This window comes from Dermacentor andersoni, chromosome 2 (genome assembly GCF_023375885.2).
Source record: "Dermacentor andersoni chromosome 2, qqDerAnde1_hic_scaffold, whole genome shotgun sequence".
Classification (NCBI taxonomy): domain Eukaryota; kingdom Metazoa; phylum Arthropoda; class Arachnida; order Ixodida; family Ixodidae; genus Dermacentor; species Dermacentor andersoni.
In genome coordinates this window covers 99,743,998-99,888,176 of record NC_092815.1, presented here as the reverse complement: position 1 = coordinate 99,888,176, position 144,179 = coordinate 99,743,998, and the positions used below count along the sequence as shown (strand labels likewise).

The following is a 144,179-nucleotide window of genomic DNA, read 5'->3' as shown; positions in this document are numbered from 1 at the left end:
TTTGCTGTGTTGACGGCGTAGGCAGAATCTAAAATTTTATTGACCAAAATTAGCCCACTACCTTTTTAGTCATATCCCCAAGGCCAAGGGATGGACATATACAGAGTAACATACAAACGTTTCAAGCAGGCAAGCGCGCAGCACAGCGCAGTGAAGTAACGAGTAGTTATGGCCTTTGCATCGCGTAGTAGTCCGGAGTGACAATAAAGTGAATGTGATTCCACCCTAGACTGAGCTACTCGCAGTAGCCTTATAAAAAGGTTTGGTCGAATATCAAAGGTAATAACAAGGCTAGTGACTTTCTCTCATTTAATTGTACTTTAAATTTAAATTGTAACTTTTAAAATTTTTTACCCTATCGAATAGGCCATCAAAACTTGATTCTCACCGGACGAGGCCTCGGTGATCGTTATGCAGTTGGCACTGTGATCGGCGCATAATATTAAAGTATATGTCACCATTGGGCGAGGTTGACATTTTACGCATAATCGTCCTTATCTCCTCTTCCCTTTATTTTCACCAAAAGTAGAAGGATAGATTACTGGAATTGAGCACAATCTTTCTGCCATTTATTCGACAAACAATGTTTATCTTATGCTGTCGCTATTGCGTCTTCATTGCATGGAAGAAAATGCACATCGGTTGAAATGGAACAATATACACCGTAAGATTCCAAAATGACCTTGATGCTCGCATGTGCGATGCTCGCAGCTGCCACAATACATTTTTGGAATTAAGATCTCATACTTAGCAACTCTTGCATTCGGGTTAGCTCAGAGTTCGTCACTACTTGGTTGTATATGGCCTGTACTTAAATAACATATGGAAATATTTGTTTATTTTTAGCGCGCCGCTCTTAGGCAGCCGTTCGTGCAACGAGCGTCGGCGTTGTTCCTCGACGTAGCGACCGAGTGAACGAGCATAGCGAAAGATGAGAGCAAACGCGGAGCGCAGCATCATAAGAAAAACACAATGCCGCACAAGACATGCGACGACCGATACGAGATGGCGCCAGAGGCGCGCGCTGTTTTTAGCGCCGCCATGTGTTCACGATGGCATGCGGTGAGCGCGTCGCACGATACGATGTATGGAAACAACGCGCTGCATGAGCGGAGGTCTATTTGCAGCGGCTGCTGTGAATCGCTCCCACGCCCTCCATGTAGTGATCTCCCGATTAGCGAGACAGTCGCGTCCCACTTCACTCCGCACGAGACAGGTTGTCCGCGCCAGCCGAAATGAAAATATCGCGAAATGAAAACACGTATAGAGCTACGCTCAAATTTCACAATAAGGAGTATTGTAATGGTCAGCGACATTTTTTGCGTTGCTTATTGCAAAGTACACCACACTGCTTCTGCTGCATTGCTCTCCATTGTACTGTCCTCCTATTTATTGCTCACCAGTGGTGGTATTTCTCTACTCAGAATGAAATGAGGACAATTTTGAAACTGGGTGTTCATCCCGATCGTATCATCTATGCCCACACTATGAAAAGCACATCTCACATGAAGTTCGCTGAAGAAAACGGTGTCACACTAATGACTTTTGATTGCATCGAGGAATTGCACAAGGTCAAAGACAAGAAGGCGAGGTATGGGTTTATTCATTCACTTTTTTCTTTTGTAATAATTAAATCACATAAGAGCAATACTTCCTGCATTGCGAATAATGAAATTATTCGGTTTTACGTGCCAAAACCACTTTCTGATTATGAGGCACGCCGTAGTGGCGGACTCCGGAAATTTCGACCATCTGGGGTTCTTTAACGTGCACCTAAATCTAAGTACACGGGTGTTTTCGCATTTCGCCCCCATCGAAATGCGGCCACCGTGGCCGGCATTCGATCCCGCGACCTCGTGCTCAGCAGCCCAACACCATAGCCACTGAGCAACCACGGCGGGTGCATTGCGAATAACATTCTCTCTTTGCTAACAATAAATCTGTCTCTTTCTCTATCGCACAAAAAAAAAAGCATTCTCGGTCTACTTCAGTCAGTTCTATCTACCTACCCTGTTTACGCCGCTCTTCAGAGAAATATTTCTTTTGAAGTTTCTTTTGGTAGAAATCCACCACGCATCACACGTGCTTTCAAGCAAAGCAGCATGGCGCTTTATCGCTGTTCCACGAATGCTTTTTCTTTTCGCTTACTTTATTGCCTTTACTCTATTCACACAGAAGTGCATTGTACAGTCATACCGGCCCAGCGAAGGCTGAGGAGAGAGAAAAATCAAAACTCGGGCATGTACATCAGTCCTTCTAACTTACATAGCTACAGCTTTAGATTTTTACCGGTCCAAAAAGACGGAGGCATGTCATTTGAAGTTAAACGCTTCTGGCCCTACACAGTATTTGCTAGTCAATAATGGCCGATCGTCACACATATCTGGACGTGAGGCCAATAAGTAGTTACTTTCGCAAATCTGTAAGCGATGTGGCTCAACTGGACAAACTACAAGAACCGGAACCACACTGGCGCCACGAATGGGCGCAAGGAGCGATGGAATTATTCTCAGTGTTAGCACGCACCGGCGCGTCACGATTCTTGGAGGCCACGCAGTAAGAGGCGACTTTGCTCGCGCGCCTCAAGATCCCTTTCATAAAGGACAGCGCCGGAGAGGAGCTCTGCTGAATTTGAGTGTAAACATCCTCAAAGGACGTCCGTCTTGTCGGGAACAAGAGTTGAAAAAATTAACTCTAACCAATAATTTATTTGAAACCCAACGTTTCGGGACCAGCTCGGTCCCGTAGGCCGTAGAGCGTAGGCCGCCGCATGCTGCTGCTGGCCCACGTTTAGTCACCCCTGAAGAAGGGGCCGAGCTGGTACCGAAACGTTGGGTTTCAAATTAATTATTGGTTAGAGTTAATAACTTTTTCAGCTCTTCTGAAGTACACCGTGCCTATGCACCAGCGCGCCGTTGTTGGACTCTCGGAGTCCACGAAAAAAAAGCGACGAAAGTGTACGAAAGCACGGCCGCTAGATGGCACAGCATGTCCACTGGGAAGCACGGGAGAGGATCCGGGACGTCGTGTACACGGTTCGTATATGATGGCGTCGGCGGTGATAACAAGGTGTGTCGCTACATTGCTTGAATGCTAATTGCATTAACCGGGACAGTCATCATGAGATGGGTTATGCTGAAATTTGTGTCATTTTTATCAAAAATATGTCATTACAAGTGCTACTGCTTCGTTGTTACGGCTGGCTAAGATTACTTTTTATATATAACATAATATAAATATATAATATAATATACAGTATATAAAAAGGCAGGATTGACCGATTTAGAGTCCTTCAACATAAACTTGCTGTTTCTTATCATCGTCATCAGTCTCTTTCTGTTAACTGCAGGACTAAGGCCTCTTGGTGCAATCTAGAGTGGTGTTGCAAGAATTGTGTCGTTTTTAATGAGAACAAATGTCAACTGAAGAATGCGCACTCTATGCACCGAAACAAAACGAAATATTTCCAGTACGCAAGTCGAACCAGCTGCTGTAATTTCTCAATGGGAGTTTTTCCACAACCTGCAGGAATCGGGGTTAAAAGAATGTGTTCAATGGCAACTGTTAATTGTTTGCAGGTTGCTTCTTCGAATAAAAGCGTACGACAAGGGTTGCCAAATATCGTTTAACAACAAATTCGGCTGCCACGTGGATGATGCAAGACATATTTTGAAGGCAGCCGTCGAGTTCAATTGCAATGTAGTTGGAGTCACGTGAGTATTGCGCGCGTTTCGTGGATGTTTCGTTTCCTTCAGCAATCATTCTCCTCATGAAATGGTTTGTTTTGAAACCTACTATTAAAGCAATAGCAAGCTTGAGTACCACGTAGTATAGCTACCAACTTTTGTTAATATTGAAAGTGCCAAGCAGGAAGGTAGATTCAAAACAAAATTCAGGAAACTGAAACTTGTTCTTATATTTCATGATTACATGTTTCATTTTACAGAAATACCTAAATGCTAGGCTGGCCTGCACACAGCTTTTAACCAGTGTGCAAATGCAACGGCTGGTAAAATTTCTGGGACAACTGACCAAGTGTCGCCCTGTAGGTTTTCGAGTGAGATAGTGACACAGGTCAGGTTTTGTTCGCTGTTGTCACTCGGCAGTTTAAATTCCTTCACCCTACTACAACTTGCGGGAACCCTTTTAACCCTAGGTAATTCTTACCCCGTGCGCAAAACACTTTGTGCTAGTCGTCGCAGCTGCCAGGTACGCTTTTTTGTTGCTTGTTGCTGCAGTAAGTAATCCGTAAGTGGGATTACAATGCAAGGAAAGCTGTAACAATATAGTTTAATTAGCTTAAAATTGCTAAATGCCTCAGTCACCTTGCAAATCAAATCGCGGAAGTAATCAGGTATATAAATGCCGCGATAGCAAAACAAGCAATACTGCAGTTCACTAAGATAGCAATAACAATGGCAGTATTTGGCTTTGTGCATAAATACTCCAGAGCGTCGGCGCGATAGTGGTTACCTTAAGTTAGATGAAGTGAGAACACCAAAAACGAATATAGTTAACGGTGTGACTATGCCCTGGAACAGCGACTCTTGTTTCTGAGTACTTCAGAGATGCGATGTCTGAAATAGATGAACGCCCGGGTTTGCGCTACATTTACGTATCGCCGGATCTGAATATCCCTTGACGCCGTACTTTTTATATAGGACGTTCTCTTCTCTACAAAATTTTGTAACTTCCATATTCTTTATATCAAACCAAGCAGGGATATTTAGCTAGAATTTTAATGTTCACCTATGCGAGTCCGGTGAGCGGCGTAGATATAGCCCCAGTTTCAACAGGTAGTTACGCTCTGATGAATGCAGTCTAGGTCGCCAACGCTACAATTGTGGTAAACCTACAGGCTTTAACCGCAGATGAAATATTCAGTTTACAGGCGCGCTGATTCGCAATGAAAAGGAAGTTTCATTCGCATCTTTTATTGTACATAAAATAATATGAAAAAGCCGATAATGCGGGCCTTTTACTGTTATGATCCCTAAACTGTGCTTTCTTCATCTAGGTTCCACGTGGGATCTGTCTATGAGAACCCAGAGATATTTGGCCGCACAATAGAGAGAGCCAGGATTGTGTTCGACATAGCGAAAGATATCGGAAGACCCATGACAGTGCTTGACCTCGGAGGCGGTTTTACAGGTGGACTGCGCGGCAACCATAAGTTTATGAAGGTTATTATTATTAAATATATATTCTGCCACACAGCATTTCGTGGCTCATGTAGTGCGATGGAATAGTACGCATTTTTATAAGAAGGATAACGTAGAAGTAATTAGGCAAATTTTTAGCTACTATGGCATCCACTTAACTTTTTTTGCTAGTGCATTATTTGGCACACAAGCTCCGTTTTTATATTGAATAATAAGCTTCCTGACGGTGTTCAATAAGGGAAGTTCTAAAGGTATCCAGCCAGTGCACACAAACAGCAGATGATTTTTGTTTGCAGGGCAGTTGAGCTAATTCTCTCATTCTCTAATCAGCTAATTCTCTGATCTAGTACTTTGAACACCATTCCTGTGGATACATTCCCATGTTTGTATCCCTGGAAATGAAACGGTGGACACTATTGCCAAGGGCCTTCTCTGAAGGTTACAAAGAGTCAGAGTCCCGATGAACCGGAGTTTCCCAAAAGACGTAATTCGCAGCCACTTTCGGTTACCTTTCTCCACGCAACGTGATCGGTGTACAGTGAAGGGGCGTAACTATTGGGAAGCCACTATAAAACAGAATAAGAGCAGGACTGAATGTCACTACAGCATGGGTGCTTAAAATTGGGCGAAGTGTCTCTCCGTTATTTACAGAATGTCAAAAAAGTGGTGACGTGGAACACTTAATTTGGTCCTGCCTGCGCTTCGGTAACAAACGAAAAACTTTACAACTTGCAAACAAGAGGATTTCATATGGGACACTGAACTCACACACATGTGGTAACAGGTCCGTGCATAGCAAAAGAGATTAACAGGCTGAGCGATTGCCGGCCCAGATTGCCAGGCTAACACCACATGTAATAAACAACGGAACCAACAAACCAACAAATATGGGTCTGGCTTGCATATTGACTCTGTTCCTCTTCCTGGCACAGGCTTGCGAATGCGTCCTGCGGACAATTGATGAACACTTCCCGGAGTCTAGCGGAGTACAGATCATTGCGGAGCCAGGCCAGTTCTTCTGCACATCTGCATACTCCCTCGTCGTCAGGGTCGTTGGAAAGAGACGCAGTGACGTAATAATCGACGGTGAGTGTGAGAGCTCCGCGGGAGGGCTGAATTGGGCGAGCTGAGTTGCTCATCAAATTGCAACTGGAACGAAGGATGAAGTGAGTAGCGAAGACACGCGAAACACTTCTCACTGAAAACTACATTTCAAGCTCGTGATAACATGTAGTATCGTGGACATATTAAACTAATGTGGAAAATCACATCACAAAAACAGGATCCCATCATGATATAGAAGCACGAACGGACACAGAGAGCATCTAAACAGAGCAAGTGGTTCTTTGTCTGTTTGTACACGCTTCATTTCCATCAATCTGTGCCAGCTAGCCCAGCTTTCCACTCTTCTGCAAGATCCAATCGTTGCTGTTTAACGGCACCGATGGCCCATGCGTAACGGGCGCAAACATTTTGGGTGAAAATAAAGCCATCGTCTTTGCTTTAACTTACCAGTACTTTCCTGGCCACCCTGTCAATGAGGATGAAGAAAGAGCGGGTTGTTTCATATCGCTCATTTTTTTGCCTCAAGGATGAAAAGCTCTAAACTGCGTTGCAGCATCTTTCTGCCCGTGCGTCCTTTTTTGTTAGAGTGACGGCCGTTGTCATCGCTGTAATGTCGTCGTCATCGCGCAACCATCTTATCCATAGCTCCCCAACAGCAACGGGGCAGAGCCAAAGAAGCATTTGCTACCCATCACCTGGTTGTGAACTTACAGCCTTGATGGCCCCCATGGCGAGCGTCGGCGTAGGCGGCGACGGCGTAAGCGAGCGAAAGAGCGCAGCGAAACATGAAAAAGCGAACGCGAATTACCGTGAGGGATGAAAGATTCGAGGACGAAAGCGCAGGAGGAGGCGGGTGCGGCGTATCTGGGAGCTCCGTCTGTGGCGGCTTCTGCAAATCGCGCCCACGCGTCACCCACGCACTGTCTCCCGCGAATTCCAGATTAGCGAGGCAGTCGCGCCACACTTAGCTCCATTTGCAACGTGCTCCACGAGACAGATCGTATGCGCCAGCCAATGTATCGCGAAATGTAAACACGTATATTGCTGCGCTCAAATTTTGCATGAGGGAGGGTCGTAATCGGCGGCAATTTTTTTTTCTTACATGGGAGTAAAATATTATAGAAAAAGTGCAGCGCTACACAAATAAAGGTTGCTCTAAAAGCATACACTCCGAAGTCAGGCAAGCAAATGCAAGTATCCAATAAATACATTCATTGGAGTGACGATTCTTGAGCGACTTACACACTTTGGACATAAAGAGCCCATTACCAAATGAACGACCCAGTGCTTTACGGTAATTAAGCATGCCTAACGCAGCTATTACTGAGCCAAATTATATGCAGGCCAAGGTTGCAGAAAAGGGGCTGTTTTACGCCGTGGTCGACAAACCGTAGTCTGTCCGCGTGCTGAAACGATCGATAACTGTTTTGTAGACTCTCAGAATGCCGTGTTTTCATAATACAGAGAATACTAAATAAAAAGTTTTACATGTCACACCCTCGACGATTCGTTGCCTGCCTTTCAAAGATCCCTGTGACGCACATGTAGTGTTACATTACTAGGTCACAATCGTGCGTATACTTCCATCGTTACAACGCCACCGGAAACTTTACAGGGGCTGCCCCCCCCATATATATATATATATATATATATATATATATATATATATATATATATATATATATATATATATATATATATATATATATATATATATATATATATATATATATATATATATATATATATATATTGTAACGGGTGCACTGAACAGTTCCGAGGGTAACGTCTCTTCGTAACCGAGGAGGCAGGTGATGACGCAGAGCAGGAACAGCTGGTTGCCCGAACGGCTCACACGCGTGCCAAGCACTGGCGATCCGGCTGGCCCACTGGTTGCACAGCAGACATGGAGGAGACGATCTGGCGGGCCTTGTTCTTGTGCTCTTCTTCATTACAACATATATATATATATATGTATATATATATATATATATATATATATATACGGCACACACTCACGAGGAGTGGTTGGCCAAGAAGAGGGCGGTATTTTGGCACATGCACACAACTGTGTATTGGCAAAGAAACGGGAGGTGCTAGCTCTTTGAGAGGATCGCCGCGCGTTGCTGAGACAAAGTTGTAGTATTTCGTTAAACGCTTCAAAAAAGCTACGCTTCAAATAGATTCTGACATGTCCATTCAATCTGCATATTTTTCTTTTAATGAGCTATCACAACAGAATTTGGTGAATATATTCCCTTTCGCACCAGTTGTACGGAGGCCACATGTCTGTTTTATGGAAGGCTCGACTGCGACCGCCAGATCAACAGCGGCTCTTGTAATCCCAATTAAACAGGTCACAATTAAATTCAAACATTTACAAGCAACATGATGTTTACATGATGTTACGGTTGAGCAACCAGAAAAAATTGGTCGAAATTTGGAGTTCGTTAAGCAGCGTCAACAGCCTTTAGCGTACCGCATTTCGCGAAGTATGCTCCGTGGACTATACAAGTTTGAAAGTTGAAATTTTGTGGGGTGCGCACCATCAATGAATGCGGACTAGACAAAATTTTATTTCTTAAAATCGAAGGCGGAATTTAAGATAAAGAGGCCAGACAACGCCTGCCAACTTTTCCCGTGCTGAATCACACAGAAAAATCAGCTCCACAATGGTCATCGCATCGCTACGCACGAACCATATTTGCAGCTCAGTATGACAGCTCGTAATATTGCGAAGGCGTATGAAATATACACAGTAAAATATTAAATACCATGAGTGTATAAAAGTATAGACCAAATATCGGCAATATTACTCCCTGTTAACAGTAGTCCCAGTGTTTTGAATCAGAAAGTATGTTAAGAAGTACAGTCTTCATCCTAAATTTATTGTGTGAAGCACTATCACAGGACTGTCTCGCACGCACGCTTCAATGAATGCAGAAAATCAGTGCGTTTTTTTTTAATGGAGGACGCAGAGCGGTGCAACGCGGCAGCAATTCTTGCTCAATGTTATTGAATACAGTCTCACGAGATGACAGCAGTGCCCCTTGGGCTTAAATAACGTGGTGTAATCATGATAATATGACAGCGCGAACTCGAGAACTATCCTATAAATGCTGCAGCGACATCTAGTTCATGCATTGTGGCTGCCACGTTCATGCCAAGCTGGTATTCGTATTTATTGAAAGGAATTCGTATTTACTGAAAATGGGTGTCTTAGTTTCACTCACGAGCGGACGTTGTGGCTGTACATTCTGGAGTTTTTCCTTTGCCTGTCACATAATCGTACCACAATCGATTCTAATAGTCTCCTTAAAAACACGTATAGCTGGATATGGCATTAGCAGAATTAGCTCGCTGTTTTGCTCAACCTCTGCAAAGTATTACCGTATTTAGGAAAACTCGACAGAAGGCTAACGGTGTGAAGATGCTAAAATTTTTGCTCACCTAGTATGTTGCACAACTGCAGCAACCGTTGTTTATGCACTTGCATGACATCGCCATAAAAAATTTGGCGCAAATTAATCACGAGCAGTAGTTTCAAGTCGTTTCCAACGAAAGTTATTTTTTCGTACAACCTAGTCAACAGTATGCGTAGCGTCTCGTGTGCGTGCTCTAAGAATGCAGTGCACATCTGATTTCGCAGGTTGCACAGCCACATAACAAGAAACTTAGAATGTTCCACTCCTGCAGTTTCTTTTTCTAAATTCTTGATCGTGATTTTTCGTCCAACTAAAATCTGTTGCCCTATGCTCTTGTTATATTCCAACCAGGAGTTTCCCGTCGGCACCAGGACGTCTTTCTAAATGAGAGCAAGGACAACTGCATTTCCCGCTATATGTACGACTTCTCTGACGTGAAGATAATGCCTTTAGAGGTAGGTCTAGCGTTAAACAGCTGTGTGTCATGACAGACACCACCCTAAATTTCTTCGGTGCCCTCCAAAGCAATCGCAAATTTTCTAATTTGTTGGCTGACTCGAGAAAATTTTGAAGTTTAACAAATAAATAATCTGGGAGTATGTTTCATCCTGATAATAACCAAACTCGCTATTTTCTCGGTTCTGGTGAGCTGAACAAATTAGATGCAGTTAGCTGCACTGAGTGATATAAATTAGCCTCTTACAACGCCTCATTACCTATACAAAGTTCTACGTCTACATTACACCCAGTTGCCTCCGTAAAGGTCATCTTTAAAGCTTTGCTAAAATGGTGTAGCGTAGTTGAGATAACCCTATCGTGTTTCAACCAAATTTGTTACTGCCGATCCTGCTGTCCTTTTTTGTATTTGGCACTGCAGGAGCCACGGGAGAGGCCCATGGATGTGTTGACCACACTGTGGGGTGGTACGTGCAATCCCCTTGACCGCATCGATGGTGTGAAGCTGTTCTTCGACGTGAATGTCGACGAGTGGCTCGTGATGGACAACATGGGCGCCTACACTTTAAGCTTTGTCTGCGGCTTCAACGGAACCGGATTCCCCACTGTTCACTACATAGCACCACTTTCGACCGTAAATCTGGTTCACCAAACTGTTGAACGTTCTCCCATACGCAGTGGCTACCTGCAGCCACAGGAAGCTCTCAAGGTGAAGCTTCTACGGGACAAACGAGAACTGGTGAATGGTAATTACTCTACTGCGCTGTGACATTCTGGCGTTAAAATATTGACACTCGCCAATTTCTTTACACTACCAGTTGCATTATAAACGACCAGATAGTGACACCATTTAATTTTTCTGATTAGGCTTATAATACCACACGTGAGGCTCTCGTTAAGTTCCATGTCTCTGACAAAAACACATTGGTTGCGGACGTTGGCTGAAATATAAGCCTTGCAAACAAGGACGTCGTTCCTATCGTGTGTCTGAAGAGTGTGTTGCTCGCTGTTGTATGATGTCGAGTATTTGTGACATCTTATCAGTGCCTCCTTAGTAGTTCTGCTGTTCGCCTCCGTGCAACCATCCTTCGACGATGTGAAACGCATCTGCAAGATGATGAAGTGAGAGTTTTTGAGAGTGCAGCGTTTAAATGACTTGTTGCCTGTTTTGGCTACTCTGATTTTCCGGCGTGGTTGGCTGACTCTGAGGTGGGGTTTGGCGCTCTTTCTTCTCCTTCTTTTTTAATGCGAAAGCCTCATACGGCTTATGAGGCAGAAAGTCCGGCGTAGTTGTCGGCGTTCGCATGACCATGGATGCTCCAAAAAGTCATTGAGTCCCCGACCTTTCGTAGAATTCGAACCCAGGACCATTGGTTAGCTATGTATGTCTACATGGATGAATGCGAAAGCATTGTGACCACCATGTGATGCTTAGACATTATGCCACAACGCAAGGTCCAAAACTTGACTCCCAACAAAGGTCAGTAGTTCGAGTGCATTGCATAAATCTGCCTTAATCAAATGTGTTTTAATTAACTTCGCTTGAATTAACACCAAAGGCCGCGCGATCCACCCCTATGAGCGATCGCGGGGTCAAGTGCCTTGACTGACTGTATCATCTGTACCTTAGCTAACTATACCTGATTTAACACCAAAGGCTGCGGGTCCGAATGCATTAATAAACTATATTTTAATTAACTGTACCTTTATTAACACCAAGGGTCGTGGATTTGCTAAAATTGCTATACTCTGTTCAGAAACTTACAAGTGTAAATTTACAAATATGGTCAAACTGTTTGGGTGCAATGTGCCCCAGCAAGAAGCCGAAGCTACTTTAATTAGTAGAGTGGGACACGTTGATGTTATCATCGTTGACCGGAGGTGAAAAATCAAGCGAATTTATGCGAGGCTTGGGGCGCCTTCTTTATGAGGCGTGTATACGAGGCCATGTTTAATGGTTTGACCAATCAAATATTTCTTGAGTTTGTATGATTAATAATACATGGAGCTTCGAGGTATCGTGATGCAGAACTAAGGTATATGGATATTTCTTCTTATACATTAACGCAGCCTAAACTGCGCTGTAGTGCTGTTTAGACGTAGTAATACTTTAGACGTAGCAGTTGAAGCTGTACCGAACTGCTTGATGGTTTCAAATCGAAGTTGTAGTGAGTGAATGTGTTTCGCGAATGCGTGCCTCGCCGTAATGCCATAGTGACAGTCGCTTGCTTCCGCTGTGGGAGGGGTGTGCCATATTGTCGATACATTGTATATATCACTATATAGGCATTTATGAAAAATTCCGTCTCTTGTTATGTCTTCTCTCTTGATCGTCATCATGAACACTTGCTTTCAGGTGATTGCTGTTATCGTATTCGGGAAGCTTACATATGACACGTAATCGTCTTTACAGCCATGAACAACACTATTTTGGTGCCTCTTTTGGAGAACGGTTAACGAAGTTGCAAATTTTTAATCAAAGATGCGTGCTCAACTCTACGTTTTACGCAATATTACAGTGCCCAAATTTCAATAAAAAACTTGACGAGGGCATCGCAGCCTAGTATCATAGGGTTTATAATGTTGACAAAAAATACTAAGATCGCTATTCCGTGTAAAACGCAAAGCTTGTCATAACTATGGTATGAGGAAATGTAATATTTTGAGCGAAGCTTCATACAAACTTTTACATGCTGAATTTGGAGACATTCCCTTTACACAGAATCTATTAACAGACCCGGCGCAACACTGCAGTACAAAATCAGTTAAACCTTTCGACTTGCCTAACCTGCGATATCCAAGTCGCAATTTTTTTTACGTTTCCAGTGGTTCCAAAAAAAAAAATCGTAGTTTAGGCGTGACAGCATGAAACAGCCAAAATATTACTCGGTAAGTAGGAATGGCGATTCCAAAACCCAGAGCATGCACGAAGGGAACGAGTGTGCGCGGCAGTCGAGCCAGCCGGCACGAGCGGTGTCCTCGCCGTGACGTCACTCGCCAGAGGGATGTCATGGCGAGGACTCCAACTTACTTCAACTTCTCGCCGCTAATAAGCATAGGGCTGATTCAAATATCACTTTGTTTTTCTATGTTCAATAAGGCTCCGAAAATTGTCATTACGTCGGCATCTTGAAGGCCTGAAGAATGCATGTATCATCGAATGCTAAAGACACACCTCTTGCGGTGGTTGGCTATACGCACCGCTGCAGTGCGTGCCAGCATCGTTGCGTGAGCAAGGTGTACCGGGATGCTGGGTCTTGAATTCGAAGTTGGCGAGCAAGATATCTTATCGCTTTTATTTCTCTTTCTCTTTCATTTTCTTTATCTTAAGATATCACTCCTCCCAAAGCATACGTTGCGATTGAATTCAAATCGTGTTTCATTTAATTTCCTGTGATTTCCTGTGATAGGATTCCAAGCCGAAATTGTTTTATTCTGAATTCCATGCCCTAAATCACTCCATTATAAGGTCAGGTGCATTTAATGCTGTAGGTAGGTCTCAAACCCATGAGGTCACACCGGCCTGAAAAGACGATGTACTGCCATGTCATACAAACATCCAGAGCAAACAAGCAGTATTGACGCAGTACACCTGTGTCGTAACACATCGGAGCGTTGCTTGGCAGCAATATATTTTGAAAGGATCGCACGTACTGGTAATGCAACTTCATGTCAATGGCATTACTCTTTCTAACTCTCATTAGCAGCTTGCAGTGCAGTTTACACTATCGATTGCGGAACACGTCATTATCCATGAAACCATGCGAGTCCGTTGACATAAACCCACACGACAGAAAATGTTTAGAAGTGCCAATATCAAAACAACTAGAGGGAACTCCATAAACAAAATTGTCCGAAGGAAGCTAGTGAGAATGGAAATTAGAGGAAAAATATGAGCGCGTCAGCATTACCTCGAACAAACAAAGCATCATCTAAGTCGTTTCTGACGTAGCAGGACTGGGGATACATTTTGCTGTAGCGTAAACGGAAAGCGCACAAATAGAACATGCGCGTCAACTGTCGCACGTTGTAAAGAAGGCATGAAAAACTAACCAGGAAAACACAATAAGGAGTTATTGTTTTAAAGCAGTCAGCATTCTAGGATACTTGACGCATTTACCGCTATGTCGTGTCTGTCTATAACCGTTTTCCTTCATCTAGTTACCCAAGTGCACTTGACTGGTGTTTTTTTTAATTACTATTAGTTATTAGACTGTACTTGCTTGATTCTATGCCCCCCTTACTCAATTCACATGTAGGGGCTTGGTAAGGTTCTTTTACAAATAAATAAAATAAATAAAAGTGTCAACTAGATTGAGCCCTAGGTATGTGCTCGTTGTCGTGATGCCGTCGTGGCCCTTGCATCAGTTTAATTCCAGCTTCGTTATCCGACTCTCGTCATGCTGTTGGCGTCCCGCGGCCGTCGTCCTTTGACATATAATTTCACAAACATCATCCCATCATCGTCCAGCTGACATCGTCATGCAGCCTTGGTCGTTCGTTTGACTTCATTCCTTCTTCGCCATTCCATCCTAATCATGCTGTCGCGATTCAATCGTGATTATGAAGCTGGAAGTGGTAAGGGAATACATCTACTCAGGACTGGTAGTGACTGCGTATCCGGATCAAGAGACTGAAATAACCAGAAGAATAAGAATGGGCTGGGGTGCGTTTGGCAGGCATTCTCAGATCATCAACAGCAGGTTGCCATTATCCCTCAAGAGAAAAGTGCATAAGAGCTGTGTCTTACCAGTACTCAAGTACAGGGCAGAAACCTGGAGGCATACGAAAAGGGTTATACTTAAGTTGAGGACGTCACAACGAGCTATGGAAAGAAGAATGACGGGTGTAAAGTTAAGGGATAACAAAAGAGCAGATTGTGTGAGGGAACAAACGCGAGTTCGTAACATCTTCAAGAAAAAGAAATGGGCATATATTGTAATATTTTCAAATATCTTCCAGCACGTACTTTTTCCTGTTTTTAGGTTGCTGTTGTGTGCTATTACGTTGTGGGAAGAATGCTCTTGTTAGGTGATGCCTCTTTCTCTTCCTCAGTTTTTTCCCTTCCTCCATGATGCCGTCGCAGCTTTCACGACGCATTTTCGTCACATACGCACTCACCATCGCGTCGGATAAAGGTATGACGCCTGATAGCCTCCTCGGTGCTGTTTACACTGCTCAGAAGCCCCGACCTTATGCGCTTGACATCGTTTTTATTGCTTCTCCCAAAATTTAATTAATAAATGTCTGCACATTTATGAATGTTTATTAGCCAATGTGCAACAATGTTGCCACTCCTTCTTAGAAGACACGTTTCTCTGGTGTGTTGTGAACAATTAGTTTGAAAAAGGCATAAACAGTTTTTTAGTTACTTGCGGTTCCTGCAAGCAACCCCCTCTCACCGATTTCAAAGTAGTTTCACGTCGAAAGGAAAAGTTTTTTTTGTTGTTTTTTTTTGGTTACCCCGTCAGCTTCGTTATATTAGTGCTCACGGACGGCAGAAAAGAACGGTAGCTGCTGTCATTGACTACATGGGCAGAGAAATCATTAGCGCCTCCACTCACAACACCACTATCGTGGAAGCAGAAGAAATCGCAATAGCTCTTGCTATCAAAGCGACGGAGCCAAACCAACAAATAACCTTCCTATCAGACTCTCAAGCGGCATACAGAAGCTACCTCAGGGGACGAGTATGCCTATAGGATTATACAAGATATAAAACCCCAAGCCAGATTTCACCTGTTATGGGTACCCGGTCATCAGGGAAGCAGGGGAAACGAAGAGGCTGACAGAGTAGCTCGTGCGCATGCTACACCCCACGGGTGCTCGCAGGACGCCTCTGACGACCCGATCCCGATTGACCAGAACTGCTCTGCAACTTTAAACTATCACAGAGGAAATAGAATGAAGCTACCACCCCCAGATAAGAATCTCAGTAAGGAAGAACAGGTTATATGGAGAAAGCTGCAAACCTATACATATAACAACCTGCACATTCTCCGTAAAATTCATCCCGAAAGATATACGGACACATGCCCATGGTGGGGGGGTATAACAACCCTCGGCCACATCTCATGGGCATGCACGGCATATCCACAAAAGACGAACACAGAAATTACGAAACATACACAATGGGAGGCGGCGCTGTCCATTTCACAGGAAGAGGTCCAAAGGGCCATCATCCGACAAGCAAGACGGCACGCGGAAGCCAGTGGGGCCCTTGTCTAGGGGCTCCACCCATTGAGCGTTTTATTCTTCAATAAAGTTGTTGTTCTTCTTCTTCTACTTGCGCGCGAGAAGTTGCTTTGGAATAATAAAGCCTGTTTAGCTTATGTGATCACAACTTTTTTTTTATTTGAATGCACTGCAGTTTTAAATAAGAGTGACTATAAGATTTTTTCACACCGTTATAGCTGCTAAAAATAATTTCGCAAACAGAATGAAAAACATCCATCGGCTGTTCCGCTACACATTGTGTTCGAAATATTTTCCAGACTAAGTAAAAAGGAGGAAACTTCTGCGAGGACAGTGCGATGCTCACGAACATATTATTTTTGTTCGTGCCGGAAAAAAAAAAGAAGCATTCTTTGACGCATTAGCACGAGCGCCTAAATGGAGCATTTATTACTGCCACATATTCACTAAACAGTCAAGCTAGCAGAGCAAACCTAACGAAAGTATGGTTTTGCCATACGAAAAAAAAAAGAAAGGAAAGGCGGGTAGGACGCGCACATAGTTCGAGGCATGTTCACAACAGCTCAACAATGGCGTACGGAATCCGGGTGTTCTAACCCCAAGCTGGACTCGCGGCTTCACCGAGTGGTCTTCTCTTGAATGACATGTGCGTTCGTTTTCCGTACATACATTTAGCATCTAATGACCACGTCTTTCTTCATTCTTGGTTCTAGTATCGAGATACAGCGCTATATAGTGCGTCTAACCGCGCGTTTGCAGGGTTGCTCATTGTGTTACACTGTGCTTGAAGCCACGTTTGTAAGCAGCGAAGCTACTCAATACTTGATATCACTTGAATTACAAATGCAGTACGAGAATTAAGCAGTGCAAGGAAGGTCAGTGCGAGAAGATCTATCGCGCGAAAACGCTATACTAGCGGCGGCGAACGGCGGAAAGCAGTGCAGGAACAAATAACCTCCTGAACTGGCTGATCGCGTTTGTCCTTCGCTTTCACGGGGTATGTATGCGCAATACGACTTGCATGGTTTGTGTTCACGTGCACACTCGAGTCCAACGCGAAAGGAGCAACCACAGTGCTCATCACATGCGTGCATATAGCTAGCTTTATCAGCTTCGATGAACTGCACTTAGTATTGGATCTTCGATCTTCCACATGAGACACATTTTCCTGCGGACAAAACGAACTTGGGCGGCATAATACAATGCAAGGTTGTTTTAGAGGCTTGAGTCGAACCTAGGAGACCGCATGAGCGATTGTTTGTGGTACATACGTGAATTTCAACACGTAGCCGCGAAAAGAGGCTCAGCAAGGTTTCGATTTCAAAGCAGTGCGCCTCTTGAGAATGGCGTCCGGACGGATATTCAAGCATGCAAAAACTAGCGACCATGGCTTCCTTTATTCGTGGTGGCACAATGAAGCTCATCGTCCCGTATAACTGGACGACAAGTTAGAGTTCTGAAAAGCCACACGGAGACTATTGTCATGCCACACTATAGGTCACCCAACATAGAGGCGATTGCAACTGCGACTCAGGAGAGATGGCGGACGCAGCCAGTGTTGCCAGGTTATTGTGCATATTGAATAACCGGTGTTGGAGTGTAGCTTACCGGAGAAAACCATGGCTGATGTAAGGTGCGTGCGGAGGTACATTTACTGCACAATGCCACCGTCAATTTTCATTCCATCTTTGCTTCGTTCAGTACCGGAGAAAAATAACCAAAACATCCATGCCTACTCGCTTTTATAACACTACTTAAATTAACCAGCGGCACCTTCATAAAGGATACCGCGTTTATAGAGTAGATTGTTTACTGGCGTGGAGGCAAATGAAGCGTACTAATAAATTCAAAGTTGTTATTTGTCTTGGCATCAATGTATTACTTGCATAATGACTGCATAAAAACTTTTTCTCCAGAGAAAATTTCATAAAAACGCATTAGCAGTGGCAGAAACAAAAAATAATTGTTTGGTATGACGAGAGGGTTCAAATAGGCAATAACAGTGACAGTTCATTCATTTTACGTGTACATGCAACGTAATGTATTCAAAGGTTAGTATTTATTGTAAATGCTTAGATACATGCCAAAGGTACCGACAAATGGGTCTAGGTTTAAGCAAGGTGATCACTTTTCCTCGCAATCTCAAGGAGCTTACAATTAATTCGAGCGCAGAAGGAGCTATGCCTGCTCAGGAAATGTTAACGGAAACGCAACGTATTGTAGATGCAATAAAAAGAGAACGTTCATTTATGTAAGCTTCATATATATTGAGCTCGCGGATGCACAACTCATATCAATGCTGTAACATTACCGAATTCCCACACACGCTTACTATATATATCGGGCGCCGATTTGAGTTGACGATACGGAAAAGAGGCGTTAGGTAAACTTACTTGGATGCAGCCTCGCTTATGACTATAAATGTTCCAATTCCTCAGACCATGCGGGTCTCATTTCCATACCGATGCTTTTTCTTCTTTCCCCCCCCCCCCTTCATCATTGAATAAAAATAGAGCACAGTTGGCCTGTGTGTTTCAAAGCTAGAAAGACCGTGCACTAGAAGAGGCGTGTGTAATAGCAAACATGCATATCGCATATACCGTGCATCATCACCACACAACTGAAGAAAGTGTTTAAAAGAATGGATTCCTAATTTGAGCTAAGATTTCTAATGCAGTAATGACTTCAAGTAACTCTCGCCTCACGGGACGGCGCCATAATCCGTGAGTTACGTCTCGCAGTTTCTGCTTTCCAAAGATCCAGGAGGGCTTTCTTCAGCACGTTTGCGGGCTGGCCGTAGCCACTGATCAAAGGCGAAGCATCCAGTATGTGCCGCACCAAGCTAACTCTGTCTTGCGGAACGATATAATGCACCGCCGGGAACGGCACACCATTGAAGCCTGTTGCGCAGCTCAATGAGTACGCACCGATGTTGTCCATAAGCAACCACTCGCCAACGCGGACATCGAATAGCGGCTTGGCATTATCGAGGCAGTCCATTGGGTCGCAGGTGCCTCCCCAAACTGTAGTCAGCTGGTTGTGCGCCCTCTCCAGTGGCTCCTGCATAAGCAATAGCAGTTTGAAGATGACGATATTGCACGTCATTCTTTTTCATTATGTAACTAAGCTAGCTGTACAGTAGTGTAAAACACAGTGTCACGGTGTAGTGACTGTGAAGAACACAGTAGGAAACACTGTGTATTGTGAAAATAACTATTATTTGGGGCGAATCAGTGCCCAGAGAACCAGGCTACACTCAATGCACAACGATAGCGGTGAGCACAGTCGGCGATCGTCGGAACCTGATCTGCACGCCATGCGCATGGGCTGATATACGTAACCCGTAGAAGGTTCCAGCGTAATTGTTGGTGCCTGCATGCCTTCAAAAAGTACTACACAATTCTCGTCACGCATAAAATCAAAGATTTGGTATTTCACACAGTGCTTAGAACTACCAATAACATTCGGGAAACTTCTGATACAGCAGGCGTGTGCTGCGCTGAGCAATTACGTTTAAACTTCGTTAGCCGGTGAAAAGCAGTCATCGGACCAAGATAAACTAGTACACTCAAGGAATGGTGATTCAGAGAGCACTGCGGCGATACCACATGGTGTACAGATGGCGTTATGGACTTGCACTTCAGGTTGATGATTGCGCCATGCTAGATCAGGAAGTCCATGCCGAGTTTAACGTCCCGTGAGCATTGCTGTCGCAGGGTAAGTCTGATTATGAACTGCTCTGCGGTGCAGATTTCAGTGGGGGTTATTAGGAGTCCTCCAGCTGTCTGGATAAGGCCGTCCGTCTTGACCTTCTTCAATTGGGCGGCGAATAATCACGTTATGACGGAGTAGTCGGCTCTTGTACCCACTAGAGCGATGACTTCGTGACCGTTGAGAAACTCATCGAGGTCGGCGACGAGTGATGGCAAAGCGGGCAGTGGTCGGGAGCGCGCCAAACCTCCGTCGTCCTCGGGGAGTCGCGCGGTATGACAGGCGGACGGGCTGGTGGTGGTAGCGGCGGTTGCTGGCGAAGGAGCTGTGGCGTTACGGGGCTCTGGCACGGACGTGGCAAAGGAAGCTGACGGCGGGCGACGGCAGCGTAGGCCATTGCTTCAAGTTGGGGCTGGGGGGATGCTGCATTTCGGGAACTACGAACGACCACTGGATTTCTTCTCACACAAGGCCAGAGATCGAGATAACCTGAGGCTGCGACCTTGGGAACGACCTCTATAGCTCCTCGCGATCAATTGCTGAGGTGGTCTCGCGCAAGCAGTCGGCGCCAAATCCTTGGGCCTCGTACATCGGCGTAACAATTTGGCAATTGCAGTGTCTGGTGCACATTTCCGGCGTCTTCTCAATGGGAGTGGCTTCCAATGAAAATACCGTGACGGTCTTCGGTAGCTCGCGAATTATTCCGGCAAACAGGTCTTGCTTCACTCCTCGCATGAGGAAACGGACTTTCTTCACCTCAGACATATTCGGGTCGGCATAGCGGAACAGGCGGGTTATCTCTTCCGTGTAAATTTCAACGTTGTCACTCGGGAGCTGCAATTGAGCTTCTAGTAGAGATTGTGCCCTTTACATGCACACGGCGGTCATAACGGTCTGCAGGAAGCCACTACGAAACAGGTCCCATGTCGTTAGTGTCGGCTATTGGTTCTCAAATTGGGTGCTCGCTGCATCTTTCAAAAAATAGTATACATGGTGCAACTCGTGCTGAGGGTTCCAGTTGTTGAACGTCACAACATTTTCGTATGTATCCAGCCAGCTTTCGGGGTCTTCTGCCCACCATCCGCGAAAGGTCGGTGCCTCTCTGGGCTGTTTCAGGACTATCGGAGACACGTGTGCTTCTTTTTTTGGCTGTTGGCTTGGCCTTGATCTTCCTGGAAGTCTCTGGTAGAAATCCTTGCTCCAGTGTTAACTTTTGCAGCCTGCGGCTAGCTCGATCATGTCTTCACAGCTTGGCATTGAAGGAAGTTTCCTTTACTCAAAGAAGTACTTTCACCAGATGTCCCGTTGTAGTCACTGTGAAGATCAGAGCATGAAAAAAGTGATTCGCTATCCTCGCCCCGCAAAAGTTATGCCTAGCGAAGCTGTTGAAAACTGCCATTGCAAATGCTGAGAGGGGTATGAAACGCTTCTTCTTCAAGAGGTTCAGCGCAAGTGATAAGCCCGGCAGGGTTAGGGTGTTCGCACCAGAGAAACCAAAACCAAACACAAGCGACAAGCCTACACGACAACAAGCCTCTTGGGAACGAAGTTAATCTGTTTTGGCAAAAGGCCACTGCTGGTTCTGCAGCCGTTTATTTTCGCTTTGCCGCACATTGTATTCACACTGCTCCTCAGGGGTCCAACTATGCGTTGTCTACCCATAGCTGTGCTGCAACAACAATGAAATATAAGTTGCTATGCTGGTTCTTTTACACATGAAAGGCTAGAGGCGTCACTCCCCGCGTCACAAGCTACCGTCACCGTGCGAGCTTGCGCAGCAGTAGTCTTTACTGGAAACGTGTGCAGGGAGCGCTACGTGCGTGGAAGTGTTGGGCGCCTTATCATCAATTATGCGGTTTGGATGCTCCTTTTGGGCTTCTTGTTTTTGAAACGAATGCTTCGATGTAAAACAATGCACGCACTTTTCGCTCCAATCTGCATGTATTTCTTTTTTCATGAGGACGATGCCTCGCAACCTTCTAAATAGAGGCTGACAGCTTGGCTGTACAACTGCGTTACAATTATTTAAATTATGGGGTTTTACATGCCAAAACCGCGATCTGATTATAAGGCACGCCGCACTGGGTGACTCCGGATATTTGGGCCACCTGGGTTTCTTTAACGTGAACCTATCTAAGCACACGGGTATTTTCGTATTTCGCCCCTTTCGAAATGCCGCCACCGTAGCCGGGACTGCGGATCAAGCGCGTCGGCTTTTATACATCACTCGTGAAAGGTTCCAGCGTAATCGCTGGTGGACGCTTGCCTTCCAGAAAGCATACGCAATTCGCGTCACGCATTGAATCCCATTACATAAGGTTCGGGGAAAATAGACAATGGCTAGAACTGTTGACAACACTGGGAAAACTGAGCGATTACGTTTAAGCTTCGTTAACCGCTGAAAAGCGGTCATCGGAGCAAGATGAACAAGTACACTTGTCGATATGCTCTTCGCACAATAGCTGCGACAGTTGCGATACTAGGCTTAAAATTAAAGCTGGTGTCATAAATTAAAGAATGTGCTCCTTAGAGTGCCCGAACATTGTGCGATGTGCAACGCTCCACGTGAAAGAGTCGTCAGATCTTTCAGAAGCACAATCTCAAGTTCCATAAAGTGCAAGAATGCCTTCAGTTGTACTCACTGACGCTGTAATCACGTACGCCCGTGAGGCCACGTATATGCGGGAAAACTTAACGAATAGCGAGCAAGAATTGGGAGGACATGATACGAGAGAATCTGTTGATTTCCTTCCTAACTTTGTTCAAGCAGACGCAGTGCATCCATGTGTTCATATAAATATCTGATCTGGTCTAACAGTACGCTAGTTCGTAGTTTGCACTTCGCATCAGTTTGTGTCCTCCTTCCCAGTCAATGTTCATCTTGTCCCCTCTTGTTTGTGCAGTAAATAGAGCAGTAACAATAAATGTATTACTTGATTACTTCCAAACGGTGTAGTTACCTGGCAAACCATAAAAAGATGCAGAATTTTTTAATCCGTCAGACTTCTCGGCATTTTTAGCTAACAAGTGCTTTTTTATTACACTGTATGGAGGTCATCAAATGTGCGCGACATTTAAAAGTTGCTCACACTTCATTGTAGCGGTAAAATAGGTAGTTTGGAACGCATTGTATAACCTGAGAAACAACGCATAAATATGTGTGACTCACTGTCTAGGCTAACGGTGAAATATGTAATTGGTTCGGAAAGCATTGCGAAAAAAACGCACATAAGGATGCGCATATGGCCTCTGCTTATTACAGAAGTAACTTTCATGCCTATAGTGCTCAATCGAAACCAGAGTAATACTTTGACACCCTCCTTGTCTTGCGCGGCAACATTTGTTTTACCCCCCTTTTGCAACCGATTCAAGAATGCAATTCCAAAGTACGAGATGCAAAGTAATTACTGGAATATTTGACAAAGAAAATTGGTTTCCTGGTTTCCCGCAGATGCTGTCGGCTTCACGGGCACCACTTTTGCGGCAAGGGCCCTGCAGCTCGAGACACACTTCCGAAGCTTTACAATTGGCCTTGTATATAAGCGAGCACGGTCGAAATGCCGCAGAATAATTCCAACATCTCACTATTTCATACTCTTCCTGATCCCGCCCCCCGACTCACTTTCTTCCACGTGTCGTCCATGCTGCCAAAATCTGCTTGCATTCCGTTTCACCTTGGCTATAACACATCCGTGTAGCTTTAGTTTGCGGCAATTTTTGTTGCGCTAGAAATTCTGTGAACACTACAGGCGCATTTCTCCCGTAGTTGTGGGCATCGCTGTGATTTTCCGTATGAAGTCCAAGGGCGATAAGATCCTCCACACGCGCCGTATGCTGTATGTACGTGTGGAAGCGTGCGAGGGTGAGCCGACGATGGCGGCTCAATATCGTGCGCAAAGCAGGAAAGCGAGGAAAAAGCGAGCCGTCTTCCTTCGCACGCAAGAAACCAGGGCGTGGTGAGGGAGGGGAGGGCGCGTTCTACTCCGGTGGCCGCTGCGCATGTGGTGGCCGTGCGGGTCTTAGCTTGAAAGCGATCTGTGATATGCACTGTGTTTTCACTGCTTAGTTAGCGTTGATACCAGAGGTCACACGAAGGCCAATTCGCTCGCTGGTACTGCCATGCTTCCTCACTCACAGCGTACTCACAGCGAGTTTCCGCAGTCATCTAGTGAGATGTGTTCATGTTTGCTTGTGCGCGCGTGACACCATGCTTGCCAATTTATTTAGCAAGCGAATGTTTACAATACTACAGCCGATAAATCTACTACTCTTACTTCGATTAGCTGTTTACTAAGTTACTATCGCAATCGAGGCTTTGCCTTTCAGGCAAAACTGTGAGTTTCTTCAGTTGTTAAGGACATCGCTTTTATTCCCATTGGTCCTGGCTCGTTGAACGGTTTTCCTTTGCCTGTTAACCATCTTTGATAGCTCCAAGGTTCGACCGCGTAGGAAAGTTCTGACTGAATTGCTTATTGATTATACAGTTTATCGAAAACAAGAGGCAAAACCTTATTATGGAGTCTTCGTAATGTTTGCGATGTGCATTAATTTTTATTTATTCCAGTTACCCCACACGCCAACAACAGATAAAGATACAGGAAGTGCAACATTGTTCACACAAGTTCATAACTTGAACGAACTATTACTCTTTAGATTATTTTTTGCTGCTACTCGTCACCTATATGGATGCTTGCCCAAGGTAAATGCAGTTTACAACAACCGCAAGTTCTTTACCACTCTTGACTCTTGTCTGCCTATTTCCCTACCTTGTAGAGGTAAAAATTACATTTCTTTACTAACCCCGTATGCAAGCTTAATAACAAGTTTCCCCGATATAAGTGCTTAATTGTACTAAAACGAACAAAACCAAAATATTGTGACGAGTGTTGCGGCATGAACAGAGTCCCGATCTATTTGCATAACAAGCGTTTCGGACAGTCTATTCAAGCATCTATCGACTATTTGGATATGCCAGGCACTCATACTATTATCGTGCGCTCACATCGTAATATAAATAAGGGGCGTGGCATGCTCACCTCCAGTGGCCAGTATCGCACGTCCAAGAAGTCGTAAAGAGGACGCGATACGCAGTTGTTTCTCGATTCATTGATGAACACGTCTTGATGAGGTTGACTGATTCCTACGAACAGTTGAGTGCTTCAACGTAAGAGTACTTTACTTTTGACCATTATACAGGCATCGCACTTTGACAGTGTGAGATCTGTCCATAAGTTATCAAAAGAGCAGTGTGCTATGGCTTACTTAGAATTTATGAATCGTCAATTCAAATAACAATTGGCCGACGAACACAAAGACGGGCGCTCAAGTTATTTCAGTACATTTAAGACACCGTTTCCAGATAATACTGGCACTGTAAGCAGCAGCTTCAGCTCGGATGCATAATAGCCCTTGTGTGAAATATCTGTCCGTTGGGACGAGTTGCACCACCATGCACTGCTGATTAACGCAATAAACACCTTCAATGCGTGGTAGTCACTAACTTATTTAAGTACTTGGGAGACGGTTGGCTAGTTACTGAGTTGGAAAAGAAAGAATAGACGATAAAGGCTTCAACCTAACCAAGAGACTGAGCTGAATTGGATGGGATGCTGTGGGCCTCTTCATCCTCACAGGGAAACCTATGCTATGGCTGGAGCGAAAGATGGAGGGCAATGGTAATAACATCGTCTTTTTGCGCAATTTAGAGTTAAACACCTTTTTCGTAACCAGTTGCATTCACAGGAGCCTTCAAAATTCTGAAAGCAGGAGTCTTGTCATGCACGTCTTCCCGTTTTTTGTTTTTTTTTCTAAGCTGAGCAATGGTGACCACACCTGAAGTGTGGATTTCAGGCCTCCACGGTGTTCATAACTCGAACCCCTCAATTAGACGAACGGCTTTCTAGACGTACAAGTGACTAACTTCAAGGAAGATAATTTTCGACGTACAGGCATTTGCTGTAAGCTGCTAATGACTTCATGTGCCATCCGAAGCCTGAGGTTGGCTTAGTGTTTTCTTTTACTTCATCTCTTGAGCTTAGGAGGCAAGGCGGTAATAAATGCACCGTTGAATGGCCCCTGTTCTGCAGATGTTTTGCGTCCGGGACACTTAAACAATCGCACCATGCAGCTAGCTAAGAGGAATCAGCAGTGAGGAACGTACATACCATCCACTAAGATATCTCTGTGCCTTTTGCCAATCACCTGGACGACGAGCACATAGCATGATGTGATGAAAAACTGCCCAGGCTCTGCGATGATCTTTACGCCACTCGACGCCGGGAAGTGAAGATCGGTCGCCGAACGAATATTCTCGCACACCTGCATGCAAACGGAAGTAATCATCATTCTGGTCCTCCATGACCAGAGGAATTTCATCACTTGTGAAATATCGTCCGGACTGGAGAAGACTTCCTGCATAAACTCTGAACACAGGTTGAAGCATATAGCGCATGGTTTGCCCAGAAAAGCAGTAACGATTCAAACGTAATAAATATGTTACACAGCACTACCTTCTTCTACTGAAAAGCATTAATGACTTGTGTTGAATGACGTAACTAGATCTCAGGCGAAAATTCTGTGCAAGAGCCAGGCCATATATAGCAGCATGAAAGTGAGGGATGAATCAGTTTTTCGCGAATACCAAACCATAATGTAATTGAACTGGACAAACTTGAATGTTTGCCGCATATGAGCACTTTGTAGGTTTAGTTTCACCAAAAGGCGAGCGGCTGTTTGATGGTTCGGTCACAGCACTGGTTCAGTATTTTTTCGCTACTTCGCTAGTTGCGTCCGCCGATTGGTAAATCAGTAATCGATTTCACCGCTTTCGTCGTAACAGAAATTGCACAGTCACTAGTTTTCTGGCGATGACGAACGCAAAGTGTGGCGTGCTAGCGAGACCGATAGTCGGCATTAAATGTACCGAACTTCTGCGTGTGACTTAAAAGAAGAATAAGCTACGAAATAAATGCAACAATAATTGACAACGGCATTTGAGAGCAGCTGGTACAGCGCCACAAATAGACCAAATAGAGGTGTACAGTGAAAAATTCATACCTTAATAAACTTCTCAACTTTTCTCAGTCCTCCAGGAAAGCCTCCACCAACGTTAAGTACTGTCATGTGAATGCCCATGCTCTTTGCCAAATCAAATACAGCTTTTGCCTTTTCGATTGTGTTATGGAAGATCTCAGAAAACTCGTAGGCGCTTCCCACGTGAAACCTGCGTGAAAATGTGGAGCCGACATGTCATTGCCTTCTGTCAATCAGGTTAAGTTGCCAGCATGATGAAATGGGATATAACGGTCCTAGAATTCTGCAGCGTGGTTCTGAGACTACCTTGCTTGAATTTATCAGCTCGGTGTGTTTTGACAGACATGTTACCCTGTACTATTGGCTGCTTGGTTATTACGCAGGTGCTCTAATTTACAGTCTGCATATGCGCATGCGTCGCGATATTTATGCGATTCACTTTTCATCTGAATCGTTTCGGTTCAGTTAAGCTGTTTAGTTTTGTGTTTCCGGGTAAAATGCAGCGAGGAAGAATAAACACGTGATGCATTCCTCACGTGGAAATAACACAACAACAGAAAGAACCATCAGTGAGCCTTGGGTATGAACCTACTGAATTTAAGAATGTGCTGGCACTTTTATGACGGTGCCGGCTGCTTCTACTAACCGACCGAAGCGTACCGATTGATGAACTGTTTCCAGCCGATAATAATAAAACATAATGCAGTGATAACAGTTATAAAGCTCCAATATTCACAGACAACATAAATACAAACAAAATTTCCTTAGCTTTCGTGCCCAGGAAACGGTGCCCATGGCTTGAAAGCACTTCAGAGGTCCATGTAATTGGTACCGCAATAAATAATCCAAGCATTACGGGGTTAACCATATTATAGTGATTTGTAGTGACATATGCAGGTGCTTCGAGCATGCAGCACGAATTGTCACTAGCTGCACTTTCTCTGCAAACTATACCGGTAGTTTTTCACCAAACAGCTTTAACGGAAAATAACAGCTGTTTCTGAGTGCTACTATTTCATATGCGACAAATATATGAGTGTTTCAAATAGGCAGACAGGCTCCTTCGAACTCGGTAGACTCACTGCAAGATGCTGGCACCTCTTTTATGAGCTGTGTGAAATGTTCAAGGCCCAAAAGCAAACGCGAAAACCTTGGACGAGCAGAAGGGCTTGCTGCTTCTTCTTTAAGTGCGAATATCCGTAGAATAATAACTGTGATGAACTCAGAAAATCTATAAAGAAACATTAGGGCACAGCTTCACGCCCCCACCTCTTCCTTTATATGCCTTGTGATGTGACAAGAATGGATGTTCATTTTGCTCTCAAGGATTCAGGAGCGATGATCGACGTAACCGGCTAAACTAGAAAAAATACCGATAGGATTTAAGCAGTGAAAACCATGTGAAATTATTGAGAAATAATTGAATGGAGACGATTTGACCAAACAGGAGAGACAGAAAGTTTTACAAACAAAAGGTGGAAAGGCCGACCTTAGTGAGGCGACTTTATACTGCTGGTCAACGCTGGGAAAGGGGTTTGGAGGAACGACAGACATAAGGTATTAAAATGAAGATGTTATGGTGAAGATGATGATGATGATAATAGCTGCTGCACAGTCTACTCTTCTTGTACAGTCCGCAAGTGTATGGTTGGCGGCACATCCAACATCGCGGAGCACGTCATCTCTGATCGTTACACTATAGGGCTTCTGTGCTAGGGGTTCTCGGTTCGAATCCGACCACTGGGCAATTTTTTTATTCATTTAAAAGAAATCATAGTTTCACCAGAAGGCTGCAGCAGTGAATGCGTTAGCGACATGTTAGAGTATTACATGAAGTGTAAGGCTTGCAAGCTGTAGTGGTAGCATAGATTGCAGTAAACATGAGCTGACTGAGTAAACACGTGCTGTGTGGCGTGTGCAGAAACACGAACAGAGAGAACTTGATGGCTGCGAGCAGCATCGCTTAGAACTAAAGGGTCTTGCCGGCCTTGCGGCCCTGTGTGGGCTTCACGTTCTCGTACTGCAGCATGCTAACGGCGGGCATGATGAGCGTGGTCACTTTGCGCTTTTGAGCTGCAGCGCTTTGTCGACATTATCGCTAAGCCTCGGTTTCCTCTTCGCGCAGCGTCGCATCTCGGTTCCTCTGGAGCTGAGGTGCAGCGTGCGGCGCACACGCAGCAGCACATTGTTTCTGCAATTTAGACCAGTGCAGTGGTCTTGGCGCGTATGCAGGTCCATTTTCTTCAGTGCGAGAAGCATATCACTGGAGCTCCTCGGCCACCATTCTGACAACGTGCAAGGGTATGTTTGCGCAATGTGAGGGACCTGGTACTTTACTGCAGGACCGGCACATCGCCAGGTATTATTATAGCCGCCCTACCTTGGCTACTACACGTAGGAAAACGAGGGCACAAGCCGGCAGTGTCTGCATGGCCTTGATGGTCTGCATAGGCTGTGTTACACTTCTTTGCAGCAAGCAAAGCGGTCTAACTGAGGTCTTAGACTACAGCTTCTGCGCACCAGTCTATGCGATTGAAACATGAACACGCCATACATATTTCACCACCTGGCGTTCGGAATCACACTCAAAGGGAAATCGTAAAGGTAATGTGAGTAATGTTTTTCAGTAAACATATTAAAACAATGGAATGCGGTCTTTTTATGCGTAATAATTCAAGGCGGCGAAAAATCACGTGACGTGCTAACTTTGTTGATATTGCAATAGCGGGCGCCAAGCACATGAACGCGCTGACTTGCACGCGGAAAATTCGTAAGGATTCTTAAGGATGGTTGATTAGTGACTTTGGTGTTACGTGGCTAAGCACGCCGTCACACGATCAAATTCTGGCTACGGTGGCCACATTTGGATGCAGGCAAAATGCGAAAATACCCGTCTACTTGGATGTAGGGGCACGTTAAAGGGGCCATGAACCACCCTTCGGGCTTGGTGAAATAACATAGTCTGCGGGTAGCACACGCGGCTGTGAACATCTCAATCAAGTTTTGCTGTCGTAAGCGGGGCGTGTAGCTCGCACTCTTTTCAACAGAAGGCCCTATCTTCACGCTCTTTTGGACGCTTTATTTCGTCATCGGACGCTTTATTTCATCATTCCCCTTGACAGCTGCTATTGGCCAATAGGTGACATTAGGCTGCAGTCGGCTACATGGCGCAGATACCGCGGCCGCCACGGGGGGCCGCCACGAGTCTACTGGCCTAGCGGACTGCGGCTTGCTGAGGACAACCGCGTTTGGCTCATGTTTAGCGCCTCGTAGCCACCGAAGATGGAAGTTGCGGCATCCGCATTATCATACAACATGAAATTTCAACTGCACGCCACGGTGACAATTAGAAGGCGAACATTGTACGCGCGCTCCACTGCGCCGCAGTCTTCGCAGTGCAAGGAATGGTGTAACTGAAGCGAGGGGGCTCATGTTTTGATCTAAGTTTTCCTGACAACGTAAACGCTTCCTCCACTTGCACAATGGTGCTTCTCGCACTCATGTGCTGCGATTTCATTTTTAAATGCGCAGCATTTCTTGGCGAACATTTGTCACTTGGACAGTATCTATCTACCTATCAAGCCGCCTTCTTCTTAGTGGTCTCATGGTCGTTCTGTTAGCTCAATATGTGCTAAAATTCACATAGAATGACAAGAGTACATGACGAACATAAATTATAGGTCTCGAAAAGAATGCCATGACATGCGTGTCATGTAGTCATGAAACAGCCACCTACGTCTTGGCATGTACCAAAATTGGCACAGTGTGACAAGAGTGTATGACGAATATAAATGATAGGTCATCACATGACTGTCACGAGATGCATGCCAGGTAGGTCATGAAACAGCGGCCCCCGTCTTGGTGCTCTCATGGTCGTTTCGTGAACTTCGTATGTACCAACATTAGCATATTATGACAAGAGTGTACGGCGAACATAAATGATAGGTCATGTCATGAATGTAATGACATGCGTGTTATGTAGGTCATGGAAAACCTGCCTACGTCTTGGTGCTCTCATGGTCGTATCGTTAACTTGGTAGGCTCCCCGCACACTGCTTCGCAATACATCGATTCCCACAGGGCTGGAGATCTGCCGGCTTTTTATCTTAGGACAGTCTTTGCCTCACGGGGTCATGGCAAGTAGAGCTTTTCGTCGCCCCATTCATACGAAAAGATTCGTCATGGCTACCCGCGCAGCGCGGGCACTCCGCCTGGCCAGTGAAAACCGCGCTAGCATGTTCCAACCTTAAACAATTGCGACACTGCAATGCTCAGGGCACGCATAAGTATGCCGGATGTCTCACATCGCCCACATTGACGTGAACTGTATGGTATATTCCCCTAAAAGCAGCTTCAGGATTGTTGAGTGGCCAAAGCGATGAAAATCAATTATCTTGTTTAAAGAAGACAACAGCTCGTGCAACTCTCTGACTTATGTCTCTCACATTTTGGCTAATGAGAGCTTCAGAGATGCCTGCTGCCTTATTCCTCTTGTCATGCACAATGAACGAGCGGACTTGTTGATTCCCGAGAATGCGCACTTGGAGGCAAGCGCTCATTGGTGGAATGAGTTGACACCGCGCACCGCTTCCCAAAGCTGCTCCTGCCCTCGAACTGCAACCATGCTGCGACCAAAGGTGAGCGTTGCTTCTGCGTCATGCGCCAGAGCATCCAGGAGGCAGCGCTATCCAACTCTAACGAAAGAAGAGAAGCGAGAACGTTTATCTCCCAAATGCACTCATAGGTAGCTCATCAGGTGGCAATTTTTACAGTACGCATTGAGGATTTATCTCCCTGTGTATAATATTCCAATACTTCGAGGTGTCGTGAGGCACATTGCCAATCGTGTTAGTCGCAGAGTGCTGTCCGGCGGAGACTTGCTCACTCACGTCTTTCTGCAATGTGCAGTGTTTCCGCATCAATCCTGCGCCTTCCACGACGGTGAAGTCGCTGTCGGAGTTCATGGACACGCTTTGGTAGAAGCAAAACCACAAATATGCTTCTAGCACGACATGCAGATCCCAGCACTACAATATAGGGTCAGAAGTGCGAAGAGACGGGTTCGAGGCTCGAAGTGGCGTGCCCTCCGTGATCACGTAGGATGGCTCCCTGTCCGGAAAGCTTCATTAAGCCATCGTTACTGCAAAAAAACACCATCGCAATAAGGCTACAGACAACGTTCGCCGAGGCCGCCATTCGTGGAATATGCAAGCCCTATTCTTATACAGAGAAAATGTGTATACCACAGCTTTTCGATGAAGCGTCGAAAATATGGTCATGCAGTACACCAACACAAATGAAGAAACTCACACCTTCCAATTGTCAGAGTATGGCGCATATTAGCGTCATCGAAAAGAACGGTACTTACGACACACCCACAACATTGCACCCTCTCGTCTGGGCTTCATGAAGAACTCGCTTCGCTTCACAGAATGAGCACCCAAATTTCTTGTTGAACGAATAGTACGATCCCCTCTCGTCAGCATGGATTCTGAGCAGCAGCCTGTATGTAGGACATGAAAAACGTGTTTTGGATCGCATTAAAGCTTCTCTAGGAGTATGTGCGAAAATCCGACAGGATAAAGTGCCTTAATGTTGTAAATGACAAAGCAAGAAGTGAACTCATAGGAAAAGACAATTGACAGTTACGGCGCAGTTAGGTAAACCAATGTAGAACTGAGTGTTAAATTATAACGCTGGTAAGTGTTACATGTATGAACCACTACCAAAGTTGATTTAATAAATACAAGGAGACTATTTAGCAAATTAGCTCTCCTTTACTGCCTTCCCCACTTTACCACTTCCCCTCACTGAGCTCTATCATCGACATCATTGGCCCGATTTCTTAATACGTCGCAGCCTCATTCTATCATCACGTAGTCCCAAACCCGCGAGTGTGCCGATCACCGGTTTGCGAAAGTAGATTTGTTTCCTTAAACACGACTGTGCCATGCAAGTGCCTTCCCAGGCTAGTGAACTACAATTATTCCAGTGACAAGGGCTACATGTATAGCGAAGGGGATTAGAAGTTATTGGATGATCACGGTGATTGTTATGATCAAGTTGTCAGTGCATGCAAAGACTCAGTGGTCACTCGTATTCCTGCCTATTCGTTGAAAGCGGCCAGATAACTCTTAGGCGGTGGATGTGACCCGAGTGAGCCATGCAGCGGAGGGGGTAGGCTAGTTCTGTTTTGCGTGGAGGTCGGACTAGACATTACTAAAGAATGTTTGCTACATGGAATTGACTTTGTCAATGCAGCCCTGTTCGTAACACTGCAACTTCTTAGCTGTCCTTTTTTTAAGAATAGACACATTTCATCGTGAATAAGCAACATCGCGACGAACATGTAGTCAAGTTCTAGCTACGTCGTTTAGGATTGCTGTGGACCTAGGACCATCAAGGCAGACAGTGTAATACCCCTATCGAGCAGGTAAGTCAAGTTTACTTAAGGAGAGTGTCACTCGGTTTACGTGCACTTTGCCAAATCTAAACGTCGCAAGTGGAGTGTACTTGGCGAAGAGTGCCCTCCGGTCGGAGTGAGTTCACGGAACGCACTTTGCTGGCCGAGTGCATAGCCTCGCCGCCAGCGGTTTGAAGGGTATAAAATGTAATGCATAAAAAAAGACACAAGTTAGTTTTAGTTCCTGAACGGAGTCTGACAAAATAATCACAACAGAACTCGCACATATTCTGTTTTAGCAGGATCAAATGCAATCTTGTCGCACACTACCATGTTGTTCTGGATTGGCTAGGCATTCGTCTTGGCCGGTATTGACTTGCGACACTCTTATAATAACAATCTTTTCGCTTTTTGTTGAGAAAATCTACATTACTGGTTGTTTCTTTATTTAATACAACGTAAAATAATAACATTGTAAAAGGTTATTTTTTTTAAATACACATATTCAAAAAATGTGCTCTTAGGCTGTCGCCAATTCTTTTTTTTTTTACTGCGAGTGCGCTCTGTTTTCGCGTTTAGCAACGCGTAGCCTAAAATGTCACTCAAGGTCTCAAAGTACACTCCCCTTAAGTGCACTTCACTTGCCCGCTTGACTGGGGTATGGGGAACGATTTCTCTAAATCTACACCATAACTCACTCGCCACCAAAGTGCTAATATTTCAACGTGTTCAATAAATAGAAATTATTGTATTCAACTACTCTTTTTGATGATCATAGGACCGTTGCAGTGCACATGAGGTTAGTGGCTCCCGATAACGTTTTGTCGTTATTTTGTCGATCATGCTTAAATGCTTTAATTCTGGAAAAAAATGACCAAGGCTAAGAGCCAAGGTCTGGCATAGTTTTGTATCCACAAAAACTATTTCATTTAGAGGCATCTCTTCTTTGGAGGTGCGTAGAGCCCATCACTTGCGACGGTGATACAAGTGATAATTAGACGACAACTTCCGCGGTAACAAATCGCAGACAGAATGTTTACCAAATGGCTTCACTAATAGGGCCCAGTGTAGGCTGAGCTTCAATGTATCCATTAACGGGTATGCCGCACAGCTGTAAAGCGTCTTTTGTGTGTGTGTGTCGTGCAACGCTAGATGTCACGTTGACAATGGTTTGTGTCGTGCGACACTAGATGGCTTTGTTTAGCGCACTGTTCACTCACCTCACGTTTTTGCCTTCGACTTTGGAGAGCTCTTCCACTGAATCAAATGTCATAAAGGTGACTTTATGTTTGAGAGCGAATTCAATGTCCCTCGGATCCTTTACGGTGCTGGCAAGCACTATGCGATCTGGAGAAACGCCCATGTTCAGAACAGCGGTCATTTCAAGCTGAAATGCATTCAAATGGAGATAGGCAAAGAGAGAATTACTTCGGCCAACTACCTCAGTGCATGCAATGAAGCTTCCTACACAATATGAAGAAACATATATCGATTACACCAATACACAAAAAAGATATTGCCCCATCCATTAAATATAGGGAGATTTTCACGTTCAATTATTTTCACATAAAATTTTGACAGGAAGCACACCGTTTTTGAGCTCATAAACGTCATGACCACTTGAGAATTTAAAGGCACTATCCACCGAGTCATTCTGTGTTGTATCGAACTTAGGATTTTCAATGAAATGAATAATACTGGGCGAAACGTCACTGTCTCAAATCTTTCTCTATTGCTAAAGATTTCTACATTAATGGAACATATACCGCTATCTGCGCAGAGGTTGTGGCAGTGTCGTGTAAACTAGATAGAGTATATATATTATTTATGCCAAGCTTCCTTTACCTGCCCTACCGGATTAAAGGTGGCTGCTTCTGTTGCCTAGTACTTGGTCGGTTTGTATATCTGTGGATATATTAGTAGATACGTATACGAATGCTATTTTGTGCGCTTAATGCAGGTACTAGCTAAAGCACTAATAAATAACTCTGTACTGATCGACAATGTACTGACAGTAAGCGCACCTCTGTTGCGCATACTAAAAACATTTCTGCCTAAAGGCGGAGCACATGTTGTCAACTCGAGGTGTCTCTAGAGCACACTTGTCTTACAAGTGAATAGGAAGTTATGTTCAATGGATTCTATCATTTAGTTGATATTTTTATTTAGTGATTTTAAAGCAATCCTTCGGTGTGGGCCATTGTGAGAGAAGAGGGACAGAATGTAGCTAGATATGTGTTGTACTTATCTTCACGTATACCTCTCATCGCAATTCTGCCCTTGACAAGCATCATGCATTCCCTTCGTTTAGGTGACACACTGTGATGCGTCACACTGTGAATTTACCTGATTTGGTGTTCATGTATTTCGGCTTAGATCAAGAACGAAGTAGTGCCTAAAGATAAAAAATGCATGAGGTTAAAGTTGATACCTTAGTGGTGTATAAACATTTCATTGTATGAGGTTGCGAGCTTCATAGAATGAAAGCAATCAATTTTATGGATCACGGTTGGTTAATGTACACTGCAGGAGTAAAACTTCGCATCGCATAGGTTCAAACAGGCCCTTTTGACCAGCATAATTTCTGTTCTGTAGAACTTGTATGTTAAAAATGAAAGTTAAGCAGATAGCAAATGCAATAATGATTATCGAAGCAAAAGAAATATAATCATTGTCAGCTTATATTATGTCCACTGCAGGACGAAGGCCTCTCCCTGCGATATCCAATTAACCCTGTCCTGCGCCAACCGATTCCAACAAGCGAATGCGAATTTCTTAATTTCATCACCCCACCTAGTCTTCAGCCGTCCTCGACTGTACTTCCCTTCTCTTGGCACCCATTACATAATGCCAATAGTCCACCGGTCATCTAACCTTCGCATTACATGACTTGTCCAGCTCTAGTTTTCTTTCCTTATGTGAATTAGAATATCGGCTATACCCATTTGCTCTCTGATCCACACCGCTCACTTCTTGTCTCTTAACGTCACGCGTAACATTCTTCGTTCCATCACTCTTATTCTCGAGCTCCTTTGTCAGTCTGCTATACATGTTGTCATATAGTGAAAGCAGGGAGACAGAGTTTCCCGTGACTGCGCGTAGTCGCTGATCTGGCAGCATGTGCTCTTCTTCGTCTTGATATACAACACGTCTGAGACCATTAAACGTGTGAGTATGTGACTCCTCGTCTGGCCGTCTCGCTCTTCCTTCCTGGCTACAACATGGTGTCAGAAGAACAGGTTCTACCAGCGGACATCGAACCTAGTCCTCCTCCGTGCGAAGGAAGATGCCAGCAACGAAACGCCGGTGAGCTGCTCCCTATACGCACATCTCGGTACTCTAGCAACGCGACCCCTTAACTTTCGAGGCCATGGCGTCATTCGTAATTCAACCGCCGGATGCCTTCAACGTTTCGTCGCCGAACGAGTGGCCGAAGTGGAAACAAAGATTCGAACGTTTTAGAACCTTTTCAGGGTTGTGCGTTAAGCCCGAGAAGCACCAAGTAGACGCTCTACTCTACATCATGGGCGAACGGGCCGAGGAAATATACTGCACTTTTGCTCTCTGTGAACAGAACACCAAGAAATTCGACGCAGTCGTGGAGCAGCTCGACAAATACTTTATCCCGCGACGCAACACAATCTTTGAACGGGCCAGATTCAACACCAGAGTGCAACAAGATGGTGAGTCGGCCGAAGATTTCGTTACTGCGTTTCACACATTTTCGAAAAAATGCGAGTTCGGCGCTCTTCGAGAAGAGTTCGTGCGCGACCGCCTCGTAGTTGGGATAAAATATAAGCAGCTACCCGCCAGGCTACAGCTCGACGCAGACCTCACTCTTCAGAAGGCTCTTGAGTCCGTCCGCCATATCGAGAGCGTCCGTCAGCAACAAGTCGAACTCCGCCAGGAAGTGCCATGTGTAAACAAAGTTCCGTCCGCTCCGCCATCTACTTGGGGCACTTCGAAACAGGACAAAAGCGGCAGCTATTCACGTAAGGCTAAGAAACAATATTTACCCTCCGGTAAAAACAGCTTGCAGAAACCGTGCTGTTGGTGCGGTCAAGTGCGTCACCCTCGTACTATGTGGCCAGCACGCTCGGAAGTCTGCAGTAATTGCCGGGAAAAGGGTCAATACGCCTCCGTATGCACGTCACGGCACCTCGATTGGGTCGAAACGCAAGTCAATTTAGAAGCAGGATTCCTCGGAGTAATCAAGACGTCGGATGCAGGAACGTGGGAGGCAACAGTCTTGGTTAAAGGTCAGCCAGTAGACTTCAAAATTGACACTGGCGCCGACGAAACAGTCCTCGCAAAGCAAATGTTCCAGACGCTCAAGGACAGGCCTTTTCTCTCAGCTCCTAATCGCCAGCTACATGGTACAGACGGAAAGCTTCTTCCAGCCGCAGGAGTGGCACAACTCGATCTCATCTACCGCGACCGTACGACTACTCAGGATGTCTACGTCTTAGATGAGGTCCGCACTCCGTTCCTAGGCAAGCCAGTGGTCAAAGAACTGCGGACGTTGGCATTTGTAAACGGCATTGCTGAAAAAGTGAATCCGAAAGCAGAATTTCCCTGGTTGTTCCAGGGACTCGGCTAGCTGCACAAGCAACACCGAATTCAGCTGCAAGCAGGAGCTAAATCTTTCGCGCTGCGCTCTCTGAGGCGCATCCAAATTCCTTTATACGAAAGGACAAAGTTGGAACTAGAAAGAATGCAGAATCTCTGCGTCATATCACCTGTTGACGAGCCGACTGAGCGTTGTGTACGAATGATAGCCGTCCCAAAGCCCGCCGGACACGTGAGAATCTGCGTGGACTTCACAGAACTGAACCGCCACGTTCTAAGAGAATGGCATCCTATCCCTTCCCTGGAGCACACTCTCGCACTTCTTCATGGTGCTAAAGTGTTCTCCAAACTGAACGCTGACTCTGGGGTTTTGCGAATTCAACTTTGTGAAGGTTCTAAAATGCTCACCACGTTCATCTCACCTTTTGGAGGCTTCTATTTCAACTGGTTACCATTTGGAATTGCGTCTGCTCCTGAAAACTTCCAGAAACAGATGTCGTGCATATTACAAGGCGTCAGTAGGGTTGTCTGTCACATGGACGGCATCCTTATCAGGGGTATGAATGAGCATGAGCCCAATGAGACACTCAGAAATGTAGTGCAGCTACTCGTTAAGGCTGGATTGACATTGAATGAAACCAAATGCTTGTTTAATGTCCATCGCCTCACGTTCCTTGGAGACTGGCTAGACCAAGAGGGAATACGATCAGACGAAAAGAAAGTTGAAGCCATTATGAAAAATGGAGAGCCCAAGAAACGAGACGGAACGGCTGAGAATTGTCAGAATGGTAGCATACCTCGCCAGATTCGTTCCCAATCTCTCTGAAGTCCTGCAACCACTTATTCTGTTGCTTGGATGCTCTCGTAGCGCCCTGTCCTTGGAGTTTACGATCCATCAAGACAAACGATCGTTGCTGCAGATGCATCGTCCTTCGGACTTGGTGCATTATTCCGGCAGAAGCAAATGAATGACAAGTTTTCTGTCATAGCTTATGCCTCATGATTACTCTGAGAGACCGAGAAGCGTTACGCTCAAATCGAGAAGGAGGCTCTTGCTTTAGTCTGGACATGTGACAAGTCCGGCGATTATCTTGTCGGCAAGCTGTTCAAGCTGGAGACAGACCATAAGCCGTTCGTTCCCATCTTCACTTCGAAAAGCCTTCACTCCGAAGAGTGGCCCTCCAGGTAAGATTTACCAGTGAACCTAAAGCCCTTCTACGAACATCGACACCAGCTCACTCTGGAGAATGCTTTACTCCTCTACGCTGCTCGAGTTGTCGTTCCGGCCTCTTGTCAAAGCGAAGTCCGACGACTCTTACATGAAGGACACTTCGGCATTACAAAGACACTTGCTCAAGTCAGAGATTGTGACTGGTAGCCCACTATAGGAGCTGATGTCACGTCCCTGGTGAAGCAATGTCAGCAATGCGTCGAAACAACAAGTAGCAGGAAAATGCCACTAAAAACTTCTGAATTTCCAGAAAGACCCTGGCAACACATTGCAATGGACTTGTTTCACTATGAAAGCCAGTGGTGGTTGATAGCAACAGATTATTATTCAACATCCCCTGAAGAGGATCGGCTCGAGAAGCTTACGTCCGCAGCTGTAGTCAACCACTGCAAGTCATTTTTTGCACGCCACGGTATTCCTTAGAAAGTGGTTTCCGACAACGGCCCACAGTTTTTGTCGACTGAGTTTTCACTATTCGCTCAGAACTACGCCTTAGAACGCATTACCTCTAGCCCTCACAATGCTCAGAGCAATGGACTTGCTGAGGCTGCGGTAAAAAATCATCAAGACTTCCATGACAAAGACGAAATACACTTACTTGACCCTTCTAGCTTACAGTTTGACTCCTTTGAAGAATGGTTACAGCCCTGCGGAACTACTGATGGGTCGTCGGCTAAGAACCAAGCTTCCTCTTAGTTCCACCATGCTGACACCCCAACTGCCAGATCAAGAGAGCCTTCGGAAGTTGAAGGAAAAGTATAGGAAACGTCAAACGAAAGACTTCGACAGACGTCACGGAGTCCACGACCTGCCGGAGCTATTCAATGGAGACGACGTCTGGTTAACAGACCTCAAGTGCAAGGCGACAGTACAAGCCCCAGCCGACGAGCCTCGGTCCTAATGGGTTAAAACCGACACTGGTGCTGTACGCACGAACAGGACCCAGCTAGTTCGCTATTCCCCTGGTAAAACCAGCGCAGAAAGTGTTTGTATCAGTGACGGTGTAGCAGACGTCCGTTCGTGTTGCCAAGACACTTCCCACATGCATACTAGAAGTGGGAGGTGCCTGAAGCCGCCTGGTGTAGCGAACTTCGCTTGCTCTTTTCGGGAGATGATGTACATGTTGCCATCTAGTGAAAGTGGGAATACGTAGTTCCCCGCGACTGCGCGTGGTCGGTGATCTGGCCGCGTGTGCCCCTCTTCTTGAGATGGAACACGTCTGAGAGACCATTAAAGGTGGGGCATATGACTTCTCGTCTGGCCGTCTCGCTCTTCTTTCCTGGCCAAGTCTCCAAGTTTCTGCCCCATATGTTAGCACCGGTAAAATGCACTAATTGTGCACTTTCCTTTTTAATGACAATGACATGCTTTCAGTCAGGATCTGTCAATGTCTGCTGTATGCCCCCTCCGACCCATTTTTATCCCTCTATAAATTTCCTTCACATGATGAGGGTCCCCTGCGAGTAACTGACGTACGTATTCCTTCACAGACTCTCGAGGCTGACTGGCGATGTTTAATTCTTGTTCCCTTGCCAAGCTATTGATAATTATCTTTGTTTTCTGCATATTATTATTCAGCCCCACTCTTACAGTCTCTCTGTTAAGGTCTTCAATCATCTGTTGTAACTCGTCCCCTATGTTGCTGAACAGAACGATGTCATCTGCAAACCGAAGGATGCTGGGATATTCGCCGTTGATCCTTGCTCTTAAGCCTTCCCAGTTTAATAGCTTGAATACTTCTTCCCTTCCAAGCATGCAGTGACTAGCAGTGGAGATTGTGTCTTCCAGTCTGACCACTTTCCTTACAGGTATCTTTCTACTTTTCTTGTGGATAATTAGGGTAGTTGTGAAATCTATGAAGATACTTTCCAAGAGATTTACGTAAACCTCCTGTATTCCTTGATTACTTAATGCCTCTATGATGATGATTTGGGACTTTTATGGCGCAGCAGCCGTGCAGACTATAATGCGCCAAGCACACCATAATGCGCCATGTTTAATGCCTCTATGACTGCTCGTATCTTTAATAAATCAAATGCATTTTCCTAATCTATGAGATCCATATAGAGAAGCTGATTGTACTCTGCGGATTTCTCGATTACCCGATTGATGACGTCGATGTGATCCATAGTACAGTATCCCTTCATGAAGCCAGCCTGTTCTCTTGATTGATTGATGCCAAGTGTTTCCCTTAATCTACTGGAAATTAGCTTGGTGAATATTTTATAAAATACTGGAAGTAAGCTAGTGGGCCTATTATTTTTCAGTTATTTAATGTCTCCCTTTCTGTGCTTTAGTACAATGAAGGTATTCTAGTTTTCTGGGGCTCTTGAAGTCGTGAGACATTTCGTAAAAAGGCCGCAAGCTTTTCAAGTATGTCTCCTCCACCTTTGAACCCCGCTTTTTCTCGTTTCACGTCTTGCAGGGCACTACAAACTTCATTGCTAGTTACAGAAGGAGCCTCTGTAAGCTGGTAATTGCTTCTTCGAATACAAGTATCGTGGCTACTCTGGGTATTGTACATATTAGTATACAATCCTTCCACTGCCTTTACTATATCTTGGAAATTCCTGATGATATTACGCTGCTTATCTTTCCGTGCATACATCTTTGGCTTGTCCTATGCCACGTTTTCTTCTAAGTGATTTTATGCTGCGTCCATTTGTTACTGTTTCTTCAGTCTTTCTTACGGTATAATTTCGCATTTCCTTCATTTTCTCCTTGTTGAAGAGTTTTGACAATTCCGCGAATTCTGTCTCATCTCCTGAGTTGGACACTTTCATTCTTTGTCGTTCCTTTATAAGCTCCTTCGTTGCTTGGGACAGCTTAACTATTGGTTGCTTTGGTGCGTTACTTCCCACTTCAATTGCTCCTTCGGAAGCCAGACCTGTGAAGGTTTCGTTCATTACATCTATGTCATCTTCATCTCGCTCTTGAAAGGCTGCATATTTATTTTCAATTACCAGCCTGAATTGGTCTGCTTTTGCCCTTACTGTGTATAGGTTGGCCTGTTTCTTCTTCACCAATTTTACTCTGTATCTCTTGAAATTGACGTGAATCCAAGACATCACTAACCTATGATTATTGCACTTTAGCCTACCTAACACTTCAACATCCTTCACTGTGCTGGGATTGGCACAAAATATGAAATGTTTTTATTTCATGGGTCACCATTAGGGCTTTTCAAGGTCCAATTTCTGTTGCTGCATTTCCTGAAGGTGTTCATCATTCGCAGCTTATTCCTTTCCGCAAATTCTACCAGCATCTCTCCTCTAGCTTTCATAGAACCAACGCCGTAGTAGCGAATTGCTTGTTCACCACCCTGCTTTTTCCCTACTTTTGCATTGAATTCGCCAATTGCTACAGTATACTGAGTTTGCACTTTTGTCATCACTAATTCAACAACTTCATAACACTGATCTACTTGGTCATCATCATGATTGGATGTTGGAGCGTATACTTGTACTACCTTTCATCTATACTACTGACTATACATCTATACTATGCATGACTACTGCTACCGTCTCATTGAGGCTGTAGAATTCGTCAATGTTGCCCGCTATGCGCTTATGTATTGGGAATATGACGTAGCCAATATAGGGGATAACCGAGCATTTAAATTGAAAAAGTGTGATCGTTTCTTATTGGCAAGCAATATATATATATATATATATATATATATATATATATATATACGAGGTCATCGTCCTGTTTGTACAATTTGTCATGTTGCTGTCTTCTCTTCTTCGGGGGTGGTGTTTTCCTTTGAGACAAGTCACCATGACGCACCTGGTGTTACCGGTTTGGTTTCTTGGACCATTTGTTCCGGCTTGGGCCTCATAGTATATAGTAGGTGTGCCGTGTAGATATTGCTATGTGCTCCTTGAAGCAAATGATATCGACCCTTGGATTTAGGCGAACGTGCCCATAAGTGGTCACTGCCTGATCTGATGACGACGATGTGCCTCGCTTGATGGTGGCTGACTTCCAGGTTGACCCGTTTTTGCTACCCTTGTGAATGTTCCCTGTAAATAGTTTTCCTACTCTGCTTCCACGTAACAATTATTTCGTGAAGGTTGTACGTACTTACTTCTTCTGACCGCAGCGAACGCCACCTCGAATCTATCACCACGCCGCCAATTGATGATACGTCGTCATTAGCTACGCCAACGACCACTATCCAGTTTGTCGCCTTCTTGCAGTGCCGCGATTCCGGGAACATTTCCGGGTCAAACAGCGTTGACGTGGATTAGTGACTGAACATGTACGAGCGTGTCAGCAAACATAATGGCTGGAATCCCACTATAGTGGTGGCAAACATCATATTTTACCTCGGCGAAACCCAAGTTTCGGGCTCACGAATCTGGCACACGTTCAAGCAGCAGCTCCGCGACCTTTTCGGCAACCCATTTGTTCGACAGCTTGTCGCCAAGTAACAAATGGAGGTACATACCTAGACGTTAACTTAGCCTTATTTGTCGTACATACAGCAGGTGCTGGCCTTATGTCTACAAGCTAACCAGATGATGTCTGAGGTTGGCAAGGTTGCCCCCATTTTTAAGGATGCCTCGGATGACGTGGTCGATCTGCTCGTCTTCACCAATATGACCACTGTTGACAATGGGATGAAAGAGTGCCGTCGTCTAGAGCAAGCTAAATGGCGGCGCAGTTCCCCTCAGTTCTAGCGTCTGCCGAATACCACTGCAACGTCATTCTGCGAGGCAACTTTTTGTCAACCATCGATATCAACGGCGTGACGCGCATCGCCCACCAAGAACTCGACGCTGCCTATCCAGCTTCTTATAAACCCACGGTATCCGACACGTACGCGCCGGCTATTTCATTGATAGAAGCTGTCGTTGAACAGGAATCGGCCCCGCACAGAATCCTCTTCAGCCAATGTCCCTGAAGAAGGTGGCCGCTAAGTCCAGTCGCCTCCGCCGCACGGCCATCCATCCCGTTCAACGACTCACCGCCGATCCCCTTCACCGTCTTTTGACGTCGCTTATCGCCGGAAAAATATCGCTGCTTCTGGAGGTGAAGCTGCACTGTCGACTTTGATTCAATATCCTCTGGTGCCTTATGTGCCCACCGGAACACCCTTAAGTCCACGTCGATGCCGTCTCTGTCAGAGCTTTGGTTGATACCGGGGCGCACGTTTGTGCCACGAGTGGCAATTTTCGTCGTCGCATGAGCAAGATCCTTACAACTTCCATGACCCGAGTCGTAAGTGTCGCTGACGTTGCGATGATCGCTGTTGTTTGGATGGGCAAAGCTTTGTTTAACGTTCCTGGTCACCAGGTGGTTGTTATTTTTATGGTACTTGCGCAGTGCCCCCACAACCTCTTACTTCGGCACGATTTTATTTCTGCCAATTCTACCCTGATTGATTGCTTCGTCGGTGTCCTCCGCCTTCAACTGCCTGGCCTCAGTGGACCCAGTGACCAAACTCCTCCATCTCGACACAATAGTTCTGCCGAACCCCGCAAGGTGGAGAGAAGTAGTTGATCAACGGAAAATGAGTCATCCATCAAATCTTAGCAACTACCACAAAAGAAAACCATACGGGTGCCTTACGTTATTCCTTCTCGCTTACTTTGCAGCGGATTTGTTTGCCTACCACTAAAACCCTGACGCTTGTCGAATAGTCATCTTCGCCAGCTGTTCCTGACGGCAACAACTACGTGACGCCTCTCACGTAGTCCTGCTCACGCACGGTGTTGCTGCACCATACATGGTCCTGATCACTACGGGTAACAGGACCTGCCTTCCACTTGTGCATTTTAGCTTCGTCAAGCAAGTACTTCCACATGGACTTTCCACAGTCGATCTTTGCTCCATTCAAGACCTTAAGCTAGAAGCTATTGCACTGGGTGCTACATGTCCTAAGATGTATTATAAAAAGCCAACAAACCAAGAAATCAAGGACAACATAAGGGAAGTTACATGTACTTATTAATTTAATTAAATAAATTATAAATTATTGAAAATGAAAGTGGATGAAAATGATATCGCCATTGGTGGGGAACGAACCCACGTCTTCGCATTACGCCTGCTTTGCTCTTCCCAACTGAGCTTCCAGGCATGGTTTTCCCACTCACTTTCTGGCGTACTTATGTTTAGCTACTAGAACACCTGGGAGTGTTAGCCAGCGCCACACCTCACAGCCATCAATTCCGTGATTTCTGGATTGAAATCCGCCGTGCCGGATTCAGCTGAACTAATCGCAGTGCCGTTTTGGCCGTCGCCGCCATATTGTCGACTGCCGCAGCACAACCTGACCCAGAAAAAAATTCAAGCCGTGAAAGACTTCCCTGTGCCCAAGTCTGCCGAAAATGTTCGCCGCTTTATGGGGCGCTAATGCTATTTTTATTGGTTTGAAAAGAGGTTTGCAGTGATTGCGAAATTGCTAACCGATCATCTTAAACAAGACGCCCCTTTTACCTAGGGTTTTGCACAAGCCGCTGCTTTCTCCAAGTTAACCACACTCGCCGTAATGCGTCCCACTTCGGCCCACTTCGACCCATCAGCCTAAACCGAAGTTTGCATTCACGAGAGTGGCTAGGGGATAGGTACTGTCTTGGATCAACGTCTGTGTGGAGCGAATTGCGTCATCGCATATGTGAACAAGATTTTGTCCGCATTTGAGCAACATTACCCAATTACCCAACGCGAGTGTCTCGCTCTTGTATCGTTAATAACAAAATTTCACCTTTATCTATTCGGCCAAACGTTCACAGTATTTTCCGACCACTATGCCCTCTAATGGCTCGCCCCTTTGAAAGATCTTACAGGCAGACTCGCTCAATGGGCACTGCGCCTGCAAGAGTGCGCCTACACGGTCGTATACAAGACAGGGAGCCTGTACAAAGATGCAGATTGTTTGTGCCGCGGCCCTGTGGCCGCCTGTGACTCTTCGCACACTGCATGCATCGACAGCGTTTTTTTCGGGATCCAGTTGCTTAACATCGCCGACGAACAGCGTCGGGAAGCCTACTTATGAGAAATAATCGAGCGTCTGGCATCTCCCTGCGAAGCCTCCATGCGCATGTTCACCCAGGGCTTTACTTATGTCTGCCTAACGCGTACCCTGATGGCCCTGCTTTTTGTCCTAGGTATATCATCCCACCTGCGCTTCACAGTTTTTCGTCAGCTTCACGGCACCCCAGACGCTGACTACCTTGGTATTACTCGCTCACATGATCGTGTGCGCCGTCCCAACTATTGGCCTGGCCTAACCCGCTCAGTGCGGCCTGTAAAGTCAGGCTCTTGGGAAAATAACGCACACGCAAGGGAAGCCTTGGTGCGAATAATAGACAGAGCCGTTTGTACACAAACTGCAACCTTTTCACACTACGATCATCAGATTGATGAACTGTATTTAGCACACATGCAATGGCACAAAATCGTTATAGCTGGCAAGAATCAGCTAGCAGGGTGCGATCAATGCTACAGAGTTGCGCCGCAGGTTTCATTGCTTCGCCCACTAACGACGCGATAAGTCAGAGTCACAATGATTTTACAAATGCGAGTTCACCTAGAAACATTGCGTCGGCCCAGACGACGGGGCCGTTTCCGAGGATGCGGCCGTGGATGAACCGCAGGGTCCCTTGTCGACGCTGGCCTCAACGCGACACTTTGTAGTCGTGACCAGCACGGTCGATGAACAGGTCCCAGCTGCGTTCTCCGGGAGGGGTCAGAAGGGCCGGATGCTGGCTAAGCACTTAGAAGAGGCTGGTGCACAGGTCGTAGCCGTGGTCTTCGGAAAGCGTCGGTCCGGCCGAAGCACAGGAGCAGCACTCCGCAACAGTCAGCGGAACCCATGTTGTAGGGCAGGCCCGGGTCCTCTCGCCTGACCAGCCAGTCGGCTCCATCGACCAGCCTTTGGTCGACCATAGCCCGTCGTCCGCGGACATCCCCGGAACAGTGTGGAACAGTCTCCGGAACAGTCCGGTCCCTTGGAATTGCAGGGCTGCCTGCTGGCTCCACCTAGGCATGCTTTTGTTTCCTCTGCTCCGCGAATCAGCCCCACCTCCTTGTCGCCCGTCTTACGAGCCCCCCGCAGCGCGCGATCTCCTCTTCCTTCTCTTCTCCTTTTTCCGATTGCCACCCCCTAATTTTCCGAAGTGTGGCTTGCTCCTTCTTTGGCTTATGTTGCAGTCGTCAAGGACGTCTCACGACACAAGTACAACGTCAAGCGCATATCACACGATCTTATGTTAGCACCTGCCCGCTCTCTCCATGCTGAAAAAAAGCCTGCGCTTCCTGCTGGGTATCTTCAGCCCATCGCTGTCGCAAATGAGCCCTTTTTCCCTATGGGCTTCGACCTTCTCGGACCCTTTCCCACATCTGCTACAAGGAACAAATGAATTGTCGTCGCTAACGATAACGCAACGCACTACGCAATGACATCAGCAATGGCGACCAGCTGTGCTACAAACGTGTCTGACTATTTCCTACGTGACGTAATTTTAGTACACGCTGCCCCATACCAACTGCTGAAGGACCGAGGCCGTACCTTCTTGTCTAAAGTAATCGACGATATCCTGAGCAGCCAGTTCACGCAGCACAAAATCACCACGCCATACCATCTCCAGACGAACATGTTCCCCGAGCGCTTTAATCGGACCAACAGACGTGTCAGCTCACCTTCGTGATTTTTTACTTGCACTGCCATACGTGACATTCACACATAATTCCCAAAGCCACGACACTGGTAGATAGCCCCCCTTTCACCTTTTTGTTTGGACGTGAGCCAACTTTGCCGTCGGACACATTTCTTCCTTCCCCTGCAACTTCAATTGGTGAATATGCACGCGACACGATTGCCCAGATTGATTACGTGCGGCAGATAGACCATCGTAGACTTGCTGCTTACTGTTAGGTATGGACGGACGCCAAGGGCCCGTGGGTGCTACGTCATCCCCTTCCCCTCTCAGGGTCGGGGCCCGTGGGTGCTGCGTCATGCCCACGCTACCGGAGAGGTCACTCACCCGACGCTCTCCCCGGATTCGTCGAAGAGAGACGCACTCACCCGACGCACTCACCGAATTCATCGAAAAGAGGATCGACTTCTCCTTCCCGTGCCTGGTATTGCAGGAGGAGGGGCCTTCTCTCTGTGCCTGTCACGTGTCATCGACGAAAGCAAGATCCCGCCCACACGATTGTAGAGAGCCTATTTAAGGGGCTCCGAAATGTACTTCATACTTGATACTTCATTCTCTTCTTATTTTCTTTCAACTACCTTTGAATAAACAGTGCAAGTTTCGCACTAGCAAATCGTCGTCTCGCCCTTACTCGGTCGCCATGGTCTACCGGATGCCTGCAGCCCACCGACAACGCCACGCTACCCAATAAGGAAAGGTCGGACGAGCTTCGAAGGGCAGGCGCCGCTACTTCTCGGCAGCAGTACGGTACGCTACCCTGGAGTACGCAAGAGACAGGTCACTAGCAGTGGGATCGCCTACCAATGCAACAAACTGGTTGCTAACGGAGGGACCGCCCTGAGGTGCAACATTACCAAGACAATCTCAGAAGCGCCTTTACGACCAGTGACACTGCGACGAACGTCTTCCTCTGGGTGCCCTCGTGCTACATTGGTTCCACTCCCGACATGCGGGCCTTTCTGAAAAGCTCCTTCCTCGCTACGCAGGCCCATACCGCGTCCATCGACAAGTGACTGACGTCACATACAAGATTGTGTCCACTAGTCCTACTACGTATTATATTCCGTAGTCCAGCGAAGACTTCCACGTTTCGAGACTCAATCACTGCCACCGTTCCTCTGCTGTGGGTCCTTAGTGGCTCCGGGCCGGCGTTTCTGCCACTGGGGGTCATGCTGCGTGCTTCTCGAAGAAGATGATGTCGACTTTTGGATTTAGATTGAGGTATTCATAAGCGGCCACTGCTTGATCTGATTACAATGACTTGCTTTGCTTGATGTTGGCTCGCTTCCATGTTAGCCAGTGCTTGCTACCCTTGTAAGTATACCATGTAAGTAGTTTCCTTACTTTGCTATCAAGTAGCAATATAAATAAAAACAGCAGTACCAAACGGTGGCCATGAGCGTCTTACACTCTCTTCGCTTTATTAGATGCTTTTTATTTATGCTAGACGCTCGAGGCTAGAATTAACCTTTGTCTAGTTGTCTTTAGATGGCAACTGCAGCAACTGCAGTAAAAATCAAGCAAATTAGAGTAGCATAAATTATTTGATGCGAGCTAACAAGAAAGCATTAGCTGCCACAAGTGAAGCGTTTGCAGGTAGCACTTCGAAGTTGTACTTCTTCAGCCGTATACGAAAAAAAGGTCGTATCACATGCAGTGCCGCTTGTTATGCCCTGACTGTTTCGTCACAACGCTCATAAATTTCGTTATTTAGCAGTTCACAGTAAAGCAGAAGCGAAAGAACTAAAAACAATGGCACCTAAGCTACTCTTTCCAATCACATTTTACCATTCCAATGCTGTATGCAGTATCTTTTGCATTTCAGAAACTATCTACTTATTCTAATACATGAATACCAGTTTCACCATGTAAGAACCTTAAAAAATTAGTGAGTCGAGTGCACCACCTATTCAAAGATAATATGTTTGAGGGCACCTCTTCTCTGTGTTAGTGAGGTAACTAATAGTTTAAAAGAGTTAATAATCAATAGATTGAAAAAGCAAATCTAAGTAAAAAAGATAATACAATATAAATATAAGACACTCTTAGCAATATCATACAATATAAATATAAAAGACATGCTTGGCATACTGTCACTCTCAATTTAAACGCCGTTTGTTCAAAATTAAATCCAATAATAGTTTCCGGCGCTAGTGCTTTCTGCCATTTGAAACAAGTATACTTGTTTCTTATTAAACGAATGTGAGAGACGCCAGTGTCAATTTCGCATACCTTGTTGGTGCAGTCGAAGCTGACGCCTAGATTGTTGAGGATGTTCAATACCACGGGGTCTCGACAAGACTTGATAGCTGCAAATGAGTTTGAATGAGAAAACATAGATGCACTGCGTTTTTTGACACAAAATATCTCTACCCCTTACCCCTCCAGCCTTCTTCCACATTGGATCAAAGAACTATGTCACACCTACACCAGAAGCCTGCCCCGCTCCCATTTTCGTTTTTCTGCCTCCATAAAAAATTCGCCCCGGCTTTCCCATGGCGCCTTTGCATAGTTTGCTTTTCCCTGGAATGCTCTAGTTCGTTTGGTTGCTTTTCGCTTTTCATGCCCTGAACGGGACTTGTGAGACGGTATGAGAGAAATACGACGTCGTATTTGCTGGCCTGGAGACAGGCAGCTTTGAGGATGAGAGAGAAGGACGTTTACTTGAAATTTCGGCCTTACGCTTTTCTCAGAAATTGTGAAATCCCGCTCATAATTGTATGTTTCTAAATTGCAAGCGATAAACAACGATGGCTTGACGTAATAGTACAATATTGAGAAAGCTGCAAGAGTTAAAAAAGCTGAGAGGCTGTGTTTATAGGCAGATAACAGAAAGTGTAAAGCTCACAGATTGCGCCATACTTGGTGCTTTCACTCGGGGGTTAGCCCTCCACATTTTGCAAAAAAAGAAAATTTGCTATCCTTAAACAGTACATAGGGCCTCATGTTAGCATATCTAAGACTTCCAGAGTGAAAAGAAATGTCGCAGACTTGCGCGTAAGGCGCGGCATTCATAGTGTTAGCGATCACTACACGAAATGACCAACTAACTAAACACTACACAATATAAACAACTACAAGAAACAAAGACAAAATAAACAACCACGCGAAATAAGACGGATATATCTCCTAGGCCATATCAATTTCATTAAACCTTCGCTTACTAAATGGACCGGCATGGTTGTACTCGCACACAGACAAACATGAAGATTTCCTAATCGATGACGTGAGCCCTTGCTCTCACAACGCTAGTATCATGAGGAGCACAGGCTGCTAGCTGGCAGCGCATGTGCTTGTCCCAAACCGAAAATTCCCTGCTACGGCGTGCTTCACAATCTAAATTGTGCCTCGTCTCCGAAAATTTGGCAATCACCTTCAGCTAATCATCTGTGAGTGTAGAAAGGGAGCGGGCATGAACCCATCAAACATTTGCCCTTGCACTAAGCCCTTGCGCTCGCGGCGGATAATCTGCCCAGAACTGCGCGGACCGCGTATGCGCTTGACCGCGCTGCCGCCACGGGCGGCCACGGCCTGGTAGGTGGGATGCGAGAGGAGACGTGCCCCGCGATGGGGCAACCTAGGAGGCGGAGCCGGCGGAACGGTCCGACGTCATGGGAAGGATTTGATGACCGATTCGACGATTGTGATTGGCCGACGTACCGTCATAAGATTCCCTAGTCTAGTCTCCTAGGGAAAACGATGGTTTTAAAAGCGGAGCCCTTTGATGCAGTGAGAGTGTATTGACGCGTCCTGACGTGAGATGAGACGCTTAATATGCTCCAACATGGAGTGGGCTTCCGTTTCTGGAGACACTGTAGTAACGTAAAACGAGCCACTTTTCCTTCATTCCTACTACCGGACGTATTCGCCCCTGTGCCACATGTATTCCGGGCCTAAACGCTACCCCGAGCCGCAACACCGCACCTGGGGCACAGCAGCGCAATAGGCTCATTGCCATATACAGGAACGCAAGGCGATGGTGACTGCAATGGCGAAAATGCGTTCGAACTGTCTGTATCATTACTATGGCAATATCAAAGATATGACGGTCTTAAAGAGCAAAACAGGAAACAGTAGCTCACCGTAATAGGGCACAACCCTTGGAAGACATTCTCTCCAAAGGTTGACCTTGTTGGCTATGTCCCGCAGGTCGCAGAGAAAGAAGGCATCGGGCTCTGTATGCTTTGAAACATGAATTTGTTGGAGTCGGTTATTGAAAAAATCTTATTTTTTTGTTGGTTATCAATGGTAGAAAGATGCGAAATATTTTTTTCGAAGAAATTGGGGAATGACATTCTTTCAAGATTATTAGTGGACTCCCAGTCGCCATGGTCTGCAAAATAACACAGTCCTGTATGAAGAACCATATGATATCGTGCAGAATTCAACCAGTCAATAATACTAGCGTGTTAGGCATTAACATTCCCAACAAAAAGTGGAGCTTACCAACCCTTGTGATAGAAATGCAGTGAAGTTCTCAACAAGTGCAATAATATCCCGTTTGATTCAATTTTGACGATTATACGGATCAGTAAATATGAGTGCACTTTTTTGTGGTCAAGTAATAGGGTCCTAATATCGAAGGAATCTGGTAATGTTCTAACATTTCTATAGATTTAGTGTACTTATCCATTAGAGGATAGCTTAAATGCTCTACTGTAACACCTGACCGGGATTCATTGTTCTTTTGAAGGGCCATCACTTAAAGCAATATAAACTGAACTGGTAATTGTTATCAGTTCGATAGGTCCAACATTTGCAACATAACTGTTGACGAAAAAGGAACCGATGTATCGAGAAACTTACAACCTAAATAGCTTGTAATGCATGGCCATACATGGCGTTGTTGCTCAATCATCCAGAAATCATTGAACGGACGCAACATATTTCAGCCGTTCTCTTTGTAACCGCTCTAGTTGTACTGACGGGCACTGAGAAATACATCATTGCAGATATCACTAGGAGAATAAAGCGAGATACATGGAGTAACATTTCACAATCACATATGAAATGTTTGCCGGAAGTGAGAACACTCAGTACTTTCCGAGCACGTTCCTGATACGCTTTCAAAGTTTAAAGATTGTGATGCTACTAGCTTGTTCCAGGCGATGAATTTGGGTCATTTAACAGACCTATCAAAAACACCTTACGAAAGGATGGACTTGACACGTACAGATAAGCTGCATCCAGCTAAAAGCATTCACAGTGACCTTAAAACATTCATGGAATGTCACTAATGCAAACTGTGTCTGTAAATGATAGAGAGTGTATTTTGCGCGTGTGAGGATAGCTAACATACCTTCGCAATCTCCGAGCCAAGGTCACGCCTGCAGAGCAAAGGGCAACAGGTTCACGCCGACAATGGAGACAAAAGGGCGGAACCTCTTCTCAGGAGATGCACATAGTATGCGCTATCTGCGAGCTCAATTTTGGTATCGACCCTTCCAATCAGCCATAGTTAAGCGAAATGTGAGTTTTCACCATTAGCCTGCGGTGTTTCGAAAATTTCGTATACACTCCTAAGGAGTAGACTAGAGGTCGCAAATTTCAAGTTAAGTTGCACTTCGTAACTGCAACCTGCTGAATCTGTGATGGCAAGCAAATATCTTTAATTATTATTTTGCAAAATTCAATGCCTGCGGATGTGGTCAAAGGGGCCCCATTAAGGATGCCGATGTACTCGAAAGCATCAATTGGGTGGAGTAACAGATGCGTCTGCTGTACCGCCGTCTATATTTCCAATGAGCATGCGCGTATTTCCTGTAAACATCTACGGCCTTTGATGCGGACCAAAATATTTTTCGCGCACGTTTACTATTCTACGTCATGTGCTTACCCGCTTCGAAATAATCTTCCGAGCCACATCATGCATGGAACCTTGAGTGTAGATGCAGGTCCCATCATCGGTTTGGCATGGGGAGGAAGACTAGAAACACATAAAGATACAATCGTTTTTTCATGTCTTATTAATTATTTAGGTGCTTGGACTTCTGATAGTCTACGTAATATATCAGTCTTCTGCCGCGCAGCTTATGAAGGGCGTTTCTAATAGCAATTAAGCTGACAGCCTCCTTCTTAGCAAACAACTCAATGCCATCCCACTTTGTGAAGAAAGATGACCAGCGAAGCTGTGTATGCGGGCCCCTCAATGGCGAACGTGTGGGGAGTGCAGGGAGTGCTTAACGCCTGCTTCAGCTCCGCCGCTGGTCGTCCCGGCATTGCACAATCTGCGGTATGGGCCCACGTGTGGGGAGTGCGGGGAGTGCTTAACGCCTGCTTCACCTCCGCCACGGGTCAGCCCGGCATTTCGCTATCTTCGGGATCGGCCCACGTATGGGGAATGCTTAACGCTTGCTTCAGCTCTGCCGCGGGTTGGCCCGGCATTGCGCTAACTTCAGGATGGGCCCACGTGTGGGGAGTGCGGGGAGTGCTTAACGCCTGTTTCACCTCCGCCGCGGGTCGGCCTGACATTGCACTATCGTCAGGATTGACCCACGCATGGGGACTTCTTTGCTTATACAACGACACGAAAAATTCTTTGGACGCTGTAGAAAGGTCGCTTCTGTTACTAACCAAAAGCTAATACACTCTAAAAAAGGTTCACGCCCTTTGGGCTGTATATCTGCCACACAAGAATAATCGTCATCTACCTTTCTTGTGCCTCCTTTCATGAAAACGCCGCGCCCGCTACTTTCTTTTCGGCAATGCTATGTTATGCTGATAACGCCCATGCCGTTCGTTACTGCAAAGTACCGGGCTCGAAGCATTAAAGGAAGGAAAAGCGGACAAGACAGATGACGTTTATTGTTTAGTGGCAAGACAGGACTCAAAGGGTGTAAGCTTTTCTTAGAGTGTAGTGGTATTTGCTACCCAGTTAAGTTAGCAGGGTTTTTTTTTGTTTACAATAGGCACTTCCATTGCCAAGAAACAATTAGCTCGCTATTGCATCTAACTGTGCTTTATGAACACGCACTCGAAGAAAGAAGACAAGGAAAGGAACACGGGAACCACATTATCACGCAGTTTAGTGATTTTTATAGCTCCACCAAACAATAAACACGTAAAGCCATGACAGGAAATTAGGTTGCTTGTAATGAATGGCACTGCACAGGAAGCAACAGAAAGCAAAGGGGAACAACTCATCGCACTATACAATGATCGAGATAATATACGCAACATGTGTCTGAGAACAACCATATGAGTACGTATATCCAAAACCTTTAGGATAACCCGTGTGCTCCTATATAGTTGGCGAAATAAGGAACCTTGTCAATATCTATTTGTACAACATACAATCTACGCATATGTGTGCCGCAATGTAATACATTACGATTAATCAAACATAACGATACAAACTATATTACTGCCAAGCTGCAAATGGTTCGCACGTTCGTCGGTCGATCTGTCCACTGTACGCCGAAAACTCCTCCGGCGCAAAGCCATGTGCATGCGCGAAAAAAACAAAGAGAAAGAGAGGCGCGCAATTGGCTGCGCCAATAGTGACGTCGTTGCTCTCCGTTCCAGTTGAACGCGCGCACTGCAGTTTCACTCCAGCTGTTAAATGGGTAGGTCACGCGTCATACGTACTGCTGAAGACCAGGCAGCTTCCGATCACCGACGCTGCGGGCGGAACCGGGAATGACCTTGTTAACGCCGTTCTGATGATGCAACCCGGGCACAAGAAGAGGCTCGCGCAGCAGAGCGCAAGCAGCAACTGCACACCAAGGATCCAGCAGCCTTCCAAGCCGTCGTTTAATAAACCATAGGGATTAAACCAGTGATAAACATCGGGGCCGCACGTTTCAGCTTCGCTGGTTAACCCTCTGTACGGAGTACTTGGGCGGTGATTTTTTATCTAAACATAATGATAAGGCTGCCAATTCACGACGCAATAACGGCGATGGTATTACATTTCACTAAGCGAAACCTACTAAGTGCTTTATAAAGCCAACACTTACTATTGATCTGAAATATCCACCTACTAAATGTCTTTTTCTCATCAACTACACGATCTTTACTTTCGCCTTATGCAATCAACACAAGCGAAAAGAAAAAAAGGTAGCATGAGAAATAGCTGATTTATCGCAGCTTGACCGAACTCCAGTTACCCGTACAGCAGCATTCATGCGGAAATTAAGACGCTTGTATTTAGGAACGCAATACTTATATCAACCCACCCAACGTAGTAACCCTGTGATAGTAATGGGTAATAAATTTAGTAGCTGCCCCGGTAGCTACCTTTTTAGCAATCGTTTCTCTAAGAGTGCTGTGTACTGCGCCACACGTGCAGGTAACATATAACAGAAAAGCATTCATTTTAATGGACATGACTTCCGCGCAGCCAGGTTTCAATTATGTAGAATTTAACATATGCGTTGGTTTCATTACTTCCCCCCCCCCCATCAATAATGGCCGGAAGTGTTTAGATGGGGCATCATAACAAATCACTTTGTTGTTTTCTAACGTATTAGAAAATAGTTATATTGTGGTCCTATACTTTTGTATATCTATGTCTACCCTGCTTGCACCGTGGTTCTGCAATATGTACTCAATAAAAGAATTATATATGTTGAATTGAGGAATTCTGAGCATTTACTGAATGTCAACATGCAATTATTTCCGCAACCGGCATTCGCCAGAGAGCTCATCTGCTGCAGTTTTATTTTTCGTGTTCGATACACCGACGCGGCAAAGTACAAGAACAGAGCAGCCCATGCTATCAGCGTGATCAACGGCCAAGGACAAGAGGTAGGAACGGCCTCGGTAAGCACTCCAGACATCGACTGCGCGGAAGAAACGGCGATAGCCCTGGCGGCCGCTACGGGACAACGAGAGGAAGATCTAATCACAATTATCACCGACTCACAAACAGCATGTAGAAATTATCAAAAGGGCCGCATTTCCAAACAAGCCCTCAGCATCCTCGAAAAACGAGACAATTTTCCAGAAGTGTACATTGTCTGGGCCCCGGGACACGAGTCCCTGGCGGGTAATGTAGCGGCTAATGCCGCTGCCCGAGATCACATTCTCCGGGCTATCCCACCAGGTTCACGAGCACCCGTAGACCAACAAGATAGCGTCCCGAAAAGATACGCCGATATCCTGAGCCACTACAGACTGGGTAGAAGGATCTATCCACCCCCGCATCCCCAGCTGACAAGAGAAGAGGCGGTCATCTTCCGAAGGCTACGGACCGGCACATTCCCGCACGGCACCCTGCTACACGCCATGTATCCTACGAGCTATACTCACAAATGCGCCTTCTGCTCCACGCCCAATACCCTCTACCACATGGTATGGGAATGTCAAAAAAACCCATCGACACCGCCCATCACCGGACCAACCGTCGAGCAGTGGGAGGCACAGCTGACAAGCTCGACCCCTGAAGACCAGCATCGCCTGGTGAGCAGGGCCAAGCTATCAGCGCAGGCCCACGGCATCCTGGACTAGGGACGCCGCCCACCTCGGACGATTTTACCGTCGGCTCATTTCAACTAATAAAGTTTATTCCTCCTCCTCACAATAAAAATAAAGCGATAATATTATTATCACCAGGCCGTAAGAGAAGTATTCTATATCGTCGACTTCGTATATGAGAACACGTGCACATCGCAGCTAGATAAATCATAGCAATTGCTATATCTATACCGTTTATTCCCAACATACTCTGCAGGGTGACTTACCTCAGCGCACGAAAGTAAGCAATCGCTGTTGAACATTACTGACGGGGCCCTGTTCATCAGCTTCAATGAGCAGAATTTCAATTTCCTTGCACCACCAGAGGCCAGCAGAATTCTGTTCGAAAAAACACTCATTATTGGCTGTGGCAAGAGAGCAACATCAGCCTATTTTATGTCCAGTGCAGGTCGAAGGCAATATGCAATCTCCTACGACCCCTGTCCTGCGCGAACCGATTCTAACTAGCGCCCGCAAATTTTCAAATTACATCGCCCCACCTAATATACTTCCGTCCTCGACTGCATTTCCCTTCTCTTGGTACCCATTCTGTAACCCTAATGGTCCGCCAGTTATCTAACCTATGCATTACACGACCTGCATAGCTCCATTTGTTTCTCTTGATGTCAATTAGAATATTAGCTATACCCGTTTACTTTTTGATACAAAGCACTCTCTTCCTGTCTCTTAACATTATGCCTAACAGTCCTCGTTCCATCGCTCTTTCCGCGATCCTTGTTTTCCAGCTTCTTTGTCAGTCTCCAAGTCTCTGCCCCATATTTCAGCACCTGTAAGATGTACTGATTGTACACCTTCCTTTTCAATGATAATGGTACGCTTCCAGTCAGGAGCTGACAGTGCCGGCTGTATACGCTCCAACACATTTTTATTCTTTTGTGAATTTCCTTTTCATCATCAGGGTTCCCTGTGAATAATAACTGACCTAGGCAAACGTACACCTTCACAGACTCTAGAGGCTGACTGGAGATCCTGAACCCGCTTGCCCGGCTATTCATCAATAAACCTTGTCTCCTGTATAATAATATTTAAGCCCACTGGGGCCCTCTGTCTGTTAAGGTCCTCACTCATTTGTTGTAACTCGTTTCCAGTGTTGCTGAACAGGAGAATGTCATCTGCAAACCAAAGGTTGCTGAGGTATTCGCCGTTGATCCTTACCCTTAAGCCTTCCCAGTTTAATAGCTTGAACAGTTCTTCCAAGCACACGGTGAATAACACTGGAGAGGTTGTGTCTCTTTATCTTACCCCTGGTATTTTCCTACTTTTCTTGTGTGGAAATAAGGTAGCTGTGGAATCTGTAGATATTTTCCAAGATATTTACATTAGCGGCTTGTACTCACTCCTCGATAACGTAATGCATCTATGTCTGCTGGTATCTCTATTGAATCAAATGTCTTTTCGTAATCTGTGAAAGCCATGCATATACAGAGGCTGATTGTACTCTGCGGATTTCTCGAGTACTTGATTAATGACATGAATGTGATCCATTGTAGATTATCCCTTCCTGAAGCCAGCCTGTTCCCGTGGTTGAATAAAGTCCAGTGTTGCCCTTATTCTATTAGAAATTATTTCGGTAAATATTTTGTAAACTGGGAGTAAGCTAAAGGTCCTATTATTTTTCAATTCTTTATTGTCTCCCTTTCTTGTGGATTGGTATAATGTTGCCATTCTGCCAGTTCTCTGGGACTCTTGAAGTCCATAGACAGTTCGTATGAAGGGCCGCTAGTTTTTCAAGCATTAGGTGTTCTCCACCTTTGATTAAATGGACTGTTATTCTATCTTCTCCTGCCACTTTCCCCCGTTTCATGTCTTTCAAGGTATTTCTAACCTTACGGATAGTTACACAAGGAATCTCTGCATCCTGTTCATTACTGCTTCGAATGGAGGTATTGTGGCTCCTTTGGGGACTGTACTGGTCAGTATAGAATTCTTCCACTGCTTTTACTACACATTCGAGATTGGTGGTGATATTGCCCAGCTTATCTTTAACTACATACGTCTTGGTTTGTTCTATGAAAATTTTCTTCTGACTAATTTCATGCTGGGTCCATATTTTACGGCTTCCTCATTATTTCTCACGTTATAATTTCAAATATCCCTTATTTTCACCTTGCTGATCAGTTTTGACAGTTCCGCGAATTCTGTCTTATCTCTTCAGTTGGACCCTTTCATTCTTTGTCGTTTCTTTATTAGGTCCTTTGTTATTTGGAACAGCTTGCCTACAGGTTGCTTTCGTGCTTTAACTCCCAGTTCAACTGGTGCCTTTGAAGCCAGCCTAGATGCTGTTTCATCCATTACCTCTGTGTCATCTTCATTTCTCTGTTCTAAGGCTTGCACATTTGTTTGCAAGTAACAGCGAGAATTGGTCTGCTTTTACTCTTAATGCGTCAACGTTGGCCTGTTTCTTCCTGACAAATTTTACTTTTTCTCTTTTCAAATTGAGGTGAATCCTAGACCTCACCAACCTTATATCACTGCAATTTACTTTACCTAACACTTCAACATCCTTCACTGTGCTGGGATCGGCACAAAGTATGAAATCTTTTTTCATTTCATGTGTCACCATTAGGGCTTTTAAAGGTCCACTTTATGTTGCTGCGCTTCCTGAAGAAGGCGTTTATTAATCGCAGCTTATCGTTTTCTGCAAATTCTACCAGCAACCCTCCTCTAGCCTTCCTAGAATCAACGCCGTAGTTGCCAGTTGCTTGTTCACCAGCCTGCTTTTTCCTTACTTTTGCATTGAATTCGCCAATTACTACAGTACACTGAGTTTGCACTCTTGTCATCGCTAATTCTACATCTTCAAAAACTGATCTACTTCGTCATCATCATGACTGGTTGTTGGAGTGCAGACTGGTACTACCTTTACCTCTTATTAAGTTTGTTTATGACTACAGCTACCCTTTCATTGATGCTGTAGAATTAGTCAAGGTTACCCTCTATGTGGTCATGGATTAAAATCCTACACCGTATTGCTTCTTACGTGGGGGACATCTATAGGAGAGGACATAGCCGTTAGTCAGTATAAGCCTCACCAATTCTTCGAATCTCGCTATGGTCAACTATATCCTAAAGAAAGCCTAATAGTCTCCTAAAGAGTCATGCTAAGCTAGCCTCACTCGACAGAGGTCGGATGGTAAAGGTTGTGAGGGTCAGTTTCCACTGGCGGCCTGTCCAGGTCAGGAGATTCGTAGCACCCCCTGACTTCTAACAACTAACTGGTTGGAAAAATTAAGACGAGTAGTCCATGAAAGTGTTATTTTAGTGGGTGCTGTAGCGACAGATAAGAAGGTTCACTTCTACCAAGTATATTTGTACACGTGGGTGCAAAACGAAGCAGTTATCTCGTTAGACAGCTGGCTGGATCGGTTTAAAAGAAACTTGTTTTATTTCAACGAAGAAGTAAAACTTGGCCATCTTGGAAAGAGACATTTAAATGACGCTGTCCAAATTGTACACAAATTATCCAGTGACGGCATTTGTTCAAAATACTGAGTAACGAGTTTTAGTACTCCGTAGCATTGTAGGGGAAATAGTTAAAATGCAGTTGTATGAAGGCTAATCAGGAGAAAATTAAAAGGTATTTTGCAGCTACAACGTACCCCAACTATTGACGAAAAATTATTTAACAAATTTAGCATATAAAAATGAAATGTTTAATAAATTAAACTATGAGCTTTGTCAGCTAACGTAGCTCATGGAATCATGATATATCTTTTGATTTCTACTTTACGATGTTGTATTTGCTTGATTTTTTCTATTAGGGTACACAGTTTATAAAAAACTGCAGTGAAATTTGTTGAAATCCTTCTCATTGTTTCTTGTAGTTCTCCACTTCATACTTATACACATAGGTGTAACAGGCAACGAGGATAATAACAGCATTGCGCGCCCCACGTGGAATTCAGGCCGACGAAGGAGGCTTTTCAGGACAGAAAAACAGTGAGACAGGCTGTTTTAGGCAACTTCCACCATACCGGTGTTGTCTGACTAAGTCACTAAACAGAACCAAAGTCACCCTCCTTTATCGCGTACGCATTGGGTTAGCGCTAACTCCTACCTGGCTGTGCAAGAGAGCATTTAGCACATCACAGTCGTGCGTTCACTGTGACTTTGTTAGTGACTTTGACTATTATCTCTCAGTGTACCTTGAAGTTGGTGCAGATCCTAGGTACATGACGTTATGGTGGTTCGTAGCTGCAGCCGGGTTTACCGTGGAATGCTCGTCCTCCAAGTCTCTTTCGTACAAACTGCGTTACTTACAACTCGTCTAGCAAATAATGTTCTCTTTTAAATGTAAGAACTATGTGATAAGCGTTCTTCTGGACTATATCTCAGTGCTGTGAACCAACTAAGCAGGTGTTCCCCTAGTTTAGATTTAAAGATTCCGTAGATTTCTCTAGGTTTTCCACGAGAGTTTTCAAACCAAACGCTACCCTACACTCGCGGGGAGAATGCGCCTCCAAATCCTATGCGCCTTAGGGCAATCTACATTAGAAACGCTCACAACTATGCTTCGATTAAACCTCGTCAGCTTCAAATCTACTAGTTGCGAGTGAATTCTTGTTTGTGAACGTGTTAATTTTTTCCTTTTTATTCGACGTCCTAAACGTCGCTAAACGCATGAACTAATCAGCCCAGCAAGCAGCAGTGCCACTTACGCGCGTACACGTCATTTCTAGCGAAGCACACAGCTACGTCGCCAACTTTTATCTTTTTCTCCAAACCAAAACGCGCCCGAACACATGAGAATTAGGGCCTTGTACAACGTTGCGGAATCCGCTTTTTTTGCCGGTTACAAATAAATATTTCATTTAGAAGTCCACAGACATCTAGAGACTAGCTATAAGGACGAACGGCGACGTGGCAGTAGGAGTAATTCCCTCAAGAACCCTTGGCATCCGCGCCATGTCATTTACTAGCCTACATGCGTTCGCTGCGCTGCAGTACGATGACAAATCATACTTCGTGTGCTAATTGTAAATATGATCTTTGGAGAAAACTGCCATTGGACATGTGCTCCTTTTTTTTCTCAGAAAGCTTACCATCTCCAGCTCACGGGAAATTTCCTTACATTTGGCAGCACTTCAGAAACACAAGTGACTATTTGTCGCCGTGAGGACACCAGCAATTTACGAGGGAGGGGTCTCGCGTTCTCCTCAAACTCCTCTGCGATCCATAGACGAAGGGTGAAGGTTGAGTTGTGTGAAGGCGAGGTTGAATTGATAACGCCCAGCGTACAGTGCGCTCCAATTTAATTCCGTCGCCGCCGTTAGTCTGCCTCGTATGCGTTCTGACGGGCTTTGTAGCGCTTGTCCTGTCTCGACTGACGGGCTGTAGGCTCTGCTTCACTTGATTGGTGGCGCTCGGGCGGAGCAAGTGACGACATCATTTGCAAGGCTATCATACTTTTTGGGTTCAAGGTTTGTTTTGAATGTCCGTTCCCATGAATCTATACAATAGAACAGGTGACAATGAAAAAAAAGTGAAATAAGGAAATTTGAGAATAATACTTTTAAATAATTTCTAGCCATTAGCAGAATATTGGACCTAGATCCTAATTTTGCGCATACTCAGTTGATATGATTTCGCCAGTTTAGGTGGGTGTCGAAAATTGCACCCAAATATTGAAATCTGACGTCTGTTCAACTAGGCAGCTCTGTATTGTTAGGCGAAAAGGTTCAATATTTAATGGTTTGTAACGGGAGTGAAAGATTGGGTATTTAGTTTTCGTGACGTTAATTGTTAATTTGATCCCTGAAAACCACTTACAAAGGTTCTTTTTTTAGTTCTGCGTTAATTTTATGTTCCAGCTCGCATAAGTTTTTAGCAGTGACTACGATCGCTGCACCCGCTGTGATTGCTTGGTGGCTATGGTGTTGGGCTGCTAAGTACAAGGTCCCAGCAGGGAATAGTGGCCATGGGGGCTGCATTACGATGGGGCCGAAAACACCCATGGACTTAGATTGAGGTGTATGCTAAAGAACACCAGGTGGTGGATATTCTCCGGAGTCCCCCACTACAGCGTGCCTCATGATCACTGCGGCATTTTGGCACGTAAAACCCATAATGTATTGTTTAATGATTGCTGTATCATCAGCATACATTAGCATCCGTGCGGAATTTATTAATCCTGCCAGACTTTTACGTAGAGCTAAAACATTAGGGTCTGAGAACGGATCCCTTCGGTACCCCTGTTTTTATGTTTAGTCGAGAATATGAAAGATTGCTCAATATGGCCATTTGTTGGCGTTCGCTTACGCAGCTAGAAAATAAATCCAACATTTTGCCACGAGACCTGCAGTACTTTAATTTGATTTACAAAATCCCATGGTCTAATGTATCGAAAGCTTTCTTTAGGCCAAGAAAAACTACAGCTGCAAGGAGATATTATGCAACGCCATGCTAATTTTTTGTGGTAAGGTTATCACAGCTGTCGAAGTGGAGTGATGTGACCTGAATCAATGTTCTTCAAGGTGAATTGCGTAGTATTCTTCTAGAAAAATGCATACATGCGTTGCAGGGATTTGTTCAAAAATATTATCGATAATACTCAAAACAGATAAAGGTCTGTAACTTGATGGATCAGAGCGATCGCCGGCTTTATATATCGGCACGACGTTGGCTTTTTTTTTAACCAAGAGGCATACATCGATATACGCAACGAATGCTGAAACGCATGACATAAGGGTGGGGCTAAGGATATCAGCATTACCTTTCCCCAACCATGCCATAACCACATCTAACCCGCTACCTTTACTGGTGCTCGTATTAGCAACAGAATAGTGAATTTCCTCTAAAAGTTGTGAACATCAAACGAACTCCATAAAGAGTGTGAAAAGTCTTGGCCTCTGTCCGAAGATAATTACGATGCTTATGCTTGACCGTTGTCCGCCAAATGTTGAATGTAGTGATCCATGTTGTACGTATTGATAGCGTCAGGTAATACGCGTTGTGAAGGGGGATTTCCAACAGCTTCCTTTACGATCACCGAAGTTCTTTTACAATTACCTTGAGCTTGTTCATTAGGATACGAATAATATTACCTCTTTCGCACTCTCACGAGAGATGCGGCCTTACTTCTTAAAATTTATACTGACTTTAATAATAACCATTAACATAAGTTACTCCTAATAAATGCGGCACCATACCTAGGTATTTCACACAAGGTAACAAAGAACTCTGTGGTGCAACTCACCTTGCTGGAAACACCGTGTTCCCTAGTTTGAAATCTGCAGCTAGAAAAGCGCGAAACGTGCAGTCCTATATCTATGGCACGCGGCTGGCGACTGGAAATTATATGCTCTGTTTCAACGTGCGAGAAATAGCTGTGCGGTTAATGTACGAAATGCTTACTAGGGTCATGCCACTAGAAAGTTAATAGGGATAAAAAATGTACAAGGGCCTCTAATAAAGGCCAGCGGCTTGGTTTCGAACAGCAGCTGTCCATGTAAGTTCACCGTGATTTGCCCGAGGTCCTTCAACTTCTCGTTGACGTCCTCGGCTCTACTCCCATATGTTTCAGGCGCGAGAAGTGTACCCGTACATAATAGAATCACGAAGAATCAAGGCTACGAGCTGCTACATGACCTGCAAATCCTCATCTGCTTAGCAGTAATTTTACCGGTTGAACATATGGTCGTAGCATGATAACGCCGGACACAGGATGACTATGCGACAAAAAAAAAAAACAACGCCAAAATAAATGAGCTGACGCATCAACGTCGTGTTCCCAAGAGGGCAACGGACGCTGCCCAATGCTTCTCGCTTCGTTTACCTCAATAATCCTGCTTTAGGACGAGGCTATTAAAAAAAATTATGGGGTTTTACGTGGCAAGCCACTTTCTGATGATGAGGCACGCCATAGTAGGGGACTCCAGAAATTTCGACCACCTGGGGTTCTTTAACGTGCACCTGAATCTAGACGTGGCGATTCTCCTCAGATCAACTGATGCATAATATACATTCAAGAATTCTTCGTAGGTAATCATTAAGCCAGGTGCAGTTTATCATGAGTGACTTGAGTATGGGCGGCTGTCATGGGCAGTTTCTGTTCTTTTGTGAACTGCTGCGTGTTTCTCAGTGACAGGCCTAATAAAGTGCACAGAAAACAGCACAATGTATATGGTAATATAAACGTCTCTCCTGTTTGTCCTTCCAATCATACTTACTCAGCTTGAGAGTTCGAAAAGGACGTGATCCAAAGACGGTCAGTCAAAGAATAGAATCACGGACGCCTCATGCAGGGCGGGTGTGCTGTGAAAGGAAAGTGTCCACAACAATGCTATGTTAACATGCTCATTAAATTTGAAGAATTCACTATTATCAGTACCTTTTCGAAGAGTTTTTGATAGGTAACAACAGCTGATACTGACGGCGTTGACCAACACGATTGGCACGTTCAATGTCACCAACGTTGACCGTCAAGTCAACGGAACAAAATTCTTTCACATGTCTTCAGATTCGGTATATTCTTCATGGCCCTCTTCGGTTATACCCTTGATTATAAGGTTGTTGCGCCTCATTCTGTTACTTCTGTCATCCACTACATCGACGAGTTCATTTGCTTTAGATATGTTTGTCTTAACTTCCTGAACAGAATTCTTGACGGCGTCAAAGTGCTTTTTGACTTCCCGGTACACCACTAATTATATTTTTTTTCAATAGCGGTGACCCGGGCATTTAAGCTTTCAATTTCTTGGTTAATTTGTTTTAGATCGTATGAACTTTCTTCGCGAAACTCTTTCAGAAAGGTCAGCACGTCCTGAATCCTGGGCCCGGGGTTACCTTCCACGTCTCCAGCTCGAAGCAAGAGTAGAGCGAGACAAATGCACAGCAAAGTCATTGAGGGTCTAGGGCAAAGCGCACGAATAAAGCACGAGCTGTCATGGAAAAGTTCAACCCTACTGCTACTGCGGCATGCAAACAAACCAATGCGTGTGCGGTATGTGCACATATCCACACCCAGTTATAGTCTAAACAGGAGCTTCCCGTCGGCCCCAGCACTTCTTTCTAAATGAGAGCAAGGACAGCTGTATTTCCCGCCATATGTACGACTTTTCTGAAAGGAAGACAATTCCTTTAGTGTGACGTGTAGCGTTAACCAGTTCTGTGTCATGACAGATACGACCCTAAATTTCTCTGGTGCCTTCCGAAGCATCCGCAAATTTTCTCCTTTGTTGGCTGACTCGAGCAAATTTCGAAGTTAAACGTATTAAATACTCTGGGAATATCTTTCATCTAGGTGAGAACCAAACTCGCTATTTCGCTGGTTCTGGTGAGTTGAACAAATCAGATACAGTTGTGTGCACTGAATGTTAAAAAACGGCCTCTTACAACGCTTCATTACCTATATATATAAAGCTCTACGTCTATCGTATATCCACTTGCCTACATCAAGGTCATTGTTAAAACTCTGCTAAAATGCTGTAGCGTAGGTGGGATAACCCTATTGTTTTTCAACCAAATTTCTTACTGCCGATCCTGCTGTCCTTTTTTGTATTTGCACTGGTAGAGCCACGGCAGAGGCCCATGGACCTGTTGACCACACTCTGGGGTGTTACGTGCAACCCCCTAGACCGCATCGATCATATGAAGCTGTTCTGCGATGTGAATGTCGACGAGTGGCTCGTGTTGGATAACGTGGGCGCCTGCACGTTGAGTTTTGCCTGCGGCTTCAACGGAACCGCATTTCCCACTGTTCACTACATAGGGCCACCTGCGACCATAAATCTGATTCACAAAACAGTTGAACGTTCTCCGATACTCGGTGGCTACCTCCAGCCGCAGGAAGCTCTCAAGGTGAAGCTTCAACGGGACAAACGAGAACTGGTGAACGGTAACTACTGTACAGTGTTGTGACATCCTGGTGTTAAAATAATCATACTCGCAAACTTCTTTACATTATCTATTGCATAATAAACGACCAGATTGAGACACCATTTAATTTTTTGTATTACTCTTATAATAGCCCACTTTAAGCTCTCTTTAAGTTCCATGACTCTGAAAAAACACATTTGTTGCGAATCATATATGATGCGTGCATCATATATGATCCTGCTGTACGCCTCCCAGCAACCATTGCTCGACCATGTGAAAACATCTGCTAGATCATGAAGTCAGAGCTTATGAAAGGGCAGCATTTAAATTACTTGTTTCATGTCTTGGGGTACTCTCATTTTCCGGATTGGTTGGCTGATTCTAAGTTTCGGTTTGACACCCTTTCTTTTCCTTCTTTTTTAATGCGGAAGGAATTTATAGCTCAAGGGGCGAAAAATCCGGCTTAGTTGTCAGCGTTGGCATGGCCACCGATAGTCCAAAAATTCATCGAACCCTCGACTTTTTAGAAAGTCGAAAACAGGCCCGTTGGTTAGGTAGGCATCCTTAAGTGGATGAGTGTGAAAGCATTGCGACCACCACGTGATGCTTAGACATTATGTCGCAACGCAAGGTCGAAAGGTTCCACTCTCACTGAAGGACAAAGGTTTGACTCCCAGCAAAGGTCGTGGGTGCGAGTGCCTTAATTATTCCTATTTTAATTAACTGTGTCTTTATGAACGCCAACTCCCAGTAGTGATCGATGCTTCGATTGCCTTAATTAACTTCGCCTTTATGAATACCAAAGGTCAGGGGTATGACTCCAAACGAAGGTCATGGGTTCGAGTGCCTAAATTAACTCTACCTTAATTCAATCCGCCCTAATTAACTTCACCTGAATTAATATCATAGGTCCCAGGTTCGAGTGTCTTAACCAGCTCTATCCTAATTAACTTTGCCTTAACTAACATTTCCAGAATTAACACCAAAGGTCGCGTGTTCGAATGCCTTAATTCGCATTAACACCAAAGGTCGAGGGTACGATTCTCAACAAAGGTCCTGGGTTCGAGTGCCTCAATTAACTCTACCTCTTTTGAATGTGCCCTAATTTTACTTCAAATAACACCAAAGAGGGCACGTTTGGCTCTCACCAAATGTCGCGGTTTCGAGTGCCTTAACTCTACCTTAATTAAGTGTGCCTTAACTTCCCCTGAATTAACACAAAGGTCGTGTGTTCGAGCGCCTTAACTCACTCTCTTTTAATTAAGTGTGCTTTACTAACACCTAAGGTCGTGGGTTCCAGTGCCTTAATTAAATTCATTCGAATTAACACCAAAGCTCGTAGATTTGGTTCCAAACAGAGATCGAACGTTCAATTACTTTCTGTACCAACGGCGGTCACGCCAACGCCGTTAACTACGCCGCATTTCCCGCTCGGTGAGCCATATAATGCTTTCGCAATTATTAAGGACGCTCCATCCTCGGCTATCAGTTGTTACCTCTGGTCATTCGGCCTCAACAACGCATTCCAACGCTTATCCGTGTCGGCTCGAGCGGCGCAGGTAGACATAATTATGTTCGTAAGACTGCTGCCCCCTATGATAGAAATTCCTTCATACGTCGGCAGCTGCGATGGCTGTTGACGTTTTGTGAATCGACGTACACTTTGTATTGGCGCAAGTATTGAAGTTCACACCAGTGATACCACTACATATCCGCCTCTTTGGAGCACAGCGCTTAGGCGCCCGTTCCTGAGGCGAGCGTCGGTGTCAGTGTTGGAGTAACCGAGTGAACGAGCAGAGTGAAGGATGAAACAGCGAACGTGGAGCACAGCAGGGGATGATACACTCGAGGAGGAAAGCGGAGGAGGACGGTGCAGAAGAACCATAAGGCATAAAGTGAAGGAGGAGGGTATGCTGAAAGTGTGATAAGAAAAGCGTCTTGCGGAGGCGACGGCTACGAGATGGCGCCCGAGTAGCACGCGTTATCTGAGAGCTCTGTATGCGGCTCCATTTCGTAACGTGCCGCACGAGACAGATTGTCCGCGCCAGCCAATGTGTCGTGAAATGAAAACACGCATAGAGCTGCGCTCAAATTTCGCATTAGGAAGTTAGAAACCGTTGACTAATTTTTTCGACTACAGCGCTCGTCTTTGCAGCGGCGGGCATCGCAAGCTTGCTTATGTTACGACAGTTTAGGTATGCGAATACGCTTTCTCTTGTAAGGTTAATCTTAACCCAAAAGTCACAACTCCACTTAGCGAATTTCACTCGCGATTCTTTATTTGCCACTTCCGTATTTCACAGCTTAGCAGAGACACATAACTTAGGTTCTTGAATCTCTAAGTATTGTGTTCCTTCCATGGCCTCCGCACGCGACATGATACACTCGGAAAGTACCTCGTTCACGGCCGCAGCGTACCCTTCATAAGAAGATTAGGCAGTTTAGGCCTCCCCATCGTTGGGAGAACAGCACATTACATTCCCACTACGCAGCCCTAATGTCAAACCTGATAACATCTGCGCATTCATACGAGGCAACAATTTCTTTTGGTGGCGTGCTTGTTGCTTCGACCGGACAAGTAGCCCCAGAGAACTGTCTACAAGGCCGCTACGAGTACCGCTTGCCAGACGTCAGGGCAAGGAGTCGCGCCTGTCGTCTGCTGCAGTTCGGGTGGTGTCCAGGAGCCTCATGCAGTGTTTCTGTTCGTTCGCTCTCATTCCTTGTGCTAGTGCACTTATGACGGTCCTCAGAAGTTTACTTTCGCGACGTCTTCGATCGTCAAAATTTAATCAGGTAGCTGATTTCCTTGACAACAATACGTTTCTCAAAGGCAAGGTTGCAGTGCCGGCCGACGGAGCTCAGTCCATCGCCATGCTTGTTTTATGCGTGGTTCAACATTTATTGGTGATAGTTCTGGTGGATAATAAAAGAATAAGCACAAGAACATAGCACAGCACAATCCAGCTAAGCAACCATACTTCTCGTGGGGCTCGAAGGATGTAACAAACGCTGGCTATATATGACTTCTACAACATTTACCTTTATTTAACTCGCTTAAACATGTTCGGTCACAACTTGTAGTTCACGGTTAAAACATCGAATTGGTGTATCTTCTAACACGTTCGAAAGTAGCGCGAGGACTGAAATAACGCTTCAGTTCACATTCTGCCGGTGTTGCTTTTTTTTAACTACTGCTGAAAATTAGGCCGTTAATCGCCGGTTAAATTTAAGCGCCGGTAAGTGAAATAAATATAATTGAGGCTTTCAGCTCTTTGGAGCATAACAAAAGGCATGCACCAATACTTCCTTTTCAGTGCTGCTAGTTCAACTCAATTCAGCAATTAACAAGTGTTTGTTCCTGAAGAACAATCATGACGTATTTGTTCAGCCAAACTGACAAAGCAACAGGGTCAAACTATTTGGGCGAAATGTGTCCTTACACCGTATGACCGCAGCCAGCAAGAAGCCGAAGGCACTTTAACTCTTTAAGGACGAGGTATATGAATACCTAGAAAAAAAATTGTTTTCTATCTAAATGTTCAAAACGCATCAAGAATAAGGATCAAGAAAAAGAAAAAAATTTTTGCAGAAATGTTTTTTACCAGTAAGGGGAATTGGAAGTTGGCTTCGCCCTTAGCTACCTAATGCTTCGCTTTCACTTTGCATAAAGAGCTCTCATCATATGTGCACTATACGTGTACATTTCAATAGCTCGACATATTATGTATGACACCACTGCAACTTGACATATTGCATCAGCCTGTCTCCTCTCCCCTTGCTTTAAAAAAACAGTGAGTCGCGTACCAAACTTCCTCCTTGTCCAGTGTTGCTGCTTTAAGCCAAGAAATTACGCTTGCTGCCTGTCATTCAATGTTGGCCGAAGATATTTAGCCAGACAGTTCGTACTCAATACTGAAACACAGCAAGAAAAAAACTTTCTGGTTTGTTGCCTGTAGGTAACACTCCTTACTAAAGGGTTAATTAGTTGTGTGGGACACATTGAAGGTATCATTATTGACCGGACGAGGTAAAAAAATCAAGCGAATTTATGTGAGGCTTTCTTGTTATGAGACGTGTATACACCATTCATATACCATATATTGGATGAGAGCTGGTAGCTTTCGTAGATGGCCGAGTTTGTTTGCCAAGCTTGTTCTGATTTTTCACTTTTCAGTGCACTGAACCAGCAACTGAAATGGCAATTTTCGAGTTTGTACGCGTATTCTTAGAGCAATGATGTTCGTGTAATATTTACAAGTCTATTCCAGTGCGTACTTATTTCGGTTTATAGTTTGGTGGTGCGTTACGATGTGTGAAGAATGCTCTTGTTACGGGATGTTTGTTTCTTTTCATTTAGTTTTTGCTACCTCCATGATGTCATCGCAGCTTTCACGACGCACTTTCGTCACATACGCACTCAGCATCGCCTCGGATATAGCTATGACGCCTGGTAGCCGCCTCGGTGCGGTTTACATTGCGCAGCAGCACCGCCCTTATGCGCTTGACATCGCTTTCTTTGCTTCTCGCTCCGAGCGAAAGTGCAATTAATAAATGTCTGAACATTTATGAATTGTATTTGTGAATGTGCATCAAAGTTGCCACTTTTTCTTGGAAGACACGTTTCATTTGCATGTAATGACCAATTCCTTTAAAACGGGGATAAACCATCTTTTTTAGTTACATGCGGTTCTAGCAAGCTACCCCCTCTGACCGATTTCAATGTAGTTACCTTGAAATCTTACTTTGAAAACATACCTTAGATTTTTTAAGCGTTATAGCTGCTAAAAAATATGTCGCAAACAGAATGAAAAAATCATGAGCCATTCCACTCTCAGAAGATGTTTGACCAGTGAAGCTGTTTAGCCCACGACACAGAGGTGACGCATAATTTTGTACAAAAGTACGAACTCATTTATTGTCTTGATGGGTAGTCATGGTGTCGAAAGGTACACACACGGATTTATTGTATTGATCGGCGGTCATTATTTCACTCACACCTGCAATCACATTTTTTGATAATGTCAAATCGATGCACGTACGCCGCTGGGTGGTCGGGTTGGGCCGGATCGGTGTGGCATCGCAAGGGATATCTCTGCAACACGGAACGCGTAAACCGCTCCCTTTTCAGTACCGACACATCCATATTTAAATCACCGACAAAGACAACAGGGGCAGTGTCATCGCAGTTAATTCACGCAAAGTGAGTAGCCATGAACTTTACAGGACTATGAGTCATAGCATTTTTTGCTTGTTTACGGTGGTATGAGCCATTGCTCACGGGGGTACGAGCCATTTATGATGACAGTTTTCGACATGCTATTCTGTATGTTGTAGGCGTGAGTGAAAAGAATTTAAGCACTGTTCGTTTCACTTTGCTGAGTGCTTGTAGCCTCTGCCTTACAGTGCTATGAGCCATTGCACTTGTTGCTTGCTTACAGAAGCATGATAGTTTACGGGGCTATGAGCCATTGATGGTGATAGTGCACAAAAATACACGGAAGCCTAGCCATATACAGCTTTGCTGTAAAACACCCCCTGGTTGCTCCACTACACACATTGCTCGGGGTATATTCCAGACTAAGTAAAAAGGAGCAAACTTCTGCAAGGGCAGCCCGACGTTTACCAACATCTTATTTTTATTTGCAACGGAAAAACAGAAGCATTCTTTGACACATTAGTATGAGCGAGTAAATGTAGCATTTATTATTGCCACACACTGACTGAAAAGTCAAGGCAACTGAGCAAAGTTTACGAAAGTAGGGCTTTCGTTAAAAAAAAATTCAGTTCCCTTCCACTCTGTGAAGAAGGATGACCAGCGAAGCTGTGTATACGGCCCCTTAATGGCGATCTCTGCCTCCGCCGCGGGTCGGCCCGGCATTTCACTATCTTCGGGATCGGCCCGCATAAGGGATTGATGCTGGCTTTACCTCCAGCGCGGGTCTGCCCGGCATATTGCACTATCTTCAGAATCGGCCCACGTATGGGGGAGTGCTTAAGGCCTGGCGGTTTCACCTCCGCGGCGGGTCGGCCCGGCATGGCACTAGCTTCGGGATCGGCCCACGTACGGGGAGTGCTTAATGCCTACTTCACCTCCTTCGCGGATCGCCCCGGCATCGCACTGCGTTAGGGATCGGCCCACGTAATGACGTTTTATTCTAGTAGAGTCGCGTCAATCACGGTGAGTGCTCGACGGCACGAACGCAGGTGGTGTCTGACGCAGACGCCGGAGGAGAAGGCTCGAGTTTTGGGCCGACACACGGACACGATCCTGGGGGAACTAGCCTTTAACAGCATAGCTGTAAAATGGAAGAGCGGATACGACGTGCACGCCGTTCCATGCTTGTTCACAACAGCTTACCAACGGTGTTAGGAGATAGACAAAAATTGGAGGACGCTTAAGTTTCCCTTTTAACAGTGGAACGCGATAGCTTCCAAGTATCCCTCAATCCTTCTAACGCTTCCCGGCAACTGCAGCATATGCAACCATAATGTTTCACTAAAAGCGCTGGTGGCGAACTCTGTGCACGAAGACGAGCTTTCTGGTAGAAACGCGGCCTCTTGCGAGGGCCGTGGTGCAGTGGAGGCGAGGTCAATCTGGGGACGTAGCAAAGAACCGGACGCGCCGCTTTATGGCCTTTGAGATGTGCGCGCGTAAATCTCGGTGGCCATGGCTACTCTATAAATGATAGCAACGCTGGAAAAAGGGTTTGTAGTTCTTTTTTTAGTTTTCGCATAACACAAATATGTTTTCTCGTATATTCAAATCATAATCCGACGCTGCCATGTCTGTAGGTTGTACGTCGTACTTTACCATTTTTCTACGCATTTTACTTTGAGAAATTCAATTAGCTGAGTAATTTCATTGCGCCACATGGAGGGCCTGCGCGGTTGGGTATGCGTGGTTGGAAATATTTTTTACCGAAGCGACGTTCAACGCCAGAGGCCGACGCCGGATTCTCTGCGGCACGGGGCCCTTAACTCTATGGCGTTACAAACTCGGACATTCTAACCTCAAGCTGGACTCGCGGCTTTACCAAGTCGTCTGCTGCTGAATAACACGTGCGTTCCTTTTGCGTACATACATTTGACGTTTAATTACCACATGTTTCTTCAGTTTTGGCTCTGGTATCGAGACAGAGCTATGCATATTGCGTCGAACCGCACGTCTGCGAGGTTCCTCATACCACTGCACCGTGCCTGAAGCCGCAGTGTCTGTAAGCAGCGAAGCTCCTCCATACCTGTTATCACCTGAAGTACAAGGGCAGCGCGAGAATTAAGCAGTGCAAGAAAAGGTGAGCGAGAGAAGACTTATCGTGCGGGAGCGTCATATACTTGCGGCGGTGAGCGGCGGAAAGCAGCGCACAGATCAAATTACCTCCTCGCGCCGGTCCAGGCGCCGGTCCTGTCGTTTGTGCCTTTCTTCAGTCCTGGTCTATTGCGCCTTGCCTTTACTCATTTAAGCATGAACCAACTAGCCCAAGCAAGGGTTTTACTTACCTCCTCAATCTGCCGATCACGTTTGTCCTTCGCTTTCACGAGGCAGGCATGCGCAGCATGACTCACACGGCTTGTGTTCACGTGCATGCCCGAAGCGAGAATCCGACACGAGAGGAGCAACCATAGTGCTCATCAGTCGCATGCATACCACTAGCTTTACCCGCTTCGACGAGCAGGACTTAGTACCGGAACTTCCATTTTGCACGCGAGACACGTTTTTCTACGGACACTCCACGAATCTGGGCGGTTGCAGGTTATTTTAGAGGCTTCAGTAGAACCTTCGAGACCGTATGAGCGATTGCTTGTGGTACTGACGTAATCTTTCCCGAACACGTCGCCGAGAAAATAGGCTCAGTAACGTTTCGGTTTCAAAGCAGTATATCTCTTGAGAATGCCGTCCGGACGGATATTCAAGCATGCAAAAACTAGCGATCATGGCTTCCTTTATTCGTGGAGGCACAATGAAGATCATCCTCCAGTTATACTGGACGATAACGGAGGCTGGTGCATTTCAGAGTTCTGAAAAGCCACAAGGAGACTATCGCCATGCGACATTATAGGCCACCCAAGATACAGGCGCTTGCGAGTGCGACTCAGGGAAGAGCGCGGACGCGGTCAGCGTTGCCAGATTACTATGCATATTGAATAACCGGTATTGCAGTAAACCTTACCAGAGAAAACCGCGACTAATGTAAGGCGGATGCGGGGGTAAATTTAGTGTATATTGCCCCCGTCTATCTTCATTCCATCGAAGCTCCGTTAAGTACTAACAAAAAATAATCAAAACATCCATGTCTGTTGGCTGTTATACTACTATTGAAGTTAACGAGTGGCACTTCTGTAAAGGTTACCGCGTTTGCAGAGTAGATTGCACACTGACGTGCAGGAAAACGAAGTGTACTAGTAAATTCATAGTAGTAATTTGTCTTGGCGTCATTGTATTTATTACTTGCATATTCCTTGAACAGCAATTCTTTATCCAGAAAAATTTTCATAATAACGCATTAGCAGTGACAGAAACATAAAATAATTGTTTTGTATGACGTAAGGGTGTAAATAGGCAATAGCAGTGGCAGTTGGAGATTACTTTGTGGTTTGCTGGTAAGGATCATTACGTTTTCTTCCGTGTGTGTTACTGGTTACCATCTGACAATCATTCATTTTACAGTGTACGCGCAACGTATGGCATTCAAAAGTTAGTATTTATTGTATATGCTTATATACATGCCAACGGCACTGACAAATGGTTCTCTGTTTCTGTCACAAGACCAGTTTTCCTCGCTGTCTCAGACAAAGAGCTTACAAATAATTTTAGCGCTCAAGGAGCTATGCCTGCTGAGGAAATACTAACCATAACACAACCTATTTGTTCATTTATGTAAGCTTCATATATACTGAGCTCGCGGATGCACAACTCATATCAATGCGGTAACATTACCGAGTTCCCACAAACGTTGAGTATTATGTGGGGCGCCGATATGAGTTCAGGAGCCGGAAAGCAACCGTTCAGGAAGCAAACTAGGAAGCGTAAAAACTGCAGTGCAACCTTGCTTATCACTAGTGCTGCAGCTTCTCAGACTGTGCAATTCCATAAAAAATGTTTTGTTCTGCTTTAATTATTGAACAAAAGAAAAAGCACCGTTAACTTCTGTTTCAAGGCTAGGAAGACCATGCACTAGAAGAGGCATGTGCAATAGCAAACATGCTTGTACATCACATATACTGCGTTGCATCTTCAACACACAACTGAATTCCCGCTCCGCCCGAAGCAACAACAAATACATGTGTACTCTCATAATGTATCCATTAACACGAAGCTGCATTTCTTCTATTCGAGAATGGCTAGTAAAACGCTGTATAATAGGCATCTATTTTTGTGCATCTTCTAGCTTCTTTAAGAAATGAGTGCCCATGCCGTCGTGTGACATTCGCGGTGCTTTGAGTACGAACAAAGCAAGAAGTTATTTAATTTTGTGCCACTACCTAAAAAAGTGTGTAAGAGGATGCGTTCTTAATTTGAGCTAAGATTACTAATGCAGTAATAATTTCAAGTAGCTCTGGCATTATGCAAGCGAAAACCGATCAGCAAGGACCCGTTCGGGCAGGGCGGCGGAGTCACTGATACACCACGTGGCGGCAATAAAAGCCAGGCTCCGGCGAGTGTCAACACGGCTAACCACTGCTTCTAGATTGCCTCGACTACCGAAAGAACATGTTCGAGTCATAATCAGTCCCCGTGGAAGACTGGAAATCAAGAAGATGGGCCACCTCAGAGTCGCCCAGGTGGAGGATACGGCGGAGGATATCATACGGCGGAGGATATCATATGTCGGAACATGGTGCAAAACATATTGGTGGCAAGCACACCATCAAATCGCAACGCCATGGCCTACGCCGATGTGAAAGCGATACTTATTGGACAAGCAAGTTACGAAGTTAGTGCATATTTCGCAGCCTCCGAAAACTCATGCAAGGAAGTTATTCGCGACATTGATCCAACCGTCGAGCGAGAGGAGCTCAAACGGTTCATCATTCAACCCAAGAATCCAAGCGCCCTCGAGGTGAGAAGAATCAAGAACACAAGCACGGTAGTCATCCTGCTTGATGGACTCAAATTCCTGGACTTGGTCAAATGTTCACTCTATCGCAGACAAACTGACGTTTCCTGACGTCAGCTATGCTTTCCACGTACAAAACGTTTAGTAGGGCCATACCATAAGGAAGTTAATTGCCATGGAAAAAATGCGTAAGGGCCTCTCACAAATGTCACTGGCTGGAGTGGCGAGAGACGTGCCCACGTACCTAAAAGAATGAAGGTTACGAGCTGGCACATGACCGGCCAATCCACATCTGCTTAACAATAACTTTATCAGTTGAACACATAGTCGCAAAAGGATAACACCGGAGACAGGATAACGATGAGGCAAAAAACAATGTTAGAATAAATGCGACCATGCATCAACCTCGTGTTCCCAAGAAGAAAATACACGCTCTCCAATGATTCTCGCTTACTCTCCTCACATTAACTGGTGTATAATACATTCGAGAATTCTTCGCAGGTAATCCTTAGGCTAGCTGCAGTTTATCATGAGTGGTTTCAGTATAGGTTGCTGTTATGGGCGGTTTCTGTTCTTTTGTCAACCGTAGCGTGTTTCTCATTGAAACGAGTAATACAGTGCACACAAAGCAGCACAATGTGTATGATAATATAATCGCCTAGCCTGTTTCTCCTTGCAGTCATTATTACTCAGTTTGAGAGTTCGAGAAGGATGTGATGCAAAGACGGTCAGACAAAGAATAGAATCACGGAGGCCTCATACAGAGCGGGTGTGCAGTGAAAGCAAAGTGCCCACAGCGAGGCTCTCTTTGCATGTTCACTGAATTCTTAAATCATTAGCCGCGTATTATCGAAGCATTGACTATGATCCACCCCTTTTCGAAGAAGTTTTCATAGGTGACAATAGCTGAAACTCAATACGAAAAAAAAAAACAATGCTTTACAGGAGCTACGAATAATTAGTGAGAATGCACTTGAATATTCCCCTATGTAAGTTCAGTTATATACAAGTACAAGGTCAAAATTAAGCCATTTACATAATACGTTTTCATATATGTACACAGCGCCGACGCCTACACTTTCAGCCTCGAAATTATTTCGTGAAAAACATTTTAGTCAGCTTCAGTTTTCCAAACGCAGTGCAAATGTCGTTCTTTCTTTGCGACCGCATATAATCCGTATTATGTGATTTATTGATGCCCTCCATATGCGCGTATGCACATCTCTTTTCGGGGTCATTAACATGTCTATTAGGTTGAATCCATGGAGACTTACTTTCTTGCAGTATGAGCACTTTGCGCAAGTGCTAGAATGTGGGGACAAATTCGAAAACCGGCTCCTACACTAGCAAGTGGCAACAAGAAATCCCGCTCAAGTGCAATAGTGACGTATGCTGGCCAATGACAACGAGATCTTATTACGAGAAAACTTGGTGAATTTGGCCTCTGATTGCCATCGGGTATGTGTACCCTCTCGGGCATACATACCCGATGGAGCAACACGTGTCACTACTGCCAGACTTTACGGAGTCTGCGCGCCAAGACTGCCGCATTACGTCGACCCTTGGACGGCCCCTCCACCAAGTTCCACAACCTATATAAGAAGCTCGTCGTACGCTGATCACTTCAGTGGGCATGCCAGCGGGCCACCGGTCAACACCATGACAAACCCGTTCCTGTTTTTTGCGCAGATTGTACTTAGCTTGACTGAACCGGCACGCATGCCCGATGAAGCAACACGTGCCACTACTGCCAGACTTTACGGAGTCTGCGCGCCAAGACTGCCGCATTACGTCGACGCTTGGACGGCACCGTTCCCAAGTTCCACGGCCACGACCTATATGAGAAGCTCGTCTTACGCTGATCACTTCAGTGGGCATGTCAGCATGCCACCGGTCAACACCATGACAAAGCCGTTCCTGCTTTTTGCGCAGGTCAGTAATAATTCTTCCACAGTAAAAACTAGCAACCGTTGCCTGGTCCTGCTAGCGTGCCCCAAAAGTGCCTGTGCTGTGTGCCTGTATGTACAGGATATTTCGGTTTCATTGCTGATGCTCTGTGGTGATGTCGAGGTTAATCCCGGGCCGAACACTGAGGAGCTGCTATTGCAACTTCTGGGTGGTCAAAAGACTGTGCAGGAAAGACTGGACGCAATTGAGGCAAAGCTTAAGCAGGTGGAGGAATCAGCTGCAATTGTAGAGGAGGTAGGCACGAGGATCGCTGATATGGAAAGAACAATTAAAACTCTGGAGAGAAAGTTAGTCGACATTGAAGACAGGAGTAGGAGAAACAACCCTAATTGTGTTTGGCACTCCTGAGCGCCGCGATGAAACGTTTACGTCACTTATGGAAGATGTGGTTGATGGCTTATACCAAACTACACTAGGCGTACAGGTATCTTCCGTAGAAAGGATACACAGAATTGGGAGGAAGAAACCAGATAAACCAAGACCAGTAATTCTTAAACTTATTGATCACCATGAAAAAGTGAACGTTCTTCAAAACTGTTTCAAATTAAAAAAAGAAAAGAACATATCTGTTCTTGAAGACTTCTCGGCAGCCACGAGGCAAGCACGAAAATACTTGTGGGGCAATACGGCTGACATTAGAAGGCAGGGAGGAAAGGTCAAGTTGATATATGACAAAGTTCGCATTGACAAAGAAATGTTTCATTGGGACAGTACCCAAATGAAAATAGTGTCTATCGTTGTACGTTCACTGGCGTCTGAGAAGACAATGTGGCCCGACTATCCTGTTAAAAGTACATTTTGTTGTCTCAACGTGAACGCACGAAGTATAGTTAACAAAACAGCAGATCTGGGAAGTATTGTTATAGCCCATAGCCCACAGATCATAATTATTACTGAAACTTGGTTACATCGAGGTATCAACGATGTCGAAATCGCTCCAGCAGGTTATGGAATTTACCGTAATGACAGAGTTTCCCGAGGTCGTGTCGTAGCCGTACTTTTTAAGGAGCCATTGAATGTGTCCAGACTAACTGACCCTGTTGGAATGGAAAGCGCTGCTGTAAAGGTTTTCTTGAAGATCTTCATCTTCTAATTGCGGGATTTAATCGCCCTCCAAACTGCAGCCCTGCACTTCTTTCGAAAACCTGAATGAATTTGTATGCGAATATAGGAACCAATCTTGTAGCATTTTGTTGGCAGTTGATTTGAACGTTCCATATGTCGATTGGGCTAATGAGTTCCCAAATGCGCGCTCTCCTACTGCGGAGCCCTTTGTTGACATAGTTCTGCTAAACAATTTAACTCAATTAGGGAAACTGCCTACTCGTGTTCACAGTGGAAGTGCGTCAACTTTAGACTTATTCCTCGTTAATGACAAAGTTATTACTATGAATCCAAGCGTGCACATTTTTGAAGGGATTTCAAAGCACAATATAGTGTCCTTTATCATGGAATCGAAGAAAGTTTCAAAACTGAAACAGACGGAGACCTTTGTACTCGATTTTTCTCGCGCCAGTGATGCGGATGTACTCGATGCATTGGACGATTCATTCTCTTCCTTTATTTCCCAGCATGAATGCAATGGGATATCTGCTGATACGTTATAGCTGCTCTTCAAAGATTTAGTCATGCACTGCACAAAGTGCTTCATTCCACACAAAAAGGTTGTAAAACATATTTGCAAGCCTTGGGTGACTAAAGAAATAGCCAGTGCAGGCTATAAAGTCAAAAAAGCAAGGAAACGGTGTCTACAACGCCCCTCCCCTGAGGGCGCACACCAGTTATCTGAACTGCGACTGCTTCTCAAGAATGCTATGAAAAAAAGTAAAGACCATTATCCAAGTGTACGTTTAAAAGAGTTTGTTCTTGCGTCGCCGGCAAAATTATGGCGTCACCTGTCGCCAAAGAAGCAATCAGTTCCGAACCTTATAAATGGCACTGCCGTAACGGATCGAAAGTACGCAGCGGATGCATTTCAATGCTTTTGACCAAATTCCTGCAATAAGTAATCTATGTATTAGTGAAGAGGGTGTACTGACACTTCTGCTCAATCTAGATACCAGAAAGTCGCCGGGAATTGACGGCATTCCTGCTTCTTTTCTCTTCCGTTACGCTGAATGGTGCGCAAAGTACTTATGCTTGATATTTGATAAATCATTTAAATCATTGTCCCGTGCTGAACTTCCGAACGATTGGAAACGTGCTAAAATCGCATCGATACCGAAAACCGACGACCGGTCTCTTGTCTCTTCCTGCAGGCCTATTTCCTGATTATGTACATGTGCGAAGATACTCGAGCCCATTATTTTCGCACATAGTTCCACTTTGGTGAGAAAAACTGCATATCTGATAGCCGACAGCATGGTTTCCGTCGCAAACATTCCACGGTAACACAATTATTAGACTTTGTCCATGACCTTGTAGCAGCATTAGATAGGGGTAATCAAATAGACATGATATTTCTGGATTTCAAGAAAGCTTTCGATAGAGTGTGCTACCAAAAACTGCTTTTGGAACTTAAACCTATTCTGAAAAATGATACATTGCTCACATGGCTAGCGGCATACTTATTATTCAGGCATCAAACAGTATATATTGATGGAATCAGTTCGGACCCTTCCCCTGTAGAGTCCGGTGTTCCTCAGGGCTGCGTCCTGGGACCATTACTTCTCTTGGTTTTTATAAATGATATTGCTGCCAATATATCAATTAAAATACGTCATTTTGCTAATGATTGTATACATTACCATGAGATCTTGTGCCACGACGATCAGGAATTATTAAATATGTCTCTACGTAAAATTCAGGCCTGGTGCTCAACTTGGCAAATGTGCATTAATTATAGAAAACAGTAGCTATGACTGTGACACGCAAAGTTAATCCTTTGAAGTTCCTCTGCACCATCGATAACAACACCTTATCTCAGGTTACAAAATACAAATACTTAGCAGTCATAATTACCTCAGATCTGAGACTGACCACATAACGTACATTGTAAATAAGGCAATGAAAGAACTTCGGTATTTAAGAAGCACCCTTAGCAAATCCTCTACAGAAATTAGACTGCTCGCGTAAAAACTTCCATTAGATCAATTCTAGAATATGCAGCAATTGTTTGGGATCCACACACAAAGTGCAATATTACCAAACTTGAGAATGTCCAACGCAAATGCGTCAGGTTCATATATTATTGTTGTAGTTGGAAAAAATCCTCATTAGCCCTTTTTCAAACAGCCAATTTAGAGACCCTACAGGTAAGACGACACCAGGAGAGACTAAAAATGTTCTACTTCATTTACCATAACCAACTTGGAATAAACAAAAATGCATATTTTCTTTCAATTACCCAGCGACAAACCCATTCTTTCCTTTCAAAGAAGGTGAGCGAGTTCTTGTGCAGAACAAATGTGTTCAATGCCTCATTTTCCCCGAGCACAATTCGCACATGGAATAACCTACCTGCCAATGTGGTTGAGTGTTCGACGGTGTCTTCTTTCTTGAGTGCATTCCGCAATAGCTAACGATGCTTCACATTGTCGAGGCATATTGTCTGTCGTTCGCTTTGTATGTCTTATTTATTTATTTATTTATTTATTTATTTATTTATTTATTCAATACTGTCAATCCCGTCAGGGATTGTAACAGAAAGGGCATTCGAAAATGTACACTGACATACAAACATGACAATAATAACGGTTTGGAAATACACATTAATACACAGAATAAACTTATACATCAGTAGCAGTAAAAAATATACAATCAGGTTCACGCTGCAAGATTTGGGTTGGACAGATAAATGTGTTAAAATGCAAAACAAAGGTAGTAACCAAGTGATACTGACAGTAAACAAAATAATTACTGAGATGTAAGTAGATCGTTTTCAACAAGCGGGATAAAAGCAGTTAGTGATGAACTATTAACAGAGCCCACGTTCAAAGCGTTCCAATCGCGTATAGTCTGTGGAAAGAATGAGTACCTGAAAGTGTCAGTGCGGAATGAATACTCGTTTAGTGTGTGTGTGTGGGGGGGGGGGGGGGGGGTTATGACGTGTTTTCCTCGTTTGAGATTTCGTTATGTATCGTGAGGTATCCAGATTTAATTGATTATTTATGAGTTGGTAAATGGTTTTAAGGCGCGCTAGTTTTGCTCTGTTTTGGAGGGTTAGCATCCCGGCTTGTTTGAGTAGCTCTGTCGGTGAGTCTGGTAGCCTATGTTTGTTAAATATGTATCTGAGCGCCTTTCTCTGAACGCCTTCAAGTTTTTTGATCAGCTTGTTAGTGAAAGGAAACCAAACTACGTTTGCATACTCTAGTACCGGTCTGACAAATGTTTTATATCCTAGTAACTTTATATCAGATGGTGCTAGTATGAGGCGTCTATTAATGAAAAATAACTGTTTTAGTGGAGTTGCCGTGACTTTGTTAACGTGAGCATCCCATCTGAGGTCAGAGGTTAGTAATATGCCTAAGTATTTGTATTCACAGACAGAAACGAGAGGGATGCTGTTTAGTGTGTACTGAAAGAGTGATCTATGTTTTTTCCTAGTTACAGATAACACAACAGATTTATTAACGTTAATAGTCATCTGCCAATCTTCACACCATTCGGTTACTGATGCTATGGCGTTATTTAAAGCTATATGGTCGGCGACAGAGTTAATTTCCTGATATAGCACGCAGTCATCGGCAAAAAGTCTAATGTTGTTAAAGATGTTAGCAGGAAGGTCGTTTATAAAAATTAGGAATAACACTGGGGCTAAGACGCTTCCTTGTGGTACACCTGATGTGACATCAGCTGTTACGGATTTCTCGTTGTTAATTTCGACAAACTGAGTACGGTTAGTGAGGTAATCAGTAATCCAGTCTAAAATTGGGCCAGTTCCTAAAGTTAGTTCAAGCTTCCTAATAAGTTTTGTGTGTGACACACAGGCTAATTAACTTTTTAAATAACTACTTTACAGCACAATCTAAATCTGCGAATTATAGCCACTGAGTTCGAAAGGCGTATCCCCTTGGAACGAATTCTCAGGACTGCGGCAGTTTCGAGATGTTCATTTTCAAAATGTCCGACGAAATGAATTGGCCTTCCAGTTACTTCTTTTGAGGAAATGCTGTTTTATGCATTGAAGCACAAAGTAACTGGAACAGCAATGCATTTCGTCGGACACTTTGAAAAGTAATATATTGAAACTGGTGCAGTCCTGAGAGTTCGTTCCAACTGGATACGTCTTGCGAGCTCACTAGTTACAATTACTGGAGTAAATTATGTGGCATAAAATCATTAAGAATGTAATTAGCATAATTACGATAATTACTTATACATTTTGATTTTACGTAGAAGTAATGGCCGCCTCATCGAGTAATTTAGATAAAAGCTTAGAATTGGGCATTCTCACCCAGGCAACTGCTAAAAATTTTGGACCTCGAAAAAGAAAAGACCCTGTATATCGGCATATGCTGCTGAAGCGACGACAATACAAGACATTGGCAAGTGCATGTTATCTGCAGCGACATGGCTGAAAAGGTGCTGACTTCTTTGAATCAAAACGGTTGCGCCATCTGTCCCCACGTGGCAGGTGTCCACATAGCTATGACAGATAACGCCACCGTTCCGCTACAGTAACATCACGAGCTGCGTGTGTGTGACCATAGAGGCTATACGCCTTCGTCCCTCGATACAAAGAACCAATCTCAAGAAGATCGCAGAGATAGCGGCCATACTTTGCTGCTCAGAAGAAATTATGCGTAGGGAAAACATGCAACACCATTCACTTTCCGCGATGTGAGAGATGGCATATTGGTTATAAAGGCAACGCATTCAGACTGAAAGTGTCAAGCCTAGACAAGTCATGTTCCACCATGTCAGGCGATGACGCAGTTTAATTTCCATCCGTGCAATTAAATTCTGTGGGAGACCTCGCAAGAAATGCACGCAGAAACTGCTGAGGGAGTTGTCTAAGTATGCACATGTAACCATTAGGCCATTTGCTTATCTCCATGCAGCCCAGTGTCATTAATTAGTGTTATGAAACTTGATCCGACCAGTATAAACAACAACGCTGCGGCGATACCAACTGCTGCTGACGGTGGCGCAAGGTGAATTTGTGACACTACCAAACTACTGCAGGCAACGGCGCCAAGTTCTCCGATGACGTTCTGACTATTATAAGCCGTTATCGCACTTTAGCGCATTAGCCATCTGCGTCGAACCATTATACACCATTATACAGCGTGGCCAACCCTACTCCGGCGACGGCTGTGTATGGCGCGGCCTCGCGGGCCCCATCTTGAAAGCAAGCTGCGATGGGGACACAGAGCGCCGAGTGCTCATAGCTTCGTGTGCGCTGTCTTCTCGCCGCTTAGTTCGCGTTGAAGTGAGAGGCTGCAAGAAGATGAATTCACTCGCAGCTGCGGGTGCTATCTTGAAAGCAATTGTCTTACGTGAAGGATGAACGGACGGACGGACGGACGAGCAGACGGGTTTCCTCGTTGAGTAGCCACATAAATGCTTACGCACCTAAAACACTCCCGCTAGAAAATAGCCGCAGTTTTACCCGAAGGGCGAAGCATCTATTCGCTTATTACAATCGCTTACTAACTAAATTGAATGAAGGAATTCTTTGGTTTTTAGGCCAAAAGCACGACTTTATTATGAGGCACGCCATAGTGGCGGACTTCGGATTAATTCTGACCACCTGTGGATCTTTAAGGTGCCCCCAATGGCCGGGACACGCACGTTTTTGCTTTTCACCCCCATCTAAATGCGACCGCCGCGGCCGGGATGCTAACGAAATTGCTGTAACGCCCGCACAAGCAAAAAACATGAACACATCTCACTTGGTGACCGCGGAAACTCGCTGGCAAAACGACGGCGTAAGGAAGTGCGGCAGCAGCACAGGGGGAATTCATCTTCGTGTTGTCTCTGGCTTGAACGCGAACTGAGCGGCGAAAACAAGAGCGCACACGAAGCTATTTTTAGCCCACGGTGCGCCAAGACACTGTGCTCATCGCAGATCGCTTTCAAGATAGGGCGTGGGTGGCCGCGCTATATGCAGCCGCGGCCGCACTAAAGCGTCCCCCTCCCTCTCTTTCCTCCTCCCGGTGTCCTGCGCACGACGGAACCCTGCGTGCTTCCTCCCCGCATTCTACCCTTGCGCGCGCAGGATTGAGCCCCCATAGTCGGCTCACCCTCGCACGTTTTCACTCGCACATACACTGTACGGCGCGCGGAGACAATGTTGTCGCCCTTGTACTTTACACGGAACATCAGTGCGATGCGGCGACGACGGCAGAAATGCGCCCGGAGTGTTCATATAATTTCTATCTCAATAAAATCCGCGCGACGGTGTAAGCCCGTTAGTGCGCAAGAGATAGCAGTTATCTCAAAGATAATCCTTGTCAGATACAGAAGTAACTAATCGCGCTCATAACAGGTGGCCACGCTCGTTCCCTGACGCGGCAGCATCGTCCAGGCCGCATTTCTATCATGGGCGAATCAATGCCTCCGAAAGTCAGTAAAATTCACAGCATACTATAGATAACCAGATTTACGTTTCCGAATGCTACAATACCTCGCGCGCGGACGCGTTGTCGCGCATTTTCTTTGACAGCGAAGCTGTATATGGCTCGTCGATTTGTCCATCCTGTCTTTCGTCAGCACACCGAAAACTCATCCGGCGCAACCCCATGCGCAGGCGCGCAAGAAAAGGGAGAGGCGCGCGATCGCCTGCGCTAGTAGTGACGTCGTTGCTCTCCGTCGCAGCCGAGCGTGTGAGCAGCAGTTTCTCTCCACCATCCAATTTCTTGCGTATTTGTGTTTTACTGCTAGAACCCTGGGAGTGTCAGCCAGAGCGACCACTCGCAAACCTTGGCGGCCACTGTGGAACATCCCTTTTGCCGCAGGCGTCACGAGTATATACGTGATCTTTTTATGGGTGAAGGCGACTGGTGAATAAACCCACATATGCTACCTGAAAGCAGCAGTGTGGCCGGATTCGAGACCCTCTTTATGTAATGAACGAGCAGAAAGAGGGTTAAGCGAGGGGCCCGATATTTATTGATCATATCATAGAAAGGCAACACACAATGACACCAAGGAAAACATGGGCAAATTACTTATGCTTGCCGCAGGTGAGGAACGATCCCACCTCTTCGCATTGCCATTAATTAACAGTACCCTTTCTATTAATTTACCATTTCTTTGTTTCAATTAGTAACGAAGTAATTTCGCGTATGTATTACTTGGTCTTATTGTTTGCTTGCTTCTTATATATATATGTATATATATATATGGAACAACCATTCAGTCAACGTATACTAATATGCATCCGAAATGCAGTGCGACCTTGCTTATCACTAGTGTTGCAACTTCTTTGACCTGCGCTGTGTCTCCTTTCCACAGAAACATTTTTGTTCGCTTTCATTATTGAGCAAAAGAAAAAACACCATTGTTTCTGTTTTTAAAAGCTAGGCAGGCCGTGCTATAGAAGACACATGTGCAATAGGAAACATGGAAATGGCATATATCCTGCATCCTCATCCCCCCACAACTGAATTCTTGCTCAACCCGAAGTAACAGCAAGTGCATGTGTGCTCTCCTAAAGCATCCATGAGCCCGACGCTGCATTTCTTCTATTTGAGAAAGGCTGGTAAAATGCTATATAGCCGACACTTATTTTAGTGCGGCTTTTAGTTTCCTTAGGAATGACTCCCCATGCAGTCGTGTCTCAGTCGTGGCACCTTAAGTACGAACACTGCAAAGAGTTATTTAATTCCGTGCCGCTATATGAAAAGGTGTGCAAAAGGATGGATTCCTAATTTGCGAAAAGACTGCTAATGTACTAATAACTTCAAGTACCTCGGGCCGCACTGGGCGGCGCCGTAATCAGCGAGTTGCGTTTGGCAGTTTCTGCTTTCCAAAGATCCAGGAGGGCTTTCTTCAGCGCGTTTTCGGGCTGGCTGTAGCCACTGAGCAATGGCGAAGCGTCGAGTATGTGGCGCACAAAGCCAACGCCCTCTTGCGGCACGATATAATGCACCGCCGGGAACGGCACGCCGTTGAAGCCTGTGGCGTTGTTCAGTGCGTAGGCACCGGTGTTGTCCATAAGTAACCACTCGCCAACGCGGACATCGAATAGCGGCTTCGACTTCTCTATGCAGTCCATTGGGTTGCAGGTGCCTCCCCAAATAGTGGTCATCTGGTCGTGCGGTCTCTCCAGTGGCTCCTGTATATCCAATAGCAATGAGAAGATGACAATATTGTACGTAATTAATTTTCATGATTTAACTAAACTTGCCGTACACTTGTGTCAATTAATCATATTGTCACGTTGTGGTTACTACAAAGAACGCAATAGGCAAAAACTGTGTATTGGCAAACTAGCTTTCTTCGGACGAACATATGCCTACAAAAACATGCTGCGCTCAAAACACAACGATAGCGGGTTGCACAGTCGGCGATCGTCAGAATCTGATCTGCTCGTCAAGCGCGTCGGTTTTTGTACATGACTCGTCGAAGGTTCGAGCGTAATGCCTGGTGCCCGCATGGCTTCCAGAATCTACTACACAATTCCGATCACGCATCAGATTACACAAGGTTCGGTGAACATAGGCAATGGATAGAACTGTTGATAACACTCACAAAACTGAGCGATTACGTTTAACATTACCCGCCGTGGTTGCTCAGTGGCTATGGTGTTGGGCTGCTGAGCACGAGGTCGCGGGATCGAATCCCGGCCACGGCGGCCGCATTTCGATGGGGGTGAAAACACCCGTGTACTTAGATTTAGGTGCACGTTAAAGAACCCCAGGTGGTCAAAATTTCTGGAGTCCTCCACTGCGGTTTCCACAATATGCAGTTTCCACAATAGATGTGAAACTTCACTGCAACGTAAGGCTGGTCTCATAAATTAATAAGTGTGCTGCTTTGAATATGCCAACATTGTGCGACGCGCACCCTTCCGCGTGAAAGAGTCGTCAGACCTTTCAATAGCGCAATCTCAAGTACCACAACGTGCAAGAACGCCTTCAGGTATGCTCACAGACCCAGAAATCACATACGCGCGTGAGGCCACATATATGCGGGAAATCTTAACAAATAGCGAGCAACAAATGGGAGAACGACATCTGAAAGCATATGTTAATTTCCTTCCCAACTTTGTTCAAGCATACACAGAGCACCGTTGTGTTCACTTCAATATTTTATCTGATCTGAAAATAAACCAGTTGGTAGTTTGCGCTTCTTACTGTCAGTTTATGTTTTCATCCCCCCCCCCCCCCCGTCATTGTTCACCGTGTCCCATCTAGCGTGTGCAGTACAGAGCGCAGTAACAATGAATATATTACTGGATTACTTCCAAAGAGAGCGTTGTTGCCTGGCAAAGCATAAAAAGACACATAATTTTCTCATCCGTCCGACTTCCCGGCGTTTTAACTATCACGTGCTTTTTTATTATACTGTATGGAAGTCATTAAAAGTGAGTGACATTCCAAGGTGACTCACACTTTATCCTAACGTGTATATATGTAGTTAGTTTGGAGAGGATTGCCAAACCAAAGAAAAAAAATAACCAACCCTTCCCCTACCGCGAAATGGGGGTAAGCGAAGCTTGTCCTGCGTGCACCTGACCTCGGTCACGGTTAATTAAACCACAGACAAAGGTGCCAGATTGCTTGGGCCTCCCACTCCCGCATCACGGGATCTTCTCGTTGCTGTCGGATTGCTTGGGCTCGGGTGGCTCTAACAGCTGGTCGGCGCGCCGACGGCGAGACCTCTCACGTGCGACACAATAATTTTTTTCTCGGGCGAGTTGGTGTTTGCTGAACAGTATGGTATTGTAGCGCAAAAAAACTGGAAAAGAAAGATTCTTAGGGCACAGACAGAAAGCGCCTGAGGTGCCTAGAAAGGAAAGATCCTTTCCTTATTCCTAACTCGGATGCTATCACCTCCTTTTTTCGTGACAACTATATTCGCTTCGCGCTTTCTATTGATATAGAAGATCTGTTTTATTCTATACCACATCGTGAATTGCTTGCTGCTATAAACACAGGTATCGATGACAGACGTGTACCCGAGTTTCAGAATGCCGTTGGTCTGAGTGCTGATAATTTTTAACTTTACTGGACGCCTATGTGAGTAGCACTTTTAACCTTTTTCACTACCCACTGTTCTTGCAAAAGGAGGGCATTTGTATCGGTTCGTGCGTAGCACATTTACTATCGGGCATGTTTCTTTCAGAAATTCATAGAAATCTTGACTACTGCTTTAAGGGCACACATGTGTTAAAAGTACCTACGTAGACGAATGTTTAGTAACGACGGGCCAACAGTGTTCTTTAGCTTGCCATGACGAAATGAACAAGATTTTGGATCTTTTTAAACTCCATGAGAATGGCCTATCTTTTACCCATGGGCTTCCAACTGATAATCAGTTGCACTGCTTAGATTTAACCACCTTTTAAATGAACATCCTTGTTGGCGCTATTCTCCGGGAGCGCAAAAATAACTCTTGCCCTAAAGGACTCCGCCCACTCGAAAATTGTTAAAAGAGGTATAGCGACGCTATGCCTGGTGTCTGCGCTTAGAAGGACGTGTGTTCATCAGCTCCAGTCTAGGTTCAAGCATCACGTCCAATGGCTTTTAAATGCCGGATTTTCTCATTCGGTCATCACCTGGGCGGCAGAAACCTTGCTGGAGAAGCTCAAACATAGCAATAATTCCAAGGGTATTGAGGGAAGGGAGCAGGATCCATGAAGAAAGGCTCAGGTGATACCTTATTACTACAAGGTGAGCCACAACATCAAGGTGGCGAACAGGTATGGGGTACCTGTTGTGTTTTCAGCCCCGAACAGACTGGCTCGCCTATCCCCCCGAATTACGGGATGTGCTGTACAAACGTTCAAAGTGAGGCACGTAAAACGCTACATGGGAAAGTGTTCGCCTGCTGTGGTTTGCCAGATACCGCTAAGTTGCGAGAAAAGCTACCTCGGGCAGACTGGCCGTTGCGTGAACGACCGAATAAGGGAACACGCAAACATGTTAAAAAAGCATATGAGCGCGTTGGAGATCGTGCTGCTGTAAGCCATGTCTTCCTGAGGTGAAAATCCTAGGTAGGTGTACAGATAAAACCACGCGGGAACTGCTAGAGGCATACCACATTCATATCAATGGTCAAGCATGAGTTAGTAAAACACATGTTTCGTTATATGATGCGGAAATATAAATCGTTGGGTTTGACGTAAACAAGATAACCTGTCGCTTGCTCTTTGCTGCCCCCTGATGTCTAGAGTGTGCGCGGCATATATGTAGCAAGCTTTGTGCATAATGAACAATTGTGAGTGCAGCGCTGTCTTTATTTTTCTTGTTTATCCCTTAGAACCTTTCTTTTCCCGCTTTCTGCGTTACAACACCATGTATTTCACGGGCGAGTTCTCACCGCCGCTCGTCGAAGGCTGCCACTTTCTCAGGGGAACGTACAACGCCCATCCGTTTTCCGAGACTGAACTGAACGGAAGCGAAGCCAGCACAGTGCGCGCGAAACACATTCCTGCCCTTTCGCTCCCCGGGCGGAAGCGAAACGGCTCTCGTTGGTTGCGCGCGTGGCGAGAGCGGAATCCTTGCTAATGCCCACGCTCCGGCGCCGGCGCCGTGGTCAACTCATCAAACCGCCCTTCCACGCAGTTGCTCTGCTCTGGGAGCAACTGGGTTTTTGCATGACCATATCGCTACCGAAACTTGTAAGCCAATGCAATCATCGCTTGAAAAATTCACCGTCCATTACGATACTACTTATTGTGAAATTCGAGCGCAGATATGTACGTGTTTTAATTTCGCTGTGTATTGGCGGGCGCAGACAATCTCTCTCGTGCAGCGGGTTATAAACGAAGCAAAGTATGGCGCGAATGCCTCGCTAATCTGGAGATCGCGAGAGGCAGCGCGTGTGTGACGCGTGGGTTCAGAAGGATCTGAACTGTCCGCCTGGCGTCGATGGCGAGCTACGCCTTATGCTGCTCTCTGCACAGAGGTCTGCTGAGCCCGACGTTGCTTAGTTGTAGCCGCGCACGTAACTCTACGTTTCACTTCTTCAGCAGCGATTCGTACCTTGCGAGGAGGCGCCACAAAGCGTATCTCGAAGAGCAAACACAAGTATCGAGACTATTGGGGGACATGTAACATGCGTTGACTTATGGCGCGATGCTGCGGCTCATAGTGATGATGATAATTTATTGGCATCCCATTTGATACGGAGCAGTGACAAATAGTAACCTAGCCCGCTCGAGTTAACCAGGTCCAGCTACATACAACATGCAACTGCTACATGCATCGGCGACATGTCGGGACTATAGCCCCACTACCTTCCGAAAAGTGCCGCCATCTTTTGAACAAAGCCTCTTCTCTCTGTCCTTTATCTCCGATTGGACGGTTGCTGTCAGATCAAAGCACGCAGTTTCACTTCTTTATATGTTTGCTTATCCGCCTCAGCCCCATGTTGAAAGTCCCTCTCTGCTCGCCGCATGCATGTGAAGTGCCGGTCCGATTCCGTCTCGCCCATGGTCTCGCTCTGCCTTGTTGCTGCGCGTTCGGGTGTCATAACTGTGACAGTCAAGGCAAAAAGTTCTTTACCATACCGCGCCAATTTCGAGCCTACGGCATCGAGGCGCGGTGAGGCAAGTGTTCGTGGGTTGTGACTCTCCGCTGGTGTTTCGCTGTCACGTATTGCGTACACTGTCCACTTCCGACCCAATCTCAATGAAAATTTTGTGTCCTTTGTCAGCCACTAAGGCATTCGCTCGCTCTAGCCAGTTATTTTTACGGCTAGGAAGCGGTAATAAACCTTGCGACAGGTCGTACGATGACGACGCCATCGCCTGTCGCTGCCGCTTGCCCACAAAGAAACGGGACTGGGCGCAGTAACGCTCTAACATGGCAGTGCGAGAAACAAGGGCGAAAAAAGGTATGTACACAGGAACGCAGAGTGACGATCTCAATTATGACGGAGCAACGTCCTTTCACCTTGCGACAGGTCGCACGATGACGACGCCATCGCCTGTCGCTGCCGCTTGCCCACAAAGAAACGGGACTGGGCGCAGTAACGCTCTAACAGGGCAGCGCGAGAAACAAGGGCGAAAAAAGGTATGTACACAGGAACGCAGAGTGACGATCTCAATTATGACGGAGCAACGTCCTTTCACCTTGCGACAGGTCGCACGATGACGACGCCATCGCCTGTCGCTGCCGCTTGCCCACAAAGAAACGGGACTGGGCGCAGTAACGCTCTAACAGGGCAGCGCGAGAAACAAGGGCGAAGAAAGGTATGTACACAGGAAGGCAGAGTGACGATCTCGATTATGACGGAGCAACGTCCTTTCACCTTGCGTTTTCGAACAATTAGGCATGAGTCAGAACACTTCACAGTGGCGCTTAACTACATTTATGAGGTGCGGAGATGTACAATAAGTGAGGTGCGTAAACTGCAACAGTCGTTGCTATTCCACAGGTCCTACCACGCTCCACGCTTTCATTGTACTGTTTAGATGGATGCCTGAGTCAGACAGAGTGAGCGTCGGCAGCTCTTTCGCTGAAACCGCGCTATGGAAAACCAACTTAGCTCAGAGAATTCCATCGGAGGTCGCGTATGTACCCACAACGCCTTCTTCATTTTGTCCACTTTGGCGAACCACTTCTGGGTGATGGTCGCGATGGGGACAATTTTCTGAAAACTCCGAACCTGAGCGACGCTATGAGCGACAAAGGTTCAGCGGCTTTCTGGTCATCCAGCCGTGTGTCGCCGCGGATTATCATCATATGCTGGCCCATAAGTCTCAAACAATCGCAGTATTTGCGGCACCATGCCTGTTTGACGTTCAGTAGATTAGAGGACTAAATTTTCACAGAAGCGCAACCATGCTTTCAATCTCCGTCCCTGTTTCTGTATAGAATTTTGATAAACTATTCTGTGACGTTTCTGACGTTTCTGGTGTTGCCATGCTTTCATGTGATTTCAACCTAATTCGTTTTTTTATGTCCAGTATCATCTTGAAGAAAATCAATTTGAGCCACTAATCTTAAACAAGTTCGCAATAAGAAGTTGAAGAAGAACGCGGCACCTCGTGTTGCATGAAAATATGGAAACAAAAAGATGTTATAGGAAGGCGCGCTCGTTGCGGAGATGTTTCTTTTTGCTGAAGTTGCAGCCACTGAACAGGTCTGTTCGGAACAAAACACTTAAATAGAAACATCTGGTGGATGGTTGGGGTTTGGGGAGACAAAACTTTTTTATTTATTCACTTTACAGGCGAACAACATATACATATACAGGAAGTGCAATAGCGCTCCTACAAGTTCATACCTTGAACTAACTCTTATTCTTTATGTTTTTTTTTTTTTTTTTTTTGTTGTTGTTCCTCGTCACTACGTCGGTGCTTGGTCGAGGCAAAGGCACTGCACGACAGTGCATGCACTGCCTCAAGTGGTTTGCCATCCTGAACCCTTGCCCCTTATTTCCCCGGATTGTAGCGCTAATATTACTTTTGTTTTACTAACCACGTCTTCAAGCTCATTAAGGAATTTCACCGATATAAGTGCTTCCCATTGTTAAACGAACAAAAAAAGTCCCAGGCTCGCCCGAAAGGCGACGCAACGATTGCGATAGCAAATTAGCAGACGGCTATACGAAGTAAAGATAGTTGTTTTACCTGTCCTATAAACACCTAAACATTCGCTTACTAAATTGACAAGCATGGTGACGCGCGCACAGAAGAAAACCTGAACATACCTCACTCGAAAACGCTGGACATAGGAAGCGCGGGAGAAGCAGCGAACGAATTGGCTTTCGTACTGCCTCTCGCTTCAACACGAACTAAGCGGCGAAAACACAGCGTACACGAAGCTATCAGCAGTGGCCCCACTTTGTCCCCAGCCGCACATCGCCTTCGAAATAGGACTCGCGGTGCAGCGCGCGGCCGGGCAACGCGCAGCAGCCACAGGAGCTGCATCACAATGAACTAAATGTTTTGACAATTGGTGCAACATGAAAAGAGCGCTTATCCTTTTGCGTAAAACGTGTTTTGGACATTATATTCAAGTGTCTACAATCATTTAGATTTGCCAGAAACTTACTGTCGTCGTGAGCTCACATATTAGTATAAATAAGCGGCGTGGCATTCTCACCTGCAGTGGCCAGTATCCCATGTCCAAGAACTCGTAAACATGGCGCGATACGCAGTTGTCTCTGGATTCATTGATGAACACGTCTTGATGGGGCTGGCTGATTCCTACGCACAATTTAGTGCTTCAGTATAAGAGTAGCTCACTTTTGAGCATACAGGCATCCCACTTTGAAAAGCTGAGATCTGTTCAGAAATGGTGCGAAGTACACTTTGGCATACTGATAATTTAGGAATCGTCAATTCACATACAATTTCGCCGACGAACACAACACATGAACGCTAAAGTTATCTCAATACATTTAAGACACCGTTTCGAGAGATTACTGGCACCGTAAGCAGCACCTTCAGATCAGGAGCATAATACCCTTTCTGTGACATATTTGTTCGTTAGGACAAAATCCACCGCCATTTACTGCTGATTAACACAACATACACCTTGAAAGCCTTGTAGTCACATATTTATGGAATTGGGAGACGGTTGGCTAGGAACTGATTTGGTAAAGAAATAATGCGAGATAAAGGTTCGACCTAACCAAGAGATTGCGGCGAATCGGATGGGATGCTACAGCCCTCTTAATCCTCACAGGCAAACTATGTTATGGTTGGGGTGGAAGGTGAATGGCAATGGCAATAACATCGCCTCCTTTACGCAGTTGATATAATACACATTTCTCGCAAGCAAAGACATTGACAGAAACCTTCAAATTATGGAAGCAGGAGGTCCCGAGATGCACTTCTTGGGGTCCTTTATTTAAAGCTGAGCCATGGTGACCGTGCCTAAAGCATAAGGCTATCAGGCATCCACGGTGCTGATAACTAGAAAGGCTCTCTTCAACGAACATCTTTTTTTAAACGTACAAATAACTCTCTGCAACGCAGATATTTTTGCTTGTACAAGCAACTGCTTTAAGCCGCTAATGGCTCGACGAGTCCATGCGAAGTCTGAGGCTGGCTTAGAGCTTTTTTTGTTTCACTTCATTTCTTGAGCTCCGGTGGCACAGCGATAATAAGTGCACCGCCAAATGGTCTCTATTCTGGAGCTATTTTGCCACGGGAACGCTACAACAATCACACATTGCAGCCAAGGGGAATGAACAGTGAGAAACGTACATACCATCCACTACGATATCGCTGCGCCTTTTTCCAATCACCTGAACGACCAGCGCATAGCATGATGTGATGAAAAACTGTCCAGGCTCTGCGATGAGCTTTACGCCACTAGACGCCGGGAAGTGAAGATCCGTCGCCGAACGAATATTCTCGCTCACCTGCATGTAAATAGAAGTAATCATCAGGCTCGTCCTTCCCGACCAGTGGGATTTCTGCAGCTGTGAAAAATCGTGCGGACTGCATAAAGGGTCATTCCATGCCAAACGTCCCGACCCCAAAAGTGACCATCGCTGAAGTTCCTGAAAAAATTTGGGCTAGATGACTTTTGTGTGAATAAGATTTCGCCAAAGTATTTTCGTCGAAAAAAAATTTGTGATCACGTGATCGCTCTCTGAAATTTCCGGGAAGAAGCAAAAGTTGGTTGGAGGTAATTTTTTTTTATTCAAGTCTGAAAATAGGTACAATAATAAACTTTATTTTAGAACATTGCACTGGCATCCTTCTTTCATATTACGTTATAATTGAATGAATTTTAAAATTTTCCGAATTTATTTGGCTCAGTAAAAAAGCAAAAGAAGTTGCGTTTTCAGACATTTCTTGCATAAACTGCGTTGACTTTTCAGCTGCAATTATTTTTCTGACTTTTTGCCTTTTGCTATATTGTATGTTAAAAATAATTCCCAATTATTAAGAAATATATCTTTTGAGAAAAATACCTCCGAAGTTGGAAAAAAATGACTTTTTGGCGAGATTCAGGCCACATTTAAGCATTAAGGCCCTCCAGATAAAAATATGTCAGATAGGTCAATATACGCACCGGCCTCTTAGCTTGTGATATGGAAAGTTTCATTCGAGTAAATTTTGTTTGAAGCGAAAAAAAATTTTTTTTATGTCGGCAATCCATGTCATTAGTAGCCACTGCTGAGCTCGGTCTCACTGCACGATGCGTATGAGCCACCAGAGAGTTTTTGGGCTCACATATGCACTCCGGCTCTTCGCCGAAAAAACGTTGACTGTGTCGGCTATGTCGCTTGACGTCAGTCTAAACACATTGTAAATGGCCTGTTTTGGTCAGTTCACCTCTTGTCATTCTTGTGGCTCGGGGCTGTCAGGTTGGCGAACACGTCATCGATGTGGGTGTCTTGCAATAACAGTTAATGGCTAACTTTGCCTCCTGCAGAGCGGGAGGCAACACGGCCGCTTCTTTTCTGCTGTTCCTCACCAGAATGAAGACGGCTGTTGACCGGGCCACAGACGCTCACAGCTGGAGATTAGAGCCTGATTCAACTTGTCGGTTGCCTTCCGTTTTTTCGTTCACTCATGTTCAACTCTTCACACATGAACCTTTACAGGCAAATGAAAGACTCCATAGTATTCATGCCCGCTTCTTTACTTCAACTTCTTCGGTATTTGAGTATGAGGTGATACCAACCCGAAGAGTTGAAACCGTCACTGGTTTGAAGTGGTGGAATAATCGCGTTCCTTTAACACCGGTTGCTGTGCTGAATCTCAAACCAAGCTCTGTTCTTTTTCCTTGTATTTTGCAATTAGGTACCCACATTACTGTAATTCCCTTGATATTTCTTTTAGCCCAGTCAAACAGATTCTCTGGAGATTGAATCTGGCTGTGATATGGCCGCTGCAAGCTTGCTCTTGCTGCCAGACGTTTGAGTGTGCCGCCGACACCATCGCATGCACTTTTGCTGTGTGAAGTGGCGAAGAAATTCCATTCTGCCGATAGATTAAAGCCCTGTTCATGGTAGCAAAGATTCAAAAAGTTCTTTTTGTTCTTATATTGTGATGAAGCTCCATCAGAGAAATAATGATTTTTTTTACTTCAGGCAGATATTGTTTTACTACCTCAAGCACTGTACTCTGAAATGTGTGCACTGCGACTGTATCATGCTCCAGGCAGTCAGAAACAACAGCGAAACACCACGCAGAAACCACTCCAGGGTCACTTTGCGCCTTCCGAAAATAGACAACTACGGTATGTATTGTAGCTTGGGTGTTAACCCAGTACTACGACTGTGGTGCGTCCTGAAGTATAAAACTGTAATGTTCCGCAAAATCCAACACCATGACGACCTCGTGTTGGCTTAGGTTAAACTTCATTTCTCGAAAGTAGCGAGCTTGCTGCTTACTGATAAAATGGTGGATCTTAGGTTGATTCAACATGTCTGTGAACTTTTCGGAAAACTCTTCTGATGTCAAAACCATGGTTTCGAGTCTACAGCGGACTCCACTTATCCATTGCCGGACAAGGATGTTGTCTCTGCTCTCTGCGACATGGGCAAGACTTTGTCGAAGCAGATTCTCAGCGTGCTTTATGCCAGGGCAGGATGCGCATTTGCCGAAAATGCGATCTTGGTTATCGAGTCGACATACAAGTGTAGCCAGGAGCTCTTCAGTTGTCTCCTTGAGCCCACTAGAATGAAGCATTAGTTTAAAGTTCTGATGGCTCATGCAGACACACACTGTGTGTGTGCCGCTTCCACCAGCCAAAACACAGTGGGGAGGACGCAAAGCGGCGAACGTTGAAAAGCCACACTTTAAATTGTAAGTCTTCTTCCATTCTTCATGCATTTCCTTCAGGTTCATCAACAATAGTCGCTTTTGATGGCCTTCCAGAGTGTCCTTTTTTCCTGGTAGGCAATAAGACACAGAGTCATCCTCGTAGAAAGCTCTGACGGATGACTTCACTTCCTCACTAACTGGACGACCACGTCTTGTTTGCGGCCTGCCTAAAATCCCACTGTTAGACTTGACTTTCATTGCCTCGCGAACTTGTCGTTCCGATGCACCAAAGAACTCCATCATTTTTTCACGAGACCAAGATTGGGGGGCTAAAGTGAGGTACTGTATTTTTTTTCAGGGCTATGTTCTTGGGAAAACTTGTTTTTCAAGCCTTGCATCAAGCAGACATAATCATTCAGGAGGAGTTCAGCGCCCTCGCGTTTGTCAAGGGTCGATGGTTGGCACATTTCCGGGGACGTAGCCGTTATTCCCTTCGCGTTTTCTCGCATTGTCTCCACTTTCTTTTTAGCGTGCGTCTGTCTTCCGCGCTGCAGTTTCCTTTTTACGCTGCTGCCAACGCCTCTTTCTAAGGCCTCCTTTTCCGTTCCTGTACCACTTGATTCAGGCTCACTTTCACTGCCTCCGATCAGAACGTCGAGTTGTTCTTCTGGCAACACCAAATTTGCCATTCTTTGAGTACTATACAAGTGCCCTTGCAAGCTTCACAGATTCGATTTCCTGGAACCAGGCCTAGAGAAGGGGGGCATCAACAACGGCCAGTGTGATGACGGTCGACCCCCGGCAATGCTTCGCATGTCTAAAGAATGGGTCTGAGCACAACTTCGAAGAGACTTTAGAAGTGTATCGATGAAGGTAAAGTTGTTTGTGGTGCATACAAATGGTCGCATCGTCACCCAGGCTTTTTCTTGAGCGCAGCGCAAGAAGACGCCGATCTATGTCAGTGAAACTAACTACAGTTGTCAGCCGCTGCTCGCTGCAGTAAGTTACTTTGTGGCAGTTCTTTGGGCCGAAAGAGCATGGCGGAAGTTCGCTTCCTGAAAAATAGTGCCAAGCGTACCAGTAAGCCTCTAGAGATAAGCTCGTTTTAGCTGCACTGCATTCTGTTGGTCTCATTGTCTAAGATTTTGGCTTTTCTGACATACTTCAAAACATGCCGCACTGTAAATGGGCTGATTAGATAACCTCAGTCTGTTCACGAAAATATCGCGCAATTCATATAGCAAGCATCGTTTTATATGATGCCTTGAATTATTATTCTCGTGGAATAATCTGATTCAGTTCAGGCGCTCTAGGTGAACTGCGCAAAGATTTCAAATCGCAAGTCGATGCTCGAGACATTTTCTTACCTTTAGCATTTGGATTTCACATCCATTCTGAACGTGTTGGACCGAGTTATGTGCCATATTCTTTCCGATGTTCCTTCGTTGCGACAACGTTTGTACGCATTCCCTTAAAATTCGCTCACAGGAAGCCTCGTCTGCCGCATTGTGTGTCTATTAGATGATCACACTATTTTCATCGGAGAAACACATGAATACAGAGGTAAGGGTAAAAAAACATCCCCAGAAGGATGTAAAGCCGTTTTCCTTGCGTTTTCTTAAGCACCGAAAGAGCAAAAACCAAATCAACGTCAAAAATTTTAATCTGCAGTAGTTATATACACCAGCCGCCGTCTGCTGGGCGGCAGACAAAGAGGAGAAAGCAGACGACGATACGGAGACGACAAGGAGAGCGGCGGCACGTATGCAGTGCCTACACATGGGTTGCTGACATCAAAAAAAAAAATTTCTCGCTTCAAACAAAATTTACTGGAATGAAAATTTCCATATCACAAGCTAAGAGGCCGGTGCGTATATTGACCTATCTGACATATCTTTATCTGGAGGGCCTTAATGCTTAAATGTGGCCTGAATCTCGCCAAAAAGTCATTTTTTCCAACTTCGGAGGTATTTTTCTCAAAAAGTATATTTTTTAATAATTGGGAATTATTTTTAACATACAATATAGTAAAAGGCAAAAAGTCAGAAAAGTTATTGCAGCTGAAAAGTCAACGCAGTTTATGCAAGAAATGTCTGAAAACGCAACATTTTTTGCTTTTTTACTGAGCCAAATAAATTCGGAAAATTCTAAAATTCATTCAATTATAACGTAATATGAAAGAAGGATGCCAGTACAATGTTCTAAAATAAAGTTTATTATTGTACCTATTTTCAGACTTGAATAAAAAAAATTACCTCCAACCAACTTTTGCTTCTTCCAGGAAATTTCAAAGAGCGATCACGTGATCACAAATTTTCTTTCGACAAAAATACTTTGGCAAATGCTTATTCACACAAAAGCCATCTAGCCCAAATTTTTTCAGGAACTTCAGCGATGGTCACTTTGGGGTCGGGACGTTTGGCATGGAATGACCCTAAAACTTCCTCCATCTACTCTGAACACCGGTTGAAATCACGCAAGGTTTGCTCAGAAACACAGTATCGTTTCAAATGTAATAAACATATCATTCAATACTATCTTCTTCCACTGAAGAACATTATTGGCCTATGTTGGATGACAATAAGGAAGGCTCAGACAAAAAGTCTGTGCGAAAGCCAGGCCCTATAGCAACATGAAAGTGGGTGCTGAATGGCTGTTTTTCGCGAATACCCCACTGTAAAGTAAACTAACTGGGCAAACATGAATGTTTACAGCATACCAACCGTTTGTGAGCTTAGTTTCACGTAAAAGCGAGCAGCTGTTCGATGATTCCGTCAAAGCCCTGGCCCGTTATTTTTTCGCTTCGTTGCTAGTTGCGCCCGGTCAAAGAGTAATCAGCTTCACCGCTTTCGTCGTAAACAGAAATTGGAAAGTCAGTAGTTTTACTGGCCATGTCAAACGCGGAGTGCGGTGCGCTAGCTGGGCAGACAATCTGAATGAAATGTACCGAACTTACGCGTGTGGACTAAACGAAGGAAAAGCTATGAAAGTACAAGAATCATTGATACCAGCACCTCACAGCAGCTGGTCACAACCACGCAAATGGAACGAATAGAAGCGTGCAGTGAGAAATACATACCTTAATAAACTTGTCAAGTTTTCTCAGTCCTCCGGGAAAGCCTCCACCAATGTCAAGTAGTGTCATGTAAATCCCCATGCTCTCCGCCAAATCAAATACAGCTTTTGCTTTTTCGATTGTTTTGTTGAAGATCTCAGGTAACTCGTAGGCGCTTCCCACGTGAAACCTGCGTGAAAATGTCGAGCCGGCATGTCATATGACTAAACAGGAAAGAGACAGAGAGAGAGAGAAACTTTTATGAACGAAAGGTGGAAATGTTAGCTTGACTGATGTGACTCTAACCTGCCACTTAGCGCTAGGGAAGGGGTTGGGAGGAACGACACAAATAGGGTGGGAAAATGAAGGTGTTATGAAGATGATGATAATAGCTGCTGCACAGGCTCGTGTACAACGCGCAAGTGTATGGTTCGCGGCACATCCAACATCGCGAAAAGCGTTATATCGAATCGTTACTGTATCGGGCTTCTCTGTTCAAATCTGGCCACTGGGCAATCCATTATTTATTTTAAACAATCATAGTTTCGTCATATGGCAAAAGCAATAAATGCGGCAGCAACATATTAGAATGTTAGACAAAGTGTAAGGCTTGTAGCTGTAGTGGTAGTCTGGATTGCAGTAAACATAAGCTCACTAAGCAAACAGGCATAGGCTCTTGCCGGTTTTGTGGCCTTGTTTGGACCTCACGTTTCCGTACTACGGCATGCTCACGGCAGGCACCATGTGTGTGTCCGCTTTGTACTTTTGAACTGCAGGACTTCGTCGACGTTGTCGCTTAGCCTTGGTATACTGTTCACGCACCGCCACATCTCGGCTCCTCCGGAGCTGAGTTGCAGCGTGCGCCGCACATGCAGCAGCACATTGTTTCTGCATCTGGACCAGAGGAGTGGTCTCATCGCCTATGCGGGTCCGCTTTGCTTCAGTGGAAGTATATATAGCATATCCCTGGAGCTCCTCGGGCAGCGTTCTGACAACACGTAGGGGCCTGTTTGACAATGTGAGGTGCCCGGTACTTCACTGCAAGAACGGTGCATCGGCAGTTATTATTTCATTCATACTACTATTACTACTTCATGTAGAAAAGCGAGGGAACAAGGCGGCAGGGTCTTTATGGCTCCCATAGTCTGCATAGCAGTGTTAGAATTCTCTCCAGCAAGCGAAGCTGTCTAAGGTCTTAGAATACAGCTTCTTCTGTGCACTAGTTTAAGCGGTTGACATATGAACATGCCTAGACATAGTTCGCCACCTGGCGTTCAGAATCGGACCCAAAGGGAAATCGTACAGTTAATGTGAGTAATGTTCTACAGAAAACGTATTACAACGATAAATCAGTCTCTCTTCTTTCTTTCTTTTCTTTTCTCCCCGCCTTCCCACTCTCTCGCTCTTGTCCCCTCTTCTTGGGAACGTCGCTCACAGACGTCAGGCGACAGCGCTCATTACCTCTGAAGTCTCTCCCTTTATAAATAACCGCCACCGACAACACCCGCACGGGACGTCACTGCACTAACCCTTTAAAACTAACATGCCGAGGATGACGAGGCCGCCTTTGACGAAAATAGGTCCTGCTATCGAAACGATGGCCAGCCTTTCTGAGGCACCTGATCCATGCTTACAAACTTAATATCACAGTTTGCTATTCCATCTGTCAGCCCCTTTCTTGATTTTTATTTTTATATGTAGGTATTCAAGACGGCAAAAATCAAGTGACGTGTTCAAATAGCTTACATTGAAATAAAGCGCGCCAAGCATCTCAATGGCTTCTCTTTCCACGTAGGAAATTCTTGAGAATCTTTTATTCCACCTACGCAGGCATGTGCCCGTGCCTTAACGGTTAGAGCGTCGGGCTACTGTGCTAGGGGTGCTGTGCTAGGAGGTCTGCGTTCAAATCCTGCCCGTATGCAATTTTTGTTAGGTGTTATTTATTAGGTATAAATGATATATATACGGAACATTGCCATGACCAGTGGTACCTGATGCACATACCGATTAGCACATATCATCTAACTTTTTTAAGCTTTACTATCTCCGGGATCAACCCACAAAATAGGCTAGACATGTGGCATACGAAAAGGTGGTGGTTACTCACTAAGAAAGGCCGTCTATAAAAGTTAAAATGTAGTGACTGTGAGCGGCAAGTTTTCGACTTAGGCTGTCCTTTTTTTTATCAGAGTTGATGAAAACTGCGCATTTTCAGAAAATCAAACTATCAAGTGACAAGACTCAACTCAGCAGCGAAGAAGGATATCACAATTCTGTAAACTGCGCCTGCCAATACATGTAAAACAAACAAAATTGATGTATTATACGTGGCTCTCAATTATACCACTAATATGCTAATAGGATTCTTACAAAACCATTGCAAACTATGTAACAAATTCACGCAAGCATTAATGCATTATTAATGTATCAATGTTATCCGCTTTAGCCGGTCTAAGGCATACAATTTACACAACTGCGATATCTATTCTTGGTGCCGACTTACGAATATGTAAGCTCTGCGCTTCTTCTTTTTTGAAGTTAGATATTTTTGAAAATTCTATAAAAAAATCATGAGCCATTCCACTCTGTGAAGGTGGGTGACCAGCGAAGCTGTTTAGCACACCACACAGAGGTGACACAGAAGTTTTAACAAAGGTACGTATTCATTTAACGTGATTATTATATCAATTCGCGTGGACACAGGACCACCGCCCCGCGGAGTCGGAGGAAAGTAGACACGCGTGATGTTTCGACGAGGCTGCCACACAGGAAACCGGAAGGAAAGTAGATACGCAAGAGCTTGGAACGCCGACAAAGAGAGGGCAGCGCTAACGTAGACGTGCCCGACGCAGGTCAAAATGTAGTATATGTTCTTATCAGCAAGACGTGTGATAAGGGTTCTATTTGGACCTAAGATATTAAACTTACTAGAGAGTTTTAAAATTGAGGACCGAAGACTATGTATGGATCCCCAAGACACGTTGCCTAGCCGCTCTTGGGCTTAGAGGGGCAGCAGAGTTTGAGAATTGCTTCAAACGCAGCAGCGTTGGTTCGAGCGCTCAGGACGCCGCATCGAGGAAGATAAAAAGCCGTTTGAAAGGAAAAAAAGAAGAAAAGCTTTTCTTACAAGTGAAAACAAACAGAATGCACTTTTAAGCAAAAAGGGCAAACAATAAGACGGAATAAACCTAATACTGTGTTAGTACTGTGAGCTGAGTGTGCTGTTCTAAGACCCATGACGGCTTGGACATCCACTCTAGTTTTCCGGTTTTGGGTCTTGTGTCAACGCGAACGCAAGAACCCTCTCTGACTTTAATTGTGCGCATGCGCACTTGTGGCCTGCAATTTACTTGGGTCCCCAATTCTAAAACTCTCTATTTTTGCATGTTGGATGAGTGCTTGTAGCCTTTCTTGCTGAGCGCGTGTAGCCTCTGCCTTTCGGGGGTATGAGCCACTGCAGTTTTCCTTGCTTACGGGAGTATAAGCGATCACTGCTGATGATAGGGGCCTGTTTCGAGCTTGTTCTTTATTGAAACGTACGCTGTTCGGCACTTTGCATGCGTGATTCCAATTAATGTATGCACTCTTCACTTGACTTTGCTGAGTGCTTGTAGCTTCTGTATTACGAAGAGAATGAGACACTCCGTTTTTGCATGTTTGAGGGGGTGTGATCAATTACCGATGAAATTTTTGTTGATGCACACGAAAAATACATGGAACCCTAGCCATATACAGCTTCGATGTAAAAAAATATGCGCATCCTTTGCACTGTGGGAATTGCTGCAAGTCGTAAGCGAAGCTTTCTCTGTTGTTTGCATCGGTTGACGATAATTTGTTGTTATGTTTACAGGGAATGTTTAAGTGCTTAAGTGTTCAGTGCAATACGAGAGCACCGAGTTAAAGTCGAACGTTACCTTCCGCTTGTGCTTGTGTACGTAGTACACATAACACACAGGAAGACGCGTTTGTGTGACGCGTTCTTGTGCGCCATTTTTCATAGCCTGCGAGAGGATTAGCATTGTCATTGCCCCACACGTCTCGGCGCATGGTGGCAAAAGTGTTGGTGGCGGAAATATTAATTAAATTATGAGGTTTTACGTAAAACGCCGTACCTTGAATATAAATTTATCCAGTTTTCCAGAAACTGCTGCCGTCTGCAGTAGTAGCGTTTGCTTGCTTTCCTTCGTCGCCTTTTCTCTTTCCCATGCTTCCCCGCCCCCATTTATGGCAGTTGCCACAAATGCGTCACCTCATTCACTGCCTCATCTCCCTACTTCCTCTCTACCATTCTTACTAACTTCTATTAGACTGCTGCACGTTAGTACAAAGGTAAGCGCTGCTACTTCTGCAGTGCTTTTGCGTAGGGCTCACGGATTATGGCAGCAGCCAAAAGGGAATTGGCGAGGCGCACATGGACCTCCAGAGGGCATTGTGGCAACGCAGTGGAAAGTCCCAACAAGTTTCTCGCGTTGCCTTTCCTCTCTGTAGCGATCCTGCCTCTGATCTACCCCCGACGCTGTATGAAAGACAAGAACAACTTCAGCAACAGCAGCAGCAGAAGCAGCACCGGAAAAGTTGAAGGAAGAGACAAAGCAAGCTTCGCTTTTAAATTCCGGACCTAAATAAAATGTCCCTTCCAGCAGCAAGCTGAATATAACTTTCTCTCTCAAATGCAACAAAGTTTGTTAAAATCGGCTCAGTGCTTATAGAAAAAAAGCCTTCCAGCGTTTTACGCGTATTTGCATAGGGGGCACTGGAGTAGTTCTCAAGCTAAAGTTTCGATCCTCTTCCGGTAGTTCTTGCAGGCACAGCAGTGACTTCGCTAGCCTAGACCATATGCTGGGCGTTGCCCCTCGTTGCGAGGCACGGAACACATCTATGGGGACAAGTGGCTCTCCGCTATCAAGAGCCCCGATAGCGGGGCGCGACTATGGGCTGGCCAGAGGGCCCACGATGCGGCGGTCGGGCATGGCCTGACTGTCCCAACGTGGGAGCGGCCCGCAGCGCACTGAGTCGCATACCTCAAGACCTTCATTAAAGTTTTGCATCCATCCATCCATCTTAACCACCTCCTGCTGGAAGGGCGTAACTGAAGTAAGTGAGCTCTTGTTTTTATCTTTATTTTGCTGACGACGCAAACGCTTCCTCCACTTGAGCACGGACGCTGCCGTACCTTTGTGTATCAAACTGCTCGTGATCAAGCTTTGTGGTGCTGAGCATTCCTTTATCTTATGACAATTTTTGCCTCATAAGGGTCATCGTAATCTGAACATTTCGTTGCCTCAATCACACAAAAACATTCGTCATGGCTGCCTGTGCAACGCAGGCAGGCTACCTGGCCCGTGAAAACGGCGCTAACATGTCCCAACTTAAGCACTTGCGACACTGCAGCGCTCAAGTCACGCAAGAGTGTACCGGGTGCCTCACATAGCCCACCTTGAAGGGAACAGATAGGGTATCAGCCTTGAAAAGCAGCTTAACGGGTATTTAGCGGCAAAAGCGATGGAAATCAATTGTCTTGATTAAATAAGAAAACAGCTTTTGCAACTCTTTGGCTAATGTGAATGACGATGTCAGAGATGACTGCTGCCGTAGTCCAATTGTCATGCATAATGCACGATCGTACTTGTAGATACCCTAGAATGCGAACGGGGAGGCGCACGCTCATTGGTGCAATGAGTGGACACTGGACACCGCTCCCCACAGCTGCTCCTGCCTTCGAACTGCAATCATGCTTCGACCAAAAAAGGTGAGCGTTGCTTCTACTTCATGCGCCAGAACAGCCAGGGACAGGCAGCGCTACCATTATCTAACGAAAGAAGAGAAGCGAGGACGTTTATCTCGCAAACGCACAAATATACAGCCACAGTAATAACAACAATACCCCTTAAGAGAGTTCCGGCAATATTTTTTTTTTTTTTAGGGGGGGGGGGGGGGGATGACTCCCGTCGATGCCTCAATTGTTACGATGTTGTTCATGGTATTCCACCAGACTTCATTTATCTCATCAGGTGGCACTTTTTTCAAGGTAGGCATTCAGGATCTGCGTGTGTACACTATACCAATACTCGGAGTTGTCGAGAAGCACATTGCCAATAGTTTGAGTCGGAGGATGCTGTCCTGCGGAGACTTGCTCACTCATGTCTTTAGTCAACCTGCGGTGTTTCCTCAGCAATAATTTGCCTTACACGACGCTGAACTCGCTGTCGGAGTCAATGGGCTTGCTCCGGCAGTAGTAAAAGTACAGAGATGGTTCTAGCACGACGTGCAAAGTCGAACACTATAGTATAGGAGCCGAAGTGCGAAAAGACGAGCTCGACGCCCGAGGTGGCGTGCCCTCCGTTGCCGCCAAGGACGGCTCCTTTTGTGGAAAGCTTCATTAGGCCACTGTTATGACCACAACTATCACAGAAAAGCTACCCCAAGCGTTCGCAGGGGTCGCAATCGCAGAAATGGTGCAAGTTCTGCCTCTCAGAATAACCGCTATCATGTGATGAGAAAATGCGTGCGTCATTGTTTTACGATTACAGATTGAAAAATATTCTGATACAGCTTATAAGCACAAATAAAGAAACTGGCATCTTCATGTTGTCGTAGTATGGCGACACCCTATACAACCAATACTTACGACACACCGACGACATTGCACTCTCTCACCCGGGCTTCTTTCAGAATTCGCTCCGCATCATAGATTGAGCATCCAAATTTATTGTTGAACTTATGGATTGATCCCTCCTCGTCAGCTTGGATTCTGAGCAGCAGCCTGTAGGACAACAGAAACGTGCTTTGTGTCACATGAAAGCTGTTGCACCCAGTATTTGCAAGGATCTCACAACTGAAGTGCCTTAATGTTGTAAATGACAAAGAAAGAAGTGAACTCATACGCAAAGGTAATTTAAGAACATTAAAGACAATTACTGCGCAGTTAGAAAAACCAATTTAAAAGTGAGTGTTAAATTATGAGGCTGATAGGTGTTGCATCTATGTGAAATCCGGTACAAATAAGCAGGGAAATCGTTTCTAAAGTTCATTCACTAAATATAGCGACATTATCTAGCAAATTAGCTCGGCTGTACTCCCTATACCACTTTCCCTCGCTAAGCGCTGTCATCGACACCAATGACGGGGTTACAGCGAAGTTGTATATGACTAGGATCCCGGGATTCCCTCACATCCGTCGATGGACAATTCAAGCAATCACCGCGGAAGGCGCGCACCGCGTGCGCCGCTGGGTTCAACCCCACTATAGGTGACGTTCGCCTCCGCGCATCCGCGGTAGCAGCGGCGCGGCTTTGCGGGGCAAAGAAAAGAATGGAACCAAGAATCTCTGCTTCACGTATATATCATAAGAAGCCAACAAACACTGACACCAAGGACAACATAAGGTAAATTAGATGTGCTTAATAAGTGAAATGAAGAAACGATAAACTAATGGAAATCAAAGTGGATGAAAAAACAACTTGCCGCAGGTGGGAACCAAACCCACAAACTTCGCATTTCGCGTGCGATGCTCTACCAATTGAGCTACCGCGGCGCTGTTTCCCCATCCACTTTCTTGGGTATTTATGTGTCCGAGTAGAACCCTGGGAGTGTTAGCCAGCGCCACCACACATAGACCTTGGCGGCGGACGTGGAACGTCCTCTTTTGCCGCAGGCCTCACGAGAATGTGGTCTTTTTGGGTGAAGGCAACTAGTCAATAAACCCACACATGCTACCTGAAGGCATCAATGTTGCCTGATTCGAGACCCTCGTTCTATAATAAGCCCGATTTTTATTAGTCATATCATAAGAAGCCAACAAACACTGACACCAAGGACAACCAATTGAGCTACCATGGTTGTGGGTTCGGTTCCCACCTGCGGCAAGTTGTTTTTTCATCCACTTTGATTTCCATTAATTTATCGTTTCTTCATTTCACTTATTAAGCACATCTAATTTCCCCTATGTTGTCCTTGGTGTCAGTGTTTGTTGGCTTCTTATGATATGACAAATAAAAATCGGGCCCCTCGGTCAACCCCCTCTCTTCTCGTTTGTTTCACGTATAGTGTTTCCTGGTGAAGATTGCGGTTCAGTAACCTGCAATCGTCAGGTAGCGGCAGCTGTAGCGTACGAAGCAGGAAGTTACGTTACTACACTTTCATATGTAAAAGAAGAACCCTACTGGCAAATGATTTCACTTGTGTTGTGACAGCACTACTTAATTGTCACGCACAGTTAGGACTCCTGAAATGCCGCGTAAACACGATGAGCGGAGACGAGAACAGCAATGTCAATGCGCACAACGGCGTCGTCTTCAGGCTAAGCAGGACGCAGTGGTTCCTGGCCAAAGCAAGTCACGCGCAATTAGGACGCCTGAAGAGCAACACAAATACAATGAAAGATGAACGGAACAGCAACGTCAATATGAACAATGGCATCGTGCTAACGCTCGACAGTTCAAAGCTACGTCCCATTGGTCTATCGGATCAGGTGATGTCTGCAGCTTCTCTGGCCAACCACATTCACAGCGTGGATTAGCGGCCAATTTTTTTAATATGTCACAGCCTCGTTAACTTTAACACACCGCAACAAATCCGCGAGTGTGCTGGTCATTGGTTTGCGAAGGCATATTTCGTTTTATTAAAGACGAATATGTGCAGTGTTTTCCGATGCAAATAAACTTCAGTTATTCAAGTGACAAGTACTATAGGTTTATCAAGAGCGAATAGAAAATATTGCATAATCACTGTGATTGTTATGATCAAGTTTCCAGTGCATGCAGAGGCTCATTTGTCACTGTTATTCTTGACAATTCGATGTAACCAGCCAGATACACCTAAACGTTGGATGCGGCCTGAATCAGCCATTCGGCTGAAAAGAGGCAGGAGTCAGGTTGAGGTGGGCTTTGGTTGGAGGTTGGCCTCCACATTCCTGTAGAATCTTTGTTACATGAAATAAACTTTGTATACACAGCCCTATTCTTGACGCTGGTGCTTCCCATCGGTCATTCTTCTTTTTCTGAATAAAAAGATTTTGGCGCGAATATCTAACAAAGCGACGGACATGTAATCTGGTGCCAGGAACGCCATATGCTGTGGCGGTAGACCAAGTACCATCAAAGCGACAATTTCCCTAATTCCCCACTATAACTCCCTCGCCACCGAAGTGCTATTCTTATACGAATTGGATAAATTGAAACGATTGTTTACAGCTACTTGTTTGAATTGTCGCAGCATTTGACGTTCGTAGCACACGTCAGCGTTTTGTCGCTATATTGCCTTGCCGCTTATCAATGTTTTCATTCTGCAAAAATGAAACAATGCCAAAAGCCAGAAGCTTAGGTTTGTATTCACAAAGCTATTTCGTATACAGGAATTTCTTCATTGTGCAGTGTCCTTGAGCCCACTATTCGTGAAAGTGATACACGGGATATTAAGGGCAACCGATCGCAGATAGGATGCTTACAAAATGGCTTCACTCACAGGGCCCAGTGTAGGCTGAGGCTTAGATCATCCATTAACGGCAATTTCTTACAGCTGCATGGCGTCTTTTTTGGCGTGCGTGTGTGTGTGCGTGTGTGTGTGTGTGCGTGTGTGTGTCGTGCGACGCTAGATGGGTTCGTTTAGCGCACTTATTCACTCACCTCGTGTTTTTGCCCTCCACTTTAGAGAGCTCTTCCACTGAATCAAATGCCATGAGGGTGACGTTATGTTTGAGAGCGAATTCAATGTCCCACGAGCCCTTGACAGCGTTGGCAAGCACTATGCGAGCTGGAGAAACGCCCATGTTCAGAACAGCGCTCATTTCAGGCTGAAATAGATTAAATGGCGACAAGGAAACATAAACTTACTTCAGATAACTACCTCAGGTCAAGAAAACCAGCTTCCTACACAACATGCACAACATATACCGTCTACGCCAATGTATAAACATAATATTGCTCCATTCAATACACATATGGAGATTTCTACGTCCCAGAATATTCACGCAGATTTTTACAGTAAGCCCCCGTTTTCTGAGTTCATAAACGTCATGACGACTTGAGAGTTTACAGGCAGGCGTTATCCACAGAATCGTTTCGTGTTGTGTTTGAGTTGCTAGGATATTGAATGAGATGAATAATACTAACCCAAACATTGCTGTCTCAAAGCCTTTCTCTGCCGCTTAAAACTTCAACATTAATGGAACATTTACTGACATCTGCCTATAGATTGTGGCAATGTCATGTAGAGCTACAAAGAATATTATTTTTTTTTTATTCGAAGCTTGCTTTGCCTACCCTATTGGATTTCGGGTGGCCGCTACTGATGTGTACTGCTGCGTCGGTTCGTATATTGAAGAATATACTACTAGATATGTATAAGAAGTTTCTTTTTGCACTGAATGCAGAACTAAGAAAAAAGCTACTATATAACTCCTGTATGCTCGCCGGCGATGCAGTGACAGTAAGCGTACCTCTGTTCTGCGTAATAAAACAAAAATACCTGCCTAAAAGCTGAACATGCATTGTCGGCTAAAGGTGTCTCTAAAGAAAACCGGTCTCACAAGTGAATAGCGCATCATGCTCAACGGATTCTTCGATTTACTGGATTTTCTTTGATTTAGCCATTCGGTATGTGCCTCTGCGTATGTGCCAATTCTCGGCCAATCCTCCAGAGAGGGAGTGGGTCAATGTAATGGAAGAAATACAGAATGCTTGAATGCATCTAGAGATATGTTGTACTTCGGTGAACATATGCATGTAATTGAAATGCTTATGTCGGCAAGCATCACAGATTACCTTCGTCCAGGTGACATCACTGCTTAGACGTATCACAATGTGAGTTTACCTGATTTGGTTACATTTCATCCTAGATTAAGAATGATGTAATGCGTAAACATAAAAATCGCCTGAGGTTAAAGTTGTCACCTTTGTGGCGTATAAACATAAACGTTGCAGAGGGTTGTGTGCTGCGTAGGTTGAAAGCCAACAATTTTGTGCATTGCGGTTAGTTAACGTGCGCTTCTGGACTAAAGCTTCGCATAGCGTAGATTCCAAGGGCGATATAACGTAAAACTGTTCCAACCATTTGTATTCCAATTCTGCAATCAGCCCTCCGCGATTGGTCAAAAACTTTCTTGGACCACCCCACTTCACGTGCCTGTCACGTGACGTCACGGAAACCGCAATAGCTCCCCATCTCATATGACGTGTACACGCTGATTATGCATAATTTTAACAAACAAAACTAAGATAGTTATTTCTGATTTGACGCCTTTTCGCCGTCAGCCCTCGGCTATTGGTCAAACGCTTTGGGGCTGCACCCACTTCACCTGCCTCTCATGCGACGTCACAAAACCACAAAATCTTACCTCGTCAAAGTGGCGTGTACGCGTTAAAGATGCATTAATATGCCGAACAAAAGTGAATTTTCTTCTGAATAGCTGCAGGCTGCCCCGTTCCAAAAGGAATAAAAGATGGCTCCCGCCGATCGCTCCGGCAATGGCTGCTCGCCCCGGTCGGAGAGCATGGGTTTATTGGCGTGCAATAAAACTTTTTGCGTGGCTGTGTAACGTTTTCGAGAACCTTCGGCACGTTTACGCCCTCGTTCCTGCCAACTCTTCTTTGCTGAAGATCCATTTTAGCGTGATTCTTAAGCTCCCGTTGCATGCCGCCGCGATTGTCGGCGAGCCACCGCAAGCTAAGTAAGAGAAAGCGGACCAATTGCAGACGCCGGCACTACCTTCTTCATCCGTTTATCGATATTCAGTGCAGTGGCTCGGCCTAATTGAATCCCTCTCCCCTTGTGCATGCTCCTCGCCTATTATGAGCCAATTAGGTAAGAGAAACCGCTCAGTGCATGCAATGTTATTCGTTTTTCAAGCAAACAAAAGCGACCTCCTATGAACGAGGGGAGCATTAGATTGGTTTGCTCAGACAACCCTGCGGGTGACCGCCCGATGCTTGCGTCGGCGGTTACGCAAATTTGACGTCAGGAGATTGGAATAAAAACATATTGGAATAGTTTTACGTTATCAGGCCCCAACACGTCCGTTTTACCTGCATAATTTTTCTTATGTAGCACTTGTATGTTAAAAATGAAAGTGAAGCAGATAAAGAATGGAATAATATTTATTGGCACTCCAAAATATCTTAATATATATGATTATCGAATATCTAGAGTGAAAAATCACGATCGTTTTTGATGGACGACCAAAATATTGCGTTATATACTGTACAGCTCATCATTTGGCAGCTTTCATTGCGCGCGCCTTTTTTTTTTTTTTTTTGTTAGACAACATCCACACGATAGTTTTGTTACCTTTTTGGTTTACCGACCCCCTCTCGGCATTTACTCGGGTAAGTTATTCCAACGTGTGCCTCATAGTATATAACAGATGTGGCCATAGATATCAATGAAACAGTTATAGCAAACTTTGGCCATCAGTGTCTTACACTCTCTTCGCTTCGCTAAATGCTTCTTCATTATTCCATAAATTGAAGAATAGAGTTTATCTATGTCAAGTTGTCTTTAGATGGCAAATGTAGCAAACAGAAAAGAAATTAGAGCCGCTCAAATTATATGACGCGAACTAACATGAAAGCACTAGCTGCCACAAGTGAACTCTCTGCATGTACGAAGTTGTGCTTATCGGTCATGGGATAGCTCAGCTACGCATGAAAAAGAAGGTCATAGCACATGCAGTGCCGCTTATCACGCACTGAAGGTTTCGGCACAAGGCTAATGAATTTTGCTATTTAGCAGTGCGCAGTAAAGCAGAAGCGAAAAAATAAATAAATGAAGCACCTAAACTACTCTTCGCATCCCCATTTCATTATTCTAATGCTGTCTGCTATAATTGCTGCATTTTACAAACTTTATCTACGTATTTTCATATATAAATACCAGTTTTACCAAGCACCTTAAAAAATTACTAAGTAAAGTGAACGAAACATTCTGAGACAATATTTTTCAGCACACCTCTTCCCGGTGTCAATGTGAAAACTAGTAGCTTCGATCTGATTAATGATAGATGGATTAATCAAGTAAATGAATATAACTACATTTTTTTTTAATTCGACACTTCTTAACAGGTTATCCCTCTCCATTTAAAAGCAGTTCCTTAAGAACCAAATGGAGTAAATATTTATAGCAATTGTGCTTCCTACCATTTGAAACAAGTGCACTTATTCGCAATGAAACGAATGGGAGGGTCGTCGTACTCATTCTTGCATACCTTGTTGGCGCAGTCGAAGCCGACGCTTAGATTGTTGAGGACGTTCACCACTACAGGGTCTCGGCAGGACTTTATAGCTGCAGATGAATTTGAATAAGAAAACCAGGGCACACTGCATTTCTTGAAACAAAATATCACTGCCCTCCTCCCACTCCAGCCTTCTTCCACGCTCGAGCAGAGAACTATGTCACACCTAGGCCAGAAGCTCCACTGCAATTTTTTTTCCGCCTCCATAGCAAATCCGCCCCGGCTATCGTATGGTGCATTTGCATTGCTTGTTTTCGCTGGAATGCTTGCTTTGATTTGGTTGCTTCTGGTCTTTTACGTCCTACAGACACGGTGAGCGGCGAGACCTACGACGTCGTTTTCGCTGGCCAGTAGACTGGCAGCTTTGAGAATGAGAGGGAGCGTACATTTCTTGAAATTTCGGCCTTACGCCTTTTCAGAAATTCTGGAATGGCGTTCATTTTTTGTAGGTTGCTAAATTGCAAGCGCTAAGCAAAAATGGCTCGATACAATTCCCCAATTCTAAGAGTTAACAGGGCTTCGGGGCCCTGTTTCTACGCAGAGCACCGAAACTTTAAGGGTCGAAGAATGCACCATATTTGGTGGTTCCAGTCAGAGGTTTGCCCACCCACATAGTGGACAAACTATCATTTATATCTTTCCGCAGAACCAGAGGCTTTTCGTTTGTAGATTTAAGGCCACCAGAGTCAACAAAAGAAACGGGCCAGCTACGCTCTGAAAGGTGGAGTATATATAGCGATTGGGAAGTATTTCACAACTAAACAAAATAAGGTGTGTATTTCTGTAGGCAGTATCAATTGCACCACATCTTTGCTTACTATGTGAACCGGCATGGTGCTACTCGCACACAAGCATGAAGACTTTTGAGTCGATGATGCGAGCACTCGCTGTCACAACGCTAGCATCAAAAGGAGCGCAGGCAGCTGGGAATGCGCGGGCTTGATCCCAAAGTGAACCGGCATGGCGCTACTCGCGCACAAACATGAACGGCTTTCAGTCAATGACGCGAGTACTCGCTCTGACAACGCAAATATGATAGGAGCGCTGGCAGCTGGGGAGTGCATGCGCTTCTCCCTAGTGAACCGTCATGTTGGTACTCGCACACAGACATACATAAAGAGCTCTCAGTCCATGACGCGAGCACTCGCTCTGGCAACGCTAGAACCATAAGGAGCGCAGACAGCTAGCTGGCAGCACATGTGCTCTTCCCAAACCGCACATTTCGTGCTACGGCGCGCTTCACAATTTCAGTTGTGCCCCGTCTCCAAAAATCTGATTATGACCTTCAGCCAATCATCCGTGCATGTAGAAGGAGAGTGCGCTTGAACTTACTAAACATTTGCTCTTGCACTATGTCCTGGCACTCGCGGCAGACAGTCTTGAACGCATGGCGCGGGCCGCGTATGCGCTCGAACGCGTGGCCGCCACAAGCAGCCACGACCGGACAGGTGGGCTGCGAGAAGAGACTGGCACCCTCTTCCCTGATGCGATAAGACAGCGCGCATCAAGTCGACATTCACGTCTGGTCGTTCTCGCATGCTTGCATTTTCACCGGAAGCGCATCAGCGCGTTACGTTCATTGTCCTCGCACTTGGACTTTATACCGGAACGCACGGCGATGGTGACGGCTATGGCGAAAATGCGCTCGAAGTGTCTTTATAAGTTCTATCGCAATATAAAATATATCGTGGTCTTCAGAGAGAAACAAAAACAAAGTAGCTAACCGTAAAAGGGTTCGATTCTTGGCAGACATTCTTGCCAGAGGTTGACCTTCTTGGCTATGTCCCGCAGGTCGCAGACAAAGAACGCATCGGGATCTGTATGCTTTGAAACATGAATATCCTGAAGTTAGTCATTGAAGTAATCACAATTTCTCGTTGGTAAGCAATTACGGAAACATGTAAAGTATGTTTTCTATGAAATTGGGATAACATATTCTTTCAAGGTTGCAAGTGAGCTAGCAGTCGTGGTCTGTAAAAAGACACTGACCTATTCGGCAAACCATACACTATCCTGCAGAGTTTAACGAGTCAATAATAATAAAGTTGTTGGGAATTAAAATTCACAACAACAAGGGGCGCTTACAAATACTTGTGAGATAAATTGTGTAATTAACTTCTCAACAAGCACAAAGCTATCAGTCTTGGGCCAATATTCACAATTATACCAATCAGTCAATATAAGTCTCCTTAGAAGAACACTTGGGGTACGGTCATAGAGTCTTAAGCATTGTTTAAGGACTCTGGTAATATTTCAACATTTAAACGGATATAATGTGCTAATTATTCCATTGGACAATGGCGTAAATACTCTGCGTTCACATCTGATCGAGATTTGTTCTTTTTAGATCGCCATGGCTGGAAGCAATAGAAATTTTACTGGTACTCGTTGTCAGTTAGATTGGTCCTACATATACAACGTAACTGTTTCCTAAAAGTCGAAAAGGGGCCGATCTACCTAGAAACTTACAATCTAAAGAGCTTCTATATGTGACCATACATGGCGTTGTTGCTCAATAATCCGGAAATGATAGAACGGACGCAATATATTTTATATGTTTTCTTTTGAATTGCTCTAGTTGAACTGACGGGCAATGAGAAACACATCATTGCATTAGTCACTACGGTAATAGAGCGAGTTAAATGGAGTAACATTGAACAATCGCATATGAAATGTTTGCCCGAAGTGAAAAAACTCAACAGTTTCCGAGCACGTTCCTGATACGCTTTCAGAGTTTAAAGATTATGATGCTACTAGGTTGTTCCACGCAATGAATTTGCGTCATTTGACAGACCTATATAAAATACCTTAAGTAAAGGATGAACTTGGCACGTGCAGATAAGCTGAATATACCTAAAGGCATTCACAGTGTCCTTAAAACATTCATGGAATGTCACCAATGCAAACTTTGTCTTTAAATAATGGAGACTATATTTTTAGCGTGTGAGGATAGCTAACATGACTTCGCAATCTCCGAGTCAAGGTCACGCTTGCAGAGAAAAAGGCAACAGGTTCACGCTGACAACGGATACAAAAGCGAGGAACCTCTTCTCTGGGAATGCATGGAGTATGCGCTATTTGCAAGCTCAATTTTGGTATTTACAATTCTACTCGGCCATAGTTAAGTCAACTGTGAGCTTCCAGCATCAGCCTGCGGCGTTTTGAAAACTTTGCATACACACCTACGGCGCAGACAAGAGGTCTCAATTTTCAAGTTGTTGCGCTTTGTAAATACAGCCTGCTGAATCTGTAATGGCAAGAATATCTTTTATTGATTATTTTGAATTATTCAGTGCCCGCAGGTACAATAGGAAAGCCTCCATTAAGCATGCCGATGAACTGAAAGCATCATTTGGAGGGAGTATTGTATGCCTCTGTTGTGCTACTCTCTATTTTTCCAATGGGCGTACACATATTTGCTGTAAACACCCACCGCACCTATATGCTTTTCTTTTCCGCGAGACAAAATGTTTGAAGCGCGCTTACTATTCTGCAACGTTGTGCTTACCCGCTTAGAAATAATGTCCCGAGCCACGTCATGCATGGATCCTTCAGTGTAGATGCAGCATCCATCATCCGTTTGGTACGGCGAGGAAGGCTAGAAACACCATGAAAAACCATCAGTGTGCCATGTCTTATTAATTATTTAGGTGCTTGCACCTGCGATAGTCTGCGCGAGATGTTTGTCTTTTTCCCCGCAGCTTATGAGGGGCGTTTCTAAGGGCAAATAAGCGAAGCGCCCCACTTTCGAAAACATGGTCGCGTCAGCTAGTAACCAAAAGCTAGGTCTTTGTCACTAGGTTAACTATGTTTCTAATAAGGGCAGTTGGTATCGTCGCCGGATGTTGCATTTAGTACCCCAAAGGGGTAGGGCGCATTGCTAGCACAGGTAGTTAGTACCAAATCTTTAACGTGCACCTAAATCTAAGTACACGGGTGTTTTTGCATTTCGCCTCCATCGAAATGCGGCCGCCGCGGCCCGGATTCGATCCCGCGACCTCGTGCTCAGCAGCCCAACACCATAGCCACTGAGCAACCACGGCGGGTCAACATTAGGTTCGGTGTAATATATAGCACTGTATAAAAAGTAATCGAGAACAAAGAGGAACAACGCATCGTGCAAAACAATGATCGAGAAGCTATGCACAACTTGCTTATAAGAACAACCATATGTGTATATATCTGCACAACATTTAGGAAAGCCGGTTGACCGGTGCGCAGCTATATATTTGGCTAAATGAGCAAGCTCGTCAATATGTATCTGTACACCGGAAATGTGCACATATCCGTGCCGCAACGTAATACACAACTATTAATCACACATAATGATAGAAACTATAGTTTATCTAAACATGTCAGTAGGACCGCCACTACAGGACATAATAACCAGAGGTGATGGTGGTATTACCTTTCACTAAGGGAAGCCTACTAACTGCTTAATAAAGGCAACATTGCTATTAGCTCGAAATATTGACGCTAGTAAACAACTAGCAAATCTTTTTTTGCTGAATTACACAATCTTTATTTTCGCCGTATGTAATGACATAAACGAAAAAAACTGATTCATCTTCACTGATTGATAATTCACTGATTCATCGGTCAACTGATTCATCTCAGCTTGACCGAACTCCGGCCAACGCTACAGCGCCATTCACGCGGAAATTAAGACGGTTGGAATTAGAAATATTACACTCGTATCAACCCAACGCAATGTAGCAGTCCGGTGATATTATTGGGTGGTAATATTTAGTAGGTACACCTGTAACTGCATTTTTGATACCTTTTTTTAAAAGAGATTTGTACTGCTCCGCACGTATAGGTAACAAATATCAAAAAGCTTTCTTCTTATTGGATATGACTTCAGCCCAGCCAGGCTTCATTTACATAGATTTTAACATATGCTTTGGTTTAATTACTTCCCAGTACCGCTAATGATAGGAACGATTTAAATTGCGCATTATAACATATCGCTTTGTTGTATTCTAACCTGTTATCACATATATTCTGTCGGACTTTTATATCTTTGTATATTTATGCATACGGTACTTAGGCCATGAGTCTGCAGTATACAGCAAATAAAAAAATATATGAATAAGTTTACTTGAGGGATACTGCGGATTTACTAAATGTGCATTTGCAATTATTCGAGCAAATGCCGTTCGCCACTAAGCAATCCAGCTGTAGCACGATATATACACTATCTCCAACAGTTTTATTTTTCATGTAAAGATTAAAGAAAAGGGATAGTATTATGGGATTACCACAGAGCAGTATTCGATATTGTCGACTTGCTATATGAGAACACATGCACATCGCAGCTAAAAAAACCGCTGTAATTCCTCTATTTATATCTTTTCATGCCCACATTGCATACAGGATGACTTACCTCAGCGCACGAGAGGAAGCAATTGCTGTTGAACGTTACTGGTGGGGCCTTGTTCATCAGCGTCAATGCATAGAATCTCCATTTCCTTGCACCAATTAATGACGCGAGCAGAATCCTCTTCGAAAGTACATTCATTGCTGACAGTGGCAAGAGAGGAGCTACCTGTTTGGAAAAGTAAGACGAGTACTCCATGAAAGTCTTCTTGTATAGGATGTTCTATAGCGACATGTAAGAAGGGGCAGTTCTAGCGGGACTTTGTACGCATTCATGCCAAACGTAGCAGTTGTCTCGTTATACAACTGGTTAGAACGGTTTACAAGAGACTTGTTTCATTTCAACCAAGAAATAAAACTTGAACTACATTGAGAAGATACTTTTAATTCACGCTGTCCCAATTTTACTCAAAATCCTTCAGTGGCGGCAGGTGTTTAGAATACTGTGAAAGGAGTTTTACTACTCCGTAGTTTTGCAATGCACACAGATATCACAATTCCTTAAGCTGCAGTTTATAGGGGCATTACTCAAGTTCGCGCGTGCGCACCTGACCGTTCTCTGGATCGCACAGCGCCGGCGGAGCGGCAGTCGCTCGCTAGCACTTTCGCAGCAGCCCTAACAGTCAGAGCTGTGACCCCTAACCCGCAGTTCGCAGTGAGTTGCGACCACGGCGGGTTCAGGCCATGGGGGACAAGGCGAGTCTCGACCTAAGGTGTTTATTCACCTTAGAGTAAAAGTCTACCAACTGACAACAACAGCGAACCACACATGCAAATACAAAACAAAACCACAGCGGCGTAGCGTTCCGCACGTCTGGGGCGAAATAAACCGCACATTGTTGGAACCACAAAAGAGGCTGATAAGAGTTCAGCTCACCCAGAGTGGATCCGCGCTCGGGCCCTGGGGCGGTCAGTCGCTCACAAAGGCCGAGCGCAGCAGGGGGACGGCGTGCGGCGGTCTCAGCGACTGAATTGAGATGCGGGCAGTCGCAAGCTCCTCAGCCGAAAAGACAAAGATGCATCGGGGGAATAGCGCTTCTCCCCGCGCGGCGGAGAGGGAGTCTCCCCGGTTCCAAGAAAGGGAAAGGAGGGAACGGGGTGCCTTGGGCCCAGGCGTCGCGGCCAGGCGCGAAGAGCAGCGGGAGCGGCGGTGGTGCCCTCTCCCCGCTACCCTCCGCGAGCGAGCACGTGATTATCGCGGGAAAAAAGCTCGTGGCCGCTCCAGAGATATCGGGGTGCGCGTGCGATCCCACATCCCCCCCCCTCCTTAATATAACCCTTTAGCCGCTAAGAGGTCGGCGTCACCTGAGGTTTTCCTGAGAGAGACATGCTACTCCAACAGCAACACGGTTTGAGTCCATGTTGGTGAGGGAGCAGCTCTAGCTGCAAACCGCCGTTGTCGCTGTGTAGGTAGTCCCGAGCCAGGCCGGAACGTTGAAGGATGTCACGGAGCAGCTTGATAGTAACGGGATGTAGTGGGAGGCAAGAAGGCTGCTGGGTTCGGGTCACCGTGCTTCTCGGCGGCGTCACTTGCCCAGTCGGATTTGCCGGGTCCGTGGTGGCGAAAGGGCCCCTGGATTTCTCTTGGCTGCCTCGATTAGGCTGACGTGATCCCTGGACCAGCCTCGAGATGGCGCAGGACAGCTGTCTTCCGGTGTTCCCGGAGGTCGTTGCCCTCTGGTATGGTTGGACGCGTTTCTTCCTGTTCGTCCCGACACAGCTCTCTGTCATTGCGCAGCCTCGCGGGTTTCGGCACGCAAGATCGGCAAAGGCGCGCCGACCCACCCCTGACGATGGCTTGCACCTCGCTGCGCAGCAGGGGTCCCCTCTGTCCTTGCGGGCAAAGTCTTTCGTTCGGCCTTGAAGCTGGGCGCTTGGTTTCGGGGGCTCGCAACTCGGTCGCGGTTGTGCGGCGCGGTTCGGCGAATTCTGCGCCGCAGCCATTTCGGACCGGAAGTCGCTCGCTGCACTTCTCACCTCGTGGTTGGCTGCCGGAGGATCCTCTTTTCTCGCCGCCTGCTGCGTGAACTGTGTTGCTGACTGCTTACGGCCTGCTCGTTCTTACCCACAGCGGAGGCGGTCTTTTCTTCTTGGTTGTTGTTGCGCGGCTGCCGACGGGAGGTCTGCCGCTGCGCCAATTCTGTTAGCCCCTCTCACGTCTTCCAAAGAGAAAGCGCGTGCCCCCTCTGGAAGCCTGCATGCTAGACATAGGAGGAGCGTTCCGTCCGATAAATAAAATAGCCTCCGCGAACCGGACAGAGTTAGTCCTGCCGAGATCGCAAGTTGTAACGCCGCACTGGGCTCGAACGTCGAGCTGTGCCACCCGATGCCGCTGCCTGCGGGCGCGGGAGAGCGTTCTCCTCGGGCCCCTCGTTCCCTCTGCCGTAGTAGGGTTTGAGGTCACAGACATGCACCGGTCGGCTGATCGGTCTTAACTTCAAGTCCGCCAGCCTGTACACGAGCGAAGAGACAGTCTCTCGCATCCGGTACGGTCCTGTCCAGTTCGGCGCCAGAGAAGCTGAAAATTTCTTACTGGCGTCGCTCAGGACGTGATTCCGCCTCAACACCAGGTCGCCCACTTTGTAGTGAACTTCCCGATGAGAGCGGTGGTACTGCGCTTTCTGCTCGGCACGTGCAGTGCTCAGGTTCCGTCGCGCTTTTCGTAAAGCCTCCGTTACCTTCGCGCGCAGCCCAGTCGCATAATTGGCGCGTGCCGACGAAACAGCCAGTTCCGTGCTGCTTCGTTCCTGCAGAGCAAGTTCTACCGGATTCAACAGCTCCCTCCCAAGGTTGAGGGTGGCGGGTGAATACGCAGTTAATCGATTCACTGTAGACCTGATCGCAAATCCAATTTCAGGAAGACAAGCGTCCCACTCATTGTGCGTCCCCGCAAATGCAACGAGCATGTGCTTGATGTTGCGGTTCACACGCTCAGTGGGATTCGCCTGGCCATGGTACGTGGTTGTTCTCCTGCGCTTAATGCCGAGAGCTGCACAAGAGTCCACGAAGAGTATGGCAGTGAAGTAGGACGCATTGTCCGTTATCAACTGCTCAGGATAGCGAAATCGTGTAAACACCTCGATCTGCTTTCCCATGATTACGCGTGCCGTCAGCTTCCGTAGGCGGAACAGTTCCACCCACTTGCTGAAATGGTCTGTGACTACGAGAAGGAATCGGTTCCAGCTCGGTGTCCTGGGGTAAGGTCCCATGACGTCACATGCCGCAATTTGCCACGGTGTTCGGCTATTAATCGGCTGCATGAGCCCGGGTGGTCGTCCACCACGTGGCTTCAGGCCTTGGCACACGTTGCAAGAGCGGGCGTAGCGCATCACATCCCGCTTCATTCCCGGCCAGGTAGCAAAGCGGCACAACTTCAGATGAGTCTTAGGGCCACTCGCATGCCCGGCGAGGCACGTATCGTGAAAGTAGCGTAAAAGTGCTCCTCTCAGCGTTCGTGGAATCACCGCTTTGAAGAACTCATGTGTATCCTTCTCCGCGGGAATGTATCTCAGCAGGACGCCGTCAGAGTCTAGCAGGTAGGAATTTAATGCGCTCACAGCATTACTAGCTGTTTCGGAGCGCCGCGCACCCAAAGCAATACCAGCTGCGTCCATGTGCGCCGCGGCCGCGCCGTCGGGGTCCTGGAGCCCCTCAAACACTTTCTTACAAAACGGATCCTCCCGCTGTGCCTCTAACAGCTCCTTTCTGCCGAACATGCTCCCCACTGAACTGACGCAGTCCAAGTGGTTCACGCTTTCGTCCTGAGAAGGGGGTTCGTCCGCCCTTCCTTGGGGACCAGCGCCGTCGAGCATTGTAACAGTTACTCTGCTCTTAGGCTGAGTCACTGAGGAGTCACGATGGGTATTAATGTTACCCCTCCTGACGACCTCAATCGTCGCAGCGGTTAGTCCGCTCTCAAGATCAGTTTCGGGCGAGGTGAGTTGAGTAGTAATGTTACTCTTCTCACAGTCATCGGGCGCGCGCGAAAGTGCGTCCGCCACAACGTTGTTCTTTCCTCTCCTGTAGCGAACGGTAAAGTTGTATCGCTGCAGGTGAAGTGCCCATCGCGCGAGCCGGCCGCTCGGCTCTCCTAAGCGCCTAAGCCAAGTGTGCCATATGGTCGGTCTCAATTTTGAATGGGACTCCATCAATATAGTAGTCGAACTTTTCGAGAGCGAAAATGATCGCCAGACATTCCTTTTCTGTCACGGAGTAATTTTTCTCTGCGGGAGTCAAAGAGCGGCTGGCAAAAGCTACCTTCGTGCTGCTGGAGCAAAACCACTCCTAGGCCAAGGTCGCTGGCGTCCGTGTGTATGACAAATTCTTTGTTCAAATCTGGTAGCCTTAACTCGGTGGTGTCCACGAAAGCGTTTACGAGGTTGCGCAGTGCCTCCTCTTGCTCGGGATCCTACCTCTACTGCTCACCTTTCCTCAACAGCATAGTCAAGGGGGCTTGCAGTGCAGCACAGTTTGGTATGAACTGTCGATAGAAGTTCGCCAGCCCCAAAAAGCGTCTCAGTCCGCCTATGTCTGCCGGTGACGGGTAGTTCAATAATGTCTGAACCTTGTCATCACACGGGAGAAGGCGTCGGTTATCAAGTTTAAACCCCAGTAGCGCTACTCGGGCTGCTGCTATCTGGGTCTTGGTCGGGTTTAGCGTTATCCTCGCAGACCTCAGACGCTCCAACACGTCCCTGAGATGGCGTAAGTGCTCATCAAAGGTACGAGAGTACACCACAACATCGTACGGGTAAGCAAGAGCATAGTGCCACCTTGCGTTACCCAAGACACGGTCCATCAGGCGCTAGTAAGTCGTAGGCGCACCGACAAGTCCGAAGGGCATACGGGTAAACTGGAAAAGTCCCCTGTAACAAGTGAAGGCAGTCTTCTCTCGGTCACAAGGATCTACCTCCACCTGAAAGTATCCTCTGCTTGCATCGAGCGTAGTGAAGTACTTCGCTCCGCCAACGTTGGATACGATCGAGGGAATGCTACGAAGCGGATATGCGTAAAATGACCAGACGTCCCGATTTAGGCGGGACAGTCTCGCTTTTGCAGCCATGGTCCCGGTGTCCCACTGAGATACTTGTGGGACGGCGTTTTGTCCCGCTTTGGCTTTCCCGAACGAAGCGTTGGTTGATAAATAGCTCTCAGGATCATCTCCTTTGAAACACGGGCGATGCGAGCAACGCGAGCAAGTTTATTTTTTCCTTTTTCTGCTTTCCAAATCGTATGTTTTCGGAACGGCCTAGAAAGATACCTTGTCTCCATCACTAGTGGCTTTATCCGCTCTATCCATCACAGTACGGCAGCACTGCCTGACCGTGGCCTCCCCAAACTCTCGTCTGCTTGCATGGCTGGCTGGATATTGGATAGGCCGGACAAGGCTTGCTTCCGTGCTAGCTCGGAGGCTTGCGTTGTCCAGCGAGCCGCAGCTATAATCAAAGTCAACTGTCCCTATTTGTTGATGGCATGGTTGACGGCGCCTCGAAGTGGCTTTGTCAGCTTTGTTTTTGGGTTTGCGACTTGACTTGTTTCGTCGTGTTGGCGGCGACAATGCCCAAACGCAAGTGCAAATTCACGGAACAGCTGGGAAAAGAGTACCCCTTCATCAAGAAAACCAAGTCAGAGGCAGATGTACGCTGTGATACATGTGGGGCAGACTTTTCAGTCACTCACGGTGGACGTTCGGATGTAGTAAAACACATCAGCTCTGTCAAGCACAAGCAGTGTGTGTCGGCGGCTGCTAGTTCCAGTGCAGTAACCTGGTTCTTCAGACAGGAACGTGCCGGGGAAAAGGAGCTCCAACTTGCTGCATCAGAGGGTGTATTCGCCTTCCACACAATCGCTCACAACCATAGTTTCCGATCAATGGACTGCACTTCAAAGCTGGTGCAGAAATTGTTCAATGAAAAATTTTCCTGCGCTCGCACAAAGGCAGAAGCGATTGGTTTGAACGTGCTTGCCCCGTCTGCAGAGGAAGAATTGAAGACAGACCTGCAGGAGGCTAAATTTATCTCAGTGTTCTGTGATGCTTCCAACCACAAGGATTTGAAGGTGCTCCCGATAATGGTGCGCTATTTCACCGCTGCTGCAGGAGTGCAGACGAAGCTCCTTGAGATTAACACCTTGCCAGGTGAGACTTCGGCAATGGTGAGCCAGTACATAATGGACGCACTCGAAGCCAACCAAGTCACATCAAAGCTGGTTGCTTTCAGTGCCGACAACGCAAATTGCAACTTTGGTGGAGCGGCGCGAAACGGAAAGAACAATGTGTTCTCGAGATTGCAAGATCCTATGGATCACAAGATCCTCGGAATTGGCTGCGCTGCGCACATAGTGCACAACACCGTTCAGACTGCTGCCGATTGCCTACCATTGGATATTGAGGCCGTGATTGTGAAAATGTACTCGTATTTTTACATTTACACGGTCAGGGTAGAGTCGTTCAAAGAGTTTTGTGATTTTGCATCAGTGGAGTACCAGCAGCTTCTGGGCTATAGCAAGACCAGGTGGTTGGCATTCATGCCAGCTGTTGAGAGGGTCCTAAAGCTCTATCCAGCTTTAAAGGCATATTTTTTGTCCATAGACAAGTGTCCGTCTCTCATCAAGTCGTTTTTTGAAGACCCATGTGGAGAGCTCTGGCTCTATTTTCTGCATAGTCAAGCTGCTATGTTTGAAGCTACTGTACTCCAAATTGAAGGAGACACGAAGACAGCTGTGGAAGTATACAGTGCCTTAAGCCAGCTGCAGACCAAAGTGCAAGAAAGATTTGAGCAACCATTTCTGCCATCAAGTGTGCGCTCAAGGCCAACAGAGCTCGAAGAACAGGGACAAGTTCGAAGAGAACAGGTTGTGAATACTGTGGTGAAGTTTTATGCAACTTGCGCGTCATACCTCGACCGATGGTGCCAGCAGTTTGATGAAGTCAGAAGCCTTCTATGGGTCTCGCTTGGGTCACCCCCATGCTGGGATGACGTGCAGGTAACTGTAGAACTCATAACTTCAGAGTTCAATCATGTCACTGTTGATGAGAATGCCATGTTTGATGAAATCAATAATGTTTCACATTATGCGACCGCCGAAAAAATTAAGGAATGGAAGGCGCGGAAAATATCTGTTGGGGAACGCTGGGTGGAGATTCTCGGGCACTTCGAGAAGAATGATGTGCCTTGTGAGAACTTGATGACCGTGCTGGAATATTGCATGTGCCTGCCAGGTACAAATGCACCAGTAGAGAGGGTGTTTTCTCTCATGAACAAAATATGGACCGCAGAGAAGACGCAGCTTAAAGTGGCGACACTAAAAGCCATGCTTGTGCTAAAGGTAAATGTACGCATGACGTGCGAGCAATACTTTGCGCATCTTTGCAAAAAGGAACATTTGCTAAAGAAAATACATTCCAGCCAGAAGTATTAAAGAAGAAAAAACTTTTCGCACGGGTTGATTTAGAAAAACGGAAATGGCTTTTGCGTGTTTGAAATAAAAATGTATGATTGAATGGTCTCTTCGTGCCTACCTACCTGCCTACCTCTCTCCATCTGACTCTCTCCACCTTATCGCAGTTCAGAGCAGGAAGGTCAGCGGTACGATTAAGTTCGTCCATCGCCCTTACGTACTCGAGCAAGGATTCGTCCGGATGCTGAGTACGTAGCTCCAACTCGCGCCGCAGAGGACGCTCGTAATCTGGGGGCAGGAATTCCTCGCGTAAGGTCGCTCGGAACTCGGCCAGCGTGCTGGACCGGTAGCCAGTAAGCCGGAACCAGCGGGCAGCGTGATCAGTCAACGACACTGGTCAACGCCTCCTAGATAACACAAGGCCGGTGCACTCCGATTTGTGACATGCTACTTGGACCGAAATTTCCATTGCCAAGCCCAGCGTGACGAAGACGATGACGCCAAAACCACCGCGGCTCGATCGGCAGCTTACGAGTAACGAATTTGCGAAGTTCGCGTCCAAAAATACAACCTTAAAGAAGTTACACCTTCAGTTTTGTCGGCTAATGTAGCTCATGGAATCACGATGTACCTTTTTATTCCGACGTTGCCGTGTCGTATTTGCTTGATTTTTTTTAGGATGCAGAATTTATTTTAAAAAATGCACGTAAATATGTCGATAGCTTTTTCATTGTTTCTTGTAGCTCACCAGTTCGTATCTGCGCACATCGGTACAACAGGTAACGATCCTGGCAACAGCATTGCGCACCCAGCGCGGTATTCAGGCCCACAAAGAAGGCTTCTCAGGACACAAAAATAGGGAGACAGGATGTCTTCGACAACTTCCCTTCACGGTTGCCTCCACCACACCGGTCTTCTGTGACTAAGTCACTACACAGAACCGAAGTTACCCTCTTCTACCGCATACGCAAGGGATTATCGCTAGCTCCTAGCTGGCTATGCAAGAGAGCATTTAGCACATCATCGTCGTCGGTTCACTGAAAATAATTAGTAACATTTACTATTATCTTTCATTGTGCCTTGAATTTGACGAGGAACCTAGGTACATGTCATGGTGGTGCATTGTTGTTTCAGGTGGGCTTGGAATGCTCTGCCTGTGCGGCTCTTCCACACAAACTGCGGTACTTGCAACTCGTCTAGCAAATAACTGTCCGTTAGAAATGTAAGAACTGACTGAGAAGCTTTCTTGCGGGCTGTATCTCAGTGCTGCCGACCTCCAAAGCAAGTTTCTCACTATCTTATATTTAAAAATCACAGAAATATTTCTAGGCTTTTTTCTCGACAGTCAAAAACCATAGACTGTAATGGAACTAGTATAGTGGAATTTGCTGCGAAATTGCTGCCCTACGCTCACGGACAACGCACCTCATAGGCATATGCGTGTTATGGCACTCTATACTAAAAATACAAGGAATAAACGGTGCTTCGAATAAACCTCGCCCGCTTCAAGTCAACTAGTTCGGAGTGGATGCTGGTTTGTAAATCTCTCAATTTTCTTCCTCTTTATTGCACGTCCTAAACGTCACTAAAAGTATAAACCATCTATCTCAGCAACCAGTAGTGGTAATTACGCGCGTAAACGTCGTTTGCAGCGAAGCATGGAGCTACGTGGCCATTCTTTATATTGTTCTGCAAACCGAAACCCACCCAAACACTTGACCACTAGAGCTCAGTCCAAGGTTGTTCTGCTTATGGGAGGTTCCCGCTAAATCTTATACAATAGGCGTGCATAGTCAATTGTTAAGCGCTGCGACCACATTGTCGTTTCGTGTATGGCCAGGTATATGTGCTTTGATGCTACAGCACAGGTTGCTTTTTTTTTTCTTTTTTTGCCACTTACAGATAAATATTTCGTTTAGAAGTACACAGACATAGAAAGCCTAGCTAGAAGTCCGAAGGCCAAAGTCGCAGTAGGAGTAATTCCCTAAGGAACCCTGGACATCCGCACCCCGTCTTTTACTTGGTTACATGCATTCACTGTGCTGCAGTACGATCAAAAGTCACAGTTCGCATGCTAATGGAAAAGATGACCTTTTACAAAATCTGCCTTTCGACATGTGTCCCTTCTTTCCTAAGCAAGGCTTGATAGCTCCACACCAAGGGAAATGTCCTTATATTTAAAAGCACCGCGAAACACAAACTGTTGCTGGCATGCATTCATAAGGCTTTCCTCTTCTTTTTTTTTATCGTCATCATCATGTTTTATTTTTAGCAGCTTAGTCATGTCAAGCTTTGTCAAGTCTACTCCAAAACCTCAAGGAGGTCATATTACGTAGCTTGGGTACGGCCAACGAAAGTGTTCAATGCCTCCTTTAAGGTTACATAAAGTACAGAGCATATAATCGGTATATCTCTTCTTCAATAACGATCTCACGCATAGAATGACCCCGCACACGATCACAAGCGTGTATTTCTTGCGGCGAGAACACCGGCTGTTTACGATGGAGGTGTTTCGCCTCCTCGCCAAATATATCTGCGATTCTTAGCTGGAGGGGGAAGGTTAAGTTTTGCGAATGGACTGCCAAGGTGCGGTTGGATGGATGGCGCACAGGGTACGGTGCGCCCCGATTCAATGCCGTCACTGGCGTTAGTCTTCCTTGTATGCGTTCTGACAGGCACTAGTCTCTATCTCATTTGAATGGAGGCGCTCGGGCGGAGCAACTGATGGTACCATTGGCAAGACTCTAGGTCAGTCTATAGCTAACAACCCTTCTCCTCTGTCACTTCATGCATGGAAACAAAACTTACCCTTTGTTCTGAACCTTATCCTTCAGTCCCGCTGGATCATGAGCAATTAGTTCTTTTAGGCAAAAGAACAGCACAGGCATTATAACAAAATACGAGTTTATTCGCACAGTCGAGAGCCCCATAGAGAAGAAATTTGGGGGAGTATGTACTTAGTCGCATCGAAACCGCGCGCACACTGCAAATACTGAGGATGAGTTTGAATGAAAGGATAAGCACGAGCTCAGCTCCTATGTGAAAGAGGGCATCTTAATGTTCAACCCATAAGTCCGTGAAAAATTGAGCGACAAACTCTAAACACCCCTTCTCCGAACGCAATGCATAAAGGTCATTAAAAAAAGATTGTACACGAAGTATATGGAGCTTTATTTTTCACCTGGCTGCGAACACCTTCCGAAAATATTCAGATTTGACCTTCCAGAGCCACAACTAAATGTTCTTTCTTCCTTTGTTCTTTGTTTTATTCCACACTATTGATTGCGATACATGGTGGTGGCGGGTGGGGGTGGGAGTGTAGCAACAGGCGGGTTTAGCCTGGCGATCAAGGTCGGCAATCGCTCCGCCCGAGCGTCTCTTATAAAGCAACTGTGGTGTTTCACCACATGTCCATCAGACCAGTCTCTCTAAAAATCCGATAAGGAGACGTGATCTTTCTTTGCGGTCTATAACTGCTCATTCGTGGAACACAACGTGTTGCAGGTACGTATGCGGAAGGTCATTTTGTTGTAGGTTTTTCAGGAGAGCGTCCCTTTTGTCTCGGAATTTTGGGCACGACCACAGAAAGTGTTCAATGTCTCTTGTCTTGTCGCATGTCGTAAAGTTCGGAAAATTGATGCGGCCCGTCTTAAATAACCACGCTGGTGGACTACAGATCCTGTCCTAATTTTGATATGCAAGTGAGGCTTCCTCTCGACCAAATCTCTTGGTTACGCAAAGGCATATGTGGTGGAACCCAAAGGGACCAAAAGTGATTTTGAATGCCAGATTTATTCACTTGATTTCTCTTTGGGCCCTTGACTTTGGGAGGATGATGGAGCGCTGCGTATGCAAGAGGCATCAGCTTTTTCTTTGCCAGCAATGCCAGGTATTCGGCTTTAACTCAGGAAGAGTACCTTAGTGTTGAAGATATGAACGACAATCTTATAGGCATCATTAAGGAGTGTGCAATAAAAGTCGGTGGTAACTCCCTTAGAGGATGCCAGTAAGCTATCGCAGGAGACGAAAGATCTGATCAAGAAGCGTCAATGTATGAAAGCCTCTAACCCTACAGCTAGAATACAACTGGCAGAACTTTGGAAGTTAATCAACAAGCGTAAGATAGCTGACATAAGGAAGTATAATATGGATAGAATTTAACATGCTCTCAGGAACGGAGGAAGCCTAAAAGCAGTGAGGAAGAAACTAGGAATAGGCAAGAATCAGATGTATGCGTTAAGAGACAAAGCCGGCAATATCATTACTAAGATGAATGAGATAGTTCAAGTGGCTGAGGAGTTCTATAGAGATTTATACAGTACCAGTGGCACCCACGACGATGATGGAATAGAGAATAGTCTAGAGGAATTTGAAATCCCACAAGTAACGCCGGAAGAAGTAAACAAAACCTTGGGAGCTATGCAAAGGGGGAAGGCAGCTGGGGAAGATCAGGTAACAGCAGATTGTTGAATGATGGTGGTCAGATCGTTTTAGAAAAACTGGTCACCCTGTATATGCGATGCCTCATGACTTCGAGCGTACCGGAATCTTGGAAGAACGCTAACATAATCCTAATTTGCATAGCCAGAGGGCTTCTTCAGGTGCGCAACAAATGTTCAATCGTCTTGATAACAAACTTTAGCAAAGAATATCGGCATGTACCGCGAGGAACGACAATCGCATTTCTTCGCGAAATGATTGATGTTACTGACATTGGCACATTGGAAATCGCATCGTCTAAGCAATCTGAGTTACCCAGCCTAAAAGAACGGATTTACATTAACGCTGCTCTGCCAGACCATCAGAAAGACCGTCTACTAAGTCTCATGAATGAATTTGCGGACCGTTTTTCAACGACGTCGAAAGTACGGCGCACGTCCATCAAAAAGCACCGCATTATAATGGACGAGTCCGCACGTCCTGTTCGTCAGCATCTTTACAGAGTGTCTCCAGTGGAAAGGGAAGCGATCAAGCATCAGGTGAAAGAGATGCTCCAAGACGACGTGATCCAGCCGTCCACAAGCCCGTGGGCCTCCCCCGTAGTGTTGGTCAGAAAGAAAGACAACACACTACGCTTCTGTGTAGATTATGGAAAGTTGAACCGTGTCACCAAGCGCGATGTTTATCCATTGCCACGCATCGACGCCGCATTGGATCGTCTACAACATGCCAGTAGTTTTTCTTCGTTGGATCTTAAATTAGGGTATTGGCAAATAGAAGTTGATGAACAGGATCGTGAAAAAACAGCGTTTGTGACACCTGACGGGCTCTATGAGTTCAAAGTTCTCCCCTTCGGTCTCTGTTCTGCACCTGCCACCTTTCAGCGGATGATGGATACCGTGCTTGCTGAACTCAAATGGCAAACTTGCCTCGTATACTTGGACGATGTCGTCGTGTTCTCGAGCATATTTGACGAACATCTCGCACGACTCGAGAGTGTCCTCGCGGCGATCCGTACTGCCGGCCTCAACATCAAGCTTGAAAAATGCTACTTCGGGTTCCAAGAGCTCAAATTTCTTGGCCATTTCGTTGGTCCTAAAGGCGTCCGACCAGACCCCGACAAGTTAGCTGCCGTAGCCGAGTTTTCGCCACCCACGGACAAGGAGGCTGTCCAACGCTTCCTTGGTTTGTGCGCATATTATAGGCGCTTCGTCGAGGGATTCCCGAGAATTGCTGAGCCTCTGAGACGGCTCACACGCGACGATGTGCCTTTTATTTGGTCGGACGAGCAGCAGCAGTCGTTCAATGAATTGCCCAAGCGCTTGCAAGCGGCCCCAATACTTGCTCATTTCGACGAAGACGCTGACACTGAAATTCATACTGACGCCAGCAATACGGGTCTCGGCGCAGTTCTTGTGCAGTGGCAAGCTGGTGCGGAACGCCCCATTGCTTATGCAATCCGCAGTCTCACCAAGGCTGAGAAAAACTACTCAACCACTGAAAAAGAATGCTTAGCGATTGTGTGGGCAATTGGTAAATTCCGACCCTACTTGTACGGTAAAACCTTTAAGGCTGTCAGCGATCACCATGCCCTGTGCTAGCTTGCGGGTCCGTGAGGCGTGTCAGGCGGAGGAGGTGGCCATTGCCCTGGCCATTGCCGACCCCGGGTGCCAGACGGTGTTGCGCGATTCGCGAAGTTCAGTGCGGAATTATGCAAAGGGAAAAGTGTGTGGTAAGGCTGTGCGCGTTCTGCGCTCGGCTGACATGCAACGTGAGAATCGGTATGGTAGAATCAAGTGGTTTCCGGCGCACGCGGACAACGATGCGTCGGAGAAGCACGATAACCACAACGAGACGGCACACGCAGTGGCGCGAGCGCTAACCAACCGCGCCGCTGCAACCGACCGTCCACGTTGATGTAGTGACAAGGACCGCATGACGACGTTCAACGAACTTACACAGTTCCACCGCCTGGCTCGAAGGCCTTTCCCACCCCCGCATCCGGGGCTGAGCCGAGCGGAGGCGGTGCTGTTCAGACAATTGCAAACTGGATCGTTGCCCACCCCAGTGTTAATGACTCATCTATACCCGAAATGATATGTGAGTGATGTGTGCCGCGTGTGCCAGCGGGAGAGGGCCACCCTGACGCACCTCCTATGGGATTGCACCAAGTTCCCCGACGAAGCTTCGACAAGTACAACGATTCCGCCGCGACTCGCGGCTGCGGCGGAATGCTACGACCACGAAAGCCAAACCTGGGCCGTCCAGCAGGTCTCGGGGGCTCTTGAAAGACAAAGGCCGAGCGAAACCGACGGAACGTTGCCCCTCAAAGCGACCGACCGCGGGAGTAATATGCGCTGGAGTTGAGTATAAGACGACCCGCTGAGAAGACGTCAGGGCCCGCGTCACGGCGCCATTTAGTCATGGTGTCGTTCTGCAGGCGACTACATGAAGTTGTTCCTCTCTCTCTCTCTCTCTCTCTCTCTCTCAGGCAGACTAGCCCGTTGGAGCCTGCGCTTACAAGAGTACGACATTACAGTTGTCTACCGATCTGGAAGGAAGCCCAGCGACGCCGGCTGTTTGTCACGCGCACCACTCCCTACGACGTCCTCGGACCCTGACCATCACATGCCATTTGTCGGCGTTATCGACGCCATAAAGATGACTGAACACCAGTGCGCTGACCCTGAGCTGCTGTCGCTGATCGAGCACCTTCAAGGAGCTGAAGCTGTTCTTACTCGGTCGCTCGTGCACGGCTTATCATCGTACTCTTTGCACAACAACGTCCTTTACAGGAAAAACTGCGGAAGCGGTCCAAATACGTACCTCCTTGTCGTGCCGTCGGCGCTGCGCCAAGATATATTGCAAGCCTGCCATGATGAGCCATGTGCGGGACATTAACAAGGATACGCCAGAAGTATCACTGACCCCGGCTTTTTTCTTCTGTGCAACGGTACCTCAAGACGTGCCGTGATTGTCAGCGCCGCAAGAAACCACCATTTAAACCAGCTGGCTTTCTCCACCCTGTGGACCCTCCTCAAGCACCGTGTGTGTGTGTGTGTGTGTGTGAAGTGATTTTAGAAAAGGAAACGGAATAGATGAGTGCAGCGCCGTAACTGTTTCTCACAGGAGGACACCTCAACAGCACTGCACGGGGAAGGGGGGAATGGGAAGAAAAAGATGAAGGAGAGAAAGACAGGACGAACGTGGCAAGGGGAAAAAAGAAGTTAGTGCGGGGCTCAGAGCCGCGTTCTCAAGTGCGTCGCATTGCAGTAGTCTAGCAGTGCCGAAAGAGCGTGCTTCACGATGGACGAGTGGGCTGCGGGGAATAGCAGCGCGGTCGCCGTATCGCAAGTCAGTCCCAGTCGCCGATAGACTGTACACAAGTCCGTGCGCTCCACATCGAAGGCAGGACAGTGAAGTAGCAAGTGGTCGAGCGTCTCCAAATCGGCGCAGTTGCTGCACGCGGAGTCGCCAATTCCCTGCAGCCTGTGTGTTCTAGCAGCCGTCTTGTAGCAGCCGACGCGCAGGCGAAGCAGGAAAGAGCGGTCCGCCCGGGAGAAGCCCACGCGGGGGAGGAGTCGAAGTGACGTACCTGCGGCGACGCGCTGGTCCGGGTGCTGTGCACGGATCGTTCGCAGAATGGTTGTTTTGGCCACGTCGAAGCCGCTGACCGAGGTGGCGAGGGGGAAGCGCAGGGAGTGAGCCTGCCTTGCGAGAGCGTCGGCGGCTTCGTTACCTTGCAGGCTGATGTGCGCTGGAACCCATTGCAACGCCAAATCGCAGCCCTGGCTGACGAGATGGCGGAGCTTTGAGCCGACGCGCTGCACCAACGGAGGTCCAAGGTAATCCTTCGCCAGCATACACAGTGCCGCGCGCGAGTCCGAAGGGATCGCGGCAGAAACAACACTGCACTGTTGAAGCAGGAGATCAGCTGCTAGGTCGATCGCAGCAAGCTCGACCACCGTCGACGACCACACAACACGAAGGCGGCGCTGCCGTGTAGCGCAAATATCCGGCGCCGTGCACGCTGCAGCACCGGAACCATCACTCGCCACGGAGCCGTCGGTGTAAACGAGCAGCCGGCCCCTAGGCGCTCGTGTAGCAGTGCGGCCGTTTCCTGCTGCATAGCACAGCACCATTCCAACAAATAGGAATGGATCTACTTGGGCCATTCCCAGTGACCTCTTCGCACAACAACTGGATAGTCATCGCTACCGACTACTTAACCCGGTACGCCGAAACCGAAGCTATTCCACAAGCAAACTCGTATGAAGTGGCCAAGTTCTTTCTACGCCACATCGTCCTACGACATGGTGCACCGTCTGTTCTCATCACCGACCGCGGTGCAGCATTTACAGCTGAACTTATGGAGGACCTTCTCTAGCTGACGCATTGCTCTCACCGCAAGAGCACCACGTATCACCCGCAAACCAGTGGATTAACTGAACGTCTGAACAGAACGCTGGCTGATATGCTCTCCATGTATATCGACGTAGAGCACAAGACGTGGGATGAGATTTTACGCTATGTAACCTTCGAGTATAACACTACTGTACAGGAGACTAAACAGTTTACGCCGTTCGAACTTTTATACGGGCGCCACGTCACGTCAACCCTTGACGCCATGCTACCTCTGGTTGATAATAGCCCGCCCAGTGAACACGCGGAAGAATTCGTACAAAGAGCCGAAGAAGCACGCTGGGTTGCTCGGCATCGTATCCGGAGCCAACAGCATACCGACACCCTTTGCTACAACCAGGGTCCGACGCGACGTCCATTACAATACCGGCGCCTTCGTGTGGGTGTGGACGCCCATCCGTCGCCGTGGACTCGCGTAAAAGTTGCTCCGCTGGTATTTTGGTCCCTACAAGGTTACACGCCGCCTCAGTAACGTGACCTACGAAGTCGTCCCTTGCAGTTCTGACCCCGGTTCGCTCCGTCGTCGTCCTCGCGCGGAAGCTGTTCATGTAGTGCGCGTGAAACCCTACTATGCGCGTACGTGAACGCCGAAATGCACCTGAGGGGCTCCATTTCTTGTCGCCGAAAGAACTTTTTGACGCGACCGAGACGGTCGCTTTTCGCATTGGGGGGCAACTGACACAATGATGTGGGGCTCCCGCACCGCGGGACGGCGCGCGCAAAGGTCGGTGCCATGAAAGACGATGAAGCGCCCGCGATTAAACATAAGCGTCTTTTGTGAGACTCCATCTTCAATCTACGCTACAATATGTCAAAATATTTAATTTTCACTTCAATAAACAACTACGCACTGTGTTTATCATATCCAGTATCAGTTTTTCTAAGTGCCCACTTCTGTAGTTTCCGTTTGCATTCAAGGTTTGTTGTAAATGTCCGTCCCCATGAGTCAATGCAATAGGCCAGGTGACAATGAAAACAAAAGAAATAAGGAAATTGGAGTATAGTATTAATAGAATAATTGCACCCAGACCCTAATTTTGCAAATACTGAGCTGATATTGATACTGATATTGATACTAAGTTGATAATGACATTACATTTTTGGTGGCTGTCCAAAATGACACCCAAGTATTGAACTGTGACGTCTGCTCAGGCAGGCAGTTATTTAGTTTTACACGAAAATACTCAATATTTAAATGTCTGTGACGGGAGTGAAAAATTGTGTATTTAGATTTCGTTACATTAATTGTCAATATGTTCAATGAAAATCACTTACAAATGATATTTTTGCGTTAGTTTTACGTTCTGGTTTGCATAACTTGTTCTTCTTCATCATCATCATCAGCCTATTTTATGTCCACTGCAGGACGAAGGCCTCTCCCTCCGATCTCCAATTACCCCTGTCCTGCGCCAACCCATTCCAACTAGCGCCTGCGAATTTCTTAATTTAATCACCCCACTTAGTCTTCTGCCATGCTCGACGGCGCTTCCTTTCTCTTGGCACACATTCTGTAACCATAATGGTGCACCGGTTATCTAACCTACGCATTACATGACCTGCGCAGCTCCATTTTTTTCTCCTAATGTCAATTCGGATGTCGCCTACCGCCATTTGCTCTCGCGTCCACACCACTCACTTCCTGTCTCTTAACGTTATGCCTAACATCCTTCGTTCCATTGCTCTCTGGGTCCAACACGGTCAGAAACAGACCATTCCACCCGACCTCAGCAACACGCTGATCGTCGCCCCTATCCCTCGAAACATGCACCCCGAACATAATCGGGGCCGACGCCAGGCCCGCGCCAAGGCACTGCTGCGCTCCTTGGGTAGAAAGAGGACTACGCGCTTCGTAGACGCGGCAGTTCCGGTTCACGGCGATAGCCATAAACGTTAACTCCCGGCTCGCACGCGTGTAGCGTCGCAACGGAACACCCCGAAGCAGCGGAAGAGGTAGCGATTGCGCTTCCACTTACCGGCCCCCTCTGCGAGGTAGTGCTTAGCGACTCACAATCCGCAGTTCGCAACTACGCGCGGAGGCGCATTTCCACCGAGGTTCTCCAGATCCTAAGGAAAGCTGGTCGACAGTACTTCGATAGCACCGCGATTATGTGGTTCCCAGCGCACGTCGCCACCCCCACCGACGAGGGCCCCCCTAACTTGAACGAGATAGCACACCGCTCTGCGCCACAACTGACCCGCCGCGCAGAATCGGAGACCGCCTCTTCGACTTCGGAACTCCTGGTTCAAAACACGCGAGAGCACTTGGTCAGATATAATGACATCACCAAGCACTGCCAGCTAAGCAGGCGGTTATTGCCCCCCCCCCCCCCCTCACCTCAAACTGAAACGTCGCCAGGCAGTCGTCTGGCTACAACTGCAGACACAAACCTTCCCCAGTCCGCTGCGATTGCGGCGCATTTTCCCCGCGCAATAACCGAGTGCTATTTGTAAGTAATGTCAGGTAACTAGAGCAACGCTCTCACACATGCTGTCGGAGGCTCTTGCGTCGAAGTGGGCCGCCGCTCTGCGCAGCTCCAACCTTAAGACACAAGAGTGGGCTGTCCAGCAGGCCCGAGAGGCGGCGACGAGGCAAGGCCTCGAAGTCCCCTCATGGCAGACCTGAGCCCGGGTTGTTAAACTTTGTTGGATTTAAAATAAAGTTGTTTCCATCCATCTCTGCGTGGTCCTTAACTTGTTGTCGAGCTTCTTTACCAGTCTTCAAGTTAGCACATATGTTAGCACCGGTAAAATGCACTGATTGTACACCTTTCTTTTTAATGATAATGGTAAGCTTCCAGTCAGGATCATACAATGTCTGCCGTATGAGCTCTAACCCATTTTTATTGCACTGTGAATTTCTTTCTCATGATAAGGGTCCCCTGGCAGTAATTGACTTAGGTAATTGTACTCCTTCGTAGGCTTTAGAGGCTGGCTGGCGATCCGTAACTTTTGTGCCCTTGCCAAGCTATTGACCATTATATTTCTTTTCTGCGTATTAATCTTCAACCCCACCCTTACACTCTCTCTAATAAGGTCCTTAAATATTTGTTCTAACTTATCCCCAGAGTTGCTGAACAGGACAATGTGATCGGCAAACCGAAGATTGCTGAGATATTTGCCACCGATTCTTACTCCAAAGTTTTCCACATTTAATAGCCTGAATACTTCTTCCACGCAAGCAGTGAATAGCATTGCAGAGATTCCGTTTCCTTGCCTGACCCCTCTCTTTACAGGTATTTTTGTACTTTTCTTGTGGATAATTAAAGTAGCTGTCAAATCTCTGTACATATTTTCCAAGATATTTAGGGAAGCCTCCTATACTTCTTGATTACGTAATGCCTCTATGACTGCTCGTATTTCTACTGAATCAAATGCCTTTTCGTGCTCTATGAAAGTTATACAGAGACGCTGATTGTACTTTGAGGATTTCTCGATTGCCTGATTGATAACATAAATGTGATCCATTGCAGTGTGTCCCTTCCTGAAGGCAGCCTGTTCTCGTGGTTGAATGAATTCCAGGGTTGTCCTTATACTATTGGAAATTAACTTGGTGAATATATTATAGGGCACTAGAATTAAGCTAATGGGCCTATAATTGCTGAATTGTTTAATGTCTAACCCTTTTTGTGGGTTAGTATAAAGTTGGCTTTCTTCCAGTTCTCTATGACCCTTGAAGTCCTGAGACAGTTGGTATAAAGGTCCACCCACTTTTCAAGTGCGATGTCTCCTCCATCTTTGATTAAACCCACTATTATTCCATCTTCTGCCGTTTTCGCCTGTTTGATATCTTGCAAGACCCTTCAAACTTCACCGCTAGTTATAACCTCTGTAACCTGTTCATCACTACTTCGAATGGAAGCATCCTGGCTACTCTGGGCACTGTACAGGAGGTCAGTATAGAATTCTTCGCCTGCTTTTACTATATCTTACGAATTGTTCATGATACTGCCCTGCTTATCTTTCTGTGCATACATCTTGGCTTGTCCTAGGTCAAGTCTTCTCACTTATTTCATGCTGCGCCCAATTTTTCTGTTTCCTCAGCCTTTATTGCGTTATAATTGCGAATATCCCTTATTTTCTCCTTGCTTTTCAGTTCTGACAGTTCCACAAACTCTATCTCATCTCTTGAGTTGGACACTTTCATTCTTTGCCGTTTCTCTATTATGTCCTTCGTTACTTGGGAGAGCTTACCTATCAGTCGCCTTGCAGCGTTACCTCCCTCTTCAGTGGCTGCTTCTTGTTAGCAGTAACTATGATCGCTGCATCCACTGTGGTTGCTTATTGGCTATGGTGTTGGGCTACTGAGCACGAGCTCGCGGTATCGAATCGCGCCCACGGCGGACGCATTTCGATGAGGTAGAAAACACTCCCCGACTTAGATTAAGGTGCACGGTAAAGAACCCCACGTGATCGAAATGTTCCGGAGTCCCCCACTACGGCACGCCTCATAATTACATCGTAATTTTGGCACGTAAAACCCCATGATTTATTTTTTAATGATCGCTCTCTGATCAGCGTACATTAGCATCTCCGCGGAATGTGTTATGTTTCGCAGATCTTTCGCAGTCAGCGAAAAGAATAAGGGTCTGATCCCTGCTGTACACGTTTTCTTTGTTTACTGTATGGAAGATGAAATATTGCGCAATATGGCCATTTGTTGGCTTTCGCTTATATAAATAGAAAATAAGCCCAACATTTTGCGGCAGGAACCGTAGTGCTTTAAATTGATTTGCGAAATTCCGTGGTCTACTGTATCGAAAGCTTTCTTTAGGGGATGAAAAACTACAGTTGCAAGGAGGTGTTGTGCAATGCCATGTTAATTTTTGTGCTAAAGTTAGCACAGCTGTTAAATTGGAGCGATGTGAACTGAATCCATGTTGCTCAAGGCAAATTGCATGGTGTTTTACTAGAAAGATGCGTACATGCGTTGCAAGAATTTTTTTTTTCTGAAGTGTTAGTGACAATACTCAGAACAGATACAAGTCTGTAACTTGAGGGATGAGAGCGATCGCCGGCTTGATATATCAGTACGACCTTGGTTTTTTCTTTAAAAGAGAGGGTTACTTTGATGTACGCAACGAATGGTTAAATGCATGACATAAGAGGGGGCTTGGGATATCAATATTACCTTTCCCTAACCACGCTGTAACCCCATCTAGCCCGGTACCAACTGGTGCTCATATTAGCAAAAATATAGTGAATTTCCGAAAAGTAATGTTGTGAACAGCAAACGTATTTGATGAAAGTATGAAAAGTATTCGGATCTGTCAGAAGAGAATCACGCTGCTTAAGCTCGACCGATTTTAGCGAAACTTTTATTATAGTGACCCATGGCGTATGCATCGATAGCGTCAGGTCCACCTTCACAACACGCGTTGTGAATGTGGGTTACCAGCAGGTTCCGTTGCGACCTACCTAGTTATTTTACAGTTACCTAGAGCTTGCTCAACAAGAAGGCTTTAATACTCCCTCTTTCACACTCTCACGACAGATACGGCCTTATTTCTTAAAATTCTAAACTGGCCTAAATAGTAACCATTATCATAAGTTACTCCTAATAAATTCGGCACCGTTCGAGGTATTTCACACAAGGTAACAAAGAACTACGTCGTGCAACTCACCTGGCTGGAAACACCTGTGTTTCCTAGTTTGATGTCTGCGTCTACAAAAGCGCAACACGTGCAGTCCTATATCTATGGCACGCGGCTGGCAGTATTAAATTACACGCTTTGTTTCGGCACACGTAAACTAGGTATGTTTTTCATGTACAAAACATTTGCTAGGGTCATGCCATAAGGAGGTTAATTGGCAAGAAAAAAATGCGAAAGGGCCTCTCACAAATGTCACTGGCTTGAGTGGTGCGCGACGGGTCCACGTACGTAAAAGAATCAGAAAGAATCAAGGCTATGAGCTAGCACATGACTGGCCCATCCACAACTGCTTAACAGTAACTTTATCGGTTTGATATATGGTCGCAACGCGATAGCACTGTAGAGAGGATGACGATGTCACAAAAAAAAAAGGAAAGAAAAGACAGCGTTAGAAGAAATGAGCCGACACATCAACTTCGTGTTCCCAAGAGGGAAACAGACGCTGTCCAATGCTTCTCGCTTCGTTGGCCTCAACAATCCTGCTTTAGAATGCGGCTATCCGCCTCACATTAACTGGTGTATAATAGATTCAAGAATTCGGCGCAGTTCATCGTTAGGCGAGGTGCAGTTTGTCATGAGTGAATTGAGTAAAGGCTGCTGTTATGGGCGGTTTTTGTTCTTTTGTCAACCGCAGCGGGTTCCTCAGTGACAGGCCTAATATGGCTTATGCCAAGAGGTTGTGCAAGATTCTTAAGTCGGAGTTATGGCGTCAGGTGCGGTTATTCCAAGACAGTTTACGTGCTTGCTGCGCAACACTGCCAGGAGGGTTTGCTTCGGCTTAACTGCGGGTCTTCAGGCGGACAGCATCTCGAAAGACAGTTCAGATGGTGTGCTGTGCTGGGCTCCCTGCTCAAGGTCACTGAGAAAAAGAAGGGTTTCACGGAACAAAAGCCTGCCGCGGTACTGGGTGACGTCTCCGCGCCCAAAAATGTGTCCCCGACACTGAAGAAGGGACTAAAATTCGCCTTTTCTCCCCTTGTTTCCGCTCATGATGTTGTTGGAATTAACCATGAACTCTCTTCAAGGTCAAGCGAGGAGTACAAGGAACTCTGTCTCTTAGATGGTGTAGACTGTTTAAAAATATGTGCCTCCTCAACGACCTCTCTGGGGTGGGGATAAGAAGTTGGAGAGCGTGGTGAACTACTTCAGGCAGAACGGTTCGGTTCTTCTACAAGTAGACAAGGAAGGTGGGTTTGTTCTGGTGCCTAAAGGCGTGTTCAATAAAAAATCCCAAGCTGCAGTGGACAAGATCTTTGTGCCTGTTAAGAAAAGTGCGGTGACGGTTAAGGCTAAGTTCATATAATGATATCAGGAATAGTAAGGATAATAGTCTAAAGATTTTCTTTTCCGTAAAAACACATAAGTAATATGTCCCTTTCAGAACCATTGTGAGTGGAGGGGGTGTGGGGAGGGGGGCTTGGCAAAAGAATGTAAGCATGTTTTTAATGAAGAACCTAAAGTCACTCACGGTTGTTGATCCTTTCCACCTGAAAAAATCTGAAGTCGCTGAGTTTGTGATGTACAACAAGGGTATAGACTATGGTTTGTCGGTCGATGTTGAGGATTTGTTTTATTCAGTACCTCAA

General features: G+C 45.8%; 2 protein-coding genes across 3 annotated transcripts; both read right to left on the bottom strand.

The window, feature by feature from the left end:
- Nucleotides 1-11,159: 11,159 nt before the first annotated feature.
- Nucleotides 11,160-53,816, bottom strand: LOC126541952 (ornithine decarboxylase-like). Its single transcript, XM_072286141.1, has 10 exons — nucleotides 53,752-53,816; nucleotides 53,215-53,242; nucleotides 51,998-52,097; nucleotides 50,148-50,224; nucleotides 34,670-34,836; nucleotides 27,071-27,236; nucleotides 26,179-26,458; nucleotides 25,051-25,154; nucleotides 19,231-19,363; nucleotides 11,160-11,215 (listed from the first exon to the last, which is right to left on the bottom strand). Exons 1-10 carry the CDS (start codon nucleotides 53,814-53,816, stop codon nucleotides 11,160-11,162), a joined length of 1,176 nt encoding a protein of 391 aa, XP_072142242.1.
- A 33,447-nt stretch (nucleotides 53,817-87,263) lies between these two features.
- On the bottom strand, nucleotides 87,264-121,640 carry LOC126541545 (uncharacterized). 2 transcript variants are annotated; one of them, XM_055076731.1, is made up of 11 exons: nucleotides 121,560-121,640; nucleotides 120,690-120,851; nucleotides 118,812-118,901; nucleotides 117,028-117,127; nucleotides 115,277-115,353; nucleotides 111,702-111,868; nucleotides 108,707-108,841; nucleotides 102,103-102,268; nucleotides 96,511-96,664; nucleotides 95,398-95,501; nucleotides 87,264-88,454 (listed from the first exon to the last, which is right to left on the bottom strand). In XM_055076731.1, exons 2-11 carry the CDS (start codon nucleotides 120,822-120,824, stop codon nucleotides 88,080-88,082), a joined length of 1,503 nt encoding a protein of 500 aa, XP_054932706.1. In that variant the 5' UTR covers nucleotides 120,825-120,851; nucleotides 121,560-121,640; the 3' UTR covers nucleotides 87,264-88,079. The 2 variants fall into 2 exon arrangements, with proteins under 2 accessions (XP_054932706.1, XP_050044306.2); XM_050188349.2 differs by lacking the exon at nucleotides 121,560-121,640 and having other exon boundaries at nucleotides 120,690-120,898.
- Between the last annotated feature and the right edge of the window lie 22,539 nt (nucleotides 121,641-144,179).

Excerpts from the sequence above, each read along its gene's own strand:
- LOC126541952 (XM_072286141.1), bottom strand. The coding sequence starts at position 53,816 with ATGGGACCTGCATCTACACTCAAGGTTCCATGCATGATGTGGCTCGGA. Across the intron at positions 50,225-51,997 it reads AAGGGTTGTGCCCTATTACG|CTATCAAGTCTTGTCGAGAC; the intron begins GTGAGCTACTGT and ends ACTCATTTGCAG. Across the intron at positions 34,837-50,147 it reads GCTTCGACTGCACCAACAAG|CTTGAAATGACCGCTGTTCT; the intron begins GTATGCGAAATT and ends AATGCATTTCAG.
- LOC126541545 (XM_050188349.2), bottom strand. The coding sequence starts at position 120,881 with ATGGAGTACTCGTCTTACTTTTCCAAACAGGTAGCTCCTCTCTTGCCA. Across the intron at positions 115,354-117,027 it reads AAGAATCGAACCCTTTTACG|CTATAAAGTCCTGCCGAGAC; the intron begins GTTAGCTACTTT and ends ATTCATCTGCAG. Across the intron at positions 102,269-108,706 it reads TGCAATGTCGTCGGTGTGTC|GTTTCACGTGGGAAGCGCCT; the intron begins GTAAGTATTGGT and ends ATTTTCACGCAG.